Source organism: Phocoena phocoena, chromosome 12, assembly GCF_963924675.1.
Source record: "Phocoena phocoena chromosome 12, mPhoPho1.1, whole genome shotgun sequence".
Lineage (NCBI taxonomy): Eukaryota > Metazoa > Chordata > Mammalia > Artiodactyla > Phocoenidae > Phocoena > Phocoena phocoena.
The window spans coordinates 17,347,896-17,492,074 of record NC_089230.1 but is presented as its reverse complement, the minus strand read 5'-3'; positions in this window follow the sequence as shown (position 1 = coordinate 17,492,074).

The window sequence follows — 144,179 nt, the reverse complement described above, 5'->3', positions numbered from 1 at the left end:
GAGGGTGAAACTCTTTCCAAGGAATTATCAGAATCAACTTTGTATCTCCAGGTGTAGACCTGTTGGGAAAATGGCTTGTTTAAAATTTAGTTTTAAGCAAAACTTCAACTATTTTATTTTCCCAGTTCAAAACAAAAAAAATGAAACAAATGTCTAATATATTGAATCATATTATTTCTTTTAATGTTATTTCATCATCTGTATATAAAATCCATTTCATCTCTTGGTTTGAAGCAGCTCTGCTTAGGTCAGCAGTTCAAATCTAGAGCCACAGATTTACAGACATACAAATGGCAGTGGTGACAAAATGATCCCGTTCCTATGTATGTGGCCTGAACCAACACCACATTGCCTCATATCAAGCAGGCCTTTTGAAAGAAGATGAGAATTCCATCCAATAGTTTTGTTATATATTTATAAATGACAGAAGCAAAGTTTACGATGCTAAGATTTAATTTAATGGATCTTGGATTGAGTGTACAGTGAGTTACGGCAAAAAATAGAATTTAACGTTTTGCAATAAAACAGGCATTTATTATGAGAATCACTGATCTGTCCTGGAGACCTGTGCTTATCTTTTTTTGCCATTTGTCAAAATGGGTTTCTCTTTCTATTTCTTCTATTTACATTATTTCCTTGTTCCATTCTCTATAGCAGATGGTGTTTGCAGAATCTAAAAATCTCAGTGCTTTTCTTTAACATGGAAATTTAGATCTCATCCAGAAAGTCAGGTCTGGGACAGATTACAGATACTCAGCTGCTGTAGCCTAGGTGTGGTGACCCCATCCCCTGCCCAGCTAACATGAGGAGACCTCATCAGAGGAGCCACTTTGTGGAGAGCGTGCCACACGGCTCTGCCCTTGAGTCATGGGAATCAGTGAAACAGGGTTTCTGAAGCTGATGTCTCTTGGGGTGGCGCCTTAGGGAAAACAAAGTTTCGGGTCATTTTCTTTTTAAAGAACAATGCAATTAATAAAGTATGGAGGCACCAGAGAATTTATCAACTGGGCAAAATTACAGAAAATTCAATGTGGAACAATGTCCCTCATTTCTTCTATTGCATATGGCTGTGTAGGTGTTGATTTCACTTCCAGTCTCAGATTCAGGTTATCAGGAATAAGGTTTTAACACCCTAAGTCTGTATCAGGGTTTCTTAACCTTGACACTGTTGACTTGTGGGGACAGGTCACCCTTTGTCTTGGAGGCTGTCCTGTGCATTGTAGTATGTTTAGCAGCATCTCTGGCCTCTACTAACTAGATGCCAGTAGCACTGACTGCCCCCCTCCCGCCCCGCCATCTCCCCATGCAGCCAGGAACTGCCAAACGTCCTCTGGAGGCAAAGTCACCCTCCTCCCCCACTGAGAACCACTGGAGATATTTCTTGAATACAAAGACTTAACTACTCATCTTTGCATCCCTGGTTCATAGCAGTGTCTAGCTCTAGCATTTACCCAGCAAATGTCAATTGAATGACTAAACAGAAAGTTGAAACTAGTGTCCTCATGTATGTAACCATTTTTTGTGCCTAAATATATTAATATATGTGTTTTCTTAAGAGAGGTCTTTCGCTATATTTTTTTCTAGAAAGCTTTTGTTTTTACGAGGATAAGAATTTTCATGTAATTATTTATTCCTGTTTCTTCACTAGTTATAATTATATAATAAATTCATATTATACTGGCATATTCTATGCATCTCATAGACATTAATGTCAGTATATTTATCCTTCCTTCCGAAGATGCCGTGAATCTGGTCTTATTAAAGGGGTATCTTCTGGAAAGGCTGGTGAAAGGATACTGCCCCTATTGATTGTACCTGGCCCTCAGGAGTCCATGACCCAGGAGTACCCGGCGTGTGGTGCTGACTTAGTCCCATTCCACTGGGCAGCACGATAGAGTGATGGTTCTGAGTACCTCCTGGGGAATGCAGTGATTCTGAGTCACCTGCCAAAGAAATTAAGGCAGTAAATAAAGATGGAAGAAAATCTGTACAAGCCCAGCACAATGCTAAAATGTTTCTCCTCTTAGGGTTAGCACTTTCATCTCGGACATTTAAGAGACACAAATTGGCAGCGATCAACATGGCAGCTCCTGGTGTAACTAACATTCAGGTAGCACATGCTGTGTGCCGTGTAGTGTTCTGAGGACTCTACTCGCTTTACTTACTGAATGCTAACAGCAAGGGCACAAGGAAGGTGCTTTTATTATCTCCATTTTACAGGAAAGAAAACTGTGTCACAGAGAAGTTAAGTAATATAATTCATTAATTCCATAAATATCATTGAAGTGCGTCCCACGTGCTAAGTGCTGTGAATGTGCTACAGTGTATTCGTATATGGCATTCACCTTGACCTCAAGTAGCGTATATCTCTCTGGTGGAGTCGATAATCAAATATACAAAGTCCCAAGTCAGACATGTTAACTGCCATAAATGAGGATATAATCATGTGCTCTGTTGATTGCCTTGCACCACTGGGCAAGTTATATACCTTCTCCAAACCTGTTTTCTGATCTTTAAAACTGGTACCGTGATAATACGTTATGAGGTTGTTGAAAGTACAATGTCTGCATTTATTAATTACTTAATAAATGTTATATAGTAGGAGAGTAACAATCGAATGATTTTTTTTTTTTCCACTTGGTGTACCAGTGATTTCATGGAGGGGACATTTTAACTAAAGCTGGAAGGATTCACCAACATTTAACCATCTGGTAACAGAGGGGGAAAAAAATCTATTCTTAATGGAGGAAATAATACCATAAAAGTAGAGTGCAGGAAAGCTCAGAAAATAGGAAGAGCCTAGAGTTTAGTCTCTTTGTGGCATGAAAGAGTAGGTTCTCCTCCTTTTCTAGAAGAAGAAAAGGTAAAAAGAGTAGGTTGAGGCCACATCATTACGTTAGCCTCAGGTTAAGGAATTTGGAACTTTTCGTTAGGCAACGTGGAACCACGGAAAGCTTTTGAACAGAAGAGTGACAGTGCTTTGGGAAGATTTGTCTGCTGTTGACATGCAGGATGGATCTGAGCGGAGGAGCGTAGTGTCCAGGGGCGTAATCAGAAGCCCGTTGCACTGGAGACCATGGAAGGGGCTCGTGAGGCCTCATCGGGAGGGAGACAGAAGGGTCCTTTAGATGACAGAGCTGATTGGGTCTGGCAGAGATGGAGGAGGGAGTTGTCACAAGTCAAGAGGATCAAGGAAAGTTTTTAGATACCGGGAGTGAGTACCTGGAAGGATTGGGCAGTGATCAGGAAGACCCAGAAAACTCCAACATGAGCTGTAGGGGTCGCTCACGAGTTTACCTTTTGACCTCTTGAGTTCAAGGTGCCATCTGTTTGGGGATGTGCAAGAAACAGATCTCCTTTCCAGGACCGAAACCTGAGCTGGAGATAGAAATGTAGAGGTTGTCTAGGCTGCTGTAGTCATAAGAACTGGCGAAAGGATAAAAGCTGTAGTTTCCATGGAAAGGGTGGCGTGAAGCAACCAGTGACCATGCCTGAGGAGAAGGAAGAGGTCAGGGGAAAATCGGATGAAAACCAAGGGAGACCCCAAGAAGCCCAGGTGGAGGGGGAATCCAGAAAACATGGTTGATCAATGGATTCAGATATTATAGAGTCTGGGGAGGGGGAGGAGAAGGACCAAGTGGGCTGGTCATGTGTTTGATAAGGAGGATGAAATTGACTTTGAGATCAAATGGCAGAAATGCGTGGCAAGTGGGGAAGGAGTGTTGGGGTGCAGAGGCTGACTGGTTACATGGAACAGGGTGCAATTCAAACACCCACCTTGCACTTCCAGCGTCAGGGGCTCAGTCCTTGAAAGGAGCACGTGCATGTAAGTGAGTGAGTGCACACACGTGTGTGTGTAGGAGAAGCATACGGTGAGTGGAAGTGCCCATGCCCCACTTCAGCCCTAGTCAGTTATTTCCATGTGGAAGTGTGAGCCCCGTGTTGCCAGTGGCTTTGATTTTTCAAAAGAAACAGACAATCCAGGGAGTTTTTGATGTGAAATTTGCACATTTTAAAATGTTGGCTCAAATTTTTAAAAACTCTGTCCAAACTGAACAAGGCAAGTCTGCTGATGGGACATAGCCCTTGAGGCTGCAATTTGCTCTTCTGGTATAGATCATGGGTTCCTGATGGTTCTTCATGGAGAGGAAGAGAAAGAGAGTCTGGCTTATCACAAGCACTAGATAAATATTTGTTGAATGAGAAACAAGGTTGTGGGGAGATTATTTTTAGATAGGAGGAAATGTAGGGCTCTAATTTAATGTAGCTGTGACAGAGTGGCTGTCATGGACATGTATGACAGCTAAGAGAATGCTGGTAAATTAAACCGTGAGACATCTCTATTCAAAAAATGTTTTATTCCCCTGTCAATATTGGCCACTCGTTACCTATTAATACGATTGTCTTCGCACCACTGGTAATTGACAGTGGCAGTAGAACAAAGATAAATTTGCAATATTATTATCACTATATTAGCACCATTGGTGATTAGTAATTATTAGAACAAGAGTAACACCACTAAATCATTAGGTAAGCATGCCTTATCTGTCTTTTGTAATATATGAAAAAGTAGTCAAATTTTTCTGCTTGAGTTACAGTCAGAGTGTGGACATTACATGAGAAACATACACAGGGCAGTAGAGATGTATAAGAGCAGATGCATAGGAAGTGTTTCCATTCATGGTAGTTTTTTTACACCTTCTGCAAGCTGTTCACTTATCAATCTCAGTCTTCTAGGTACATTTTTCTGCTCAAACTCAAATAGAATTGAAATCGCAAATAGTGTGCAGTGCCGACATACAGACTGGTCGATTACTAACAGTACTTTGTGACTCTACCAATTTGGGAAATTGTAGGAAGGCCTGTGTAAGGACTTGCCTGTTTGTGTTTCCGCCGTAAGATGCAACAACTATATCAGGATATCTCACTTCAAGGTAAGTATTGTTGCCCTTTGACAGGTGAGAAAACTGAGTCTCAGAAAGGTCAGGTAACTTGCTTAAGGTCACACCCTTAGTAAGTTATACAGCTGGAATCAAAGAGAGGCTGACTCCAATGCCTGTGTCTTAAAGGCAGCTTTAGCCAAATTAAGTTCTGAGTGACTTGTTCCATTGAGTTTCATGAATAGAATTCCTATTTTCTATTGTTCTAGAGACAACAGTCCTTCTTTTGCTCTTGTCTTTGGGGACACCTACAGTTTTCCATTTTTCTAAAAGAAATTGCAGAAGTAACACTTTGAACTCAAGACCAGTGATTTCCAAGGGGAAGCTGATGGTTTCAGAAACAGGCCTACATTGTAATTCTGGAGGCTGTGGGACTTTTCATTTCTTATCTCTCTGTCCTTTTTATTCTGAAAGCATTTTGTTAAATTACCATTTCCTTGTTGGGCTTGGCCATGTGTGAAATCCCAGAAGGAGAAGTCAAGCGTCTTTGCCCCATCCCTTTTCTCTTTATAGGCAAAGTTCTTACACAGTTCATTTTTTTTCTACAATATATGCAACTAGGAAGGGGATTTTTAAGACTGTAAATAATTAGCCTGTCCTTTTATGAAGGCTTCAAAAAGATGCCTATAGTTGTGACAGGCATGGGGCCCCATGGAAAGCATTAGTATGCTACACTCTTTTCTCCAGAAGCTCAAATGTATCTCTGCTCTTTGTCATAGTTGAAAAGAAGCATCTAGGGTTTTGTCTTTTTTTTATACAGCAGGTTCTTATTAGTCATCAATTTTATACACATCAGTGCATACATGTCAATCCCAATCGCCCAATTCAGCACACCACCATCCCCACCCCCACCGGGGATTCCCCCCCTTGGTGTCCATACGTTTGTGCTCTACATGTGTGTCTCAACTTCTGCCCTGCAAACCGGTTCATCTGTACCATTTTCCTAGGTTCCACATACATGCATTAATATACGATATTTGTTTTTCTCTTTCTGACTTACTTCACTCTGTATGACAGTCTCTAGATCCATCCACGTCTCAACAAATGACCCAATTTCATTCCTTTTTATGGCTGAGTAATATTTCATTGTATATATGTACGACATCTTCCTTATCCATTCGTCTGTCGATGGGCATTTACGTTGCTTCCATGACCTGGCTATTGTAAACAGTGCTGCAATGAACATTGGGGTGCTTGTGTCTTTTTGAATTATAGTTTTCTCTGGGTATATGCCCAGTAGTGGGATTGCTGGATCATATGTTAATTCTATTTTTAGTTTTTTAAGGAACCTCCATACTGTTCTCCATAGTGGCTGTATTAGTTTACATTCCCACCAACAGTGCAAGAAGGTTCCCTTTTCTCCACACCCAGTATTTGCTGCTTGTAGATTTTCTGATGATGCCCATGCTAACTGGTGTGAGGTGATACCTCACTGTAGTTTTGATTTGCATTTCTCTAATAATTAGTGATGTTGAGCAGCTTTTCATGTGCTTCTTGGCCATCTGTATGTCTTCTTTGGAGAAATGTGTATTTAGGTCTTCTGCCCATTTTTGGATTGGTTTGTTTCTTTCTTTAATATTGAGCTGCATGAGCTGTTTATATATTTTGGAGATTAATCTTTTGTCTGTTGATTCATTTGCAAATATTTTCTCCCATTCTGAGAGTTGTCTTTTCATCTTGTTTACGGTTTCCTTTGCTGTGCAAAAGCTTTGAAGTTTCATTAGGTCCCATTTGCTTTTTTTTTTTTTTTTTTTTTTGTGGTACGCAGGCCTCTCACTGTTGTGGCTTCTCCCCGTTGCGGAGCACAAGCTCTGGATGTGCAGGCTCAGTGGCCATGGCTCACGGGCCCAGCCGCTCCGTGTCATGTGGGATCTTCCCGGACCGGGGCACGAACCCGTGTCCCCTGCATCGGCAGGCAGACTCTCAACCACTGCGCCACCAGGGAAGCCCGCATTTGCTTATTTTTGTTTTTATTTCCAGTACTCTAGGAGGTGGATCAAATAAGATCTTGCTGTGATTTATGTCAAAGAGTGTTCTTCCTATGTTTTCCTCTAAGAGTTTTATAGTGTCCGGTCTTACGTTTAGGTCTCGAATCTGTTTTGAGTTTAATTTGTGTATGGTGTTAGGGAGTGTTCTAATTTCATTCTTTTACATATAGCTGTCCAGTTTTCCCAGCACCACTTATTGCAGAGACTGTCTTTTCTCCATTGTATATCCTTGCCTCCTTTGTCATAGATTAGTTGACGATAGGTGTGTGAGTGTATCTCTGGGCTTTCTATCTTGTTCCATTGATCTATGTTTCTGTTTTGGTGCCAGTACCATATTGTCTTGATTACTGTAGCTTTGTAGTATAGGCTGAAGTCAGGGAGTCTGATTCCTCCAGCTCCATTTTTTCCCCTCAAGACTGCTTTGGCTATTCGGGGTCTTTTGTGTCTCCATACAAATTTTAAGATTATTTGTTCTAGTTCTGTAAAAAATGCCATTGGTAATTTGATAGGGATTGCATTGAATCTGTAGATTGCTTTGGGTAGTATAGTCATTTTCACAATATTGATTCTTCCAATCCAAGAACCTGGTATATCTCTCTATCTGTTGGTATCATCTTTAATTTCTTTCATCAGTGTCTGATAGTTTTCTGCATACAGGTCTTTTGCCTCCCTAGGTAGGTTTATTCCTAGGTATTTCATTCTTTTTGTTGTAATGGTAAATGGGAGGGTTTCCTTAATTTCCCTTTCAGATTTTTCATCATTAATGTATAGAAATGCAAGATCTTTCTGTGTGTTAATTTTGTATCCTGCTACTTTACCAAATTCATTGATTAGCTCTAGCAGTTTTCTGATAGCACCTTTAGGATTCACTATGTATAGTATCATGTCATCTGCAAACAGTGACAGCTTTACTTCTTCTTTTCCAATCTGGATTCCTTTTATTTCTTCTTCTTCTCTGATTGCTGTGGGTAGAACTTCCAAAACTATGTTGAATAACAGTGGTGAGCGTGGACAACCTTGTCTTGTTTCTGATCTTAGAGGAAATGGTTTCAGTTTTTCACCATTGAGAACGATCTTGACTGTGGGTTTGTCATATATGGCCTTTATTATGTTGAGGAAAGTTCCCTCTATGCCTACTTTCTGGAGGGTTTTTATCATAAATGGGTGTTGAATTTTGTCAAAAGCTTTTTCTGCATCTATTGAGATGATCATATGGTTTTTCTCCTTCAATTTGTTAATATGGTGTATCACATTGATTGATTTGTCTATATTGAAGAATCCTTGCATTCCTGGGATAAACCCCACTTGACCATGGTATATGATCCTTCTAATGTGTTGTTGGATTCTGTTTGCTAGTAGCTTATTGAGGATTTTTGCATCTATATTCATCAGTGATATTGGTCTGTAATTTTTTTTTTTGTAATATCTTTGTCTGGTTTTGGTGTCAGGGTGATGGTGGCCTCATAGAATGATTTTGGGAGTGTTCCTTCCTCTGCAGTTTTTTGGAAGAGTTTGAGAAGGATGGGTGTCAGCTCTTCTCTAAATGTTAGATAGAATTCACCTGTGAAGCCTTCTGGTCCTGGACTTTTGTTTGGTGGAAGATTTTTAATAACAGTTTCAATTTCATGACTTGTGATTGGTCTATTGATATTTTCTATTTCTTCCTGGTTCAGTCTTGGAAGGTTATACCTTTCTAAGAATTTGTCCATTTCTTCCAGGTTCTCCATTTTATTGGCATAGAGTTGCTTGTAGTAGTCTCTTAGGATGCTTTGTATTTCTGTGGTGTCTGTTGTAACTTCTCCTTTTTCATTTCTAATTTTATTGATTTGAGTCCTCTCCTTATTTTTCTTGATGAGTCTGGCTAATGGTTTATCAATTTTGTTTATCTTCTCAAAGAATCAGCTTTTAATTTTATTGATCTTTGCTATTGTTTTCTTTGTTTCTATTTCATTTATTTCTGCTCTGATATTTATAATTTCTTTCCTTCTGCTAACTTTGGGTTTTGTTTGTTCTTCTTTCTCTCTAGTTCCTTTAGGTGTAAGGTTAGATTGTTTATTTGCATTGTTTCTTGTTTCTTGAGGTAGGCTTGTATAGCTTCTCTCTTAGAACTGCTTTTGCTGCATCCCATATGTTTTGGATCGTCGTGTTTTTATTGTCATTTGTCTCTAGGTATTTTTTGATTTCCTCTTTGATTTCTTCAGTGATCTCTTGGTTATTTGGTAATGTATTGTTTAACCTCCGTGTGTTTGTGTTTTTTACGTTTTTTGCCCTGTAATTCATTTCTAATCTCATAGCTTTGTGGTCAGAAAAGATGCTTGATATAACTTCAATTTTCTTAAATTTACTGAGGCTTGATTTGTGACCCATGATGTGATCTATCTTGGAGAATGTTCTGTGCACACTTGAGAAGAAAGTGTAATCTGCTCTTTTTGGATGGAATGTCTTATAAATATCAGTTAAATCTATCTGGTCTATTGTGTCATTTAAAGCTTCTGTTTCCTTATTAATTTTCTGTTTGGATGATGTGTCCATTGGTGTAAGTAAGGTGTTAAAATCCCCCACTATTACTGTGTTACTGTTGATTTCCTCTTTTATAGCTGTTAGCAGTTGCCTTATGTATTTAGGTGCCCCTATGTTGGGTGCATATATATTTATAATTGTTATATCTTTTACTTGGATTGATCCCTTGATCATTATGTAGTGTCCTTCCTTGTCTCTTTTAACATTCTTTATTTTAAAGTCTATTTTATTTGATGTGAGTATTGCTACTCCAGCTTTCTTTTGATTTCCATTTGCATGGTGTATCTTTCTCCATCCCCTCCCTTTCAGTCTGTATGTGTCCCTAGGTCCAAAGTTGGTCTCTTGTAGACAGCATATATATTGGTCTTGTTTTTGTATCCATTCAGCAAGCCTGTGTCTTTTGGTTGGAGCATTTAATCCATTCACGTTTAAGGTGATTATCGATATGTATGTTCCCATGACCATTTTCTTAATTGTTTTGGGTTTGTTTTTGTAGGTCCTTTTCTTCTCTTGTGTTTCCCACTTAAGAGAAGTTCCTTTAGCGTTTGCTGTAGAGATGGTTCAGCTGTGGTGCTGAATTCTCTTAGCTTTTGCTTGTCTGTAAAGCTTTTGATTTCTCCATCAAATCTGAATGAAATCCTTGCCGGGTGGAGTAATCTTGGTTGTAGGTTCTTCCCTTCTATCACTTAAAGTATTATCATGCCGCTCCCTTCTGGCTTGTAGAGTTTCTGCTGAGAAATCAGCTGTTAACCTTATGGGAGTTCCCTTGTATGTTATTTGTCGTTTTTCCCTTGCTGCTTTCAATAATTTTTCTTCATCTTTAATTGTTGCCAATTTGATTACAATATGTCACAGCATGTTTCTCCTTGGGTTTATCCTGTATGGGACTCGCTGCGCTTCCTGGACTTGGATGGCTATTTCCTTTCCCATGTTAGGGAGGTTTTCGACTATAATCTCTTTGAATATTTTCTCTGGTCCTTTCTCTCTCTCTTCTCCTTCTGGTATAATGTGAATGTTGTTCCGTTTAATGTTGTCCCAGAGGTCTCTTAGGCTGTCTTCATTTCTTTTCATTCTTTTTCCTTTATTATGTTCCGCAGCTGTGAATTCCACCATTCTGTCTTCTAGGTCACTTATCCGTTCTTCTGCATCAGTTATTCTGCTATTGATTCATTCTTGTGTAGTATTTCACTTATTGTATTGTTCATCTCTGTTTGTTTGTTCTTTAATTCTTCTATGTCTTTGTTAAACATTTCTTGCATCTTCTCGATCTTTGCCTCCATTCTTTTTCCGAGGTCATGGGTCATTTTCACTATCATTTTTCTGAATTCTTTTTCTGGAAGGTTGCCTATCTCCACTTCATTTAGTTGTTTTTCTGGAGTTTTATCTTGTTCCTTCATCTGGTACATGCCCTCTGCCTTTTCATCTTGTCTGTCTTTCTGTGAATGTGGTTTTTGTTCCACAGGCTGCAGGATTGTAGTTCTTCTTGCTTCTGCTGTCTGCCCTCTGGTGGCAGACTCTGAGGTTCTCTAAGAGCTTGTGTAATTTTCCTGATGGGAGGGACTGGTGGTGGGTAGAGCTGATTGTTGCTCTGGTGGGCAGAGCTCAGTAAAACTTTAAGCTGCTTGACTGTTGATGAGTGGGGCTGGGTTCCCTCCATGTTGGTTGTTTGGCCTGAGGCAACCCTATACTGGAGCCTACCTGGGCTCTTTGGTGGGGCTAATCACAGATTCTGGGAGGGCTCACACCGTGGAGCACTTCCCAGAACTTCTGCTACCAGTGTCCTTGTCCACAAGGTGAGCCACAGTCACTCTTCCCCTGCCTCTGCAGTAGACCCTCTAACACTAGCACGTAGGTCTGGTTCAGTTTCCCCTGGGGTCACTGCTCCTTCCCCTGGGTCCCAATGCACACACTACTGTGTGTGTGCCCTCCAAGAGTGGAGTCTCTGTTTCCCCCAGTGCTGTCGAAGTCCTGCAATCAATTCCCAGTAGGCTTCAATTCTGATTCTCTAGGAATTCCTTCTCCCATTGCCAGATCCCCAGGTTGGGAAGCCTGACGTGGGGCTCAGAACCTTCACTCCAGTGGGTGGACTTCTGTGGTATAAGTGTTCTCCAGTCTGTGAGTCACCCACCCAGCAGTTATGGGATTTGATTTTACTGTGATTGCACCCCTCCTTCCATCTCATTGTGGCTTCTCCTTTGTCTTTGGATGTGGGGTATATTTTTTGGTGAGTTCCAGTGGCTTCCTGTCGATGATTGTCCAGCAGCTAGTTGTGATTCTGGTGTTCTCGCAAGAGGGAGTGAGTGCACGTCCTTCTACTCTGCCATCTTGGTTCCTCTCCCTAGGGTTTTGTCTTTTAACTAAATGCATGTGTGTTTTTGAATGCAAAGATATACATATTTAAATATGTAACATATGAGTATATTCACATATATCCAAAAGTAAAGCTATGTATGTATCCCTTCAGACAGATGTTAATGAGATAATAAATATTAATACACTTTATAGGTATACAACTTCATAGGACTCTATTTTTTTAGGCAAAAATATTCTCCTCTGTAACCACACCACATAGACTAAGCATCTGTTTTAAAGTGTATTAAAATCCAGCAACTCAATGTCAATTGGATCTGAGTTTATAGTATTGCTTGCTTGAATATGGCTCTCACTGGGGGAGGAGAGCTTTCTGATATCATCCAAACCTCCAGAGTACCATTCAAAGCAGCTGGTATTCTATATATTACGTAATTATGAAGCACACAGTGTAGTTTAGAATACTTAAGAGGCGCTAGGGGCCCACTTCTCAAAATATTTACAGCCTTTTATTCTTCTAAAAACAATAATTTGCATGCCTAAAATGATATGTGTATCTTTGGCATGCAAATTTCATTTGGCTTCTTTTTTCTGGTGAAACTTGCTCTGAAAATATCAGTGTTTAGCAGTGAATAGTCCAGAGGGAGCTGTAGTTGGCAAGAAGGGAGGTCTTATATGTTTTCCTCAAATTTTGAGTATTCAGGGGGAAACAGGGTAGGTCTGAGTGAAGGATCCCCTGCTGAGGATCAGGCAATAGCATTTGAGGAGAGGCTGGAAAAATGATGTCAGCCTTTGCATTGAAAGGGATGATCAGGCCTAAGTACCTATGCAATAGGCCATGTCTGGAGACTCTTACTTAGAAAAATATTGGGAAATTGTTTCTTTTGTGTAGATTCCACAGCATGGTATTAATGCAAGGCTTCATGCCAAAGATTGGTAAAGTGACCCTTCTTAGAGCTCAGTGAATCTGGTCATGCAGTGGGCTCCCCATGTCCACTTCTGCCTTTCCAACTGTTGTGCGCCCTTTAGGACCTCATGCAGTTAGCTACTCACTCGGCAAACATGAGGTGCACCTCTGTGTGACAGGTGCTGTGCTGAACAGTAGGAATATAAAAATGAACGTTGCAATATTGTCCCTTCAAGACTCAATTGTTGAAGAGTGAGACAAAGACATACAATCTAATCAGCGTGTCCAGGTGTCCATGGCATGGTAGGAAAAGCAAGGATGGGAATAATGAGGGCGCCAAGGAGGGAGTGTTCAACTCTAACTTAGGTGGCAGTAGCCACCAGGAAGGGCATTGCAATGGGGATGATGCCTGAGGCAGACGGTGCAGGGAAATGATTCCAGAAAGAGGCTGGGAGCAGGAAAGGTGTGGGAGGGCTTTGAGACGTGGCAAGGGAAGGACATGCTCTAACATTTTGTTTGTTTGTTTAATAACTCTTTTAATAAAGCACTTTGGAGCCTTCCTAAACAACTTTATTTCTTCTGAAAGATCTGTGCGTATAAGAGATCTGGGGCTTGGCCTTTGCTTTTTACTGAAAATGTCCCAGGTGGTAGTCCTGCCATCTTGGTTGAATGGTACCCCTCCCAGAGGTCAAGTGGGGGCTGAATATCTTGGATGAGTGTCACATGATTTATACCCAAAATAGAACTGGTAGCAGAGTATGTAATCTGGCTTCAATTCCATTCTGAACGAGATGATTAAAAAAAAAACAAAACACTCATAGCAGATTAAGAGTGAACAGGGGCTTTCCTGGTGGCGCAGCGGTTGAGAGTCTGCCTGCCGATGCAGGAGACATGGGTTCGTGCCCCGGTCCGGGAAGATCCCACATGCCGCTTAGTGGCTGGGCCCGTGAGCCATGGCCGCTGAGCCTGCGCGTCCGGAGCCTGTGCTCCGCAACGGGAGAGGCCACAACAGTGAGAGGCCCGCGTACCGCAAAAAAAAAAAAAAAAAAAAGAGTGAACAGGCTCCTTTTAGAGCTCAAGCTTAATATGCCCCTTTTGTTTATGGGACTGTACTACGAAAAATATATTAGAAAGATGAATAAATTACTAGATCAAAGTATTAATTATACATATATTCAAGTGGTATTAAAATATTAAATGTGTACAGAGTATATATTTAATATAAAATATTAAATATGTACAGAGTACTTATGTAATATTATTACATAAAAAGATAAGAAAATGGGCCATAATCTTAGTGAGCAGTGTACAAAGGACAATTTTTTTATGGTTTTCTGTATGTTTGCAAAACTGTATATAATGAAGCTACATTTATTTTATAAACAGAAAAAATGCTTTTTCCTATTGGGAATACATCGTGGAAGTAGCAAATTAAAGTTCTCCCTCATGAAAGGACAGTAGGGATGCTTCTAAACCATCCCTAGAAAGCAGTCTACTGTGATCGGGCTGGCCTGAAACTCATGTACTGAAGATGATGTATTTTCCACTGTATTCTGTTCATTGAGCAACAAGATCACCTACGGTATGCTGATACAAGGACATAAAAGATAAATGTGTCCATGGCCTCAAAGGGGCTCTAGTCTAGTTCAGGAAAGAGACACAGAGACCAAAAAAGCAAAGACACCTAACAGGTCTAATAATGGAAGTCAGATCAGGTTACAAAGAGAAAGTTGTTAATTAAAATGGAAACCTTGCCTAGCTTATCCCTAACTGCCTTAGGTTTGAAAGGCTTTGCTTCAGACTTCCTGCCAGATTTCTGTTCTTCCATCACCACCATAGTTAAATGCTCTCTTGAGTGCCATATGCATTTCTGCCATGATGTAAACTCCCTGAGAGCCACATTATGTCATACTCATATTTATATGCCCCATAGTGCCTTGAACATAGTAGAAATTCAATACATATTTATGGAACAAGTGAATGGTCCAGTATTCTGTGAGGTACATATGCCGTAGTAATAGAAAGTATTTCATTTCAGGCTCAAGCAAACTTTTTATTTCATAAATCTGACAACTGCAGTAGTGAAGGAAAGTGGCTACATCGGATCTCAGCAAGTATTGATTGACTGATTGATGCACCTTCCAGTTGCCATGTGGCAAGGGAAGAGGTGTCTTCATAAAGCTAGTGGCCTCTGACATGAACCACAGTGGGTTTTTTTCTTACTAAATAGTCTTTTCTTTCAGCTAAGGTCATGCTACCTGGTATGCAGGAAACAAGTCACTCTTAGAAATATGAAAAGACAGAAACTTCTCTTTTTTTAAACCATAGTTGTATGGTTTGTAGAAAGATGCTACCCAGAAAACAATTATTTGTGAAGGGATTGGTTGGATCGTTTTAACTTCCAGGGAGCCTGGTTTCTGTGTGGTGTCCAGGAACTGCCTGGTTAGCAGCATCCATGCTACCAGTTCACAGAGCCTGACACCCCTGTTGTGAGTGTTATCATTCAATTTTCACACAGCAAGAGTGACAAGAGCCAGTTGTTTGGCCCCCATTTGTGTCCTTCCAATCCCATGAAGTTGACTGTTTTGCATAATAATCTGAATGGCTAATTGAAGCTCAAATAATCGTGTTTCTAAATCTGTAACTAAGATGTGCCAGAAAGGTTGGTTCCATATGGTGAAAAGAAAAGACATCTCAGTGAGAAGAAATCTTTACAAAATTTTGCTTTAGTTAAAAAAAAATGTCACTTATATTTTGGAAGAACCACTATTTCGACTGCATATTCCATTAAGATGTAAGGGTGTGTACCTAATTATGTGAACACTCACGGACACGCATGAACACATCTCTTTAATGGAATAAGCCAAACCATTTTGAGCTTTGGACAGTTAGAAACTTGAGTTCTAGATACTTCAATGGAAGGTAATGTCATATGGAATTGAACTGATACTGTGGTACATTTTGGAGAATAAATCAGGTGGTTTCTTCCATTGAAATAATGCTGGAAATATGAGTGTGCTGGGCAAAGGGGCATGAAGAAACTTTAGGAGTTGATACATATGCTCACTATTTTGAATGGGAAGATGGTTTCATGGGGGCACGCATATGTCAAAACTTAGCAAATTGTGTTCTTTAAACAGGTGCAGTTATTGTGTGTTAGTTATACTTCCATAATTAAAAGTCAATTTTAGCGTGCTGGATTAGAGAGTCCCCATACAGGTCTCTCACGAAGAGTCATGTAAGACAACTGAGACAAACGCCAATGTGCTTCACTTGGCAAATGCTTACATGTATCATTCCTCCAACCATCCATCACTCCTTCTAAGATACAGGAAGATAAAAAATAGTGGATGGGTTTTGTGATAAATGTGGGTATGCCCCTTCAGTATCCTGGACCAATCACCGCTTGCCTGGACCTGTCTCTGGCCTGGAGGGAAGAAGCAGCATGTCCCATCACTGATGACATTAGGAACTTGGTTATAATCCAGAATCTGGATTTAGGACTGTGACGCCAGCAAGTTACAGTTACCCCTTGGGACCCTTTCATCCTACATGGTCAATTTGATGTCTTAATACATTGAAATGTCAGATTCACCTACATTTATCTGACTCCTCCGTACATTGTTTTTTTGCTACTCACTGCAAGCAATGCAGACAAAACTGTAGGAATAGTGCCAAAAAGAAAGAGTTTACAAATTCCAAATGAATCTTATCCAAGGGCAACTGCTTTTGTGTGAAGGAGCCTTCTAACAGTAAAAGACAACCTTATGTTTATGAATCTCAGTCCTACTGTTCCCAACACGAGGAGCTGGAACACATCTCCATCTTCTGTCTGGAGCTTGGAGAGGGGCTTCCCAGATGTGTGGCCGTTGGGCCCAGGAGCTGAGGCTGGGATTAGAGTTTAAGAGGATTGGAATATAAGTTGCTGGACTCGAGGGCATCGTGGGTGAGAAGAGGTCCTAAGAAAGGGAGGCAGGGCTTCCCTGGTGGCGCAGTGGTTGAGAGTCCGCCTGCCGATGCAGGGGACACGAGTTCGTGCCCCGGTCCGGGAAGATCCCACATGCCGCGGAGCAGCTGGGCTCGTGAGCCATGGCCGCTGAGCCTGCGCGTCCCGAGCCTGTGCTCTGCAACGGAAGAGGCCACAGCAGTGAGAGGCCCGCGTACCACCAAAAAAAAAAAAAAAAAAAAGAAGAAGAAGAAAGGGAGGAGGAGGTAGGAGGTAGGATGTCAATTGGTGTGTCATTCCCAGTAATTCCCAGAGTCATGGTGGAGACTTTCTCTCTTTCCCACTTACTCCCACACATCCAGAGGCAGGTATACTCTCACACATGGGTAAGGAGAAAGAGGGAAACCAGAAAAGTTGAGGAGACCAGGAGCATGGGGCTTGTACGGGGAGAACAGAGGGATGTGGAAGCGGCAGCATCTCCAAATCCATGGGAGGTGGGGTATGGGGGTTAGGGTGGCCTCTGGACCCACTGAGGGTGAGTAAGAATTTCAGTGCTTTCAGGTGGAGAAATTAAGTACACATATGGTTTTTCTATATCCCTTCCTTTACCTCCATTATTCCTTATTCTCTTGCCTGAAAACTATTTGTTTCATTTCTAATTAGAATCAACATTTCAAGTTCAGACTTATTTTTTAGAAATGAATGTTTGACAAACTAGCATCCCAATGTCAGATGTTAAAATGAACTTTAAAATTAAACCAGGAGCCTATCTACATTTCTGAACATCCAGAAACAAAGCACAGTTTTTCTTTATAGGTTGGGCTATCCTGTTATAATTAACGTTAATCCATACTAAATGAGCTTTAAGAAAACAGGCTTTCGGGCTTCCCTGGTGGCGCAGTAGTTGAGAGTCCGCCTGCCGATGTGGGGGACATAGGTTCGTGCCCCGGTCTGGGAAGATCCCACATGTCAGGAAGCGGCTGGGCCCGTGAGCCATGGCCGCTGAGCCTGCGCGCCCAGAGCCTGTGCGCCGCAACGGGAGAGGCCACAGCAGTGAGAGGCCCACGTACCGAAAATAAATTTAAAAAAAAAGAAAACAGGCTTTCCTTACCTCGGTTCCATTTCGTTTCTCGGCTTTAATGATTTGCGGTAGCCCCTGCTCGTTTTTGTTAGCCAGGCACGAATGTAAATGGTAATGAGCCTTTTGTGCATATGTGGGAAATTCAAAATCCATCTCTAGTCTATTAACTGTGTAAAGAAAGTTACACCATAGGAGGCCATAGTAGTCTGAACAAAAAGGCTTCTATTGTACAAAACCAATTTCCACGGAATCAAGTTGGGCGATAGTGTTTTCTCTTGAATGATATCTGTGCAGCGGTAGAGGTGTCCGACCTATCCACTGGACAGAGGAGTTCTATCACTTAGTGCATGTAAAGATCAAAGGAAAGATATTTCCTGAATGGCTCGGGTGAAATGGCAGTGCTTCATGATAGTGTTGTTTTCCTAGCCGCCTTGGTTACTGTATTTGTCAGAGTAAAACCTGGTGAAGCTTGTGCATCGTTTACCTAATTTATTTAGGAAGCAGCAAGTGATTTCTGTAAATTAAAAAGTACCTCATTTTGGTTTTAGGATTTTCCTTTTTTTTCAATGTGCTAATAGTAATGATCAGCTAATGCCATGTCACATGGCTAACTACAGTGCCCGACACATAGTAGGAATTCAGTGAATATGTATTAATGAATGAATGAATGAACAAAAGTTCTCTTAAGCAACGGTTCCAAAGAGTATGACTTAATCATACCATCCTACTCTGGAAAGCTTTTTTCATTTTGGTCTAAAATGTGTATTTCCTATCCTTTTCTGGTAATGCAGACATTAATGCATGATCTCATAGAATTACTTTTCGTTTCAGTAGATGCCTCTGTAAGATTAGGAATACAATTTTTAACATAGGCTGTTGTTCAGTGATTTTTATATCCCTGACAGCATTTTAGCTCAGTGAAGAAACTCAGGATCCTACAAGTACCCTCCTCCACCGCCACCCCTAAAATGGTTCTGCAGAAACCTCTGAAGGGTCCAAACAGCAACCTGATTGTAATAAAAGTGATGCTCAAAAGCTCACATGTGTTTGTCCCAGGATCCAGTTCAAGAGCCTGAGCGCTGCATTTAAGAAATGGCACCACACTGATACGCCGCAGGGCCCTGTGTTATAAATCGATGCTGATACAATTCGACAAGTCTGTAATCAGTTTGAGATCATGCTCCGGTATGTTCTACAGCAGACAGATTGCAATTTTCACTTTAGTTCTCTAGTAAAACAGACGATGATTGGGAAAGTTATCCTGTAGTATGCTTGTTAATAGCTTGGGAAAAAAAGGTAATATATTTTGTTCATTTAGTTGCTCCAAAATAGAAAAAAGTAGATTTTTAGTCTCTCTCTTTTCTTGATGCCCACTTGTTTTCACACAACCTCATACTTTACATGGATGTGTTTATATGTGTTTCCCTCCTCCACCACAGATGACACATGCCTCCAGAGAAGGGTCTCTCCAGATGTTTTACATCTTTGTATCCCTGGAGCCAGGCACAACATCTAGTATTTTTCAGAATGAAGTAATAGAAGTACACTTTTTAAAGTTTCAAAAAATGAGTCTCCGGTGTTGACTCAAAAACACATGTTCTAATATCATCTATTTGTACGTAGATCTACACCCGCAAACTTGAAAGTAAATATGAACTCCTTCATACAAAGCTATTATACAGAAGACCAAACGAAATGTATAGTAAATGCCACCAATTTATGTAATCAATTCAAGTGGTCCTAACAACTTTAACATGACAGGTGATGTTGTTTTGCTGAAACTGGCTTCATGCTTAAGAATTTAAAAAAAGTCTCTGCTTGAGCAGTTTTTTTTCAGTTGTCAATTTGAGTCTTACAGTTTTGAGTATGATGGACCATTAATTTGATTTGTTATTATTGTTCTGGTTATTTTTCCTTTTAACAGTGAACATGAATTTAAATCACCATTTGTTTTGAAAAGCTGATTAATGTAATAGAGCACCTCAAAATACAATGTTCATTTTTTCAAAATACTATATGTGGAAATTCTTCAGTGCTTATTTACTTCCATACCTACTGTAGATGCCATATATAAAGTCAGTCTATCTGGTCACAACATGAATATGGTCCTCATGGCCACAGCCAGGTTTCTGCATTCCTCGTGGCTACACCCCCTTTGTGAGGTTTCAATTATCCCACTCATTTTCTCTGGGAAAACTTGGAATAATTTTATTTATATGTTAACTCTTGGTTATAAGGAGTCATCCAGGTGAAGCAGACTTTTAAAATTTTCATAGGATTTGCAAAACCAGAAATCATACCTTCTGCCCTCCCTGCCCCAAAGTTTAAGAAACACTGCATTAAATGTACTTTATGTGGGTGAATAAATGAAAAACCATCAATGTGGCCTGATTTAGATTCTTTAAGTAGTTGTTTGCATATTTCCTTATATGTTTGATTTGCTTATATTTTTTCTATTTCTCCTCTAATGTGATGGAAATAGTTACTGGATTTTTTAAAATAAGTTCATATTTCTTTGGCAGATTTCTGAAAAATAGTAGAAGTATTTACCTATCTTAAACTTCGGGAGACTTTCAAACCTCCTAACTGTTTCTCCAAGAGTATCACATTGTCCCCAGCCCAAACTTTCCCAGGAGTTAAGAAATTCCTAAAATTGAGAACTATTAGATTGCCTTAACTCTTTGGTACTATTGGAGTTTAAATCCAGTGACTTTAAAAAAACAAAACAAAACTGTTTGAAATAAAATCCTAACTCCTTAGGGTTTAAATACTAGTGATAGAATGTATAGTCTCACTCCAGGATACCAACCTTTTAGAAAATAATTAGGCACTAGCAGAATTGAGTTTGATGCAACAGAGAAATGGATGTATGCTGTTAAATGCTATTTAAAAAAAAATCATCCCACTGTGATTATTCCTCAGTTTATTTAATAGTTAGGGAGTTTGAATAAAATAATAATAATGGCAACAAAACTTACATTTATATACGTAGAGGTAAGAAGTATAACTCCATGGTGTGCTTTAATACACATTGTCTCATTCAGTGTTCACAAAACGCTCTGCATTGAGAGTTATTTCCATTTTAAATTATAAGAGAGTTTAGGCTTAGTGAGGACCGTGGCTTATCCAAGGGCTCTCAGCTGAGCAGGGACACTTGGATGGAGCTGCAGCCCATTTTCAGAGCCAGATGAGTTTCCACAGTGCTCAGGGCCTGCCCTTCTTCCACATTTAGGCTCCTTAAAGTCCTTGGCACTTCAGAGATATCTTCTAGTTTTTGGATTGTTTGTCTTTAAGCTGTAGCTGACGTATTGCTTTGGGAAATTATGATACACTTATCTCTTTTAAGAATGTAATTCTAACACATGAACTTTTTGAAATGAATTTGTTAACTGGTCATATTCTGAGACTAAAATTTCAGCATCTCTGGGGAACTATGAGAAATTCTATGAAATTTGGTTTAAAAATTTTTTAAAAATAAGATCAGAGTTCACTATATATGTATATATATACATATATATATATATATATACATATATATATATATATAAAAAAAGATGTGCCACACTAAAATAAAAACCAAAACCTAATATAGAAAAAAATAACAGAACAGATAAACTAGAAATTGGTTAATTACATTTTTTAAAAAAATGAATTCTTTATAAAAAGGTCCCCAGGGTTTTTTTTATGTTTTCAGCTTTCCTGGTGCATTTATATGTTTGATTGTAGATCATTAACCACTTAATGAAACGGCTGGGGGAAGATAGAGAAGGAAACATTGCTAAAGGTTTGGGAGTCAATATTAATTACAAAACAAGTTAGAAATGATAAAGTATTTCTAAATTTAAAATGTGAACTAATGGGAATATTTCACTTGAATCACCCAAATTTTAATTATATAATTTTGTGAAAGACACCATTGGTAACCTCAGATTCTTTGCTACCCAGACTGATAAGGCGTTGATTCATCTGTTCAATACATGTTTACTGAATGTTTGATGTGTTCCAGACACTGTGGGGATCAAAGACGAGCAAAACCAAACACAGTTTCTAACCTCATAGAGTGTTCACTATAGTGCTCATCGATTTTATTTTGAAGTTCTATGGAAAATGTCAAATGATAATGAAGGATAAATTCTCCTTTTTGTTTTTGATAGGCAAGAAGTAGATTTATTAATATAGGACACTTGTAAGAGATGCAAGCGGGCAGGCGAGGGAGCTCTGCCCTGAGGATTAAGTGGGCTACAATTTTATAGTCAAAGGAAAGGGGGAGGGGAAAATATCGCCTTCTTCGAGTAGACATGAGGCTTACATCACTAGTTCCTCCTTCATATCAGGCTGGAGAGTGTCTGACCCTATGAGGTCAAACTAGGATTATCAGTAGAAAGGTGGTGACATTTTTCTTCCACCTAATGGCCCCGGGGCATATGTTGTGCTTTTACTTATGGCTTTAGAGTTAAGCAAGGCTGCTTCGTTCCACAACATTCCAGTAGCTTTCTTGAGTGAGCATTAATTTACAGTGGTCTCCCAAAGTTTCCTAGGTTTCCCTCTCTACGTATAGTCCCCTATTGGGACTTCTACAACTACCTGTATAACTATCCTATTCTATCCTTATCAGGAAAGGCATTATGTCTCACTAGGGAATGCTTCCCCTGCCTGGTATTATAAGACAGGGCACATAAATCTGTTGCTCAGGCAGTATTAATTAAACATACTAAAGGAAACTAATAAGGTTACCTGAGCCCACACAGTATAAAGTTAAAAATGGGGGCTAATATTCAGGGGCTAATAAAAGCAATAATGGAGGGTATTTTTTTTTTCTTTTTTTGCCCCTAGGGTAAATTGCTAGGCCCACTCAGAAACAGGGCCTTTGTTGTATGCCTTGCACAAACTTTTGAAAGCATGATAAACTGAACCCTAAAGTTCTAAAACATAGAACTCTTGATATCCAGTTTAGTTGGAAATCTCTCTCTCTCTCTTTTTCTAATATTAAAAAAAGCAAATTAAAGAAAATGTAGTTGGGACTTACCTCGTGGCGCAGTGGTTAAGAATCCGCCTGCCAATGCAGGGGACACAGGTTCGATTCCTGGTCCAGGAAGATCCCACATGCCACGAAGCAACTAAGCCCATGTGCCACAACTACTGAAGCCTGTGAGCCTAGTGCAAAAGAAGCCACTGCAATGAGAAGCCTGTGGACCACAACGAAGAGTAGCCCCTGCTCACCACAACTAGAGAAAGCCCGCCTGCAGCAACGAAGACCCAACACAGCCAAAAAAAAAAAAAAAAAAATGATATTATCCCATCTGATTCTTACTAGAATAAAAAGAAGATGAGAGCTGGAATAAGAAATGTCTTCTTTAGGGAGTTCCCTGGTAGCCTAGTGGTTGGGATTTGGTGCTTTCAGTGCAGAGGCCCGGGTTCAATCCCTGGTTGGGGAACCATCCTGCATGCCACGCAGGACGGCCAAAATACAAAAACAAATTAATACAAATTAAAAGAAAACAAGAAAAAAATAGAAATTAAGAAAAAAACGGTTTAAAAAAGCTTTAAAAAGAAAAATGTTTCCTTTAGTATGGCAGGTCACCATATGCATGGGGAAGAAGCTCTTTTTGCCTTTCAGCTGGGGAACAGCTCCTAGAGAATGCAAAAAGAGTTGCTTTTCCAGACCAAGCGAGTTTATTCCTATTTTTCAAAAGGTTTAACGTTAGAAAATCCTTGAGTAGTATTTAATACGTTTATAGGTTAGAGGAGAAAAATGTGCATCTCAAAAATAATAATAAACCCAGTGAAGACGTACATATTATCCAATATCCTTTTCAAAGAGTAGATTGAAAGATAAAATACTGGACTTCTCAACTGCAATCAGTTGGACTTACTGCCTCCATTCCCTTATTTATTTATTCACGAATTTTTCTTCCAGTTTTGTTGAAATATCATTTACATACAGCGCTGAAAAAGTTTAAGGTGTACAGCATAATGATTTGACTTACATATATCATGAAGTGATTATCGCAGTGAGTTTAGTGAACGTCTATCATCTCATATAGATACAAAATTAAATAGAAAAAAATTTTTTCTTGCGATGAGAACTTTTAGGATTTACTCTCTTAGAAACTAACATGTAGGGGCGGAGTCAAGATGGCGGACTAGGAGGACGTGGAATTCGCGTCTCCTCACAACTAGGGCACCTGCCAGGCCCCGGTGGGGGACCACGGACACCTAAGGACACGGGAGGAACCCCCAGCGACCGGGTAGGACGTGGGGCGTGGGGGGAGTGAAGGGGGAGGAGAAGTGGAGGCGGGACGGGACTGGCGTCCCTGAGGGGCGGTTGGGGGAGGGGAAGGGATCCCACGCCCGAAGGGGGAAACTGGGGCACCATTGGGAGGGCAGAGGATCAAAAGGGAGCGTGGCCAGCTTTCCCCTGCCCACTTGGGCCCCCAGGAACCTGCTGAGATCCCGGGCCTGATCCTCTGCCCACCAAGGCCCCCTCCAGCCATGCGGGTCCTGAGGGAGCGGGAGGGAGGGAAGGGCGAGCAAAAGCAAAGGCCGGGCCTACAGGGCCGGCACCCCTGAGGGGTGGCTGGAGGAGGGGAGGAGTTCCGACACCCAGCAGGACCCACACACGGTTAGGGGTCCAAAGGGGATGGGGGAGACCCTGGGGGAGATGGTGGGGGGGGGCACGGAGGAACGGAAGGAAACACGGACGACGCTTTCCCTGCCCACTTAGGCACCAGGGAGTCTGTTGGGCTCCCGGGGCCTAATCCTCTGCCCTCGGAGCCTCCCTCCTGCCGAGCAGAGCCCGATCCCCGCCCCTACACCACCCCCCGCAGGGCCCCACCTCTACACTCTGAGACCCACTGCCAGGCGCTGGGCCTAAACCACACCCACACAGCCTCACCCAGGCCTCCAAACTCCGGAACTCCACACTCCAGAGGCCCCGAAGGATAAATTCTTTAAAAACGTACTCGAGCATCTCCATGTGATAACTTCTTTGCCTTCTGTAGTGTACCTTCTTTATATATTTTCTGAAATATATTATTGTAATAAATGATTATTACTTTCTGGGTTATTTGTAAATGATAAAGGGATAAGTTTTTCTTAATTTGGTTGTTGGCATATTTATATGGATGTTTTGAGGCTCTAGAAATGGCAATTATCATAAATATTCCGACTGGCACGTTTTATTAGCATGAGTTCACATAACATAGATGAATCATCCTGACGTTTTTCCCTTAGCTGTTTGGTCACCATAATAATTGGTTCTGTTGCAGGTGGGTAGTGTGATCTTAATTTCCTTTGGTAAATTTGAGTGATTTAATCTCATGGATGAATGATGAGTTGAAGATATATTTGAAATTTTAAAATCCCATCATTTTGGTGAAGATTTCTCTGCCTGATGAATCTAATGAAAGAAAGTAATCTATTAATATTTCACATCTACTTACGTATTCGTGTGGAAGTAGTGTAACAACTCCAAACTCTGTTTATATAAATGATCCATAGGAACTGGTTCTAATGCCTTTACTTTTACCACGATTACAACTTTTAGTTGAGCAAATATTGAACTTTATTAATCCCACCTGTGTATCCTGCTGGGTAATAATATGTATTGGCACATGTATTTAAGATTCTAAAGGCTTTGAACAAAAATGTTGCCATGGGAACCTGATTTCATAGCCCATAGTCCTTTGCAGAACTACACCTGCCTTATGGTAGAGGTTTCCATGGCAACAGTTTTGTTCAGGGAACATAGAACTTGAACAGAATATGCCATGAGCCTTTTTCTAATGTGTGCATTGATAGTCGTGATATTACTATAGTTAATGTGTGTATTAGAAATACAGGTGGCACCGTGGTGGGCAGCAGTGTTGTTCTTGCTTTCAGTCAATAGATTCCTATTGAGTTTAGCAGTCACAACGCATTGGATTAGGAAATTAGAGCAATTTCTACTCCCTTTTCTCTGTCTCTCCATCCTCCACTCATTTGACCCTCCTGCTAGAATGTGGTGAGGTAATCCTCCATGGCTGGCATAACCAGAATGATCATTTGTGATAATGCAGAGCCGTGAGGAAAAGATGTGTAACGAATGTCTGGCCAAGCTCAGCAGGCTCTATTTTAAAGGGCAGCATCAATCTTGGGAGCCTCTAATGCTACAGAATATTCTACTGATGGTTTTTCAACTTCCTCACATATACTCTTCTTCAAAGAAGGTCATGGGCTCTAATAACAAAGCATCGTGAGGATGGGGTAAGAGTTAGTTTTCATATTTCTGATCTACTGTCTGGTCTCTTTATCTCTTTTTTTTTTAAGTCTCCTTTAAATAGACCTTTATTGGAGTATAATTGCTTCACAGTATTGTGTTTGTTTCTGTTGTACGACAAAGAGAATCAGCCATATGCATACCCATGTCCCCATATCCCCTCCCTCCTGAGCCTCCCTCCCATCCTCCCTATATTTACCTTTTTTTTCCCCATATTTACTTTTGACATTAAAAATGTTGACAGCTTCTAAATTAAAATAGCCCAAGTTCTTTCTTTGCTCGTCATTCATTTGTGTCATATTACATTTATAACTAAGGCCATGTGGGAAGAGTATGCTAGGGCCCTGCAGCAGATAATCCAGGGTTATCACTGTTGTGTGATTATGGTTCTGTCAGCTGTTAGGTGCATCCTCATCCTTCAGGACTGTGCTCCTGTTGCTGCCAGGTATGCTGGCATATTGCTGTTTCTTGGCAGGTCTCAAAACATGCAGCACCGAATTTTGCAGCAGCCTCAGCTGCTGCTTACAGTCTACAAAAGAGCTGACAGGGGCCTATTACTAATGCCAATCATCCTTCACCGGCAAGGGTATCAAAGAGACTTTTAGAGACCATGGGGCTGCTTTCAGCAGAAACCCTAATCAGATCATCTTCCTTGATCAGGGAAAGGAATGTAGGAAAATGAGGTGGGTTAAAGGAATTAGAACAAGTAAATGCATTCAGGACAAATTAGCTCAGAGTGCAAATAGAGATTCATTTGTCTGATAGAGTGGAAGCATAACTTAAGAAGCCTGAGGTCAGGCTTCTGCCAACTTAAGGCCTTGGAAAGTTAAACAAATACAGGGGAGTGTGAGAAATGCATTTATTTATAAAGAAGGAAGGGGGGAAGAAAGGGAGGGAGGGGTGGAGGGGGAAGGAAGAGAAAGGAGGGAAGAAGGGAAGGAGAGAGGGAACAGACTTAGTAAATGATAAACCCAGGAAGTCGATCTAGAGGAATGTCACTACAAAAATTGTAGGTGAGTTTGTTTTTTTTTTTTTTTGCCTCACCACGTGGCTCTTGGGATCTTAGTTCCCCGACCAGGGACTGAGCCCCGGCCCTCAGCAGCAAAAGCACAGAGCCCTAACCACTGGACCGCCAGGGAATTCCTTAGGTGAGTTTCTATACGAGGAAAATACAAGGATGAAAGTACAATGTAGGCGAGTATGTACTAGATCAGGAATCAGACAGGCTTGGTCTTCTGACTCACCTGTAACCTTGGATTCATCACCTCAGTCGCCTTTCTGTAAATTAAATGATGAGGCCAGAGCCACCTCTGTGTTCTGTGAATGCGTGTGTCAATCCAGTGGAGAAGGGTCATCGGAAGCGTTTTTGTCTCCTGAACAACTACTTGGAGTAGACCAGCTCAGCTTTTATTTGCTGAGCATTATCATGAGCTTTCTTTTGAAGAATATCCTTCCTGGATTATAAAAAGTTGTAAAGCCTATCGGAACTGCTGATTTCCTAAATCCTGCCCAGCGCTAATATTACATTCTATGCCCCAGTCTTTACTAAGCTCATAAAATGATGGCTTTTAACCATTGGTTAATATAGTTATGAGAGTGTTGAGCTCATGGTCATCACTTAATCAATATTTCTTGAGTTGAACTGAATTGAATTTCATCAGTTCTGGAAATGGACTGTACAGATTCTTTTCCTAAAATGCCAAAGAAATTATTTAAATCAGTGAGAAGGCTGGTAACCCCAAACAGGTCATAGCCCTGCCCTTGCAAAAATAAATGCAAGATTTGGGCACTTTGGGAGATTTAGTGCAGTTTAGGTCACTGGACCTTAAATTCAAAGGAAACTGAAGGTCATAAAAGTCCAGGGAAGCTAAAGAACGATATTGTAACCACAGCAAGAATACACAAAGGAATAGGGGCCTGGCCAGGGAGGCCAGAGGAGGACAGATTAAACCATCACGTCTTTAGCCCTTTAAATATGAAGATTGAGGGAACTACAGTCAAAGTCTAAAACCTCTGAGGAATATGAATATGATGAACACAAATTTGTTCATCCAATTTTGGACCGTTATTACAAGGGTACCAACTTCCCTTGCAACTTTAGAGAGATGAATTTAGGCCAAAAGGAAGTACTGCTTCACATATAAAGTAATTTACTAATGGGGTTTATTCCTCTCAGAGTTTGAATAAACTGGACATGTAAGACTTGGATCCAGTGGGATGCATGTAGTAGGTTGGTTATTTGGGCCCCTTCCTCCTGCAGGTTTCTGTGTGTGACCTGGCTCCTGTGCCTGGTGACTCTCATATTTTGCCCTCCAGACGGAGTGGTATTCTACTAAGATAGAATGGTGGTCTTCTCCTAATTCACAAGGAGTGGACTTAATGCACAGCGTAGTCTTCGTTTCTGTGCCTGATCTCACAGTTATACCTAAGAAGGGAGAGGCAAGTTCTCCCATCCTTTTTTTCCTGAAATTTTAGCTTATTTTTGCTAAACTCTAATAGGTGATGATTTGCCTCCAAAGTATATGGGTGTACACATACACGTGTATACATAGATACATGTACATGAATGTATATGTTTATGTAATGTGTGTGTACATATAGATCACTAGGGCAACATTTTCTAGTGGTCCACCAAGAACCCCATGATTTCTGAATGTTCTCCAGGTGGATGAAGATGGAGATGAGTACACTCCAGGTAAAGGCAGCCTTTATATGTTAAAGCTCAGCCATGTGAGACTGCCTTGGAGGTTCTCATTCTAAGGAGTAGCAGATGTTTCTATCTGGGCAGCCAGAACTTTGGGTGAGGTGAGCTGTGCCAGGAAGGAGAGATGAAGTATAATAAGGTTGGTGATCTCTGTAGATGCCAGATCACGGGGTGGAGGGGGAGGGGGCCTTGGTCCCTCTGTTATAAGTGGGTTTATTATTTCATAAGTAATGGGACACCATTTAAGCATGAGATGAACGAAATGAATTTACATTTGAGGATGCTCTTTCTGGAAGTAGATGGAAAGTGGACTGCTTACAACAGTGAAGTCAAAGAGATCAGTGGGTTTTGAGGTGATTTGTTAACAGAGGAGGGAATAAAAGGGCCTGCAAATACAACAGTCACAATGGGCATGGAGGGAAAGGATGCGAGGGAGTCTGCAGAGTCCCGTTTTACTCTAGTCCCACTCAGTAAGCTCTTTCCACTTAACACTTCTGTCTCATTAAGTGGAGGATGATGTCCTGGGAGAGGGGCAGATTGGTGAACTTTGGGGATTTGTTTCCCCCTCCCGCCCTGTGCTTTCCTTTTCTCCTTTTCTACTTGTTACATTTCATTCAAGTCTTCTAGAGAAGGGAAAAGAAAGACAAGAGAAAAAAAAATCATTCTAGTTCCTTAAAAGCAGAATAACTTATAGTTTATGAATGAGCTGAGTTTCTTATTTTTTCACTAAGCCAGGATTTTCTGTAATGAATTCTGTCAGGGAGATCTAATTAAGCCCTAATAGCAGTGGCTGAGAATAGTAACAGGAAACGAGTTAAGTGGGTAGGTGGTTTATTTTCTCCTATTGTTACCTCTTCTGACCTTTACAATGCACTTTTCTCAAAGAAATCTAGTCTCGGGTACCAGAGAACTGTTGAAGTGCAAAGTTCTATACATCTTCCAAACACAGAAGCTTTACCCTCTGGCAAACGATAAGAGGGATAGAGGTTCCTGTCCAAATGTAGAAAATCTGCTCTTTTGTTCTCATGTGAGGATGAAGTGAAAATGTCTAGATCTGACTAAAATACCTTGTCTTTAAGTAACAGCCGAAGTTGAATACAAATTCTTTTCATCTTAAAAATAAAATCAGATATTTAATATGGAATAAATATATCAAAGAATCCAAGTCCTATGAAAAGGCAGGTCAGGACTTCCCTGGTGGCGCAGTGGTTGAGAGTCCGCCTGCCGATGCAGGGGACACGGGTTCGTGCCCCGGTCCGGGAAGATCCCACATGCCGCGGAGCGGCTGGGCCCGTGAGCCATGGCCGCTGAGCCTGTGCGTCTGGAGCCTGTGCTCCGCAATGGGAGAGGCCACAGCAGTGAGAGGCCTGCGTACTGCAAAAAAAAAAAAGGCAGGTCAAATTGTCAAGCTCTAACTTCTCTCTCCATTTGTGCAACTATCACACTTATAAAAATTTTTATTTTTTCTTTTCTATTATGGTTTATTACAGGATATTGAATATAGTTCCCTGTGGTATACAGTAGGACCTTGTTGTTTATCCGTCTTATATATAATAGTTTGCATCTGCTAGTCCCTAACTCCCAATCCATCCCTCCCCAGCCCCCTGATCACACTTATTAATTTTAAAGTTTTTATGGTAAATTTAAGCATATGTGAATGGTGAGGAGCAAAACAAAAAAAATCTGCTCCAGCTATTAGCATTCCCTTTGCCTTGCTGTTCCTCTTTTCCTCCCAACATAACATCTCGGGCTGAAGATGGAAAGACTTATTGGATTCTCTATCGTCAATTGGACAGGCTCTCTCTGGGGTCCTTTCTGTCAAGATCCTCAGATTCCATTTGAATTTAAAACAGACCTGTAGGCTTAGGGAACGTGGCAGCCGTGTGTTCAGGGAAACAGAGAAAGAGTTATTTTTAAAATATCTTACAAGATCTTTATCCCCAAGACTGATTGAGGGAAACTTGGCGGAAGGTTCAGTGTTTGTAAGCAGCCAAGTACGCAAGAGTGATCTGGAAAGAAAGAGTGGTCACTTATGACAGCCATTAGTGAATGCACACATTGAAATTTTCCAGCCAAATCTTTTTTTACAAAAATGTATTCAACCAAGACAGTTAAGGAATCAGTGACATTTGGACTGTTCAAGCAAGACCCTGTTCCTTTAGTAGAACCTCAGGCTGCTTCTTCCTTGATTTCAAAGAACTAAGATTTTAATCTCTTATTAAAATCTAGAAGAAATGATCTTATACTGCATTTTCCAAGAAGCTGTAGTCTGTTTCTTTCTTATTTTAGTAGAATCTCAGCTGTCTAATCAGTGTTCTAACACTAGAATATTTTAAGTTGGATTGTGTGATATGGTAGAAAAGGCAAGAAAAAGAGAAAATAAATAACACTGTCATATCAAGAAGAGAAGAGAAAGGTAATGCCTGGGATGAAAGCTGTTATTGCTGACAAATGCCTGTGGGACTTATAAAAATAGTTTAAATTTATAAGTAAATTTATCGAAACATTTTTCTCCCTTTCTTAAGAGTGTTATTTTTTTTTTAATGTAATGCTTACCAAATTCTCTTTTAAAATATAAGGGATGGGAATGAATGTTCATATTTAATTTCACTTGTATTATTATCCAAACTGATATGTGTCTCCTTCATTGACAGAACCATAAAAAGATATGAATTTCCTCATCTCTTTATGTGTACTTAACTCCCATTGATTTTACTGACAGGGGTGCATTTAGGAGAATTCCCCCAATATTCCACAACATAAAATTGTTCCTGCAATCTGTCTAGTCTCCTGATCACCAACCTCATTTATTTTTATTCTTTCCATCCTACCATCAACTGCAAATCTCCCTTTTACTTAAAATTAAAATGTCCCTTCCCCTCCTCCTCTCAAGCTAAGTCACACCCCATCCCAGACCAAGATCACTCAGCTCTCTGATCACCTCAGTTACTTTTGTATCTAGTCTACTGCACAATGAATATTTTTCCCTACCTAATTACTTTATCACATCAGTATATGTTGCTTCTTTCTCTGGACTATAAGCTCCTGTGGCCAGGAATAAATCACTTCTGTATGAAAGCATACACTTAGCACTTAGAATTAACCAAAGGCTTCCAAATCCTAGTCTGTAAAAAAAATTCCCCAAAATTAAAAAAAAATGATAATAACATAGTGAGTTAGTCACTAAACTCCATTTATTTCATGGTTTTTGTTCTCAGACAGTGTTCTCTTGAAAGTTTACTGTTAAATGTCCGTTTTAGAAGTAAAGCAATAATGATTTTAAATAGCAAGATTGTTATTTTTAATTTAAAAAAAAAATAGAAACTCAATTCCAGTCCCTCAGACCCTTTGGAACTGAAATCCTAATGTTGGAGAACCAGTGGTTGACGGTCTATTCCCATCAGGCCTTGGCAGTTGTTTCCTCCTCGGAGCTCCTATAACTTTAATTGCATGATTCACTGGCCACTCAGCCTAGGCTGTGCTACTTTTCATCTTTTTACACATATTCCTATATCTGCAGCTAATTTAAAAGAAAGCCTCACTTAATACTTCTCTTTTCATTTTCATGGCACCTATTAAGATTATTGACAGCAAATCTTGAAAATATACTTGTTGAATAATTTAGTGTTCAGAATTATTCAAAATTTAGAGAGCTAAAAGAAGTCATGGATTTTGGTGTATCCATTTTTATGAAGTGAATTAAGCGTACATATTTCAGACAGCAAAAATAGCAAAAGCCATGATAAATAAAGTAATATATTCAGTAGTTGCAATTTATGGAAAGTTATTGAAAGCCACATTGATTTTACAAGTCCTATGTAGAATTCTACTGAATGCTTAAGAAAAGAAAGAAGAGTAATTTAACAAGACTGCACTGTTTTGCTAGTAAGCTCAGTGACTGTAAACTTTGTTGTGGTTCCACCGCAGAGTTTCTTCTTCTGCATTAGGCATATAAAATCGTACCTTTTTTTCTGTGTAGGTATATATAGTTTTAACATCACTTTTTAAAATCAAGAAATACTTTTCTATTTTCTTTAAGTTGTGTCTAGCTATCACTTCCATTCTTACAAATACTCTTCGTCTGTGGAACGTATTTTCTGCTGAGCACTGTGAAATTTAATTCAGAAGTAGTGCTTTATTGATGCTTCGTTTTTGTGACCTTTCCAGTCCTGTGCTGGTGACATATTGGTCCTCTGTCTCCAGTGCTTTGAGAATCTAATAGATAGGATGGAATGGGTCAGATAATGAAAGTCCCTGGTACATTAACTTTCAATTTCACGAATGTCTGAATATTGCAGAGAAGATGAATAGCAGGACTTCCTTTGCTTTTACATTTTAACATTTATAAGCTAGTTAAATTTTCCTTGTATTATCAGCAGCAGAGTCCAAGCCTACAATATTAACACATACGTTTATATTTTGGAACAGCAGTGTAAGAGTTTAAAAGAATTTATAAACCACAGTGCAGGCAACTGACAAATGCATGCTACTAAAAGAGATGAATAAATAGGGGTTTCATCTCCTATGAGTTATAGCATATGAAGTATACATTGAGAAGGCTTCTTCTTTATTTCTCTCTGTTTTACTGACATGAGAAGAGAATTGGGGCATGTAGTTAATTATTTGACTGATCTGTTATTAGGTAGTTACAATCATCTCCCAAAGGAGTCTTATTATTTTGAAGCCACATTAATTTCTGAAGATGTTATAGCAAGGGTGGGTGTTTGAAAGAATCTGCTGAAACAGACTAATTTTGTAGATGAGACGCAATCACCAGAATGATAAGAAATAAAGAAGGGGCCTGAGTGATTAGTTGAGGACGAGTATGACAAGGCGCACAGCTGTTAGATTGTTGGGGTTTGGACACTGATACGTGAACTCATTTGTATGCCCTTGGGTAATTTTATAGACAGTGTATCGTCTGCTGTTGCCCTATTCCATTCTCACCACTGTATTTACGGTATCTATTTTTATGAGATATGGCCAAAATCAGGAGATACAGTTTGGTCTTTTGGATTATCCTTGGTCATCCAGCTGTATTTAAAAACTTGTGACGGATGCTTCAGTGCCATTTAGTTTATCATTACAATTTTATTCTATTTGCTTTTCTCTGTAAAAGTTCTAGATCACTAAATTGGGGTGGACCTGTGCAAAATAGTTGAAGACATGTAATAAAATGATGGGGTTAACAGACATCAGACTTTTTCTTATGTAGAGAAATATGTATACACGCTGGGATCCTAATTTTTCAGAAATACCCTCATTACTGTCATCATAACCATGAATGGACACAGAGAATATCAAGAGATACAACAGTTTTGGAGATATCAAAAAACAACCAACAAAGAAAACTTGTGCTCTCTTGTCATGCTAGAAAAGCTGTTTGGGGGATCTGAGATTCTGCTCTGAGAAATGTCATCATTGGTTTGATCCAATGGGAAACTCTGATGTGGAAACTTCACCTAACCTGACTCTTTAAATACATAATTAAATATATGTAGTACATGCTTTTATATTTTGACAAAGAAATGAAAAGTCGGCCTACATTAAGATAGGAAGTACATGGAAGCGTGTAATGACTGTGCTGCTTGGACCACTGTTTTATTGTCTGATTTCTTTGAGAAGACATCAGGCTTCTGCCTCTGGTTCCATGCTCTCCCGTGGTGGCATCGTTCTCTCAGAGGGGTCATCTGTTATCTTAGTTGCTATTTCATTTAAATAACTACTGAGGAACCTTTTCTTTGCCTCATCTCAACTTCAACCCAGTTCACATATGTAATATTCACGAATGATGGACCACCTATGCCTACTCTGTTTAGATCTGCCAGGTGGCCTCACCTATTAGGGCGTCATTGGCAGAGACTTTGTGGCACTCCTTGCATTTTCCTACTGTGCCATTCCTGGGCCTGTTTACTCTGAGGTCCATTCCTTGACTTTCCAACTTTTCCCAGCTCTGTTCCATATCACATGTGGTTGACCGACTCCAGCAGCTCCCATATCAGCTGGATTCTGGCAGGGTTGGGCCAGTGGGAGAGTGGGCACTGGCATGAGATTGGGGAGGGGGAGGAAGAAGCTGGGATATTTCTCCCCCTCCCACTGCCTCAGGTAGGTCTCCAGAAGGAGCTGCATCTTCTCCTTGGCTCCAGTTCCTTCTGAATAGGTCCTCTAAGATTCCAGATTTTGCTGGGTGATGCAGGCCTCTGGTCTTGGTTACTTCACATCTGCCTCTGTCCCTCTCTGCTAAAGGTAACAGTGGCCTCCCACCATGTTTATCTGCAGGTTACATTACTGTCCATGTTTGGCTTCTCAGCTCTTTCATTCCCTGTGTAAACAAGTCTTTGCACCAAATATACTCTTTTTAAATACACAGATTTGTTTCTGTTTTCCTAGTTGGAGACTGACTAATATACACCGTAACTACTTCATATATAGTCTCCTCTACACACTACTCTCAGAGAAGGCTTAAGTTCAAAATCTCATCCAGCTGATCCTTTCAGCCATATTGGACTAAATACCGCACTTTGCGATGAGTGTTTTAGTTGGTTAGTGTGCAGATTCGAAAAGATTACCATCCCAAATTCTTCTTGCCTAGTGTACATGGCTATAAATTATCTGTCTACCTCTGGACTTTTCAGGCTCTTTGTCCTTACGTTAAGCATGTACCAATACTGCTTTACATCCATTATTTAAAAGCATGTTTTCTCAACCCTGTTAGATGTAAGCCCCTTTAAACTCAGTCACTGTATCTTTTATGTGTATCCCTCATGGCCCTAGTGCAATATCATGTACTTAGTAGGTGCTCAAAAATATTTTTCAAATGAGTAAATGACAATTGCTTTCTAACAAAAAATGCAGTCGATATTAAAAGACTCCTTTGAGAATAATGACGTTGGTTGCCAATTGCTAGAAAGAGTCCAAAAGAAAAACAGAACTTGTTCTTCTGAAACACCTGAGATGATTGGACAACATTTATGAAAAGGATGTGCTATGATATACTGATAGACAGATTGAGAGGGTTAATATTCTCTTCCTAGAGATAGAATCACCCTTCAGTGTTACCAAGAGCATTAGTCCAGTAAGTATTTTCTTACATTCTGGTGATTACTTTGTTTTCTTTTATATAAATGGATACTGTTTGTTGTTGGTTGTCTACCCAGTGTTCACTCCTCTCTTACTCCTTTCTGTGGACTTGTACCTCATGGCTTCTGGGAAAAGATGGCACTTTCCTCAGCTAAGGAGTGGACACAATATTAGTCGAAACCAGTCAGGACAGTCTGATTCTCCTCACTATGGTGACTGGTTGAGATAACCTACACAATCAGCTCATGGAATTCCTCTGGCCAATCTGGACAGAGATTGGTTTAAGAAAGGATTTATGACCCAATTTAGGTCAGTGAGACATAGAAGAGAAATCTAGAAACTTCTGAGGAAGTTGCTGGAAGAAATGTTCTGTCCTCTTCTGGACTACGCAGTATGTAGGTGTGATGCTTAGAATTGCTACAACTGTCTTTGCTTCCATGATGGAAACCAGCATTAGGATGAAGCTGACCCTGTGGAAAACAGAGTGGAGAGATGTAAATAAACTGGGTCCTTGGTAACATCACTGAGTAACTGACTCAGAATTACGCCTACCTCTATCTTGACTCACCTGTTTGACTAACCCTTTGAGTAGGGTTTGCTTTTGAATGCATTTGGAAATATCTCAAGTGATAGACCATGCTGCGAACTAAAATATTCGTCTCAAATATTGAGTCAATGAAGTCGCTAAACACGGGGAAAAATCAGTCTATCAAAGGAGGAACCAAAGGGGCAGAGCTCCGGTGCCTCCTCCTTCCTTCTTTCTTGTTTTCCTTTCTTTCAGCCGTTGCCCTCGAGATGCTCACAGTACAGAGGCCCACTTTCAGTATGGGATATTTAATTGTGAAAATATGTGTAGTGTTAAGGGAGCATATATAGGAAGTGCTTGCTTCACTCAACAGACTAAAAAGGAATTTAGGATTCTCAAATACAGAGGACCTTTGAGAAATTTGTGTAACTAGAAGCCCTGTGTCAATAAATTTTGACAAGTGTGGAACAATAAAGCTTCAAAGCTACAGAACTGTTGAGAAAAACATATGAATTGGCCATTGAAATGTTATGACAAATACCAGAAAATAAGAATACGGAATGAAGGGTTGGCAGTTGAGTAAGAACCTAGAGTCAAAACACAGCATGATTTAGACCTAAGCACATGGGTCTTGGAGTAATCAGACAGACTTTTGTGTTCAGTTCTTGGCCCTGTCTTTGGACCAAGCTTTCTTACGTGTAAACTGGGGGTAATAGTACTTGTCTCATGGTGTTGTAAAAATTCAATGGGAAGTATGTATTTAAATGCCCGTAGGATGTTGTCTAGGACAATAGTAGGCACTAAGAATAGTTTTCTCCTCCTTTGATTGTTATTGTTTCTAGCATCATCATTAAGCAAAGGCTGTCAGCTCTCAGCTTCCTGTCCCTTGATGCTATTTTCCTGAGTTACTTCAGTCAACCGGACTTGGGAGGAGTGAGACCTCCCCAGCCTTGGATTTGTGCTAATATCTGAGTTGACATATCCCAGAGATAGATGACAGGTGGGTGAGATTTATGTAGGGTCAGGTTTGAACAGTAAACTTTATTAAACTAGGACGTATTTGTAAGCCATACTCACTTGGTGTCAGTAAGGAAAGCAAACAGCAGCCCTTCACTATCAGTAGGGACTGTGTCAAAGTAGAGTCACAGATGGGGCTACAGAAAAAGGCCAAAAGCACACGCCAGAAGTCAACAGCCACTGACATTTCAAGGTCAAAGGCAAGGACATCCTGGGGCCTGGAATAAATCACACTGTTTGATATTCACCTCCAACACTGTTATGCAGATATAAAAAAGTCTAAATGAATTTCTGGAGTAGCTTGAATGTTATAACCTCTGAGACATCATCTACAATTATCCCAAGCTCAGTGGCTTCTACCTTTGAACTCTTTGCTACTGTGCCCACACTTCTATATGACCACTTACCTACTCAGTTGTATTTTACTGCTCATATGTGTGCCCCTTACCCCTCTAAACTGAACTCCTGATAAAAGGGACCACACCATACTTTTTTTTTCATTGTCTCAAGAGCCTAGCCTAGGATATAGATGAAGGAATATATGTCACAAGATTCCAACAGGTCAGAGTCCTGTTTCTGCCCAGATCAGAGTTTGAGGCATCTGTGTCCCCCCCAGAGTCTTTAAAATAACACTTTTTGAAGTCTCCATATTTGTAACATGCTTATAGAGAATTTGATATCTGGATAATTCAGTAGTTTATCACTTCTTAAAAAGTCACACTTGAATGTGACCCTCATGATTTATGAGAAAAATAATAGAAGTGACATTTATAAAGTACCTGTTATGTGTCAAAAAGCACTATCCAAACATTATCCCATCTGATCCTCATGGTAATCACGTGAGGGAGGTGTCATCAAGGCTGTTTTAAAATGAAGAAACTGGAGCTCAGAAGTATTCAGTAACTTGTCTGAGGAAAGTAGCCGAGCTGAGACTGGGAGTCAAGCCTTTGATCCAAAGCCCATGCTTTTTCACTGTATATTTAATTTTTCTAAATAGATGTTCCTTTTCATTATGAGGTTTAGTATTCATCAAAGGAAATGTCTGTATATGTAAATTCCCTGCACTGATCAACCAAGTGATTATTTATAGCCTTTTGACATTTGCTGAGTTTTCTGCTCATCTTTACATTAGCCTGACACCCCCTAGAGAAGGCCTGGGAATGTTTTGATGGCATGTTAGAGATTTCTAATGTATACTCACAGATTCATTCTACAGACATTTATTGAATGTTTTCTGTGTGCAAGGCGCTGTGCTCAGGTAAAACATAAAATCTTCAAGGTGTGGGTTACATAGAACATCAATGGCAATCGTTATTAAGGAATTGTTCTGGGCAGGGGTTCAAAAATGCGTGTCCATGTGTCGTATGGGGACTTATCTGTGAGAACCAGGTGTATTCCTGGCAACCCAAACATAGGCATTTAGGCTTGGGAAGTCAGGCACAGGACATAGGCAGAAGAAGAAGACAAACTCAATGGGAAAGGGCAAAAGAGTTGAAACTTGGAAAACATTTATAATCAAAGAACCTTGCTTGACCTGCAGTAGTAGAAGAGGGAAAGACATGATATAGAAAACAAGAATTCGAGTATTATCTCTTCTGCTTAGGAAATGTGTGATCTTGGACACATAAATTAATTCCTTGAAGCTCAGTTCTCTCATTGGTAAAATACAGATGATACCTCTCTCAAATGAGGTTATAACAGTTTAATAAAATATAGAGTGGTATACAAATGCCAAAATGGTATCATTATCTATATTTATTATAAATTTTCTTTGATGCTCTGAAAATCTTGGAGATGAGCAGAAGCAAATGCAAGGTGAAGCGGAGAGAATGCACGGTTTATGACCTGGGACTGGGGTGTAGAGCTATGAAGAAGGGAAGCTTCTTTTATACTATATGTATCAACAGAGGCAAAATAATGGAAAAATGAAGAAATGGAAAGGAGTCTGGATTTTGAACTAGAAAAGTCAAAAATGTTTATTCAAAATACATAGCACGGGCTTCCTTGGTGGCGCAGTGGTTGAGAGTCTGCCTGCCAATGCAGGGGACGTGGGTTCGTGCCCCGGTCCGGGAGGATCCCATGTGCCGTGGAGCAGCTGGGCCCGTGAGCCATCGCCGCTGAGCCTGCGTGTCTGGAGCCTGTGCGCCACAATAGGAGAGGCCACAACAGTGAGAGGCCTGCGTACCGCAAAAAAAAAAAAAAAAAAAAAAAAAAATACATAGCACAATTAAAGAGGAATGGGAACAGTTATGTTTCTAGGACCCGCATACACCTAGTCCTCAAAATTTAAGCGACAACTAAATGAGGTGGAGATTTGTGGTTCTGCAAATGTAGAAGCTTCGGTTTATGTGCTCTGCTTCATTATCTGCTTTTTGTTATCACCCAAAGGAGCATTTCTTGGTATGAAACAAAAACGATTTAATCTGAGTTTATTTCAGGTTAGATTATCTGGATTCAGTGCCCTGCTGTTCGAAGTTACCTGACTCACCTTTACTAAACTTGAAACATCAAAGATTTCCTATCTGAGCCAGCCAGCGAAAAATATAAATAAAACCAAAGAAGTTGTTTTATTTTGGTGTAAAGATCAAGTTCAAAGTCATCTCCAACAATATTAAATCAGGTTAGATTTCGAGTTTGGATTTAATAGAATGAGAACTCAGGTCTCTTTCTCCTATTCACATTAGTTTGGACCCAGAGGATATTTATTAAACAAAGAACAGCAGAACAAACTAATATTAAAGGAGGAAATTGGTTTTCCTGCAGTCCAGCCTGTTTTTAAATTAGCAGAAACTAGTGCTAATATAAAACCCTGTGACCAGTAATCACATTTTCCTTTTGCTTTGTTGGAAAATCACAGCAATGTGTATTAGCATTTCATGCTAGTTAAGACAGTGCAGTAAAATGGTCCAAGGAAGCTGTTCCGGGTGAGAGCCGGACAGGCAGAGGTGATTCGGGCAGTGAGATTCCCTGGGAAAAGCAGCTCAGTAAGCAGTTTTGTGCAGAGGCTAAAGCCTTTTTGGGATAGCAGTTCAAAAATAAGGCTCAAAAGACAATGAACATGGCTGCAGACCCAGGCGGGGTTATGGTTACTCAGGTGCTGACACAAAATCAATATTGCCACCCATTGATGACTTATTTCAGTAATTACTCTTGAACCCATAACTAAAATGCTGTCAAAATAGAACAACCTTGTCCTACTAAATGCTTGTGCTTTCTTCTTTCACTAGATTAATTTACATGTCGTGATCAGAATGGCACAATTCCCTGATACTGGCCAGTCAGCAATCTATTGAATGCTTCAGGAAACGAGGGAAAATTAGGAACCACTTTCAAACACCTTTGGCTGGGTCACTCAGGATTAGACCCCTCAGGCGATTATTTTCCCCTTGGTCTGATTGAGGTTGTAGGTCTCTAGAACTCAACCTGGAAGGAGACATTAACACCCTTTCTCTTCTGTCTCATGGGAGGGTCTTAGCCAGTGTCCATTACAACCCTCTGTTGTGTTCCTGAGAGTACTCTCCCAAGCTGCTGGGAAATTTTCCAGAAAGGAAATACGTTTCTTTACCAGACAACAGGGGAACATATATACACAAATAATTGTTCTAAGGCTCCTCTATGATTTCAGCTGAAAGATATCTTTGTCATGACTACCAGTTGATCTTGGCTTTACCAGCTCTAGAACTGTACAGAGTAAATCCATTTTTTCTCCTAAATCAGAGGTTCTTAACCTGGGGTTCCTAAAGGTGGATGGGGGAAATTGCATCTTTTTTTTTCAATAACATTAGACAGAAATTTAGAATTTATTTTGATTATAAATGTAGGCAACTAAGCACAGTAGTGTTAGCAGTACCTATGCCTTTGAGGCCAGTAGAACTCACATGCATTTCTTCAGAATTCCGAAGCCTGTGATAATTCAGAGCCCCAGCCTTGCATCTTGGCTCTCCCAAAGCTTTGAGCCGAGAAGACACTGTTAGCTACTGTTTACTGTGCATGTATCACATGCCAGACGCTGTTTTAAGCACTTCACACCCCCTCATTTGTTTAATCCTTGAAGCAACCCAGTGAGGTAAGTCCTGTTATTTTTAATATCCTCATTTTAGACATGGAGAAACTAAGGTTCAGAAGATCAGTAGACTCACCTAACATATATGGCTGGTTAATGGTGGAGGTGGAACTTGATCCATCTAGCTCTAGAACCCAGGTTCTTAACCACTCAGCCCTGTTTACCTATCAAGTTAACACAGACATTGCTGGGTGGTGTCATGATAGGACACCCACTGTCCACTTAAGTTGCTGAAGGTACAGTGTTCCAAACAGAGCTCCCACACGTTGCGGTGACATAGTGCAGACCTCAACCAAATAATTTGGTCCACAGTTAGATCAGCTACAGCACTTTAGTATGGCCAAACCGCATTTTCTGTTTTTTGGTATTACATTGCTGTGCAAAACACATAAATCCCCTTGGGTATTCAGGCTTGAATCATTTTCTCACACAAAGTCAGAAATCTTGCCTAGCTCTGAATCCTTTAGGTCAGGGCTTGGCAAACTTTTTCTGCAAAGGGCCTGACAGTAAATATTTAGGTTTTGCAGGCCATGGAGTCTCTGTCACAGCTACTAAACTCTGCTGTTGTAGCTCAAAAACTGACCATAATTTGCTGATGTTAGGTAAGATAACTTGGAATTCTCTGTGATGGTTGCTCTGGATAAATCAAAGGTGTAATAGTTGAAGATAAATTTCTTGTTCTATCTGGTGTAGTTTTTCATAATTCTGCATTTTAGTGATCTACCCTAAGCAGATGATTCCTTAAAAAACAAAACAAAACCCAAAAAACCCAAAACTTTTCATTTATATCAAAAGATCATTTCTAAATTTTGAGGGAAAAAATCCACAGGTGCAGTTGATGTGTCAGAATCAGAACGAGGCGAAGTGTCATCTAATTTCCAGGGCATCGTTTTTCCAATGATGTCCCTTATTAACTTGGGATATTTCAGAATATTAGTAAATATTCCAAATTTATCAACTGAGTCACTTTGCTGTACAGTGGTAATTAACACAACATTGTAATTCAACTATACTTCAATAAAAAATAAATTTAAAAAATCTTCACTTTAAATATTATGTGTTGGTGCTATGTCATCAGGATGTTATGATTATTGTAAAAAAAGGCTCATTTTGTTAACTGATTGTGCAATGTTTTCTTTTTTTTATCTGCTTCTAAAAGAAATATATACTTTTTTCTCCTAAGGATGGCTCATATCCAAGGGTTTTGATTTACTTAGAGCAGCACTCAAGGCCATATTTTAGCACTATTAGGATTGTGTTATGTTGGTACTAGAGCACTTAATGGACCTTCAGTGTTATGTTTTGTGTCCTGATTTAGTACTAATTTTGGATATTTGCTGATCTAAGCAGTTGGTCTAAATTAGTTCAAGGCAGGCTTCAGTGTGTGAAAGAAAGTTTCAAAACTGTGTACTTTAACCACAGTACTGAAAGCATGTGTCCCGTCACCAGCTTGCAGAGTTCTATAAAAGGACATTGCTTGTCCCCTAAGGCATTTTTTCAGGCTGGGACAGGACTTGGCTGGTGGTGAGAGGTCAACCTAGACAAAGAGCTAAATATTTGGTGTGCTGTGTAGCATTTGAAGACAATGTTTGCATGCAGCTGTATTCAATTTGTAGTTGGGTTCTGGCACACAGTGACAAAGGCATTTATTTGAAGATTAGAGTAACATACTTTTGGTAAACGAAGATGTGACGAAAATGAGAGAAAGCAAATAGTATGACTTAAGAGCTGGCCAATATGTTTGGCTTTTTTACTATGTATGCTTTAATAAGTTTGTTTAAACTTGACTTTGCATTCTTTTATTTTTATGTAAAAACTCAAAATGGCTGGCAGGGTCATGAATGCTATTTAAATGATTACGGAATCTTCAGAAAACATATGTATACAAATCCAGCAAGCTTTATGGTTTTTTGGCTTTGAAAGGACAACATGATACAGAGTATACTTAGGAGTTAATTAAATGATAACATACCAAGGCAATTTAATATGGACATCAAATAAAGCCTAGTTAAAAAAAAAATTGTATGACAAATTTAGAAAATCTAGGACTTGCTAGAGATGAAAATTCACTGGTTTCTAAATTAATCAGCAGAGGCCTATATCTAAAATTAAATTTCTGTTATTTTTAGTAGAGGAAATAAAATGCTATGTTAGAGCTTTTTAAAAAGGACTCTTTAATTATAGGAGGTTAATATTTCAATAATGGCATCAGAAATACTGCAGTAATATATTCTGAGCAAGTAGGCACTTTCTTCCTTAAGAAAAATAAAAATAACATGTCAGTTATTTAGTCCTAAGTTGTGTGCTGTGTTGGTTTTAATTATTATATGGTTGTGATGTATTCTGAATCTTAAACTATGTCACTGAATGATCTCTAAAAGATAAGTATTATTTTGACAGTAAACTTCAAGGTGAAGGCTTGTAAATGGAATCATGTAGTAAACCTCAGAGAATTAGAAAGTATAATGTTCTGCATCCCTAGCGCAACTCTCGCCAGCTCTTAATTTTTTCATAACCAAGCTCCAAGTAATTATTTCCCACTTGCTCTTGTTTCAGCACTTCTGGGTATTGTTCCAAATATTTCCAGCCACAATCAAGGAATTTAATTTCTTAATTAAATTAGAAAAGATAATTTCTAACATTTTGAGAAAAAATTCACAGTTGCAGTTTATGTGTCAGATTTAATCAGAAGGGGACAAAGTGCTATCTAATTTTGAGGGCATTGTTTTAAAAATGATTTATTTCCTTTGGATATTTCAGAATATTAGTAAATATTCTGCGTTTATCAAGGAGGCTCATTTTGTTCACTCCCTGTGTTATGACTTCTTTTCTTCTGCTTCTAAAATAAATACATACTTTTTTCTCCTAAGGATGGTTCATGTACAAGGGTTTAGATTCACTTAGAAGTAACACTCTAGGCCATACTTTGGTACTATTAGGATTGTGTTATGGACATGTGCTAAATGGACATTCATACTTAACATTTTTTAAATTTTGAGTATATATTCACTATCCAGAGAGTACTGACAATTAAATAAAATCAACTGTCTCTTCCAGCCCGCCCCAAATCTGGGAGCAGATGGTCATCCAATAGACCACACTGGTTTAGATATCCCAATAAAATGTTAATTAAAGGGCTTCCCTGGTGGCGCAGTGGTTGGGGGGGACGCCGGTTCATGCCCCGGTCCGGGAGGATCCCACGTGCCGCGGAGCGGCTGGGCCCGTGAGCCATGGCCGCTGGGCCTGCGCGTCTGGAGCCTGTGCTCTGCGACGGGAGAGGCCGCGGCAGTGAGAGGCCCGCGTACCGCAAAAGAAAAAAAAAAAGTTAATTAAAAAGAAAATTCTTATGTCCCCCAAATTTCACTTAAACTGTATTAGGAAATAAAAGTGTTGCCTGTCAATATTTAGGTGTTTTTCTAAATCACAGTGTAGTTTTACTCAAATACATTTTACTTTTCAAGACAAAAAACAAAAATTGCTTATGTCCAAAATATAGTTACTGGTCAAAATATATTTTTGTAGTATTGTAAATCTTCTAAAATGGATCTACAGGTACTTTTATATTTACTAGCATTTGTTTTGCAAAGGCCTGAAATTTACAGAAAAAGATAATACTGGTTTTAGAGTTCACAAATATCCTCAACATTACTTTATCTATAAATATATAAATATTTGTTAATTTGGCATATAGAATATTCCGGTAAATAGAGCACGCTGCTATATTTACATATACACCATATCCATATGCTCTATACACCATATCCATATACACTATATGTTGCGGTTGAGGTAACATATAGTAGGTATGGAGCTTTATATTTAAAGTCAGCACAATGAATAATAGTATCAATAAATATTAATAATCTTTTAAAGTGTGGTCAATTTATAGTATTGGTATTTTTCTATTTAGACAGGTCAAAAAATATTTGAAGACCTGGGAATAATTACGTGATACTTCTTAAATATCTATGTATTGTATTACTAACACATTTAATTTCTTCATAAATTCTTGATAGCCGTATTTCCAATAATGTGATTTCCTATCTAAAGATTAAAGCTGGGAGTGTTTCCATTCAGACTGAATTGGTTGTATGCAAACTGATGCATAACGCAAGTAGCACTTTTTAAAAATAATAGTTTAGTCCTGCATTTTAATTCATACTCTGTGTTAATTCTCCCAGTGATTTTTGCCCATGTGATACATAACACAAGAGCAGTACTCTCCATGGGCAATGAAGATAACCAATTTCTTAAATTAAAAATGCTGATAAAGAGACAAGCAAAGAACTATCCATCTCCTCTTGAACCAATATACTGCTCTTTTCTGTTGCCCACCCCACTGACCTGTCATTCATTCATTTGCATTAAATTACAGCCAAACTCCTAAGTAAGTTGTTAGAAACATTTAAAAACAATAGAGTCGTATGCAGCATTCACATTTATTTCTCATAGGCCCTTAAACAATCTCTTCATCTTTCTCATCTTCCTACCAGAAGTAGCTTGCTTCTGGTTCACTGGTCTAGAATCAGTAAGGAGGGAAACTGGACCTATATCCTAAAGTTTATTTCAAGGTTTGTTAGATCATACAGATTCTGATGTCTCCTTCAGTTTCCTTCTAAAGAATGGACAAATTTGAAGCAGTGCTCTCTGACAGGTCATATGTGTTCAAACCAGCCAGGTATATTGATGCCCTGGTTGCAGCAAATTCCTCTTATGGCCTCTTTTGTCTAAGCCTCCGTAACAGGACTGTCACTTGGGTCCCTGCCACGGGAACTCTAAGGAAAAACTGTTTCTCAAGGAAGAGAAGGGAAAGCTCTGTGGATGATATAGGGTGATAACATATCCTTTGTCAGCACTCTGGCCCCTTTGAAAGTGAAATCCCAGTATATGAACCTGTGAGCAAAAGCCTAAATAAATATCAAAATTGAGGTACCTTTGGGACAATTCTCATACATCACCAGATAAGTAAACCTGTTAACTTATATCCCTGATTTGATTGGGCATACAAGGATAGTTAATACCACATTTTCAAAGGATTATTAAAGTAATAGAGTTAGCAAAGATCTAAAATATATCAATCTTATGCAAGTAATACTTTTTTTTCTCTTTAGGTAAATTACCTTTTGAAGAGCATGAGAAAAAAGATTTTTTTATATAGAAATTAACATCTCCTTCCAAAAGCTTCATTCATTAATTTCCTACAAATGAAAACATTGCTTTCTAAGATATCTATCCCAATGACTATGATCCTTGAGTTAGCACGGCATGTGGATGAAATGCTTTATCATGATTAATTAATTTCTCCATATAATAATACCTTTAAGTTGAGTAAATAATATTATCTTATTACCAGTAACAGCCCTTACTGTCAGAAATGAACAATATAGTACATATCAAAACTATTCTTAATGTTCTGAAGATACATTTTATTATTGCCATTTATTTATTTATTCTTATTTTATTGAATAGGTTACTTGCTTTAAAATATTCATTAAGTATCTGCTGTGCACCAGGCATTACTCTGACTTAATTAGTCTAGACACTGGTATATTTAAAAACCTCTCCAGGTGATTCTAATATGTGGTTCCAGTTGAAAATCACTTTTCAGGAGGCCTCAGACAGGGAAAAGGCTAGGAGGGTTTCAGAGGATAGGTGACATTTGAGAGAGATCTAAAGAGAGAGGAGGAGTTTCCCAGGTGTGGAGAAGTGGATAGAAATATATGAGAATAAACAAGGAGATCTGATAGGCAAACAGCCTTGATAGGAATAGATCATCTGCTCTTGGGAGAGGAAGTGACCAGAGAAGACAAGAAGGTGCAGTCAGGACCACACAGAAAAGAGCCTTCAAAGCCATATTGAGGAAGTGGATTTTGCTCAGCTGGAACCACTATATCTTAACCGATATGGACCACTACATATTAACATTTTAAAGTAGTAAATATGATACAAGCTGACCTGTGTTTAAGCATGGAGGATGCCTTTGAGTGTGAGAACTTGGAAACTGGCAGAGGCTTACATTCAGGTGAGAGAAAATGAGAGACTATGATTGCTCCAAACTGACTTCGGTTATAACTTGGGTCATCGTAACTCCTTCGGCTATAACTTGGATCATCATAACTCCTTATACACGTTTTTAAATGTTACCAGCAATGACTACAAATATCCTGTTAATTCTGTGCTCAGAAGATAAAAATAATATCCATAATTCATAAGAATTATAACAACTAATTTCTTGGTACTAAAGACACAGAGAAGAATGAAAACACAGCAAAGACAGTATTTAGTATCAGATATCATTTTTTAAAAATTCAATGTTTACTCAATAGCTTTGACTCAATCAACTATACAGTAAATGCACCCGCTGTCAGAATAATTGAAGAAGTGTTTTACTTAGAGAATGCAAGATTTAGGGCAAGAACATGTCTTCAAATATCTTAAAGGGTTTTCTTAGAAAATCTGTTGACTTCCCAGAAGGCAGAATTAGACCCAAAGAGCACATGCCAAAGGAAATATACTTTTGTATAAACTGAAATAATATCCCTTTCCAGTAAATTTTTCATCATTTTTGATTTTTATTCAGAGGATAAACTTGGTGAGGATGTTATAGTGGAGATTCAGGCATCAAATTGATAAACTTCTAGCCAAATAGATCGGGGGGAAAAACAGAAGGCAAAATTACCAGCATCAGGAATGAGAGAAATAGCATGAAAGATCCTAAAGATGTTAACAAGATAATGAGGGAATACTGTCATTAACAACTTTATGCCAATAAATTCAGAAATGTAGATCAAGGTTACTCAACCTCAAAAAAAATGACATTTTGGACCAGATAATTCTTTGTTTTGAGGGTTGTCCTGGAGATCATAGAATATTTAGCAGCATCCCTAGCCTCTACCCCCTAGATGTTAGTACCATATCCTGCGTCCCAATTGTAATAAACAAAAAGTGTATCTAGACATTGCCAAATGCCCCATGGGTGAAGAGCGTGTAATAATACCCCTTGTTGAGAACCACTGACTTAGATGAACAGACAAATTTCTTGAAAGGCACAAACTAACAAAGTTCACTCAAAAAGAAATAAATAACTTGAATAGCCCTATATCTAATAAAGAAATTAATTTGTGGTTAAAAACATTCCCACAGACAAAAGTCCAGTCCCCACTGGCTTCTCTAGTGAATTCTACCAAACATTTAAGGAAGAAATAATACTGATTTTATATAAAGTTTCCAGAAAATTGATGACTGGGGATTTCTTTGCCATGAGGCCAGAATGACCCTGATACAAAAACCAAAGATAGTACAAGAAAACTATAGGCCAATATTCTTCATGAACATAGATTCAAAAATCCTAAACAAAAAATTTGGAAATGGATTCCAATAATATGAAATAATAATACATTGTGATCAAGTAGTGTTTATCTCCGGAATGCAAGGTTGGTTTAACATTCAACAACTAATCAATGTAATTCACCATATTAGCAATCTAAAGCAGAAAACCCACATGATCATCTCAGAGAGATGCAGAAAAAGCATTTGATGAAATATAACATCAATTCCTGATTTTAAAAACTGGGGGAAAACTAGAAATAGAAGAAAGCATCCTCAAATTGTTAAAGGGTGTCTACAACATACCTATGACTAAAACTATGCTTAATAGTAAAAATCTAAATGCTTTCCTCCTAAGATCAGTAACAAGGCAAGGATGTCTGCTTTTACTACTTCTATTTGATCTTTTACTAAAGGTTCTAGCCAGTGCAATAAAAACAGCAATCAGGGCTTCCCTGGTGGCGCAGTGGTTGAGAGTCCGCCTGCCAATGCAGGGGACACGGGTTCATGCCTCGGTCTGGGAAGATCCCACATGCCGCGGAGCGGCTAGGCCCGTGAGCCATGGCCACTGAGCCTGCGCGTCCCGAGCCTGTGCTCCGCAACGGGAGAGGCCACAACAGTTAGAGTCCCGCATACCGCAAAAACAAAAAAAAACAAAAAAACCCAGTAATCAGTCAGTGAAACAAAATAGCATCCAGTTTGGAAAAGAAGAAGAAAAACTGTCTTTATTCACAAGCAGCATAATCATCTATATAGAAAATTTGATGAAATCTACAAAATAACTACTAGAAATATTAAATGAGGTTACTAAGGTTTCAGGATTCAAGACCAAGTATAAAATACTCCATTATGTATCTACATACTAGCAGTAACAACTGAAAATTGAAATTATAAAACAATGCCATGTAAAATTACATAAAGCTATGAAATACTTAGTGATAAATCTTAAAGAAACATGTGCAAGACCTGTATACTAAAAACTACAAAACAGTGCTGAAAGGCTGAAACAAATGAAGAAATATATGGTTTATGGGTCAGAAGTTTCAATATTGTTAAAATGTCAGTTCTCCCCCAGATTTATCTATAGATTAAATGAAGTACAATCACTTTTGAAAAGAGCCTAGCAATTTCTTTAAAAGTTCAAAAATACACTCATTATATGATCCAGGCATTCCACTAAAAGGTATTTACCCAAGAGAAATTGAAAGCATATGTCCATGCGAGACTTGTATATGAATGTTAACAGAAATTTTATTTGTAATAACAAAACCCTGGAAACAACCCCAATATCCATCAATCGACGAATGGATATGTAAACTGTGGAATAGTTATAAAATGGCATACTACTCAATAATAAAAAGGAATGAGTTGTTATCTGCAATAATATAAATGAGTGTCAAAATAATTATTGTGTGTATAAGAAGACTATAAGACAAAGGAGTGACCATATTCACGATTTCATTGATATAAAATTCTAGAAAATGCAAACTTAACTTTAGTGAAAGTATCCAAATCTGTAGCTGCCCGGGGAGGGGTGTGGTACAGTAGAGACAAATGGGAAGGGGCAGGAGGGAGAAATTACAAAGGGACATGGTAGAACCTTTGGGTGAGGAGTATGTTCATCATTTTCATTGTGCTGGTGCTTCCATGGGTAGCATATATGCAGCTGAAAGTGCCATTATGAGGAAGAAAAGCCCAAAAGTTACAAAGCAGTCAGATAAGTAGAATATAATTTCAGAATTTAAATACAAATTTTTTCTTTCATGAGATGTAATATAGGACAGGACATTTAGAGAAGAAGAGTAACTTCACACTTGATAGTCGACTCTCAAAAATGATTCTTGGAATAGGCTAAGAGGACTGCCACCAGAAATCATCTGTACAGTCATCAGGTCTTATGCCATGTATGGTTATTAGACCAAATAATGCAAGCATATTTTGTATTATTCACCTAAACTCCTAAAGCTTAATAGAGAAAAACCGTCCTCCACTTGCTATCTTTTAATGACCAGATAGACCAAGAATATGGATGTGATGCTTTTCATTAACACTTTCAAAACCCACTCATCATATTGATCAGTGAATTCATATTTTTAAAAAAAGACTCAGTGTCTGCATGTTGTTACGTTTTAAGCTTTCTGGAATTCTGTAAGGATTTTTTTCAGTAGCAAAAATTTCTACAATAATGCATCCTGTGATAATGTGAATTAATTAGTTGCTGATTAGCTTTTCTTTCCCACTTGGTCCTATTCTTGAACTTCTCCAGGATAGGGAGAGGTAACACGAAAGGGGCTAAACAAATGCGTGCCATCTAATCAGTAGATTCCTGCCCTGGAAATTCATAGGACCTGGAATCATCCCCATTGATATTTAAGGCAGAGTAGAAAACTACTGCCAGATACTACCAACCACTATAGAGAAAAAAACAGAGTTGGACCATGAAGCCAGACCCCAGAATTCCCAGCCACCAGCCACTCAGGGTCATCTCACTCACTTTGTTTTCCTCATACAAATGCCACTGTGCACTTATGCATTAAATTTTTCTTGGACCCCATTTCTGCCATTATAGGTGGAGTTGTATCGTGTATGTGTGTGTAAAGGAGCTTAAAACCTCATTTTAAATTATTTTAGCATATGAAAAAAATTTCAGCATTTGAAATGTTATGAATCAACACTATGGGGGGGACTCCTTATACGTTGCTTATATTTTGATAGTTATCAAAATAGGAACAAAGGGCTGATTAATTAGTATAAAATAGGTAAGAAATATTTTTCATTGGTGGTTCACAACAAAGAACTTTATGAACACCACTGTCCCTCCATGCCAGGCAAGCCCAAAACCTGTAATGTAGCCTTTGAAGTCTAGAGATCTCTTGGATCGCCTGAGTCCCTTCTTTTAAGTTCTGTCCCTTAATTGATTAAAGGTGGACTCATCGCCTGTCAGAATATGATCATATATGCCTTAGGGTGACCCCTTCATGAAGCATGCTCTCAGAGAGCTTTTTGTGCCTGCAGGCTAATAACAAAATGGTACTTTGGGCAGAATTTGGAGGTAGGCTTGCTTTGGTTGTAACATTCAAACTGTGATCAAGTTATGGTGAAGGACATGTGTAGCCCTCCACCTGCCTCAGATTGTGGTAGTTTACCTCACCAATACTTCTTCAATGGACCTGATCAGTGTTGCCTGGCCAAATTGCCGTTGATCAGTTAGCAACACTCAGATAATAGGCCAGATTAGAATTCGCTACTCAATCCCTTAGGCGTTAGTAGAGCTCTTGGGCCTTCTTCAAACATTTACTTCTGCTGCTATGCATCTTCTTAGGTTGCTATGTTTGAAGCTTATAGTGAGAATTATTTAATTTGGGCTTTATTATTCTGTCCTCGTTGAGCAATTTCTTGTGTTAGTTTAGGGGTGCTGGAGGCACCTAATCCACCTCTGGTTGATTTATGAAGCCCTTAGATACTGTACACTGGTAAATGCTTCAAAAGTAATTAAGCATACTGGCTTTGGCAGTGGGAGATAATCAGTTCTCAAAAATGATAAAATGCTTATAGTGTGACAGATGCTTCACTGGGTAGCCTAGAGAAGCAGTCACCCATCTGCAGAGATCTACTCATGAAACTCCCCCATCAGGCCTTGGAAATATATAAGCATAAGCTAGAACACTCCTCGTTCAGTCTTGTAATTTGGACACAAACTGTGGTTAGTTAAATCCACTAAAAGCTGCTCACACTTAACAATAAAGCAAGTACAGAGGTCTTTCCCTCCATAGTTCATTTATTCTAGAAGTATATATTGAGTGCCTACCAAGTGCCAGCCACCGTTCTTTGAGAAGAGAGCCGTGATCCAAGGAGTAAAAGGCCCTCTTGGAATTCACATTCTAGTGGGGAAAAGACAATAAACAACCTAAATAAGTAAAATACTTAGTACCTAGATACATGTAAAGAAGAACCTAAATAAATAAAATACAAAAGGGAATTCCCTGGTGGTCCAGTGGTTAAGACTCTGTGCTTCCAATGCAGGGGGCACAGGTTCAATCCCTGGTCAGGGAACTAAGATCCCAATGCTGCGCAGCCAAAAAATTTAAAAAAAAAACCAAAAAACAAAAAGATATATGTAAAGAAGGAGAAAAGAGACAGAGGAAGGGAATTGAAACCTCGAGCAGGGAGTTTTTTTTCTGCTGGGGACCAGGAAGGACTTCATGTGAAGGTGACTTATGAGGAATAATCTATGTGTTTGTGGGAATTGTCCAGTATAGGGGATGCTCGTGAACTATGGAGATGGGCATTCCATGTGCTTCCAAGTCTCCATGTGGAACCTCCCTGTGCTCTAATCTGCTGCCCAAGCTGAAGGCATAGGTGGAGGGATCATAGATGGAAGGGCCCCATCACACGTGGGGCTCCTTCAGCCCAGAACACCGTCCAGCTGAAAGTGAGAATCCAGCTACCCTTTACTATTTCTCCAGGTTACTGTTTCTACCAGCTCTCTAAATAATAATTCATACATGAACATGATTTATCACATAGCCAAATGACTCTTGACATGGTAAAGTCTGAATTTTCTGGCTCGCTTTCTTTCCACCTTCATTTGAAGCATTTGGCCGTGCCTACTGTGAGAAAACAACCTAAAGAAGGAGGCCCAAAACCATTTTTTAAAATAATCTCATGTTCCTTAAGGAGAGACAATAGGTAAAAATATCGCTTGCATAGCTCTGTTAAATACTGACGTCTGTGGATTTGGAGAAGGCTACTTCTAAGGAAAGATGACATAGAGATGTTGAAACTTTTTTGGCTTTCCTTCGTATGTTGACACAGGCTTAGGCAACATGGCCAAAATATAAAAGTTATCCAGTTTTGAGATAAACTTTATCAATATTCATTACTTCTTGTTTGTTTGTTTGTTTTCATCCCATCATCAAAATGCTGAAACTTTGGCATTCACTTTTTGAAGTTTAAGATAATTATACTACATAAGCATAGGCCAGAAAATAACTTGTGTTTGTCCATATTAAATACCATGGCTATTACTTATATCAGTCACTAAATAAGACAGTAAGTTCCTTGTAATTAACTATCATATTTATTTTAAAAAAACTTAAACTTGTGTTTTAGTTTCATGAGGCTGCCATCACAAGCATCACAAACTGGGTGCCTTAAAACAACAGAAATGTATTGTTTCACAGTTCTGGAGGCTGTGAAAGAAGTTTGAAATCAAGGTGTCAGCAGGGGCATGTTCTTTCTGAAGGCTTTAGGGGAGGATCCTTCCTTGTGTTCTCTTAGCTTCTGGTGGTTACCAGAACTCCTTGACATTCCTTGGCTTGTTGATACTTCATCAGTCTAACTTCTGCCTCTGCTGTCACATGGGCTTCTCCCTGTGTGTTCTATTTGTCTTCTCCTCTTTTTATAAGGATACCAGTGGTATTGGATTAGGGCCACCCTCATCTAGTATGACCTCATCTTAATTAGCTTACATCTGCAAAGACCCTATTTCACCCTAGGTCACATTTACAGGTACAGGGATTAGGACTTCAGCATACCTTTGGGGAACACAGTTCAACCCATGACAATTAGTACCTTGATTAATGACTTATGTAATACAAGACAATTGCAAGTTTTTAAACAGGGGAAATGTGTTAAGACACTCATTCATAGATACTTTTAAAGATTATTCTTTACTTCAGAATCCCTGGAATATGAATGAAGCCCATGCATCTTTGAATAATAAAGGTTTTCTAACTTCCAGCAATAGATGTAGTATCCATAATTCCTTCATAACCCTACAGGTACTTGGGACCAACTAGGAAAGAAATTGGCTGTTTAGCTACTAGGAGCTGAGGGTGGTATCTGCTTCTAATAGCAACACAAAAAGTAAGAGGACTGTAAGATTGTTTTCTTCAACAAAGCATACCCTGTGTCTTATTAGCTTGTTTTGTCAAAACCTTAAGTAGACTCCTTTTGATATGAATAACTTCCATGTGAATGTGTAATTTCAAAATAGAAAATAAATTATTGGAATGCATTGATTCATATTTTTTTCTTCTCAACATGTAATAAAAATGAAGAGACAGCAGTAATGTATGGGTAACAGTTGAACTACTGAAAACACCTGTATGATGATCTAAAAGTTAAGATTTCTCTTTCCACCATGGGGTCAACAATTACAAAAGTAAAGCAGAAATTGGGCGACTGGCCTTTCCAGCTGACAGTATTAATTATGTCTCTAGTCATTTCGGCTCCAATGGTAGGTAGTAGGTGGTAGACATAGAAAGCTCCTTCTCCATTTCTGCTGACTTGATTATTCCCAAAGGTTGTCTGGCTAGTCAGAACTTCAGCTTTCCCAGACATCACAGCCCAGGACATCCCACACTCACAGACTAGGTTTCTATCCAGAAAAGGCAAACCCATTTGTATCAGCTCTCATTTTGAATCCAGTGCTCAGGGCTTGTGAATACTTTTTATATTTCCAGACTTCTTAAAAAACGATCACTAGAAAACGTGGATTTTTGTAGGGCCAAGAAGAATTTCTGCAGAAGTTATCAGAGTTTGTGTTTCCAGCCCGACCTCCCTCCCTCAGGCTCACTTCCGTATCCTTGAAGCCCCAAGGGAAAATATGCCAAAATAAATCCCGGGAAGTGTAGTCTCTGAAGGGCTGCCCCTTGTGTGAACTTGGGGCAGATATTCCTCCCTGGCTCTGTGACAGCAGCTGTTCTTCAGTGACACTGAGCTGAGAGCAGCCCACTGAGCATATAGCCTTGCACAAAGATAGATACATTTCCATGCTTTGTGATGGAGATGACAGCTTAGAAAGGGAGAGGTCCGGTTTCGGGCCAGAAAGCATCCTCGCTAAGAATTCTCTGAGGGTGTCCTTCTCCCTTCTGAGTTTTTACCTTCCTTTGTGCAAAAAAATGTGTGGAAAAGTTCATTCAAAGCCACCGTACATGACTGACAAATCAGATAAGACATGGAATTTCTTGTTTGTTGTTTAATTTAGCTTTTTTTAAAAAAAAGTTATTACTTTTTTATCTGTCCCAGTACTCTGGAGAATCAGGTGGACTGTTAGAAAAAGTTTTTTATTTCCCCTGCTCCCTTGAAAACATGATTCTAATGCCTGTCAGATGTGTGATGAAAACTTAAGTCATCAGACTGCTTTACTTCTGAGTCTTCAGGCTTCATTATTGCCCGGGAATCCTATGCTTTGACAGCTTCTAGCTCCCTAGAATCTATCAGTTCTCTTGAGTGAGACTGGTTCTCTTTCTTACATCTTATTTCTTCAGATTTCAAAAACTGTGTGCATTCTACCAAGCTGAAAGGACCCATCGTGGTGTGAGGGACTCCACCCACTCCTCTCTGACCCCTGGGATGAATTATAGCATCCTCCAGAAGTTTCACTAGCATCCTGGGACCTGGGATGGATTTTGAAAAGCTAGACTTGAGGGAAGAGCCTTTGCTCCTTATTCAGAATTTATTTCCTGGTATAAAACGATGTAAAACAAAATCACCCTAAAATAAATGCACTTTTATGATATCACATAGAGCTCACATATGAAAGTATATTAATATTAAACAGAATTTTATGGTAACCGAAATTCCTAACTCTTCTTTATTGACACTTCTAGAAATAGCCTCTTTGAGATCTCAAATGTGAGAAACTGTCTGATTTTGTATTTTTACATAAAGGCGGTCTGTGTTCTCTAGAATGGAGTTTTGGGGGGTCAGTTTTCAGTCTGATTTGAAGTAAAACTGCTGATAAAGAAATTGTTCATTGTACTGACTGTGTTTTGACTATTAGTCTTAGCTTAAAAGATTATGTCTGAAAGCACAATAAATATAGGCTTAAGGACCCCAGTAAGAGGTACGGAAGAGGGAAGGAGCAGTCACTGCAGGATTCAACATATTTCTCTGATTTCCCTTTACAAAGTGATCTTATTATAGGCATTTGGATGCAGAAGTCATCCACTTAGTAGGATCGGTGTCACAGATAAAGGGTCCTAGTTTTAGAAATAATATTTCTTGAAATACTAGGCAGTAAATTCAGAGACTGAGCATCTTCAACATTTTATTACATTCTTCAAGCTCATGTTGGGACTTGAAAGCCTGAGTTTACCTGGGCCCTCAGGAGTATCGTTTCAGAACGGATTCACGTGGGAAAAGAAGGACTGGTGGGTGGTGAGGCTATCCCAAATGAAAACCCTCCTTTGGTGTATTATGTAAGACTGATGACGATTCACTAACTAAAACTTGTAACGGAAGTTGCAAAACGCCTGAATATCCATTTAAAAAGCCTACTTTATAGCCTCGAGTTAAGGTGTGAAGCCAAAAGATTTTCTTACCTACTGTAGAAGCCACTGAGGCAAAAACTTAAGTAGAAGTTTGTTTATTGGGCAGTTGTAAAATGGAATTAAAGATTAAGCTGAGCAATAACCTTCCCTCCCCCTTTTCCTCCTTTTGTCTCCTTTTTATGGCATTTTTTCACGCAACATTTGTTGGTAACATATATGTCATCGTCGCAAATAGGACCCAAGGCCTTGCCTTTTATTACTGACCTGTCACTGTGCGTCTGAGCTGCCAACCACACCTCCACCCCGCACACCAAGCTGTTTGGTCTTGTCTGTCACTGAAGCATTTGTGTTTTGCAAGGCGGCAAAGGAGCTGCTTCCTTGTTTCTTTTCAGGGTTCCACTTTGATTTCGTTCTCCTTTTAAAGGTGATTACACAGAGACCTGCCACTCAAGAGCAGAAATACCATCTTCATCTACATGTCTTGAGTAACTGGAATTCCACAGCTCTGGTGAATGTCCTGTTTGTCTTTCCTGCAGAGGGGCTTGGTTAAAAATGTCAGTTTCACTGTTTGAGACCTCTTAAGAGAAAGCCTCATCCCTAAGTGTACTTGAAGTGGGTGTAATTAGTTTTAACAATCTTTTCATATTTTCCTTTAAGAGGATTCTGAAAATAAAGATTCAATCAATCAATAAATTCAGTTTGTGAACCTACCATCTTCAAATGATGCTCCATACAGAACACCCCAGAAAGGTGTCAAAAATGAGATTCGGGCTTCCCTGGCGGCGCAGTGGTTGGGGGTCCGCCTGCCGATGCAGGGGTCGCGGCTTCGTGCCGCGGAGAGGCAGGGCCCGTGAGCCGTGGCTGCTGGGCCTGCGCGGCGGGGGAGGCCGCAGAGGTGAGAGGCCCGCGTGCTGCAAAAAAAAAAAAAAAAATGAGATTCATGCAGTGTTTTTGGAATGTCCCAGAACATCAGGCTACCTTCACAGACCCCAGGAATAATGCAAAGAGCAATACCAGACCTTTTATGAAACCTGTTAAATCAGAAAACTGTGAAGGAATCCTGTTACAACAGAGGAAAGCCTACAATCCACCTTTACTTTATTAAATTAGTTAATTTATTTTGATGTGTGAATACAAGGCTTTATATCACAGTTTTTCAATTTATATAATTTTTATAAGGTGAGACCAAACTGTGCCAGAAAGACAGATGGATATTTTATGAACTGTATTGCATCCCACATGTGTTCAGTCATAATATTTGAAAGGTCCCAATCATAGGGTGAGTGTTCTTATATCATTGCCTGTTCCCTATGGTTGATAATATATAGTAAACAAAATAAGCAGATTTTCCAGATTAAAACATTCTGAGGCAAACAACTTTAAAATAGGTTTCTTTATTGCAGGAATTCTTTCAGAGTCTTTACTGTGCTAATCTGAGTTATAAATCTCTACTAGGGGAATAAAATATATTGCTTTCCAAACTTATTTCACCAGGGAACTGTTTTCTGCTAGGCATCTTTTGAGGCCAGTGTTCCATATATCATACTTTCTTCTTATTTTAGAGGGAACTGAAGGTGAGACTCAATGGTAGGTGTGTAGAGACTTCTTTACATAGAGTATTGAGCGTCATGGTACATTATAGATACAGACCCTTACTTATGTGTCTATATATGTATGTGTATGTATATGTAAGGGTGTGTGTGTGTGAGAGAGAGAGACAGAGACAGAGACAGAGAAAAGGAGAGACAGAGAGCAGAGAGAAGGGAGAAACTGGAAAGATTGATTGGCCAGGAATCAGGTTGCCTGATGGTTTCAAGCTAGGATTTATTTAACATTTCTGCTGCATGGATGTAATATGTATATGCATTTTTGCCCCCCTATTGCAACATTAAGTTCAGCTGTTTCACAGTTCTAGAACCTGACATTTAATCATGGTTAGGTGAATTAGTAAATGTGTGAATGAATGCCTCAAAGATTCTCTTTTTGTGTGTATGTTTTCCAGATATTTTTTGAAATGTCTTCAAATGATGGTTTGTCTTGGTGACTCCTGGATGCCACCTGAGGACAATTATTATGAATATTTATAAGGCTGAGCCTTCAGTGTCTATCTCAGGCGATATTCTAAGGCAGAAGAACAAAAAAACTCTTTCATTGTGTTTTGCCAAAACCTACTAAGTTTTGAGTGCAAAACCCAGTTTTAAACAGATAGATAAATATCTGTTCATTCTGAGCAGTACATGCACTCATGCCTAGTGATAACCTATTGTTCTAATAAAAAACGTTTCCCAAAGCATATTTGAAGTGTAGGTGTAATATCATAATACATTTTAAAGCTTTTTTTCAGTTGGGTTCTACTTCTGATTTTTTATTAAAATTCTTAATAAAACTTTTATGCCTTTAACAGCTATTAACTTAGAAGAATCATGTTTTTATTTATACAGTTATATGATTTTTAGCATTTATTTTTTATACTCTCAGTGTATGTTAGTAAGCTGGATTTTTTTTCTAATAGACTACTTCCAAGAATGCAGGAGTACAAGTGTGTATATATACCTGCAACCAGACATACATTTGTCTTCTGTTGATCAGTTTATAACTTGTCTGCTACTCAGCAGAAATCTTAAGAGTAGATTAGAGCTAGTTTCTTGAATTGCCGTTTCTGAGGAGTCTGAAACTTAACTCCACGGGAAGGACACATTTCCTCTGCTTTACACGAACACCACATTTAGTTATGATGAAAAACAATCATTCTCTATACAGGTGAAAAGCTAAGACCACTGGAAAATGCTTACAATGTAATGAAAAGTAAAACTCCATGAGGAAAGACTCCAGTATATAATGGCTGCATAGAAAAAAGAAATGAAAGCATACCAAAATGCTAATGAGATTATCATTGGTTGATGGGTCTATGAACAATTTTTATGATTATTTTTCTTTACACTTTTCCCTATATTCCAAATTTCTACAATGAGCTATTGTTAGGAAACAAATGTTATGAAAAAATACTCAACTCTCTCCTTTCCCTGCTTAATTTCACTACTTTCTTCCTTCCATTTGGCCAAAAAGTCAGTAAGCCCATTGTATGTAGCTAGAGGTACTTTTGCACCTGTGCATGAGGTGGACTCTGGCTAAAAGCATTTTAAAAGAGCACCAAATATTCTGTAGATGCAGAAGAAGAAAGGGGGAGATGTTAAGTAGCATTCCATCAATTTGGCCCTCTTGAGCTTATTTCCTGTAAAAGCGTATGACTTCATTTTTGTTAAAATGTATGATTCATACAGGGGTGTAAAGAAGAAACTGAATTGTTTTCCAGTGTGAGAAATTCTATACGGAAAAGAAAGTTACATGGAAGGAATGCTACAGGACAATGACTTTATGAATGCTAAGATCCAAGCTAGGAGAAGAAAACATTTTGAATATTTACCTGTCCAGATAAGAGTGAAATATAGTTTATAAACAAACGGTTGTTGGACTTATGACAGTAAAGCAGTTTGCTAAATATTCCTTTCATACATATATTCATATATATGTATCCCGTCCCATGCTAATGTTATATATCTAATCAGATCTTACTTACTTTCTCACAATTATGGCCAATTAACCATACTTTAACACACTAAGTTTAAAAAAATTTTACTTAACTCTGATGATATTTTTATATTTTGTGTTCTAAAATAGGGTGGCCAATGAATATACATAGGTACATAGAGAGAGAGAGAGATCTTCAGATTTGTTGAAAAATCTGTGAAACCTAGGTGGAAAGAATTTTTTTTAAGCTTTAGAAATAATATGTAAAGTGCTTTTTAAAGAAGTTCATGATAAGGGCAGTGCATTTGTGATGGGAGGGAATGATTTCCATTAAGAAGAAAGGGTGTTAAACTTTTCCCTTGCTGACCCTGCCTCTTCCCTCTCCGGACTACTTTATATCAGGAGATGCAATCAGCAGAGGTCCCCTTTTCATTGCCCATCAGGTACATGGCATGCCATCGATTTTTAAAAATAGTGTTATAGGGATTACAGCTGTAAGGCACATTAGTTCCCTAATGCCAAAGCAGGATTGGTTCACCTAGTTTGCTTCTAAGTTTAGGTTTAAATGACCTCAGTATTATACTATCATCAGATCCTCTGACATCCAGCCTTGATAGGGCAATGACCCATCATTCAGCTGAAGATACTGTTGACTGAATATTTGGTGTTTCTCATATTGCTGAAAAATAATCAGGGTGATCTCATCCTAAAAACAAGAGGTTAGAATAAGAATGAAAAAAAGATTCTTCATTATTGCCAGTGCATTCAGTATTACAGACTTGCATATCTTTGTCTTCAGTGCAAATTCTTTCCGTAAAGTGTAACGAGACGGTTGCAAGAAATGTGAATCACATATCTTTTACAAGATGTTGACTAAAGCTAGAAATGATTAAGAGACTTATTTGGGAACAGATTGATTTTCATTTACAAACTATTCGAAGCTCAAAAAATATTGGGCAGATAAGCGTAAATATGCAGAGGAAATTCCCTCTACTGAACTGTGCTTTTGAGTTCTTTCAGATGGTTTCTTGGGTTATATAAATTTACTTTGAGGTCATTATATGGATAATTTGTTACTAAGTAAAGTAGTTTGTCAGGTTACGAGACATTAATCTTCCAATAGGTCTTTAATTAGGACAGATGCACTAAATAATTCATAGCAAGACTTGGCCTGGAAACATTTATAATACTCAATTATACCATTTTACTGGCAATGGCAAATTGTTTTTGTGTAGTCTGGAAATTGTGGGACTTAATTAATTACCTTCAATGTTTTAGACATCTGCTCTGCCCTCTTTAAATGCATTAAATTGGCAACTCATGAAATGGCTAAAAATAGAGTTCAAATTCCCAGATGGTAAAGGGTGAAGATCAACTATGATGGAAAAAAAGCCACTCTGTGATGCACAGGAAACGTGAAACCAAATTACATTCCAGCAACATTTGCTCACAAGACTCTCAAGTATGTGACAATTATTTTTAAAAGAATGAGGAATTTACATGATATTTAAAAGCATTTAACTTGCTGCTAACTACTCCTCTCCTGGTTTCCTAAAATAGACTGCAGTAAACAAATTGGCAAGCCAGACAGAGTCCTGATAGAAAACACCTATCAGTCTCTGTCATGTAAATACCTCTTGAGTGAAATTTATTTCTGCACAAACAAATAACTTTGCCTCTATAAGTTGTATCAAATACATGACAAAAAAAGCACTCTGGAAGTCTTTGCAGAGTCATTTTCATGTCATAGATCTTAAAATGATGGAAAGGGGAATTAAGAGCTTATTCCATTTGTAATTAGATCACAGAAAAAAGATGGTGATGGCTTTGCACTGAGTAGGAGGATGTGACCATTTAAGTGTACAAAGGAATAAAGGAATGTTCACTTCATTTTTCATCCTAGAAATTTCTGCAAGAGAAATGTTATACATGATCCTCTGCTTAAGAATAATATGTGGGAGTCAGTTATAAAGGAAATTAACACATTCTGAAAGCTGTAAGTGGGGGACAGATTTGCAGATAAAGGTGTCCCTTCTTATGAGGATAGTCAGACCTTGCACAGAACAGCCTCTGGCCCTTGGAGCCCAGATTCCTGCAGCCTTCTATAAGGCAATTCTCCAAGGCTGTGCAGTTTCTCCAGGGTTGTTGGGAGATCTTTTGTTCAGATGGATACAGACCCAGATCCTGCCCCCAAGAGCAGTCATGCTGGGTCAACACCCAGGATTAGGTTGGATGCAGAAGCATTTCCCACTCCAGTAGCTACTGAATAAATAGATGGGAGGAGTGGAGGTGACCACCCACATGCTCAATGGGAGGACGCAGCTTTGTTGCCAAATCACTCAGAGACAATCTAGAGGAGATTTCTATCCAGAAGAAATACAGGGCAAACCACATATGGTAATTTAAGATTTTCTAAGAGCCACATTGAAAAAAGTAAAAAGAAATAGATACATATGCATATTTAATCCACTAATGCATATTTAATCCAATATAGCCAAATTATTATCATTTCTGCTTGTAATCAGCATAAGAATCATGACTGTGATACTTTGCATTCTCTTTTTTTTATGTACTAAGTCTTACAATCCGATATGCATTTTGCACTTAAAACACATCTCAACTCAGACAAGCCGCCTTTCAAGTGTTCAGTGGCTTATTTGTCTAGTAGCTCCTATATTGGACAGCACAGCCCTACATAATGAGCAAGGATAACGAACTACATGCCCAGCTGTAGTGGGAATAGCAAGGCAACACCTACAAAAACCCCAGGTTATGTGGGTATGTGGTGATCACAGTGCCTGGAAGAAACAAACTAGGTGCTCATTATAAATGCCAGAAGAATCCTACTTACCTGGCAGACACCAGCTTAGTATTCTGGGAGAACCTGCCTGTATTTTCATCCATGCCCAAGACTATGTTATAGAAGCACTTTGTTTTCCCTGCTTCCTCTTTGGCATATATATACATATATATGTATATATATATATAGCTATTGATATGGTGTCATGATTTTTTTATAAAATTCCCTTTAGTAAATTCTAAGGTTCTTGAGGACAGAGTCAGTGCCTTATTCATGACACATTCCTGACACAAGAGGGGTGTTCCATAAATATTTGTTAGCTTGAATGAATGAGAGAATGCAATCTGCAGTTCAGATGAGAAAAAAAATATCAAAGTGCACATAATCAAGACAGAGGAGAAGTGAGAAGTAAAGGAGAGCAAGAGAAACTGGGGAGGTGGAGAGCAGGGAGAGGGGAGAACGGGGAGAAGGGAGAGGGGGATACCCACAAGGATGTAGGGGTGGAGGGAGCAGGGAAGGAGAAATAAAGGCAACTTTGAAGGAAGAAGCTCACCCAGACTTACAAAGCAGTCTTTCCCACCATCTTTCCATTGGGTCATTCTGTTTTCAAGGGCAAAGTCTATCTTTGTAAAACAGGGATGGTCTAGTTAGGGAATGGGGGTAGCATTGGAAATACCTGCATGTATGATTGCTTGCCAGCCATAGTGACGTTTATAAAGGGAACGTGTGACTCTGTTGTGCTGCTATAATTACTTGCTTTATTAGGGAAAAAAACCCAATGAGACACTTGTGCATCCTCTGGAGTGTTATCCCTAGGTCAAGTTACCATTAATACAAACCTAATCTAAATATTTTTGACTGTCCAATTAAGATAATTTAATTAGAATTCCACTTCTTCACAGAATCAATGGGGGGAAAAGCACATAAAAATAAACTAGTATCTTGGAGTTACGTACAACTTTAAAAGTAGTAATTTTGGGGCTTCCCTGGTGGCGCAGTGGTTGAGAGTCCGCCCGCCGATGCAGGGGACACGGGTTCGTGCCCCGGTCCGGGAAGATCCCACATGCCGCGGAGCGGCTGGGCCCGTGAGCCATGGCCGCTGAGCCTGCGCGTGCGGAGCCTGTGCTCCGCAATGGGAGAGGCCACAACAGTGAGAGGCCCGCGTACCGCAAAAAAAAAAAAAAAAAAAGTAGTAATTTTGTTAGAATTAGTCATATCAAAAGGAATACATTCAAGCTTAAGAATACAACTATAAAAACTACAAATTCACCACTGTGTTTGTCTAGACTTGACATTATTGCTGTTTGAGGCTAATTTTGCCACTGAAATTAAAAAAAAAAAAAAAAAGAACAAACAAAAAAAACAGGACCAGATAAATCTCTAGAATGCATTAGCCAGCAGGACCTCAAAATAAAAGAAATGGAGGAAGAAGAGTTACAAAGGTGAGAAAAGTTAAGAATTTTATTTCTCCTTCCATTCAATTTATCAGGTAAACACAGTTAACAGTTTGATAGCAGTTTGTTCCTTGGGCATCAAGAAGAGCTTATGGCTTATCTGTGCTGGCACCCTGAGCAGCTCACCTTCTCTGGAGAGACAGTGGACACTTGTTTTCATAAATTAGTTTACCCTAAAGGGAATTTTCTACCTTTTCCATCCTCTGGGCTTTTCCATAGTATGGTTTTTGCTGAATAGTGTCCCTCCATCTTTGTCCTATTAGAAAGATTCAGGGAGGAAGCAATATTAAGGAAAAGACATACTTGATCACATCATTCAAAAATCTGTTCGTTTCAGCCTTCTCTTAGACTTTCTTCTGCCAGTGTAATTCCTCTTAAGCTTCAAATCCTCTTTACACAATGCCAACTAGTTGTTTCTAATATAGTGAATTAAATCTGTAACTGTTTTTCTGCAAAGTAATTAGAGAAAGAGAAATTGAGCCCTCAGAAAGATAAAATATACATAAGTAATTTTAACTAACAGTGATCTAATTAAGAAAAGAAGTGGAGAAGAAAAATCTTCCCGACAGAAAAATCATGAGCTGTTCTCCTCTATGTACAGCCTCATTTCTGATTAACAGTAATAGTCAGTGCTTATTGGGAACACACTATGTGCCTGGCACTGATATAAGTGCTTCGTCTGAATTAACTAATTTGATCCTTATAGCCTCCCAATGGTGAAGGGTTATTATTCTCATGATATAAATGAGGAAACATATCAGAGGGCTGGGTTACTTGCCCAAGGTCACACTGCTGGCAGAAGGCAGAAGCTGTACCATGCAGTACCACTCCTCTGCTGGGTGTGGGATGAGGATTTGTGGGGACTGACTTGGTGCTCACAGACTTGCCTACTTCATGGTCCCTGATGGACTAGACATGAAGAAAATCCCTCTCTCACGGTGTCCACTCAACCTGGTGGAACTGTGTTCAGGCCACGGCCCTGAGGGCTAATCAATGAGAACAAATGGATGGGTCAGTACAACCTGATGCCATACTGAAAAAAACCATTCAGCAAGATGGAAATTCTGATCCCTTAAGTCCCACAAATCCTTGAAGACAGGAAGTGTGTCCAATTTTTTCCTTTCCTTTTGTTTTTTTTAAATCAACTTGAGGGCCAGATGTATCAGGAACGAGTAATCAACAAGTGTTTTAAATATTATTAAAATTAGCTATATACTGGGACTTCCCTGGTGGTGCACTCATTAAGAATCCACCTGCCCAAATGCTACCAGCCATAAAAGGGGAAACTGACAGTAACACAATCGTAGTAGGGGACTTTAACACCCCACTTTTACCAATGGACAGATCAACCAAAATGAAAATAAATAAGGAAACACAAGCTTTAAATGATACATTAAACAAGATGGACTTAATTGATATTCATAGGACGTTCCATCCAAAAACAACAGAATACACTTTCTTCTCAAGTGCTCATGGAACATTCTCCAGGATAGATCATATCGTGGGTCACAAATCAAGCCTTGGTAAATTTAAGAAAATTGAAATCATATCAAGTATCTTTTCCGACCACAATGCTATGAGACTAGATATCAATTACAGGAAGAAAACTGTAACAAAATACAAGCACATGGAGGCTAAACAATACGTTACTAAATAAGCAAGGGATCACTGAATAAATCAAAGAGGAAATAAAAAAATACCTAGAAACAAATGACAATGAAAACATGACAATCCAAAACCTATGGGATGAAGCAAAAGCAGTTCTAAGAAGGAAGTTTAGAGCAATACAGTCCTACCTCAAGAAACAGAAACATCTCAAATAAACAACCTAACCTTACACCTAAAGTAATTAGAGAAAGAAGAACAAAAAACCCCAAAGTTAGCAGAAGCTAAGAAATCCTAAAGATCAGAGTAGAAATAAATGAAAAAGAAATGAAGGAAATGATAGCAAAGATCAAGAAAGCTAAAAGCGGGTTCTTTGAGAAGATAAACAAAATTGATAAACCATTAGCCAGACTCATCAAGAAAAAAAGGGAGAAGATCCAAATCAACAGAATTAGAAGAGAAAAAGGAGAAGGAACAGCTAACATTGCAGAAATACAAAGAATCATGAGAGATTACTACAAGCAACTATATGCCAATAAAATGGACAACCTGGAAGAAATGGACACATTTTTAGAAAAGCACAACTTTCTGAGACTGAACCAAGAAGAAATAGAAAATATAAACAGACCATTCACAAGCACTGAAATTGAAACTCTGATTAAAAATCGTCCAACAAACAAAAGCCCAGGACCAGATGGCTTCAGAGGCGAATTCTATCAAACATTTACAGAAGAGCTAACACCTATCCTCAAACTATTCCAAAATATAGCAGAGGGAGGAGCACTCCCAAACTCATTCTACGAGGCCACCATCACCCTGATAGCAAGACCAGACACAGATGCCACAAAAATATGAAAACTACAGGCCAATATCACTGATGAACATAGATGCAAAATTCCTCAACAAAATACTAGCAAACAGAATCCAACAACACATCAAAAGGATCATACACCAAGATCAAGTGGGGTTTATCCCAGGAATGCAAGGATTCTTCAATATATGCAAATCAATCAATGTGATACACCATGTTAACAAACTGAAGGAGAAAAACCATATGATCATCTCAATAGATGCAGAAAAAGCTTTTGACAAAATTCAACACTGATTTATGATAAAAACCCTCCAGAAAGTAGGCATAGAGGGAACTTACCTCAACATAATAAAGGCCATATATGACAAACCCACAGTGAAGATCGTTCTCAATGGTGAAAAACTGAAAGCATTTCCTCTAAGATCAGGAACCAGCCAAGTTTGTCCACTCTCACCACTGTTATTCAACATAGTTTTGGAAGTTTTACCCACAGCAATCAGAAGAAAAAGAAATAAAAGGAATCCAAATCGGAAAAGAAGAAGTAAAGCTGTCACTGTTTGCAGATGACATGATACTATGCATAGTGAATCCTAAAGATGCTATCAGCAAACTGCTATAGCTAATCAATGAATTTGGTAAAGTAGCAGGATACAAAATGAAAACCCAGAAATCTCTTGCATTCCTATACACTAATGATGAAAAATCTGAAGGAGAAATTAATGAAACGCTCCCATGTACCACTGCAACAAAAGAATAAAATACCTAGGAATAAACCTACCTAAGGAGACAAAAGACCTGTATGCAGATAACTATAAGACACTGATGAAAGAAATTAAAGATAATACAAACAGATGGAGTGATATACCATGCTCTTCGTTTGGAAGAATCAACATTGCAAAAATGACTGTACTACCCAAAGCAAACTACAGCTTCAGTGCACTCCCTATCAAATTACCAATGGCATTTTTCACAGAACTAGAACAAAAAATTTCACTATTTGTATGGAAACACAAAAGACCCCGAATAGCCAAAGCAACCTTGAGAAAGAAAAATGGAGCTGGAGGAATCAGGCTCCCTGACTTCAGACTATTCTACAAAGCTATAGTAATCAAAACAGTATGGTACTGGCACAAGAACAGAAATATAGATCAGTGGAAAAGGATAGAAAGCCCAGAGATAAACCCATGCACCTATGGGCACCTTATCTTTGATAAAGGAGGCAAGAATATACAATGGAGAAAAGAGAGTCTCTTCAATAAGTGGTGCTGGGAAAATTGAACAGCTACATGTAAAAGAATGAAATTAGAACACTTCCTAACACCATACACAAAAATAAACTCAAAATGGATTAAAGACCTAAATGTAAGGCCTGACACTATCAAACTCTTAGAGGAAAACATAGGCAGAACACTCTATGACATAAATCACAGCAAGATCCTGTTTGACCCATGTCCTAGAGAAATGGAAGTGAAAACAAAAATAAACAAATGGGACCTAATGAAACTTAAAACCTTTTTCACAGCAAAGGAAACTATAAACAGGACCAAAAGACAACCCTCAGAATGGGAGAAAATATTTGCAAATGAAGCAACTGACAAAGGATTAATCTCCAAAATTTACAAGCAGCTCATGCAGCTCAATAACAAAAAAACAACCCAATCCAAAAATGGGCAGAAGACCTAAATAGACATTTCTCCAAAGAAGATATACAGATTGCCAACAAACACATGAAAGGATGCTCAACATCACTAATCATTAGAGAAATGCAAATCGAAACTACAATGAGGTATCATCTCACACCAGTCAGAATGGCCATCATCAAGAAATCTACAAACCGTAAATGCTGGAGAGGGTGTGGAGAAAAGGGAACCCTCTTGCACTGTTGGTGGGAATGTAAACTGATACAGCCACTATGGAGAACAGTATGGAGGTTCCTTAAAAAACTAAAAATAGGGCTTCCCTGGTGGCGCAGTGGTTGAGAGTCCGCCTGCCGATGTGGGGGACGCGGGTTCGTGCCCCGGTCCGGGAAGATCCCATATGCCGCGGAGCGGCTGCGCCCGTGAGCCATGGCCACAGAGCCTGCAGGCTCCGCAACGGGAGAGGCCACAATAGTGAGAGGCCCGCGTACCGCAAAAAAAAAAAAAAAAACTAAAAATAGAACTGCCGAACGACCTAGCACTCCCACCACTGGGCATATACCCTGAGAAAACCATAATTCAAGAAGAGTCATGTACCACAATGTTCATTGCAGTACTATTTACAATAGCCAGGACATGGAAGCAACCTAAGTGTCAGTCAACTGATAAATGGATAAAGAAGATGTGGCACATATATACAATGGAAAATTACTGAGTCATAAAAAGAAACAGAGTTATTTGTAGTGAGGTGGATGGACCTAGAGACTGTCATACAGAGTGAAGTAAGTCAGAGGGAGAAAAACAAATATCGTATGCTAACACATATGTATGGAATCCAAAAGAAAAAAACTGGTTTTTAAGAACCTAGGGGCTGGACAGAGACAGAGATGTAGAGAATGGACTTGAGGACACTGGGAGGGGGAAGGGTAAGCTGAGACGAAGTGAGAGAGTGTCATTGACATATATACACTACCAAATGTAGTGGGAAGCATCCACATAGCACAGGGAGATCAGCTCCGTGCTTTGTGACCACTTAGAGGGGTGGGATAGGGAGGGGATATGGGGATACATGTATATGTATATGTGTAGCTGATTCACTTTGTTATACAGCAGCAACTAACGCAACAGTATAAAGCAACTATACTCCAATAAAGATGTTAAAAAAAAAAAAAATCCGCCTGCCAGTGCAGGGGACACAGGTCTGTTCCCTGATCCAGGAAGATCCCACATGCTGCGGAGCAGTTAAGCCCGTGTGCCACAACTACTGAGCCTGCGCTCTAGAGCCCGTGAGCCACAACTACTGAGCCTGAGTGCCACAACCACTGAAGCCCACATGCCTAGAACCTGTGCTCCTCAACAAGAGAAGCCACCACAATGAGAAGCCCATGCACTGCAATGATGTGTAGCCCCTGCTCACCACAACTAGAGAAAGCCCATGTACAGGAACAAAGACCCAATGCAGGCAAAAATAAATAAATAAATAAAAATTTAAAGATTACCTATATACTGAAAGCATAAATGAATGAATAAACATGTATCAGATATCGATTTTCACTTACTATGTTGTTAGTTGATTTTTCTTTTTTTTCATTTTAAAAAAAATATTTTTCTTATATATTTATTTATATGGCATGTTCTTATTAGTCATCCATTTTATACACATTAGTGTATACATGTCAACCGAAATGTCCCAATTCATCACACCCCCACCCCCAACCACTGCCGTTTTTCCCCCATTATGGTCCATACGTTTCTTCTCTACATCTGTGTCTCAGTTTCTGCCCGGCCAACCAGTTCATCCGAACCAGTTTTCTAGGTTCCACATATATGCATTAATATATGATATTTGTTTTATTCTTTCTGACTTACTTCACTCTGTATGATAGTCTCTAGATCCATCCACGTCTCTACAAATGGCACAATTTCGTTCATTTTTATGGCTGAGTAATATTCCATTGTGTATATGTACCACATCTTCTTTATCCATTCTTCTGTCGATGGGCATTTATGTTGCTTCCATGACCTGGCTATTGTAAATAGTGCTGCAGTGAACATTGGGGTGCATGTGTCTTTTTGAATTGTTTTCTCTGGATATATGCCCAGTAGTGGGATTCCTGGGTCATATGGTAATTCTATTTTTAGTTTTTTAAGGAAACTCCATACTGTTCTCCGTAGTGGCTGTATCAACTTACATTCCCACCAACAGTGCAAGAGGGTTCCCATTCCTCTTCACCCTCTCCAGCATTTGTTGTTTGTAAATTTTCTGGTGATGCCCATTCTGACTGGTGTGAGGTGATACCTCGTTGTAGTTTTGATTTGCATTTCTCTAATAAGTAGTGATGTTGAGCAGCTTTCCATATGCTTCTTGGCCATCTGTATGTCTTCTTTGGAGAAAAGTCTATTTAGGTCTTCTGCCCATTTTTGGATTGGGTTGTTTGTTTTTTTAATATTGAGCTGCATGAGTTGTTTATATATTTTGGAGATTAATCCTTTGTCAGTTGCTTCGTTTGCAAATATTTTCTCCCATTCTGAGGGTTGTCTTTTCATCTTGTTTATGGTTTCCTTTGCTGTGCAAAAGCTTTTAAGTTTCATTAGGTCCCATTTGTTTATTTTTGTTTTTATTTCCAGTACCCTAGGAGGTGGATCAAAAAAGATCTTGCTGTGATTTATATCAAAGAGTGTTCTTCCTATGCTTTCCTCTAGGAGTTTTATAGTGTCCGGTCTTACATTTAGGTCTTGAATCCATTTTGACTTTATTTTTGTGTATGGTGTTAGGGAGTGTTCTAATTTTATTCTTATACATGTAGCTGTCTAGTTTTCCCAGCACCACTTATTGAAGAGACTGTCTTTTCTCCATTGTATATTCTTGCCTCCTTTATCAAAGATAAGGTGACCATAGGTGCGTGGGTTTATCTCTGGGCTTTCTATCCTTTTCCGCTGATCTATATTTCTGTTTTTGTGCCAGTACCATACTGTTGTCTTGATTACTGTAGCTTTGTAGTGTAGTCTGAAGTCAGGGAGTCTGATTCGTCCAGCTCCGTTTGTTTCCCTCAAAACTGCTTTGGCTATTCGGTGTCTTTTGGGTCTCCATAGAAATTTTAAGATTTTTTGTTCTAGTTCTGTAAAAAATGCCATTGGTAATTTGATAGGGATTACATTAAATCTGTAGATTGCTTTGGGTAGTATAGTCATTTTCACGATATGAATTCATCCAATCCAAGAACATGGTATATCTCTCCATCTGTTGGTATCATCTTTAATTTCTTTCATCAGTGTCTGATAGTTTTCTGCATACAGGTCTTTTGTCTCCCTAGGTAGGTTTATTCCTAGGTATTTTATTCTTTTTTTGCTGTGGTAAATGGGAGCGTTTCCTTAATTTCTCTTTCAGATTTTTCATCATTAGTGTATAGGAATGCAAGAGATTTCTGGGTGTTCATTTTGTATCCTGCTACTTTACCAAATTCATTGATAAGCTATAGCAGTTTTCTGATAGCATCTTTAGAATTCTCTATGTATAGTATCATGTCATCTGCAGACAGTGACAGCTTTACTTATTCTTTTCCGATTTGGATTCCTTTTATTTCTTTTTCTTCTCTGATTGCCATTCGTAGGACTTCCAAAACTATGTTGAATAATAGTGGTGAGAGTGGATATCCTTGTCTTTTTCCTGATCTTAGAGGAAATGCTTTCAGTTTTTCACCATTGAGAATGATGTTTGCTGTGGGTTTGTCATATATGGCTTTTATTATGTTGAGGTAGGTGCCCTCTATGCCCACTTTCTGGAGAGTTTTTATCATAAGTGGGTGTTGAATTTTGTCAAAAGCTTTTACTGCAGCTATTGAGGTGATCTTATGGTTTTTCTCCTTCAATTTGTTAATATGGTGTATCACATTGATTGATTTGCCTATATTGAAGAATCTGTGCATCCCTAGGATAAATCCCACTTGACCATGGTGTATGATCCTTTGATGTGTTGTTGGATTGTGTTTGCTAGTAGTTTGTTGAAGATTTTTGTATCTGTATTCATCAGCGATACTGGTCTTTAATTTTCTTTCTTTGTAGTATCTCTGTCTGGTTTTGGTATCAGGGTGATGGTGGCCTCATAGAACGATTTTGGGAGTGTTCCTTCCTCTGCAATTTTTTGGAAGAGTCTGAGAAAGATGGGTGTCAGCTCTTCTCTAAATGTTAGGTAGAATTCACCTGTGAAGCCTTCTGGTCCTGGACTTTTGTTTGTTGGAAGATTTTTAATAACAGTTTCAATTTCATGACTTGTGATTGGTCTGTTGATATTTTCTATTTCTTCCTGGTTCAGTCTTGGAAGGTTATACCTTTCTAAGAATTTGTCCATTTCTTCCAGGTTGTCTATTTTATTGACATAGAGTTGCTTGTATTAGTCTCTTAGGATGCTTTGTATTTGTGCGGTGTCTGTTGTAACTTCTCTTTTTTCATTTCTAATTTTATTGATTTGAGTCCTCTCCCCCTTTTTCTTGATGAGTCTGGCTAATGGTTTATCAATTTTGTTTATCTTCTCAAAGACCAGCTTTTAGTTTTATTGATCTTTGTTATTGTTTTCTCTGTTTCTATTTCATTTATTTCTGCTCTGATCTTTATGATTTCTTTCCTTCTGCTAACTTTGTGTTTTGTTTGTTCTTCTTTTCTACTTCCTTTGGATATAAGGTTAGATATTTTATTTACCATGTTTCTTGTTTCTTGAGGTAGGCTTCTATAGCTATAAAGTTCCCTCTTAGAACTTCTCTTGCTTCATCCCGTCAGTTTTGGATCGTCATGTTTTTATTGTCATTTGTCTCTAGGTATTTTTTGATTTCCTCTTTGATTTCTTCAGTGATCTCTTGGTTATTTAGTAACGTATTATTTAGCCTCCATGTGTTTCTGTTTTTTCCTTTTTTTTTCCCTGTAATTGATTTCTAATCTCATAGCGTTGTGGTCAGAAAATATGCTTGATATGATTTCAATTTTCTTAAATTTACTGAAGCTTGATTTGTGACCCAAGATATGATCTATCTTGGAGAATATTCTGTGCACACTTGTAGAAGAAAGTGTAATCTGCTGTTTTTGGATGGAATATCCTATAAATATCAATTAAATCGCTCTGGTCTATTGTGTCATTTAAAGGTTTTTTTTCCTTTTTAATTTTGTGCTTGGATGATCTGTCCATTGGTGTAAGTGAGGTACTAAAATCCCCCACTCTTATTGTGTTACTGTCAAATTCCTCTTTATACCTGTTAGCAGTTGCCTTATGTATTGAGGTACTCCTATGTTGGGTGCATATATAATTGTTATATATTCTTCTTGGATTGATCCCTTAATCATTACGTAGTGTCCTTCCTTGTCTCTTGTAACATTCTTTATTTTAAAGTCTATTTATCTGATACGAGTATTGCTACTCAAGCTTTCTTTTGATTTCCATTTGCATGGAATATCTTTTTCCATCCCCTCACTTTCAGTCTGAATGTGTCCCTAGGTCGTAAGTGGGTCTCTTGTAGACAGCATATATATGGGTCTTGTTTTTGTATCCATTCAGCAAGCCTGTATCTTTTGGTTGGAGCATTTAATCCATTCATGTTCAAGGTAATTATCGATATGTATGTTCCTATGACCATTTTCTTAATTGTTTTGGGTTTGTTTCTGTAGGTCCTTTTCTTCTCTTTTGTTTCCCACTTAGAGAAGTTCCTTTAGCATTTGGTGTAGAGCTGGTTTGGTGGTGCTGAATTCTCTTTGCTTTTGCTTGTCTATGAAGCTTTTGATTTCTCCATCGAATCTGTATGAGATCCTTGCTGGCTAATATTGGTTGTAGGTTCTTCCCTTTCATCACTTAAAGTATATCATGCCATTCCCTTCGCTCTTGTAGAGTTTCTGCTGAGAAATCAGCTGTTAACCTTATGGCAGTTCCCTTGTATGTTATTTTTTGTTTTTCCCTTGCTGCTTTCAGTAATTTTTCTTTGTCTTTATTTGTTGCCAATTTTATTACTATGTGTCTCGGCATGTTTCTCCTTGGGTTTATCCTGTATGGGACTCTGCGCTTCCTGGACTTGGTTGGCTATTTCCTTTCCCATGTTATGGAAGTTTTCAACTATAATCTCTTCAAATATTTTTTTGGGTCCTTTCTCTCTCTTCTCCTTTTGGGACCCCTATAATGCAAATGTTTTTCCATTTAATGTGTCCCAGAGGTCTCTTGGGTTGTCTTCATTTCTTTTCATTCTTTTTTCTTTATTGTGTTCTGCAGCTGTGAATTCCACCATTCTGTCTTCCAGGTCACATATCCGTTCTTCTGCCTCAGTTATTCTGCTATTGATTCCTTCTAGTGTAGTTTTCATTTCAGTTATTGTATTGTTCATCTCCGTTTGTTTGTTCTTTAATTCTTCCCGGTCTTTGTTAAACATTTCTTGCATCTTCTCGATCTTTGCCTCCAATATTTTTCCGAGGTTTTGGATCATCTTCACTATCATTATTCTGAATTCTTTTTCTGGAAGGTTGCCTATCTCTACTTCATTTAGTTGTTTTTCTGGGGTTTTATCTTGTTCCTTCATCTGGTACATAGCCCTCTGCCTTTTCATCTTGTCTATCTTTCTGTGAATGTGGTTTTTGTTCCACAGGCTGCAGGATTGTAGTTCTTCTTCTGCTGTCTGCCCTCTAGTGGATGATGCTATCTAAGAGGCTTCTGCAAGTTGCCTGTTCGGAGGGGCTGGTGGTGGGTCGAGCTGGGTGTTGCTCTCTCATTGACTTTTCGATAGTCTAGGATTTTTAAAAAATGTTGCTATTAATTGTAATGTGAGTTGTTTTTTTTAAAGTTTTTGGCTGTGCTGTGCAGCATGTGGGATCTTAGTTCCTTGACCAAAGATCTAACCTGTGCCCCCTGCAGTGGAAGCATCGAGTCTTAACCACTGGACCCCCAGGGAAGTCCCGTAATATGAGTTTCATACAAAGAGGATAAAGAATAACTGAAGACATATAAATACAACTCTTTTAAAATATCCATATCAAGTAAGAAGTTTTTCTGTGTATATATTAATGTAACACTGATGGTACTTACTATAATTAGAATTATTTGTTAAAACTATAAATTTTTATTTTAATTGGTTACAATTTTATAACTAGAGAAATTTTCAAGTATTTGAGTGTTCAGTATTGACTAGCTACTTAATTTGGCTTACTTTCCTTGTAATTACAAAGTCAATACTTTCTTTTATCACATTTTTCTTTACTTTTTCATTAATTTAAACAGGTGTCATAGTTTCCACACAGATTCTTTTATTGTCCTATACATCTTCTGAAAAGTTATGATTTATTTTATAGCGCATCACCAGTTTTATTTCAGAAACTCTAAAGTAGTTGTAGGCTTATATATTGGAATGATAGAATTAATTCAGTGAATTGTTTTATATTATATGTCTCTGGAAAACATGTCATCAAAGGTTTTTGCATATTTTAAAACTGTGCCACATATATAGTGGAAATATATCTCAGCTCCTGTCTGCTATTACTGAACATGATATGATGCTTATTTAACTGCTTAGAAAACTTTGGACAGTGCTAACAAAAGTGGAATCTTTTGAGCGTGAGAAAAATAGCCTCTGATTTGCTTTCCTTACCGTAATCATCGCTTCTGAGTTTAGTCATTACCCAAATATTACACACCTTTTATTAGATCTTAGATTTCTTCATCCCATTATTGATCTGAAATGTCTCCAGCTCTCGCGGGTAAGGGAAGAACATGCCCATGTGTTGCGTCAGGTAATTCCTATTATTGAAAAGCTGTGTTCAATCTAAAATGACCTTTTCTTGTGTTTATTGTCGGGCTAGCTTTACAGCCCACATTAAATTGAAGCTTTTGTGCTAGGACTGAGAAGCGTGTGTTGTGTGGGGAATGGTGCTCTCAGTGTTTGCTCATGACGACCCACTATCCGGACAGCTGGTAGTGTGATCTGGGTGTTTGGCTAGGTGTTCATTGTTAAGTCAGCAGTGGAGGAAGGCCATTATGTATTCATTTGCACCGTAAAGGAAGATGCACAAGTGATTACTAAGAAAAAGTTCATATGTAAAGAGGAACTCTTTGCGTTCATAATCAGAGCTCACAGCATTGTTAGTACTTTTGAAGATGTTAAACAAGAGTTTTTCAGGGGTGAGAGGAGCCAGCATGAACATTTGGACTTTTCCCAAAAATATATTTCATAATATTCAGCATTTTGTTTTAGTTTTTCAGTGATCCTTTGTGATTGTACGTGTTTGTGATGACAAATTCATACTGTCTGTGGGATTTGGGCAAGACTTTGAAAAAGGACTGAAGATTATGTTAAGCTGTGTTCAGGATTTTCTGGGAGGCCCGTGTCACATCACTCCAAGAAAATGCCCAAATAGTAAGAGATTAACTCCCTTAATTGTGTCGTATTTCCCCCATGTTGCTCTTTTTTAACCATCTATTGTTCATTCACTTACCTTTTCAAATCTTTATATGCATTTAGAAGTTGAATTTTAAAACCTCTTTATTTAAGATAATAATAATAAATAATAATTTTAAAATTCCCCTATGATTAGGAAATGAACCTCTAAAATTCTACCAGTAATTTCATGCTTGTCAGACTTACTCTGGTTTAAGTTACATGCACTTTTTTTTTTCTCCAAAACCAAAGAACACATTTGAAAAGTATGGATTATGTGATGAGAATGCCAGGTTTTACTAAGCGCAGTGGCTTCTAGTCACTGGAAATAGTACAACGACCCACACAGTGAGGGTGGTGACCTAATAGTGGCCCCATTTCACTGTATTCTCTGTGTAAATGAAGACCTTCTTTATACCCGCAAACATCGGTCGTATACATTCAAGTTCAGCCTGCCCAGAGGCGTTAAGCAGCTACACTGAACTTTTCTTCCCACTTTCTCATCCTTCTCTTCCATTCTCTTGTCATCTGAGTCTCATACACCCCAGAACACTACCGTGGGAAACAGGGCAGACTTCATGGGTGTTTGACTTGTAGAATTGCACATGACCCCACACTCAAAAGGGCCCCACGCTTGATTGAATGCTCTGCTGTCACCATCTTGAAATTCTTGGTAACGCTTGAAAAAGGGGTCCTGCATTTGCATTTTGCACTGAGCCCCGCAAATTATGCAGCCTTTCCTGGGAGGAAAGGTATGAGGAACCGAGAAGCCCCTGAGTCCTTAGAGTCTCTCACTCCATCATTGTGAGTTTCATTTTGGAGTAGCTTAGTCACTGGCCTCTAGTGAGCAGTTTCCAAAAATATGCCAGTGAATATGTGAGAAGCACTCGCTGAAAATTGCAGGTTTCTCAGCCCAGACAAATGATCAGAGTCTCCGGGGATGGGGCCCTGGAATCTGCATTTTCATAGCCTTCCTGTGATTCTCAGTTCACTAAGGGGCTGACAGTCTCTTGTAAATCACACCTCTGATTCAACACACATCTTTCTGTTACTCCATATTGACTGATTCGAGACTAAAGGAGAGGAAACAAAAGAAGATAAATTCTATTACCTTCAGTACACTTTATGTTGCATTGGCAGGGCATAAAAATACTGGTTTGTTCTAAAGAAAGAACTCTCTCTGTTTGATTTGGTGGAGGATGGTGATATGTTCATTTGGGGTTAGGCTACTTTAAACTACTTTTTAGGCAGTTTTTATTTTAATCTATTTCTGCCACCACTGTTAGAGAATAGAATGTTTGGAGTAAGCGATTATGGGTGATCAAGCAGCTGTTTCAACCAAACTTTGCCCGTCAGTGACTTTGCAAAGATCCGTTACAATAAGATCGTTGTATTAAAGTCAGTTGACCTAGCCATCAATCATTGTTTGGAATAGAACTTTGGCAGACACTGGAGTTTAGCGGTTAAGAGTCTGCGTTTTGGAAGCAGACAGGCTCCATTTGAATTCAAACCCATCACTTAACAGTGAGACCTTGAGCAATTCTTTAATTCTCCCCCCAAGTCTTAGTTGCTTTTTTAATTGATTAATAAGGATATTAATATACCCTATAGAGTTGTCATGAGGATTAAAGATGATAATCCAAGTAAAATCCTAGTACACCGTGCCTGGCACATAGTATGAGTTTAATAATATCACTATGTACCATAGTATGAGTTTAATAATATTACTATTATCAACTATTATAATAGTTGATCCTTGAACAACACTGGTTTGAACTATGCAGGTCTACTTGTACATGGATTTTTTTCAATAAAAACATACTGCAGGGCTTCCCTGGTGGTGCAGTGGTTGGGAGTCTGCTTGCTGATGCAGGGGACACGGGTTCGTGCCCCGGTCCGGGAAGATCCCACATGCCGCGGAGCAGCTGGGCCCGTGAGCCATGGCCACTGAGCCTGCGTGTCCGGAGCCTGTGCTCCACAACGGGAGAGGCCGCAACAGTGAGAGGCCCGTGTACCGCAAAAACAAACAAAAAACATACTGCAGACTCTGGGGAGGAGAAATCATGAATATGGAGGACTGACGGCATGAGGGTTGGCGCCCCTAACCCCTACATTGTTCAAGGGTCAACTGTATTACTTTTTGAACTGTCAAGCAAAACTTAGAAATTAAGATCCATGAGAGCTAAATGTAAGGCCAGACACTGTAAAACTCTTAGAGGAAAACATAGGCAGAACACTCTATGACATAAATCACAGCAAGATCTTTCTTGACCCACCTCCTAGGGTAATGAAAATAAAAACAAAAATAAACAAGTGGGACCTAATGAAACTTAAAAGCTTTTGCACAGCGAAGGAAACCATAAACAAGACGAAAAGACAGCCCTCAGAATGGGAGAAAATATTTTCAAATGAAGCAGCTGACAAGGGATTAATCTCCAAAATATACAAACAGCTCATGCAGCTCAATATCAAAAAATCAAACAACACAATCAAAAAACGGGCAGAAGACCTAAATAGACTTTTCTCCAAAGAAGACATACAGATGGCCAAGAGGTGCATGAAAAGATGTTCAACATCACTAATCATTAGAGAAATGCAAATCAAAACTATGAGGTGCCACCTCACACCAGTCAGAATGGCCATCATCAAGAAATCTACAAACAATAAATGCTGAAGAAGGTATAGAGAAGAGGGGACCCTCTTACACTGTTGGTGGGAATGTAAATTGATACAGCCACTATGGAGAACAGTATGGAGTTTCCTTAAAAAACTAAAAATAGAACTACCATATGACCCAGCAATCCCACTACTACTGGGCATATACCTAGAGAAAACCATAATTCCAAAAGACACATGCACCCAATGTTCATTGCAGCACTCTTTACAATAGCCAGGTCATGGAAGCAACCTAAATGCCCATCAACAGAGACGTGGATAGAGAAGATGTGGTACATATATACAATGGAATATTAGCCATAAAAAGAACACAGTTGTGCCATTTGCGGAGACATGGATGGACCTAGAGACTCATACAGAGTGAAGTAAGTCAGAAAGAGAAAAACAAATATCGTATCTTAACGCATATGTATGGAACCTAGCAAAATGGTACAGATGAACCTATTTGCAGAGCAGAAATAGGGACGCAGACGTTGAGAGCAAACGTATGGACACCAATCAGGGACGGGGTGGGATGGATTGGGAGATTGGGGTTGACGTATGTAACTACTATGTATGAAGTAGACAGCTGGTGAGGGCCTGATATATAGTACGGGGGAAAAGAAAAAGTACAGTCTGTGTGTAGGACATAAACTAAGGTAACCTTAAAAATGCATTCCAATATATGTTAGGTGCAGACAATTACTGTTTGATTCCGCTTATACCAGGTACCTAGAACAGTCAAATTCATAGAGTCAGAAAGTACACTGGTAGATGCCAGGGGCCAGGGGGTGGGATTCAGGTGGGGAGGAGAAATGGGGGTTAGTGTTGAATGGGGACAGAGTTTCAGTTTAGGAAGGTGGAAAATTGGTGGATGGATGATGGTGAGAACTGCCCAACAATATGAGTGTACTTAGTGCCACTGAACTGTACAGTTAAATATGGTTAAAATAGTATGTTTTATGTGACTTTTCCCACAATAAAGAAAAGACATTAAAAGAAAAAGAAATTAAGACGCATGAAAACGTAGGCGCTGAAGCCAAATTGAAATCCTATAATCAAATACATTTCAGGTATAATAGATGATTCTATATTTTGCCATAGTGATGCACATGATAAACTCATTAATTCAACCTTACAACAGAGATATCAACTTCAAATTAGCAGGCAGGCATGCATGCAAGCATGAAGGTACAGGTGGTTATATATAGGAAAGAGAGGAATACAACGTCAAAATGGATTTGGCACATTTGTTTTAACAAGTGTGACAATTAATTTTATGTGCCAACTTGGCTTGGCTTTGGTGCAGGCTTGCTTGGTTAAATACCCGTCTAGGTGTTGATGTGAAGGTATTTTTTAGATAGGATTAACATTTAATCAGTAGACTTTGAGTAAAGCAGGTTACCCTCCATAATGTGAATGGGCCTTATGCAATCAGCAATCAGTTGAAGTCCTTACGAGAAAAGACTGCAGTCCCCTGAGAAAGACGTTTCCCCGCAGACTGCTTTTGGACTCAAGATTGCAACATACACTCTTCTCTGATCTCCTGCCTGCCAGCCTGTCCTACAGATTCCGGAGTTGCCAGTCTTTATAATAGCATGAGCTTATTCCTTAAAATAAATTTCAAAATCTCAATCTCTCTCTCTCTCTGTCTGTCTCTCTACATATATATAAAACAGTTGGTTCTATTGCTCTGGAGGACCCTAATAAAAGTGTAATTAATTTTTACATTTTTATTATCATACAGTATCAGTGAGACACAAATATCCAACTGAGTGTTTGTCTCACAAAGTATTTTGGAAGGGAATTATTTTAAGGAAGGGCTTGGGTACTGAATCTTTTCTTTGACATCAGATGAAGCCACTTCCCTGTAACGGAAATTAAAAGAGTTGCAGATCAACAAAGAATATGTCCAGCCATTACCCATGTTTGAAATCAGGACTCTTATCACTGTTTAGTGCTTACCTGTATGCATTGCTCTGCCCTCCATGCTGTGCTGAAGAAGCTGTGAATTTCACAACTGCTCCTGGGCAAGCAATATTGATACAGAATTTTGTTTTTCCATAAAATGGCTCAGCTGGGGTAATTATTTATCTGAACAGGCTGATGTCTTGAGCTTAGTGCCTTTGGATTTCTGCGAGACCAGAGATGGGCATGACTGACAGATAGCTGAAACTCTGTCACCTGGGTAAAACCCTGCTGGTAATGAAGCATTCATACTCAGACCTCACCTTTCTGGACCTGCCAGGCTGCATTTGCTGGCAGCAACTCTGAAAGCTTTCCATGGGAAAATGATGTTTCAAAGGTGCCAATTATAGCACATACGTATTTCACCTTGAGAATTTCAATTGGCAAAGATAATATTGTGGGTTGCCCTTAGAGTTTTGATGGGAGGTTCATTTGTACTTAGAGATCTGATCGAAATGCGGTTATTAACAGAGGCTTTGGAAAACAGTGCACAAAAAGCAATAGGGGATTGTTTTTTAAAGCATGTCCTAAAGGACCATTTACCAGCAAGCTCTCAGCTAATGTTTAAACAATCATGGTGTGCACATAAGCATGTTCTCCTAGAAACCAACTGGATTGTGCCTCCCCGATGGAACATTGTATGTAAATATAAATTAGCTTGTTCTAACCCATGGTGCTGGACACCTAGAGGTGGTTTCTTTCCTTTTGCACAACACAGGAGTGGATGGGAAGGAACACGGAAATTCCTCTCATCTCAGGCTTGTCTAGCTACTCCTTACCACCTTTCTCCTTCTTCTTCCTAGGGCAGCTCTTACGCAAAATGATAAAGGAGGAAACTAACACGGGTAATAAAATTAATGCTTATAGAATGTTTATTGTGGACCGAATGCTTTACATGTGTTATTTTCTTTAGTCCTCACAAAAATCCTGTAAAGTGTGGATTGATGAGGAAGCATTTTTATATCTATCTTCTCTGGAAGGCACTGAGGTTCTGAGATGTCAAATAATCAGTCCAAGGTTATCTAGATAGGTAAAGTCCCAGTATCTGTCTCTTTCCATTTATTTACATATATGTTTTCTTCTCCTGCAAGGACAAGTAAGTCTGTCTCTCCCTCTCTCTGTTTCTCTGTCCCTCCCTCTCTCTGTCTATCTTTCACACACACACACAGACACACACACACACACACGCATGCACGCCCTGCCCCTTCTGTTCTTCCAGACTTCTGTTGTACTGGGTGAAAACATCTGATCAACTCATTCTATTCAATTGGTAGACAATATACTGTGCCTTCCCTAAGCATTTTAATATAGTAGGTCAGAAAGAGGATGACGCTTAGTAGAAAGGATTGCTTTGTAAATGGATGTTCAGAATCTGTAGGGAATGTGGCTTTGGGCTGGCGGCTTTCTTTGAATGCCTCAGATAATTCCACTTAGGAACCCCACTACATCTGGCTGGGCTCCCCTGTGGTTCACCTGTGGTTCCTCTCCCAGACGCAGCCGGCTTTCTCCTTAGCGTCTCTTTACTGCCTCTCAGACTTAACATCTTACATACTTTACAACATCCCACCAGCTAAACAAGTACTTTTGTTTGTTTGCTTGTTTGTTTTTTTGCGTTACGGGGGCCTCTCACTGTTGTGGCCTCTCCCATTGCGGAGCACAGGCTCCGGACGCGCAGGCTCAGTGGCCATGGCTCATGGCCCCAGCCACTGTGCGGCATGTGGGATCTTCCCAGACCGGGGCACGAACCCGTGTCCCCTGCATCGGCAGGCAGACTCTCAACCACTGCGCCACCAGGGAATCCCAAACAAGTACTTTTTTGAAGGCACTTATAGTATAGGAATCAAAATGTTGGTTCAATTCCTTGTGTAATTATACTCGATTTCTGAAAAGCATTTCTGATTTTAAAATAACCCTAAACTTCACATCCTTCTCATTGTCAAAGGCTTCTTCCTTCACCAGGGGTCTTTATTTGCAGGCCTGAATACATTGGACACTGAACTGGATTTAAGCTCCCTTTTTAACGTTTCCTTAAGCAGTTTGACACAAGTTTTAGATGAACCGACTCAGATATCCACCTGCCATAGCAGATAGGATGATAAGCACCCTCTTCCGTATGGATGACCCCATTCTACCATCACAGCCCAGGAGTGGCCGTAACGAGCAACAGAACCCTTTGCATAGTTATTTTCAGAAATGACAGCTCAGTGGCAATTATGGGAGAACCAAGATCTTTGTTTTTGGCAGGAGCCCTTAGCATTCAGAGGGAGAGTGATAAACAGCCCAGCAGGGCAAGGCATTTCATTATCTGGGGGTAACACTGGCAGCTAAGTCACTGCAGCAGGTTCATTTAGATGCTGCCTCCATCAAAATTAAGCTTTCTCAAGGCCCACGGCAAGGCTCCCTGGGGCAGAGGTAGGTAAGTGGTACATCAGATCCTCACGTTCTTCAGTGGCCTTGTCACATCTTCCCTGGGGACACGATGCAGCATCCCAGAGCATCAAGAATCCAAAGCCGCCTCCCTACCTGTCATCTCCCTGCGCCTCCACACGATAGAGGTGGCCCTCTAGCACCTGATCTTCAGAGCAAAGCGTCAGCTCTGACTCCCGCTTGTCAGAGACTCAAACCACCTGAGCTCTTTTCCTACAGCAATGCACAGTAGCTGCTGGCTGTGCTCTGCATCTCAATTCGGAAATGTCTGTTCCCATCAAATCCTAGCAGAGAGCAGCAGCTCCTGGGATCTGCCGAACATCAGCCCCTCAGGAATTTCTCGGTTTCATCGAGTCTGACCACTAGAAGGTTACATACTTGGAATGTGTAACTCCAGCTTCCCACAGCCATGTCTTCATAGAGCTGCGAATTTAACATGATGCCCTTGGCTTTGGTCTGGGGTCGATCTGAGAAAGGAGCACATGAAGAATTCTGCTGCATTTCCCAGAGCTGGTCTAACTAACGCTGGTCAGTGCCCCAGAGAAATCAGGAGAAAATCCTCCGAAGAGTTAGGTCATCATTGCAGAGAGTTTTTCTTCTGATGAAAGGGGATGCTTCTGTTCGTATGATATTAACAGCTCTTTAACGCATCATGTTTCCTTTTTGCCTAAGCTGCCAAGAGCCCCCAGGGATAAATTGCTGTCTCAGTTGCAGAGGCTTTCTTTACTTAAGCTTGGGATATAATTGTCCCACTCTCTATCCCCTTTCAGCGCTCGGCATTTTCCTTGACATGGAGCTACACGTTATCATGTTTCTCTCACCACCATACCCCTAAATAGCTATTTGTTACCCTTATTTTATAGATGAGGAAAATAAGGAAGTGGGGGATGAAGTGACTTGCCCCAGTCAAAAAGTCCCTTTGGGAATTTTGTTGGTTATAAGCAGTAAACAAGGGAGGGGAAAAAAGGCAGTGAGTAGTCACAGTACAGGCCCTGAGTCTAAGTAACAGCTCCTGTGGTGGTGGTAGTTAGGTGACACTGGCAGCCACTCATTCTGTTAACGCGGCACTTGCTCAGCAAACCAGACGCTCTCATGTCAGGAAAGCCATTATGGTGGACCTTCCAGTATGAAGGCTAAGAAAAATGTTTACAATAAAAACTTAACATAGAATTCAAGCATCCGCGTTAAGAGATAGAGATCTTGTATACACATGTTTCGCCCTATTATTAGGCAACACAATTTAGAGGACAACTAATTGTAATTTAAGTAATTTGTTTAATACAGTACCTAAAATTTCTGTCAGATAAACATTTCCTGAGAAGATCAAAATATATGGTTATTTTACTTTTTCCCATTTGGATCTCTTTCAATTTCTGCAGTTTATTAGCTTGGTTCAGTGTCTTTGAGCATTAGTCAACATTTACAATGTAGGTTTTTATGATTCTGGGAGAAGCAATTGCTTCCAAGGGAGAAAACATTCTGTAAATTACATGTAAATGTTTTCACTTGGATGAGTTCTTTTGCATCTGTGCAGAGGATCATTTTAATTTACACAAGAATGAAGGTTTTCCGTGATTGAATGTAGTATGCATGCTTGTGTATCTAATTTCCACTTCATTTATACAGGAGTCTAGCAGACACAAGGGGCATTTTGTTATAATATAAGTGCTACTTAAAAATAAAATAAAATTATAATAAAAAGCCAAGGATTAGTGTGCCATTTCTAATTTATTTCAGAGCTGTCCCTGAGAGTGGGTTGGAGCAGACCTGAGTCATGTAATTTGGCATTATGATGCTTTAAAGATACAGGCCATAAAGACTTCATCACAGGAACAAAACAGATGAGAAGCTCAGAAATGTGCTTGACAAAAAGCATCAAACCATCTCCCCTTGCCTCACAGTTACACATTTCGGAGTACAGGGGATTCTTCCTACGTAGAAACTGTGCTACAAATCACTCCTCTTGCTTTTTTTCTTAATCTCTGAGATTATATAACCTTTTGTAAAAAATTGAGTAATTGAAAATCCAAATGATTATGAATGTATCAGTTAATTCGGCTTCTTCTCTTTGTGCTGTTAAAACATTTCAGAAATAACAGCTTCTCATCTGTTTATTGGCAGTGAAAAGGATGTGACATTTTGACATGAGTCAGTTTCTGGGGTGAAGACAAAGGTGCAGGTTTTGATGTCCTAATTTTATTGCTGCATCACTGCAAATGTAATAATAAAGGCCACTGAAATGTGGAAATGGGTGTGGATATTTGCCTTTTCCCATTTCAGACCCATAGGACTTCTTTCCTGTTTATCTTATTAAATCTGCATTATTAAATGCCCTAAATTAATGCAAGGTTATTGCTTAAGAGTTCAAATGCATACATACCAGCCAGTTCTAAGTTTTTTTTTTTGTGGTATGCGGGCCTCTCACTGTTGTGGCCTCTCCTGTTGCGGAGCACAGGCTCCGGACACGCAGGCTCCGGACGCGCAGGCTCAGCGGCCATGGCTCACGGGCCCAGCCGCTCCGCGGCATGTGGGATCTTCCCGGACCGGGGCACGAACCCGTGTCCCCTGCATCGGCAGGCGGACTCTCAACTACTGCGCCACCAGGGAAGCCCCTAAGTTTTTTTGTCTCAGAGCTGCTCCTCCTTTATGACTCCTTTGTTTGTTAGATACAAGTAAATTTTTAGCATTGTTTTTCTACATTCATTTTTTTCCCCAGTCATTTCTTCCCTTTGGCCATCTTGGGAAATAAAGTGGTGGAATTTCCCCTGATTTACAGCAAAGAGAAAAGATGGTCTGGAGGAGTACGGGCACCATGCCCAAGATTAGTGTTGGCAGAGAGAGCTGATAGCTTACCGTCTCCAGGGACGGCCAGCACATTTAAGCAGGTGTGGTCCCAGGTGGAGTAGAAACCAGTGACCATGTGATATGTTTTTCTTACATCCAGCAAGATGCCTCCTTCTGACTTGCTTTGCTGTGGAACAGGTAGAGAGCAAAGGCTAGCCTCAGGTGGACTTCCCAGCACACCTGCAGTTGCAGTATCTTTGGAAAGGGCTTGTGATTTAAAGTTTTGAAATCCAGGTGCCCCAATCTCTGACCTTCCAGTTAGTTACTTGCCTGTAGGGTCATAATATCTCCCATAATTAATAAAATCCGTTTATCACAAACAGTTTTAAACTAATTTCAAACTCCCTAAAGCTCAGGTAATTAATTGCTGAATGTGCATATGGGGTGTTGCTATGAAGTCATTCACTCTGAAATAGAAGTAAACTTTCAACCTCCTGTTTTCTTCATAATATAGTTGGCTTTTGTTGGCCCACCTTATCTCCATTTAATTGTTTTATATTAGATGTGCTAATTATACAAACATTAATGTAATGTTTGATCTAATTCCATTTAATTCTTCAATATTCAGGGTTATCTGCCATATATTGAATTGAACAACACCTAAATATGACTCTGTGATGTAACTGCCACAATATTTGCACCACTGGGGAGTTGTCATCTTGGGAAGAAATAGAAATCTTAAACAATTTATTCACCATAGCTTTAGTTAATAACAGAATAGGAGCTACTTCTATCTTGGTGCTGCTACTAATTTTGCTTTCAAACCAGGATCCAGTCTTTAAGACTTAGAAAACTTTAAATAACCTTTTTAAAAAAAGCTTTAGGAGTCATGTATTGAACCAATTAACTCCATAAGTCTGCATATCAATATATTCCTTCCTAAAAGTCCTCTGCACTGCCAAGATTACCTTTGTCTCTCAAGTGGATTGTAAGGCATCCTATAGGATTGTAAGGCATCCTATCTATTGTTATATAAACCTGGTAAATCTGAAGTAAATTCAGATACACGTTCAAAGTTTTACAGCCTTCACTTAGTAGCAAATTTCATCATCTAAATTTGACCCAACCCTTTTTTCTAAAATAATAAGATAAGGCTGGATCAAGATAGCGGCTGCAACAAAATACTTTGCTTTTTCTTTTACCCCAAGCTTCTTGAAATAACAAAATAAAATTTGTATGAATTAAACTTTCTGGTAAACAAGAAAAGTACAACATGAGGGAACCAGAAATTCTGAGGAACTATGAAAATTTTAAAAAGCAACAGGATCAGATCCACGGGGAAAGGAGATTGTAAAAAAGCAAAGCAAAACAAGTCAACACTGCTCAGATTAAATATGAGAGATGACTACCACTGGGGCATTAATTTTACAGGGACACTCGAAGCTCAAGAACAATGAACACAAGTAGCGGTGAAGCACCTTTGAGCCATGCTCATGGTGATTGTACCGCTACTGTATTGGGGCTGCCTGGCCAGTGAGCCCTTTTTCATCCTTGTTTTTTTTGTTGCACTGTGGGCAGCAAAAAAGCTTAGATGCTTTCATGGGAAAATTCTACTGTACGTTTAAAGAACATATACTTCCTACATTACATACATAATTCCAAAGAAGAGAAACTATTAGGAAGCTTTCCAATTCATTCTTTAATGCTAGCATGACAGAATAAAGTGCCATAAAATAAAAATAAAGCTGTAGTTCAAGCTCATTTTTGAATTTAGATATAATCATCCTAAATAAAATACTAGGAAATCAAATCCACCAATGTATTAAAAAGGGTATTTCTCAGGAACACAGGGATGAGTCACCATTGATTACTCACTATGTTATAATGTATTGGAAATAGTATCACCACCTTAACAGATTTTAAAACTTCAATCCATATGTTCATCACTGTGGCTGCCAAAATTGCATTTGATGTAATTCAAATTCTGAGCAAAGCAATGAAATGAGAAAGAGTCACACAACCACCCGCCCAAACCCAAACTATCCCTCAAAGCACACTCAGAAAAGAAGAAAAAAAAAAACTTTATACTGTAAAGTGCATCTAATCAAAAGCAAAGGCAAATTTTGAAGAATTTTCCATCAAAGTTACTAAGAAAGGAATGCCTGTGTGGCTCACAGCCTCCAGTGTGACCTTCCCCCTCCTGGTGTTCATACCTTTGTGTAATTCCCCTCCCTTAGAGTGTGGGCAGGACCTGAGACTCGCTTCTAATCAACAGGATATGGCATAGTGGACAATGTCACTCCATGATTTTGTAATGTTACATGGCAGAGTGGTGAGATGTCATGCTTGGATTACGTTATGTTATATAAAGCTCCGTCTTGCTAGCAGATTCATTCTCTTTCCCTCTTCAACTGCACTTGAAGAAGCAAGCTGCCACTCTGTAAACTGCCTACGGAAAGGACCACATGACAGGGAACTGTGGGTTGCATCTAGGAGCTGAGGAAGCCTCTAGCCAATAGTCAGCAAAAAATTCTAAAGCTCTCAGCCCTCTAGCTACAAGGAAATAAATTCTACCAACAACTTGAGTGAGCTTGGAAGTAGATTCTTCTCCAGCTGAGTCACCAGATGAGAATGCATACATAACCATAAGCAGTATCTGAGTTTCAGTTTTTCTGCATCCTCACCAGCACTAGATATGATTGGTCATTTTAATTGTAACCATTCTGTTATGCAAGTAGTAATACCTCATTGTGATTTTAATTTGTATATCCCTAATGACTAATGATGTTGACCATTTTTCATGTACTTATTATCCATCCATAGGTTTTCACTGGTGATGTGTCTGTTCAAACTCTTTTGCCTATTTTATGTGATACTGTTTTCTTATTACCAACTTTTGAGAGCTTTTATATACTTATAATTAAGTTCTTTATCCAATATGTGTCTTGCAAATGTTATTCCTGTCTGTGGGTTGTCTTTTCATTATCTTACTCAGGTATTTCAAAGAACGGAAGTTCTTAATTTTGGTGAAGTTCAATTTATAATTTTGTTTCTCTTATGGATATGCTTTTGGCATTGTATCTAGAAAATCTTTGCCTTAACCAAAGTCACATAGATTTTCTCCAGTAATCTTCATTCATTTGTGTAGATCCCAGTTTCATTTTTCTTTCTGCTTGAAGAGCTTAAAATGTTTGGTATTGCAGAACTGTTGGTGATGAGTTCTTTCCATTTGTGTATATCTAGAAACATTTTCATTGAACCTTAATTTCAAAAGATATTTTCATCAAATAAAGAATTCTAGGCTGATGGTATTATTCTTTCAATACTTTTTAAATTGATGCCACACTGTCTCTTAGCTTGCATTGTTTCTGATGAGAAATCTGCTGTCATCCTTATCTTTGTTTCTCAGTATGTAATATGTTTTTTCTCTGCTTTTAAGATTTTCTTCTTATCACTGCTTTTAAGCAATTTAGTTATGATGTGCCTTAGTGTAGTTTTCATATTTCTTGTGCATGTGGTTTTTTCCTTGGATCTGTGGTCTCTGCAACTGTAAATGTTTTCATCAAATTTGAAAGGTTTTGGCCATTTTTTTCAGATTTGTTTTGGTTCCTTCAACCTCTCTTCTCCTCTGTGTATGCCAGTTACGTGTATATTTACTCACTTGAAGTTGTCCTCAATTCACTGATGCTGTATTTTTTTTTCTACCAGTCATTTTCACAATTTAATTTTGAACAGTTTCTATTGCTGTGTTTTCATGTTCACTATTTTTTTTATCATTGTTGGCAATGTCTAATCTGCCATTAATCTCATCTGCTGTATTTTTACCTTGCCCTTATGTTTTTCATCTTGAGAAGTTTTAGTTGGGTCCTTTCAGCATCCTTCATGCCTCTACTTAACATGTTCAGTCGTCACATGTTCAGTCTCTAGCTTCTCAAACATATGGAACACAGTTTTAGCAACTGCTTCAATGTCTTATTCTACTAATTCTAAAATCTGTGTTGTTTCTGGGTCAGTTTTGATTGGTTGGTTGATTTTCTCCTCATTAAGTGTTGTACTTTCCTGCTTCTTTGCAGGCTGTGTAATTTATTATTAAATGCTAAACATTTTGCATTTTACCTTATTGGTTGCTAGACTTTTGTATTCCTAGAAATATTCTTGAGCTTTGCTCTGCAATGTGGCTAAGTTACTTGGAAACGCATTGATCCCTTTAGATCTTTACTGTGGCAAGACACTTCTTTGGTCCTAATCAGTGTTCCCGAACTATGAGGTTTTCTAATCTAGCTGTTGGAGACACACTACTCTCAGCCCTGTGTGGGCTCTGGGCACTGCTCACTCTAATCCTTTGGGTTGGTTCTTTCCTTGGCCTCAGGTAGTTTCCTCACACACATGCATTGATCAGTACTCAACTGAATTCTTACAGGGAACAGGCTGCAGATCCCTGGAGGTCTCTCTCTGTGCTGCTCTTCCCTCTCTGATACGCTGCCCTCCCTGGACTCCCAACTCTGTCACCTCAACTCAGAAGCACTGCCAGCTTCTGCCTGGGTTCCCCTTCTCTGCACCATGCCTAGAAACTCTCTCCAGGTACTCAGCTGGGACAGTCATGATATGATTACTTTTGGTAATATAATTTAAAAAATTTTTTTCTGGATCAGGAAAAAAAACACCATAGGCAAATATAAAGGGCAAATGTGAGATTGAGGAAAAATATTTCTTACATGTGTAGCAGAAAGAAGATTAATATTAAAAATATACAAAATATAAATCAATAAGAAAAGAAAATAATCCAAGAGTATAATGGTCAAATTTACAGGAGATGGAGCCAAATATGTATGGCTAAAATACATATAAACTTCTACTTGATCTACTTAATCACCAAGGCAATGTAAATGAGGTGTAATTTTTAAAATTATCTAATAGTAAATAATAAAAAGATCAATGAATTTTGGCGTTGCCACTGGTGCATGGAAATAGAGACTCACGGAGACAATGGAGAGTAGTATACATTTGGATGTTCTTTTTGGATGGAATTTAAGCAATCTTTATTAAAAGATTAGGTACACATGCTCTTCGACTCAACGATTCCAATTCTAGCAGCCTGTCCTGTATTTATACTACTTGCATATGTGCATAACATTTTTCAAAGAAGGATTCACTAAAAATAAAACTGGAAACAGCCTAAATGACCATCCTTTGAGAATGGTACAATACGCTATTGTACCATATTGTAGAAAACTATAGAGCTACTAGAAAGAATGTGGTATCCCTATATGATTTGACAGATGACTATTTCTAAAGATATTATTAAGTGAAAAAAGTACAGAGTAATACATATAGTAAGATCCCATTTATTTTCAAAAATATAACATATAAATAACCTTATGTTCTCTTCTATGAGTATATATTCTTAAGAAAATGTAAAAGCAGTTTTTGAAAAAATGGAAGGCTATGAATTTAATGCTCAGTCATGATTACCTCTGGGAATGGGGGGAGCTGGTTAAAGGGCGACATTCATACTCTCTACAACTTCTGTATCGCTCATATTCTGACAACAAGTAATCTATGTATTATTTGTGTAATTATAAAATTAGAACATGGGGAAAACTGAATGCCAAAGTAAAGGAGAGAAAAAGAAAGTAAAAAAGAATGAAAAGAAGGGGAAATGCATTTTTTTTTCGTACATTTTCATTTTATTAATTTATTTTTGCTTAAGCATCGACCAAGGTGGAGCTAATATTATAACCTCAGAGATGTTTTCCTGCACTTAGCAATTTTTTTGTACATGGGTCAAATTCTCTTCCACAAATCCATCTATGATCTCTGAATGATTCAGGGCTGTATATCACCTTTCTCCGTACTTGTTTACATTTTCACTCTCAAAGTAACGCCTTAAATTGCATATCTTGAGTATTAACACTCAAATTATAAGTTTCTCCTCCAAAATGAGCATAGCATTGCAGTTAAGACTAAGGGATTTAGGGTCAGATTATCTGGATTCAAGGGAAAATGCCGTTTTGAGATTTATAACTGACTGGTAGAGGTCATGTGAAATATTTAAAGTTAGTTTACACATTTATGGTCTATTTGGGGGGTGCCGTAGGACAGAGAGGGATGTAATAGAATTTTAAGGGTGCTATAAATAGTCATTATTCCTTTGTGGAACATGGATTTGGACCTTCTCTCAATGTGTAAGAGAAGCCGTACCATTTGGGGAGAAGGGGAAGCAGAGGCTTTCAACTCTTCAGCTGATTGTTAAGGACAGACAAGTAATATTATAAAATCTAATCTAAGAAAATTAAGTTTAAAAAATGAGAAATCCACTTCTGAACTCATTTAAGTCTTCTCCCCAGATCTAAGATAAAAGCGCATCAGTTGCAAATGCTCACTGTTTTCCACAGTGATGGAGTTTAAATTAAAACAACAACAACAAAATCTGGAGTTTAATAGGAAAGCAGAGTCCATTGTGTAAGTGAGCCTTGTGGCTGGAGATGCCTGGGGCAGGAAGGACAGAGACTAGATTCCTGTGACGTCCCATTTCTCCTGGCTCCAGCCCTCTTTCAGATTCTGGGTATCTATGGCATGTTTGTTTAAACAAGAATTTGTCGCTGGGCAACAGCCCTATCCAGGGATCAGGAGACTGAGCACGTGACAGCATCTGACCATGTTGTATGGCTAGTCTTGGGCGAAAATGACAGAGGAATCAGGCTCGCCTTGGTTGGTGACGCTATAGCCCCTGAAACCATCCTCCCTCCCCCACTTCCACTTCCCCTCCTCTTCCCTCTCTCTCTCCTCCTTCCTTCCGTTGTTCTTTCGTTCTTTTATTCAGCTCAACAATTTATGGAGCAGTTACTGTGTCAGGCATTGTCCTAGTGGAAATATTGGAAAAAAAGCAGTGCATACAACAGAGGAAAAGCCTTCATGGCAACAACTCCTTACTTCGTAGCTATTTTCAGAAATCAAACTTTCAACTATAAAAATTGACTTTCCTATCAGGGAGAGTAACGCCTGAGTGATTGTGAATTTCTAGCTGTATTTTCTAGTGGAACTTGTATTATGCATTGCAAATGAATTAACATTTCAGTTTATAAACCAAGCCCTCATTGTTTTAACTTCGTATGAATTGAACCCCTAGGGTAGAATTCTGTTTGCACCAACAAAATTCAGATTTGTGACCTGTAAATCAAAGTTTACATCTGAAGTTCTGCTGTCCTAAAGGTCCTGTCTTGGTTTCCTCTTTGAATGACATCTTTTCCTACGTCTCAAATGCCTCCATCCTTAGCGAGTGACTCCAATCGGTAATTAATTAAAAAGGAAAAGATCAGAGAATTTGGAATAAGAGACAGGATGTGAGAGATGGTACCTAACACACAGAGGCAGATCCGGGGTGATGGCCCTTGGAGGCATACACCATCTGCTCATACATTTTAAAATTCCCTCAGAGTGGATTTAGGTCCTTTCCGGAAGTTCCTTTATTCCATTGCTGCAACTGTAATACTCCTCTCTGAGCTTCCGGAAAATACTCTAGGTCACTTCAACTACTAGCACTGCTTAATAATAATAACTTTAAAAGTACTCAGTGTGTGTTGGGAATCGTAATTAGTATTTTACATCCTCACATCCACACTCGAGGTGGGTGGTGTTATTATCCCATTTTACATAGGAGGACACTGAGACTAAGAGGACTTACATAATTTGTCCAAGGTCATTACATTATGTGTCCAGAATTTGAAGCCAGAATCTGACTCCAGACTTCATGCCCTTCACCACTGGACTCTGCTGCCTCTCCATTATTACTGTTCAAACTAATACAAAAATCAAAGTAAAACATGGGATGGAACCCACAAGATTGTCATAAGGTTTAAACAGCACACTAGGTACCAAACACTTAGCAGAAATCAAGATGCTGATCTTCCATCTCTGAATAAACTCCATTTTTCATCCTCCCTCTTAAAATGTGATAGTTTCTACTGGATAAGTTCTGAGCATATGTTGATAATCTCACTTGATCTGTTGTATACTTATGCTTCTATTTAGCAGATTATAAGTGCATAAATTTTTTAGCATCCATGTTAAACTGCTGTTCATGTTAAATTTTTTCTCCTTTTCTCACATTAAATTTATAGTCATCTAAAATTGATTTTTTAAAAGATGAACTATTATTAAGCATGTCATCCTCACTTTTGTACTTGTATAGAGGTAGTTTTAGTGTATTTCTCTCTTATGCAGTTTGTGCTGCTGTAACAATGTACCATAGACTGGATGGCTTATAAACAACAGAAATGTATTGCCCACAGTTCTGGAGGCTGGACATCCAAGACCAAGGTGCCAGCATGGTCAGGTTGGTGAAGTCTCTCTTCTGGTTTGCAGATTGCTGACTTCTCCTTGTATCCTCACATGGGGTAGAGCAGAGAGAGGAAGCCAGGGCTCTTGTGACTCTCATAAGGGCACTAATCTTATTCATGAGGGCTCCACTCCATTCATGAGGGCTCCACCCCATTCATGAGGGCTCCACCTAATCCTAATTACCTTCCGAAGGCCTGGTCTTCTAATACCATCACATCAGGGGAGGGGTGGAGTTTCAACATATGAATTTGGGGTGGGGGGACACAAATATTCAGTCTGCAACAACTACTTTCTAGCCTTTTCTCTAGACATACATTTACATATACACATTTACATAAAAATGCATGTATACATTTTTGGTTAATAACCTCATTTTTCTTAGTGCATATATCATGACTGTTTCTCCATGTCATGAAAGATTCTTCTGAAACATCATTTTCAAACACTGTATGGTATTCCATTACATGGTTTTACTTTATTTAACCTCTCACCACTTGGTGGACTTCTACCTTCTTTCTCAGGTTTCTAATAGCCCATTTCTAGTATTGACTCCTTTGGTCACCCAGATAAATAACTTCAAAATCTGCCTAGGTCCTAAATGAGGCAATCTTGTCCTGAAGCTATTGTTCAAAGATGCTAGCAGTACATCTGAAAGATCTGTTGAGGGGAGATGTCTTGCTAAGTAGTATTTATGCTTCCTCTAATGCAATTCTTTTTTTTTTTTTTTTTTCTGTAGTATGCGGGCCTCTCGTTGCTGTGGCCTCTCCTGTTGCCGAGCCTCTCCTGCTGCGGAGCACAGGCTCCGGACGCGCAGGCTCAGCGGCCATGGCTCACGGGCCCAGCCGCTCCGCGGCATGTGGGATCTTCCCGGACCAGGGCATGAACCTGGCAGGCGGACTCTCAGCCACTGCGCCACCAGGGAAGCCCTAATGCAATTCTTTAGGAAAGCTTATATTAAACACTACAGAAACAGACCCCATTTCACTTTGAGGACATTGATATGCATATGAGTTTTTTGTAGATAGTTATATATTTACATATAATTAATATCTGTAGTGCGTTTCACCATATACCAGCTACATACTTGATCTTATATAATTCTCACGAGAAGCCCATTTTAGCAGTGAAGTAACCGAGGCTCCTCGTGAATCAGTGGCAAAGAGACTCCCACCTGAGTCTTGTGCTTCCAGACTCTGTGCTCGCTTCTGTCTAAATGAGGATTAGATTTTGATTCATTAGCATTTCAGCGTTAGGAGGTATTAGCATATCAGCAGGCTGCTCCAGGCAAAGTGGAGCTTTCTCATCTCACCTCTCATTAATAAAAATTATTTTGCGGAAAGGAATTGCTTCCGAACTTGATTAGTTAAAAGCCAATAGCCTAACTCCAGCATCAAGATACCTAGTAGTTGATTTCGTTTGGTGAAAAGCGCAGCAGCTGGGAGGAGCGCAGGCCAGCCCGCACCACTGGCCCCGCCTTCCCTTGCAGATGGTGAAATGTTCTCTGTAATGTATTGTCATTAGAAGTGACAAAGTCCTTAACAGCTGTGAACATTACGAGTGCAACAATAAAACATGATTTTTCTCCCCCAGAAAATGCCCTTGTTACAGTGCTCAAAAATGAGTTAGAGATGATTTCTTTGTTGCCCCCATGGACCCTTAACAGGAATATATTCAAGGTTTTCTGGGGTTTGCATCCTTATAAATTTATTCTTGTCAGGTCCAGCCACGTATCAGGCTCCCAGAGTGAAATATGAGAAGGAAAATGGAAGCAGAATCAGGTGCTGACACACTTGCCAGAGGAATTCAGAGTGAGGGAGATGGTCCCAGGCAAAGTAATGAGCCCAAGATAGGGAATCGCAGGGACCATCCTCTGCTCCCCTCCTGGTCCTGCCATGATTCAGAGACTGCAAAGCCGAGCAAACGAGAGCAATGAAGGATTTGATTCCCTTACTCTGCCTTGGCTTTGCTGCCAATCATACACCCCCCAGTCCTAATAAAAGCACATGGCGCCTCAAGATAGGAGATGGAAGATCAGAGACAGATGCTGACAGATCTGTGACCTTGTCCACGTTAGAAAATCAGATTGCCTGTAAGGGCTCCACAGCAGTTGGAATTCAGACTGGTAGAAAGCCTACCCAAGTGGACAGAGACACCATTCCAAATCAGCCACCATGCTAGTCCTGGGAAACCTGAACTGGAGCTATTGACTTCAAAGGACATTTTAGAAAACAGGACTCCAAAGACAGATTTAAAGAGACAGCTGGTGTTACACACTCATATTTGATCAGTGAAGGCAAGAGGGAGTGTGTTGCACATGATAGAGCTTTAGCCAGGCTATTTTATCTTAAAATGTTTTATTCACCTTTTATGTAACTTCTCTGCAATTAAAGTGTTCCCTGACTGGGGAACTTTGTTATTTTCCTGTTACTTTATGAAATCCCCAAGCAGTCACATCAGGGTCTTTGTCCTTTGATTCAGTTCGATCTTCAGTAGCTCTTTTATTTGGTGCAGTGTACGGCCGCTGGGGATGGGGGATAAGATGACTGAGGTCTGGTCCCTGCCCTCACTCAGAGTCATGATGGTCTGGAGGGAGCTCAGAGGCAGGACAACTCATTTTATCTGCGACTTAAAGGAAGGTGATGTAAATGGGGGCTGATTTCCGAGCCCTGGAGGCAGAGGAACCCGCTCCCCGCCACTACCACCAGGAAAGTAGGAGGTTAGCACAGCACGAGCCTCTGCAGGACAGCCTGTGCCTGCTCTGCCGGCAGACAGGAAGGAGGGTGGGTGTAGGGATGGGAAGGGATGTGCAAAAATGAACCTAATAACAGAAAGAGGGACAGATTGCATTTTTTTAAAAGGAAGTGTTATTTAAATTAAATTGAACACTTTAAATCAACTATACTTCAATAAAATTTTTTTAAATAAAATAAAATAAAAGATAAATTGAGAGTAGTAAAGTTTCCTTTGGGCTAAAATATTACATTGGGGTGTTCTATTTTAAAAATCCATTGGAGCAATAGAAAAGAACGTTAACAACAAAAACCACGTCACCAGCAGAGTTTGCAGTTTGGGGTTTTGGTCACAACAGTCATTCTCCAAATCTTCATAGTAGCAGTATTGAAGTACTGACACATACAACACAGACAAACCTCAAAAACGCGGTATCAGCGAAAGAGGCCAATCACAAAAGGCCTCTTTATTTATTATTGTATAATTCCATTTATATGACTTGTCCAGAATAGGCACATCTGTAGAGACAGAAAGTAGAACTGGATTGGGGTGGGGAATGACTGCTAATAAGCATGTTTTCTTTATGAGGTGATAAAAAAAGTTCTAAAATGAGATTATGATGATTAGATTAGATTGCACTCTGTAAATATACTGAAAATGGCTTCGTTGTACATTTTCAATGGATGAATTTTATGCTACATGAGTTATATCTCAATAAAACTGTACAAAGAAATCTTCCTAGGCCCAGCTTCACATGCTTGGTTAAGCAAGTGTACCTTTAGGTTTAGACATAGGAAGGCGAAAGGTCACCTGCTTGGGTTGTGCCTGATTTGGCTGGAAATGTGTCCTTGGTGGCAGTAGATGATGCTTCTTAAACCACATCACTGGCCTTAGGTCCCCGCATTGTTTCTGGGCCACCCTGACCTGCCCGTAGCTGTTGCAGTGGAAGGAGAACTGGCCTGGTTGCCAATCTATAAATTTACAGCAAGAGATGTGACTGTCCAGGGAACTTGATACCCATTTTTTCCAGCCAATGCATCTTCTCTCTTTTTAAAAATCTAAATATATGCTGAACTACGATCAGACGATTATTTGGTAAGCACTGAATCATAATAAGCGAAGATTCTAGGCTCTGTAAACAAGTGGGTTAATTTTCCGATAATAATTTATTTATCTCCCTCTAGGACAGGACATGCTGGGTTATGTTTGAGGCAGAGTATCCTCTGCCCCAGAGAGAATGGAGACTTCCTCTCTGACATAAGAATTTTTTTTTTTTTTTACCAAACTCACCAATAACAGCTCTACCAAAAGATCAAAATATTCTCATGTTAAATTCTTCACACCGCCTATTAGATTATAACCAACTTTTTGCTTTCTTTATTTCTGACCGAGGAAATACTTTATCTCTAAGGTCCTTTTTGCATAATCTGGTCTTTTTCATTGTGTGCAAATTATGTAGTTTACCTTTAAGAATTTGGAGAGGGAGTTCTCTGGTGGTCGAGTGGTTAGAACTCTGTGCTTTCACTGCTGAGAGCCCGGGTTCGATCCCTGGTCGGGGAACTAAGATCCCTCAAGCCATGTGGCACAGCCAAAAAAAAAAAAAAAAAAAAAAAAAAAATATATATATATATATATATATATATATATATATATATATATACACTCATAATTTAAAAAAAGAATTTGGAGAGAGCTTTGCTGTCACCATATAAGCTTACAGCATAACAGATAATCATATAATGTCATGTATGTACACACACACATATGTGATATATATGCATATGTTTAATCATAGTCAAGCAGATAGTAATATATCACCATATAGTCAGTAAGAGCATTCTGACTGATGATTGTGAAAATTAGATTGTATGTGTTAACAGTGCATTGAAAACCATAAAGCATTCTCCTTAATAAAGATATTAATGACCAGCTCTAGAACCAGATCAGATTCGGGACAATCACCATATACAACTTAAGTATGCAGGAGTTATGGGACTGGGGGCTAAGGACCAGATGGAGAGAACATCACTGTGCAAGGCAGAGGTCTCAAAGTGCATGCCCCTGGGGTCGCTCAGCCCCACAGTGTGTTTTTATAAAGCCCTGCGGAGTGATTTGAAAGTCTTGATTGACTGCCAACATTTAAAACGTAGAAGAAATCACATAAGGGATGTATCTTCCACTTCCACTGGAGCAAAAGATTAGAGTATCTGGCAAGCCTAGGATTATATTTTCACGACAACAGTGGCAACAGGTTTAGAGAAAATAGGAGCTCTTCAGAGTGCCCCAAGCTTCACTGTTCCCTCTTGTCTGACTCTTGCCTGCTCTACTGATTTCCATCACCAGAGTGGCATTTGTAGGCATTTGAGTTGTGACCCCTGTATGTGGAATAAGTTCAGGGGTTCTGGGAACTTTGCTTGTTTCGAAAACCTTTTCTGTAAGGCTTGTATTCTGCAATTCGATGGAAGAGCTTATACCCCAGGGAGCAGTAAATTTTTCACACCAAGTTATAAAATTGTTAATTTGGGCCCCTTCCTGGGTAGAAGTTTTTGTTGAGTTGGGAGAGAGACTGTGGTGCCCAGCTCCTGGGATGCAGGCAGATGAAGGAATCCTGGAGAGAGAAGGAACTCAGGAAGCAAGGAGGTAGATGGATGATGCTAAAAGTAAAACTGCATCTATTTGATAAATTTTTTCATCTCTTTTAGGACAGACCGAGTCTCCATGAAGTCTTGGAGACTGAGTCCTAATACATAGTCCCCAGGAGCTGGGCCAACAAGGAATGTATTGTTGGTTTTGAGCAGGCACGGGGGAGCCATGATAACAGCCGGAGAGCCAGTCCAGAGTGAGGATGTACCCCACCTGTCAGGCTCCATAGAGGGTGGGTCAAAGGAGAAGGAAGGCGTGTGACACATTGCTTATATACACCAAAATGGCTCCCATGAAACCATGATTATGTTTATTTTTGTGATGTTGAGTTGATAAAGGTTTATCAGCCATGATACATTCTGTGAAACATGTAGGAATTTGCAAGAGCTGACTGGGAGATGAGCCAGTTCTCTTTTTCCTTTTGTTGTTTTGCTGGAGATGCAGAAGTGTACACACAGGTCATTCGTGATGAGCAGTGCCATGGTAGTAAAACCAGTGTCATAATGAATAGTGTTGCCCTGGACTGTGATGTTGAAGCAGGTGAGATATGGGGAAGGAGGCTAATGGGTGCTTGGCCGGCAGGTCATCTGCCAAAGGGAAATGAAGAATTGCAGTAGTTCCCTTGGTAATTCTGGAAAAGCAGGAACCCTCTCAATTTTCTCCCTAGTTGTGTCAGTTATCTATATCATTTTGAATGCAGGCAGCTTGTCTACTCAGATACCTTAAGCCAACCTATTGCTGGCAGATCTCAGGAAGTTAGGAGGCTAGGTGACTCCTCAGATTAGAGGTAGATGCCACTTGTCATGTTTTTATTGTTAGTTTCAAAAGGAAAAAATTACTGGTCTGTCCCTCTAGAAGTTATTATGAATGTTTTGCCTAATCTAGTTTACTATGAAAGAGGAAACTAAAGATTTTGTTCATAAACATAACTAAATTTATTTAAAGACCTGAGTAGGGTCTGAGTGTTCAGACCTAATTTTTCTGAAGGAATCATATTCATATACAAGTAGAAGAAATAGCATTAATAGTTTAAGAGTTTAGGATGTAGAGACAGACAGTTGGGGTTCAAATCATAGTTTCACCAACTACTAGCCACATTGCTTTGAGCAAGGCAATTAACATCTCTTTGCCTCAGTTTCTTCATCTGTAAAATAGAACAATAGTACCAGCATTATAGGGATGTTATGAAGATTAAATGGGTTTATGTACATAAAGAACTTAGAATAGTACCTGGCCCATAGTACGTACTCAGTAAATAGCAGCTAACTGATGGTTTATACATCTATACACACACGTGTGTTTGCATAGAAGTATGATAGTTAATTGAAACGCTAAGTTATTCAAAGCACATTTGAATAAGTGAAAAGAAATTTTTGCACAAATAAGAGAATTCATCAGGTATCATTCTTGAGGAACACAAAAATGACTACTTGATGTGGTTAGGTAAGAGCTTTTGTTATCTTCTCCTTTGCTTAAGTTCATTCTGCTTTCATTCATTGTAATGTGTTAAGAGACTGTATGCTCTTTTTAAAGTAGTTTTTCCCATGCTGGGTAAATAAATTCTTTGCAGATCATTTTTACATTCTCATGTGACAATTTCTATTACACTCAGGGTAGGGAGAAATCTGCCAAGTTTCTGGGACTTAGATTGGCGTCTACATGAGAACAAGTGGGAAAGAATCAGAAACTAAACCACAATGAGGGAAGCTTTGCTATGATTGTTCATTTACTTAGCATTTGTTCTACAGGCAGCACTAGGAGGCTTTGCTAAGACTTCATGCTGTGCCTTTAATGGGTAGACTATTAATAACCAACCCGTTGTATTCATTTATTCATTTTGATTTTCTTATGCTTCATTAGGAATCCTCTGCCGATATCCCTGACCCGTTTCCTCAGTTCCCATCAGGCAGATCTACTTCGGAGTTGTCAAAGACTCTAAGTCTCACAGCCCTACGTGTGACTTGATATTTTTATATCCAAAATGGCCCTGTCTCCTCTTTCTTGATGGGTTCAGATATTGTTTCTAGTTCAAAAATCGATGGGCTCCTCTTGTGGCAAAAGGCCTGAATATTTTTCTGGATATACACTGCTTTCATAGCAATGGCTTTACAAGGTAAGCCTTGAATAGTGTAGCAATCAAGAGAAAAATCAATCATTCTTGGTCCAAATAACCTCCAGTGTCTCTGAGATGGCCCTAAACACTTGTTAGAGCTACCTGTGTTCATGTGACATTTGTCACGTTTGTTGCATTTAAAAATACTTAAATATCAAAGCCACATTACAAAATTGAACTAAGGTTTAAACTGCCCTTAAGGTGTAATAGGAATGAACATACACGGAGGAAGTTTGGACCTTGGTTTACATTTGGAAAATTCTTTATTCTACATCCTCCCCTTGGAGAGTCAGGGAGCTCATTTGCGTATCCTTGTGCACCGAAGAGCACACAGTAATGAAATAGGTTTAACCTTATTTAACCTAATATTTCTCTAACTTATTTTTTAACCATAGGAACCTTGTTTTCTCAGAACCCACATTAACCTGTCTCTAAACAAATGATCTCCAAACACTTTGGGAAACTAGAACTAAAGAGGTGGCTGGTTCCTTGTAGCTACCACCTACGGGTAATGTTAATAAAGACTTAAGTCTCCTCTTACTGTGATTCTAATTGTGGGAAACAGTCTGTGATCTTGCATTTCTCACTCACCGTCCCTACCTCGTCCACTGAATTTCTAACCATTTTTCAAAGGGCAGCTTAAGTGTTATCTTTTTCTTGAAACTTTTTCTGATCCTCTCCTATATGCTGTATGAGGAATTTTCTGCAGCCCTAATCTCACATCCTGATTTTTATCATAATTATGTATAAACCTTTATGTTATTGGAAGTCAAAAACAGTACAAAGTTTTTTAGACTCCCCATAAACCTACCTTAAGATAGGAGCTTAATAAATATTTTTGGCTAGATGTGAGGCATCAGTTTTTATAAGCCTTCCAAAGATTCATTTGCCAGCAATCATATTTTTTATAGCCACACCTTATTTGCCATCCATAATATCCAAGGATAAAGATTGATGTTAATTGTTTCCTCCGTGAGGTCAAACCTTCAAGAGGGGTGGCAACTCCTTGAGCATACAATTATAGTGGAGTCACTTTTCCATGGCTAATTACTTATTAGCCATTTCATTGCTAATTTGATTAATAACATTAATATAAACCTTTATGTTGATTTTGTAAAATGCGTTACAAGGTAGGTCAGTGTCTTGGCCCTCATTATCTGGATGGGGAAAGAAAACATAAAAAGTTGATCTGATTAATTACCTCAAGGGTCTTCTTTATGGTTATGATAGAACAAAATAAAAAGTCCAATTCTAATACACTAAGCAGATCTTCTGGCTCTAATTGAGGACTAAGAAAATGCATTGCTAAATATGCACCTTATTTAGAATAGATTCAGAAAGTATGCACAGCCAACAGCATGTTTTAGCAAGAGTCATTTCAAGATGGTGGACTGACCCACAAATGGAATTTGATTTGCTGTCACATAGGTGTAGGAAATGCTGGAAAGCTTAAGCAGATATTTCCATAAATGTTGGATTTATTTTTTTATAAAAGTTCTAAGATCACTTAATGTACTAATAGGCAGTGTGAATTTTCAAGATGGCGCTGTAGCATGGACTCTCTCCAGATGTCTTAGCCTGTATAGCACACCATATGAATACTGCTGTACATTCTCCACACTGCGTGGTATTACTGTGCTCCCAGGAGAAACCTCTTAACCAGCTTCGACTAGCTGCCTCATTCTTGTGGTGCACCCCTTCTGTGGCAGTAAGTGCCATATATTCACCAACCTTGGCTCCTCCCGTCTTCAGTAGTAGCTGCTTATATGGCTGCCCAACTACAGTTGTGCTCACAGCACTAGTTTTGTCCACTGGAATTATGTATGGAAGTGATATGCAAAACTTACAGGCCTGGCCCATAAAACATTCTAGAGGTGGCCCTCCATGATCTTCCCACTTCATGTGGCTGAAATACCAGCTATTGGAGGCTCGTCGGAGGCTGCATGTTGAAGATGGCAGAGCTAATGCCCAGCCTGGGTCTCTGAAAAACTGAGGGGAACAGAGTCCATGAAACACTGTCATTGGACTGTTAGGTGAGAAAGAAGAACATTCAGTTGTGTGTGAGCCACTGCAATTTGGGTCTGTTTGTGACAGCAGTTTATCCACCCTAACTAATACATTTATACTCCTGATCTGTCTTCCCCAAGTTAGGCTTCTTTGCCAACAGAAGTCTGTGACTCACCTCACACCTGGTTGCCTGTTCTGAGCTTCCTTTCCCACCATCAATCTTGCCAGTCCCCACAAGCTGAGTGAGGAGCTCAGGACTCTACGTGGCTCTCCCTGCTTCTGGTCACCATCTCTTTGTCCCATCGGATACTCAGCATTTGGAAGAAATTCTTCCATTTTGGCCAACCTTTTGTATCAACCTGTATGTATATATTCTCCATTAGCACATAACTGAAAGCTAATACAATGGCTTTAAAATAGATCTATTTTATTACATTTCGAATGTAACGTTCTCATTTTAGAAATTTTAGAAAATAGGGTAAGCAAAAATGAGAGAACAAAATCACTCTTAAAGTCACGATCCAGAGATAATCATTGTCTATGTTTTAGTCTATAACTTACTGGTTATATATAAAATGGTGAAGTTAAAAATGAAAGCTTATGTTTATTTAAAACCCCACATCTTCTAATTGTCACATGAATGAAATATACCAGAGAGAGCCAGGAAATTAATTGATTTTAAAGAAGGGTAAATATCAACTTTTAGATGAGTTTCAAAGATCTATGGTAATAACTTTCTTTAAGTTTTCTGTAGGCCTGACCACACACTGAGGCCTTCCATCCTCTGAGGCTTGCCTGCATCAGACCAAAGGGGGTACATAGTTAGTTTGATTTCTGTTGTGAAGCCCAGTTCTCTGAAACCCACTGGAAGATGAGCAATTTGAGGACAATGCAGGCATTTTCTCATTTTACAGCCCAATGCCTGGCACGCAGTGAGATCTCAGAAAATACTCTTTGAAAGTGTGAAAATAAATTTCAAATTAAATTAGTTTGGCCACGGACAGTTTGTAAATCCTGTCTTTGAGTATTTCTTGCAGAAATACAAATACAGCTTCCTATACTGAGATGCCTGAGATTTGAGAATGCTTTTAGTGAAGAAGAAAGGAAAAATAATTTGTGGAAGTTTTCCACCATAGTTATATCTGCTTCACTGCTGACAACTTTTTCTCTGTTTTTATTGTCTTTAACGTCTTTTCTGACTTTTGGCAACATTGGTAGAGCCTGGAAGCCATCCACAGAGAGAAAGTTATATTTAAAATGAATTTTCACTTGCTCTTGTGAAAATATACCTACTTTCTTACCTACCTCTGTGCCTCACATTCTTTACTGGTGAAACGAGAGTGTTCAGCGCAGTGGCCTCTGACGTGCCTGCCTTCCTTCTGGCTTGTACACTCCAGGATCCTACAGATTCTCTCTCTGGCCAACAGAACATCCCGTAAAGATGCTTAGGGAAGAAGAGGGCCAGGGCCAAAAAGCAAACTCATTTGGTGACTGCCGTTGACAGGTGCCTGGAGCAGTGTCTCATTCTTTAAGAATATCTTTCCCTGTGGATGCTTATTCAGCAGGGACTGTTGCTGGAAAAGGCATGTATAGAATAATCTGTAAGTCATTTTTGGTAGGGTATCAGGAATCAGTGCTCTCAATTGGATGGAAGACAATCTCATATACAGTAAGTCCCCTACATACGAAACTTCAAGTTGCAAGCTTTCAAAGATGCGAACATGTGTTCACATGTCCGATCATGTAAGTTAGTTCACGTGTCTGGCGTACATTGTCACATGCGTGCATCCTCTACAAGTGGTTGTGCTTTTGTACAGACCGTCCGTCTCCTGTCACTGACGACCTTTCAGCTCTGCCATCTCCCACCTCCTCTCCCTCCTCCAGTCAGTGATTCTTGCCCGTTCACTCGATGCCAGCTCCTGTATGCCAGCTGTTGCGCTGTACTACTGTGCTTTTCAAGGTACTGCACTGTGAGATTAACAATGTTTTCTTTATTTTTTGTGTTTGTTTTTTTTTTGCATTCTTTGTGTGAAAAGTACTATAAACCTATTACAGTACAGTACTCTTGATATACAGCCGATTGTGTTAGTTGGATACCTAGGCTAACTTTGTTGGACTTAACGAACACATTGGACTTGACAGACATGCTTTCCAAACAGAACTTGTTCGTATGCAGGCGGCTTACTGTACTTACATAAAGTCTGTAAGCTGCCCTAGGAATAGGTCAAACAACATGCAATGCAATCTTCCACAGAAATCTTGGTAACGTAACATTTTATTGATAAGCCTTTCCGCTAGCATCAGTAAAACACATAGCTCTTTTGACTTTCCGTAGGAAAACAGCCTTAACTTCAGCTGAAATAATTGTAAAATGCTTATAGTTTGGGCTGTCAGCTGAAATCTCAGGATTCAGGTGGCTTTGTCCTTGCTAATAGTTTTTTCAAAGTTATCTACGTGTAATAGCCAGCCAGGAGCTACTTCTGCCTTTACAGAACATTTTGATGCTTGAGGTTTGCCTGCGTTTGATTGATCTTCCTTTTACCTCAGAAGTGGGCACTGACTTCACAGAAATGCAGAGGTTAAGTGAATAGGGCCTCCTGCTTTGCCCACCTCCAGACTCTTGTTCAGATCCTGCTGCAGATTCAGCACAGGCCTGATGCTTCAGGTGTCCTGAAATCACTTTCAATTTGTCTGGGTCAGTCTCCACTCTTGCAGTTGGGCCAGCTTCCCATTTAAGATGCTGGATCCAACTAATGTCTTAGTCTCCTCTTGAGGAATTGAAAGTCTGGAGCATCTTGAAATCAATCTACTTAACACCTCTAGCTAATCCCCTAGCTGAACCTGTTTTAGTTTTCCACTGAAAAATATCTTTAGAGTTTGCTAGAATTTGTAGGAAGTAGATAGAAAATGGGAGAGAATACTTTATGATGAAGAGAGGTTTGAAAAATTCTGCTTGGATCTTTCCAAGGGTTTTTCCATCTTCATAGTGATCCAGTCCTTTTATTTGTTAGGGGCTGCAGACTTGCATAGGTCTGCTGAGGATATGGGGCTGCTGGGCTGTGAAAGCATGCTTGCATTCCTGCATGTGTATGGCCAGGTAGAAAACCGAACAGGTGAAAAAAGAGGATCCAAATAAAGTGAACTGGCTGGAAACGAGGAGGCTCAGAATCTGGGGAATGCCCACCACAGCGTGTTCCCTCTGTCCCTGACTCATTCTGCACCTGGACCTTTGCACATGCTGTGTCAGGGAGATAGGTGAGCATACCCACAGCATCTCTAGGACCAGTTCACCTCTGGCCCCTACCCACATACCCACTCCTACTCAGCTCTTCATTGTTCTATTTTTGCTTTGCCTTTTCCCCACTTCTCTGTTTCCTTCTTCTCCAATCTGGATGCCATCATCCCACCGCCCGCAACCCCACCCCCGCACCACTGCATCTTGTAACAAAAGGGAAAATGTTATCATGGCTTAGCTGTTCAGCTAATCAATCAGTCAATTAAAACCTACTGCAGGTATTACTTCTCTGTACATTAAAATGCCAACTATTAGAGCTGTGACTAACTGACACAGAGTCCTGGAAGAGAAAGAGGACTATATGGAATCTTATATAAAAGGCCAGGAAGAGTAGAATGCTTGTGTTAATAAGACTGCCTTTCTTAATTTTATAATCAAGATTGTTTATCCACCTACAAATCTTCAATTTATACTGTCATGTAGAGAGATATATGAGTCAAACCCTGGTATCTAGCAAATAGATCTGCAGTCCAATCTGATGGTAACCTATACATTGCAAACACTCACAGGCCCACTCTGCAGAAAGTTGAAGCGAGATATCCTGATAGAACAAAATGTATATGACATTGAGGATGAATCCTGGCCACCATTTACCAGAGTCACCGCTCACCCACTGTGGCTTCACAGGAGAGTTCGCTAAACTCCCTAAACTCTGCCTCGATAAAATGAAGATAATAATGCCCACTTCACAGTGCTAATGTGAGAAATAAAGTCACATAGTAAGAGCTCAATAAATATTATCTCCCCCCATCTTTGCTTTATCCAGGTTGGACAATGGCTCAAGTGGCTAAAGGGGTGCCCTACACATAGGTCACAGGGCATGAAAGAAAATTGTCCCCCATCTTATCTACCCTGAGATTCTCTCTGTTCACATGGGCACTGTGCCTGATAGGTGCTTTGGAAGTTTAATTCATTTTTAAGGGTTAGGAAATATGGGGAGAGTAGACCCTATAAATGGTAAATGGCCACTGACTGATCTGAGGCAGGGTGAGGACATCAGCCAGGACTCAGAGGTGATGGGATTCAGCAGGAAGGAGTCTTTGCCTGCAGTTCCTTGGATTGTACTATTAGAGACTTATTCCTTTGACTGAAGGCCTTTGTTGGTATAAAAATGTAGATATTCCCAAGAGAGCAGTGCAGGAAACCTTATCATCCATTTGCACAGTTCGTTTTTCATTGGCACTGTTATTCTCTGTAATGGTATTTTTTACCTGTATGAAATGTCACATGCTCAGATGCATTCATTTTATAGAGTTATAAAGCTGATAACCTGAACCAAAATGCACATTTTTGGTGTCTTATTTTTCTTTTCTTGCAATAATTTCAAAGGTGTAAGTGAGCTTAGCTGTGAATTACCGGCTTTAGCTCTTCATGGCAGGCAGCATTTGATCATTGACAACTCTGTTTTCTTCATTGTTTACTGACTAAAATCTCCACAGTCTCTATAAGTATGTAAATTACCAAAATTACTAGTTTTCTATTATTTCTGCCCTTAAGCTGCTTAAAATGTTTCTGTATTCTTACATTCGCAGTGTAAAACAGAGCAGCAGGTGACAGCTTATTATTGAACCTCTATTTAGCAGCTACTTGTCTCAAAATTTCTGATACTAAATTTTTCCTAGAATGGCTCCAGGTCCTGGGGAAGATGCTGGCTAAAGGCTAGGCTCCAGCAGTTACGAAACAGGAAGGCAGGCATGGGCGTGTGTTTGTGCAGGGACTGTGGACATCTCACGCCACACACATTGCTGGTTGTGAGCTGTGATTTTATGACAAAGGAGGTAAATGGGATCCTCTTTACTGCCTTTCCTTCAATTGGCAGTAATGAAGCTGACATGGTGTCCACATATGACGGTGTTATCCTCTCCTGATTCATTGCCCGTTCAGTTAATCTGAAATGCGCTGGATCATTGGCTCTTAGTATGGGCTTTCACCACTTTGTGGTAGAGAAGGAGAAAAACTATATGTTGCATATGTATTCATATAGATTTGTATAGATACACAAATGTGCATACCTCTTGAGAGAAATCCACAGAGGCAGACTATGAAAACAAAGGGGAAAATTGTAGGACATGGGTCATTGACTGGGAAGCCTATAGAAGGGATCCTGGGATTTGTTTACCTAATTCAAACCCTAGTGCTGAGCATGATGAGAAATATATTTCTGTTATGGCTGCATAGCATGTCTGAAGCAGCCCCAAGAGTGAAGGTGTATGATTTCAATACCAAATGCAGGCTAGACTTGCAATAGTCATCCATCTAAAATAGGCCTTGATGCGGATGGGGCAGGAACCATCAATTTGTAGATGTGTTTCTTGGAACCTTGGAGCCTGCTTTTGCACACCAGAGTCCTAGGAGAATCTGCACTGGATCCGGGTTAGGACTGTTGATTTCCCTGATGATGGAAGCCCAGTACATTTGTATGGTATTTCATGCCTTTGAAAATCTTTGAAAATTTTTCTGTGAAAACCTGTGAGTTAGAAAAGTAATATCTTTACTTGATATATGAGAAGACAGATTCAAAGATGAAATAATTCATAATTATTTAGTGAGAAAGAAGCTAGAATAGATATCAGCAAAAAATGGTTGTCCATCTTTTTCTGTTTTTCTCTTTTCTTTTGTTCCATCTGTCCTTGTAAATAAAGTTTTATTGGAACTTTAGGGTGGAACAGCCACCTTCGTTCATTTATATCTTCTCTATGGCTGCTTTCAAACTACAGTGGCAGAATTGAGTAGTTGTTACAGAGACCTTATGACCCTGAAAAGGCCCCAAGTATTTAATGTCTGGCTCTTTACAGGAAAAGTTTGCCAACGCTGAGCGAGAAGACATGTCTTCTAAGGATGCCCTTTCTGTCTAAGGTGATGAAGCCAGTTCACGTTACAGCAGGAACTTTGTCAGGTGTCCGTGTGGACCCAGTGCACAGTGTTCGTGACATTAATGATCCCCATCTAAACACATTTAGCACTTTAATGCTTTGTTGTATAGTGACGATTTGGTGGAAAAACAAGAAAGAGTGTTTTGGAGAATTTTGTTTTCATTCATACAACTTCAGGAAAATAGCATCCACTCAAGGACTGTTTCCCAGTCCAGTAAAGAAGAGTGTAATCAATAAGTTGTTTTAAGTTCTCAGTTATCATGTTTAGCCCATTTAAGTAACAGATAATCCCCTTTGAATAAAAGGAATTGCTTTCTCACCAAAATGAATGGCACCCAGGTAGCACTCAGTTCTCACGTGATGTTTGGCGCACCTTCCCCCCAGGCGGCTGGCTGCTAGGATCTCTGTCTGGTGGCATTTCTGAGAGGAGATGCCTCCTGAGGTCATGCTGCACTTGCTCTAAAAAACAGATCTTCATTTCTGCAAGAAGTAGGATTGGGAAGAGAAGTGGGAAGGGAGAGAATGTGTGAGAGAGAAAGGGGGAGAGAGAGAGAGAGAGAGAGAGAGAGAGAGATAGAGAGAGAGAGAGAGAGCAGGCTTGCTAGGAATAGAGTTCTGCTGGACAAGTGCCCACTGCTGCTGCTCTCTCCATTGTGCCTGTACCCTCCGGACTGCCTGGCCATTTTTTCCATGACCCTGGCTGCAGCCCAATAGAAATGCCATTGGACCTGGATTTTTTGTACCTCTTGACAGACAGTACTCATTGGTGATGCTCATCACATTTTCAAAAACAGTAAATCTCTTTGTGATGTTTTCTCTGGAACTGAATGTTCTGTCAGATACTATGTGAGCTCCTTCAAGTTAGGTGAACGTTATCCATCCTTAACTTAAGCCTGTTAGCCTCTGGGCAAAATTATTTTTTAAGGGCCTGCATGTAACTGAACAGAAATGCTTACAAAGAGGTAAAATTGTGGAATGGTTTATTGTGAGCTATTTTCCCCCAAGTATCTGTAGAGAATGAGTAAGAAGCTCCCCTCAGACCTTACCTTATCTTGTTGGCTATAAAGATTCAGCAACAACACATTTTTTTAGGAGAGATGTTTATTGCTTGGAGAACTCTCCCTTCCTGTCTCCTAATCTTAGTGCCATCCATTTCCTTCAAAAGCCAGGATTCACTTGTCAGTTCATCAGAACTTCAGACTTTGACCAGATGAATTAACACATCACTTGACAAGTCAGAGTGGAAAAGGACTTTGAGGATTCAGGCCATCTCCCTATTTTACGTATGAGAACATAGCAGTTTAGGGACTTTGTCACTGTCACATCACTGCTTAGTACAAAGCCAAAACTGGGACCCAAAATTTGGACCCATTGCTCTGTATTCCTGAGACCTGTGGGGCAAATACCTTAGCAATCTCTGGCCAGCCCCTTCCCTGTCTAATCCAATAGCAGCTTTCTTGGAAACGCTGTTCCCTTTGACTATAATCACCCTGTTATGAATTCCAGAAGATTGGGACAGAGCTATCTCCAAGACGATGCCATGACTTTGCTATATCAGTTATCTGTTGCTGTGTAACAAACCACCCCAAAGGCTGGAATATCTTGTCATGCCAGAAAGTAGAAGGCACTGAAAGAAAACAAAAAAAGATGTCCACAAGGACACAGAAGCCAGATATTAAGGGGATTTTTGTTTATGGATCTGGGACAATTTGAGTGCCAAAATAATTAAATACAGTAATTAGTTATACATCATTAAACGAAAGGCATTCATGCCTCCATACCAATAATAATCTGATAAATCAGGTTAGGGAGGGCTTTTGCTTACAGTGAATGTCGAGTGGAAGGAGTGCTGAGTTGGAAAGTCAACGTTTGCAACCATCATAAGAGTGCCTCAGGCAAAAATTTTCAAGAGTTGCTGAATTTAGGGGAAAATTTTGATGAAGAACGTGATATTTGCATGGCCTTGTAATGTCTCCCCACTGACTACTTTTTAGTTGCAAAGGAAAAAACAATAATTATATAGTGAAGTGATCAGACCACACCTTGACTACGTAATCAAAATTAATGTTGCCAATGAGACCTGTGCCTTCAGATGTGATACCATGAGATGGGTATAATACCACCTATGTAGTATTCTGGGTGGGGGTGCTAATTATAAGGAAATATTAGACAAACACAAAATGATAGACTAAATTTTTATGCTAAAAAATGGGAGTGAGGAGTCTGTATTTTTCAAATATTTACATACCATACATAAAAGGCAAAAGAATGCTGAGGACTGTTCCAGGTCAATGGACAAATGACAACTAAATCTAATACCTGAACCTAGACTAGATCCTGTACTAGAGGGAAAGAAATGCCATTAAAAAACATTACTGGGTCAATTGACAAAATTGGAATACAGAATAAGATCACGGTAACAGTGTTAAATATACCAAAGTCAAAAACTCTGCCGTGGGGCTTCCCTGGTGGCGCAGTGGTTAAGAGTCCGCCTGCCGATGCAGGGGACATGGGTTCGTGCCCCGGTCCGGGAAGATCCCACATGCCGCGGAGCGGCTGGGCCCGTGAGCCATGGCCACTGAGCCTGCGTGTCCGGAGCCTGTGCTCCGCAACGGGAGAGGCCACAGCAGTGAGAGGCCCGCGTACCGCAAAAAAAAAAAAAAAAAAAAAAACTCTGCCGTGGTTGTGTAAGGAAATATCCCCATTCTCATGAAATACATGCTGAAGTATTTAGGAGAAAGTGTCATGGTATATGGCACATCCTCAAACGATTCTAAAAACATAATGTTATATAATTTCCATATTATAGAAAAACAAAGATAGTCTGCAAATGACAAATCAAATGGGATAAATGTTAGGTGAATCTTATTTTTGCAATTTTTCTGTAAATTTGAAGTTATTCCCAGTTAAAAACTTTAAAACTTATTTCTACAAAAAAGACAAATTTCTTTGAATACCCCTCCACCAGCTACTAGTTGTATAACCTTGGACTCACTATTTAAGGCAAGGTAAATGGTTTAAATATTCTCAACGTGACTAGGACAGTGCCTGGCCTACGTGGCAGGCGTTCCATAAATGTCGCTTTTCTGTTCACATATAATCACACTCAACTTGTCTCTGACTTAACTGCTTTCTTGGTGAATATCCTATATTTCAAAGTAATTTGAAAGCTTAAGAGGGAAGAATGTTTTTATAGCTTCAGTGGGTTAGCATGTAGTGGGCCCAGGATCAGGCTGAAATAAGGAGTTCAGTCCAGAACAGGAGTGGGGAAGACTTAGTCCAGTGCCATGACTGTCCCTTGGCAGGATGGCATGTGCTGCTCCCTTATCACTACACTGTCCCATTGAAGGAAGAGAAGGCCTCAAAAGGCACAGCACTTCACAAAGCCACTGGTCACTAATTGGTGTTGACTGAGCTAAGTCTCTGCTCCACCAGAAAGCCAGAGGCCTCACATGCGAGGGGAGCCCATGAGCCACGTTCATCACACCGGATTTTTCTGTCATAGTGAGGTCCACTTTCCTTTTAGAGTGTGAGTTATAATTTTGGAGCCATGATGTTACTTGAAATTGAAGTCAGCAAGCATGTACCAGCAGTTAAATTCTCCCTGGCCTGGCGGAAACAAACACCAGAAGACAGTAGGCATCAACATGCTCCAGTGATTTATGGTTGGGAAGGAGGGCGAGATTTATAATGTGGGCACCCAGCAAATATTCATTGGCATTAACACTCAGAATACTCCTGTGTGACTGCTCTTTCATATTGATTAAGGATCTGCTTCTGGCTTCTTAGTTGGCAGGGGGTGGCAGTGGGGCCCTTTGAAAAGGCCTCACCATATTGATGGATTATCTGAATACATGTGGAGTACCAGTTCCCATTGTGAGGTTGAGTTTTATGTCTAGACTTATAAAATGGAATTGGGTCATATGTTCTGTTGTCCCTTCTTTCTCATCTTCATGAGTACCATTCAAGGAATGTGCAATCATAAAAATTTACAGCTAAAGGAAATTTAAGGGATAATTTCATCAGTCCTGCTTTGAGGCCTGAAGAGGCCACATGCCTTCAGAAAGACTCGTGGTTAGTGAATGTCATAAACACACCCACAATCAGATACCTGCCTCTTGTCCAGTGCTTTTTAAAAAAATTTTATTTTACTGAAGTATAGTTGATTAACAATATTGTGTTAATTTCTGCTGTACAACAAAGTGATTCAGTTATACATATGTATACATTCTTTTTCATATTCTTTTCCATTATGGTATATCACAGGATACTGAATATAGTTCCCTGTGCTGTACAGTAGGACCTTGTTTATCCATTCTATATGTAATAGTTTGCATCTGTTAATCCCAAACTCCCAATCCCTCCCCCACACCCCCCTTGGCAACCACAAGCTGTCCAGTGCTTTTTTACTATTACACGTGATTATTACTGAATCCCTTTACACCAACTATTTACAGGCTGACTTCAGAGCTATTGCAGGTTCAGTCCCAGACTACTGCAATAAAGCAGATATCGCGATAAAGAAAGTCACACACATTTTTTGGTTTCCCTGTGCATATAAAAGTTATGTTCACACTATATCATAGTCTACTAAGTGTGCATTGTCTAAAAGAAAAAATGTACATACCTTAATTTTAAAATACTGCCCCAAACTGCTAACCATCATCTAAGCCTTCAGAGAGTTGTAATCTTTTTACTGGTGGAGGGTTTGAAATATTTCGAGAATTACCAAAATGTGACACACAGACACGAAGTGAGCAAATGCTGTTGGAAAAATGGTGCCAATAGACCTTCTGGACCCAAGGTTACCACGAACCTTCGATTCATAAAAAACAAACAAACAAACAAAAAACAAAATGCAGTATCTGTGAAGCTCAATAAAGCAAAACACAATAAAATGAGGTATGCCTGTAGTTGCTTGTAATTGGATATAATTTTCAATATCTACTTGACTGAACTTAAAGATCATTTTAGATAAATTATTTAGTACCATATTATTGAAAAGACTGTCAATCTCCAGTTTTTCCTTCAAGTTTCCATTATAATGATCTGGAGCCAACAGTCCAAAGAGCTAATGCTGGTAATAATAAGGAAGATAAGCAAAGAGCCCTTGAATCAGAAGTGTGTTTAGTTTCATAAGATCCAGAAGGAGAGCATGACTGTGTGTGCTGTGGTATTCAGTCCAAGTCCCTGGATAGAATTCTTTCTCAGGAACAATACAAAAACACCATAGGTGGTGAGTAACGTGTGAGATAATAATGTAACAGGACAGAACTGTTCAGAACTAAAATACATCTTAGATTTCCCAAAACTGTAATCTCCACTGAGTTATTATCTCTGTTACTTTGTTTTTTTTTTACAAATACAGGGAAAAACAGCATTCTTAAAAATCTCTAACCTCAGTTGTCTCAAAAATCTCTAACCTCAGTTGTCTCATATCAGTCCTTTAGACATTTCCACATTTCTGTAATTCATTCATTAACCATGTACTAATTGAGCAGCTATTCCGAACCAGACATTGGTCTAGACTAAGGTACTGATGAACAGCCAGTGCCCTCGTGGAACTGAGAGAAGCAAAAACAGACGAGCAATACATTGCAGTCAAGTGGGAAAGTCACCACACATGGCTGTTTATAAATCTGGTTCAATCAATACCAGAGAACACTATTTTAAAATAAAAGGGGGAGGACTTCCCTGGCGGTACAGTGGTTAAGACTCCGTGCTTCCACTGCAGGGGACGCAGGTTCAGTTCCTGGTTGGGAAACTAGGATCCCGCATGCCATGATGTGGCCAATAAAATAAAATTAAAGGGTGAGTGATAAAACACAACCACACACACACACAAGCAAACAAAATCAAAACCAGAGCAATAAGAAGCGGGTAAGTCTTACTACAGGAAAACCAAGAAAATGGTTTCCACAGACTGAGATTTGCACTGTGTATGAGCAGGGCTAACAGTGCCTGGCACATCCTAGTACCCACTAGAACTTTTAAGGGAATTGAAATCATTTAAAGGAGTTACAGGCATTGGCATGTATTTTGACTAATTATTGTTACATCTTGTAGTGTGGGAAAAAATAAGCTTAGAGTATACATGGATTTGGGGGGAAATTTTCTCCTGTGGTTTTAAGGCTGAAGATGAACCTGCCTCTCTTTTCCAAAAAAAAGAAATGATATATTCTTACTTGTATCTCCAGGTTAGAATTCTTATTAAAATATTATGGGCGTGAATGGGTATAGGATGAAAAAGGATGTTTCTTGGATAGTCAGATGGAATTCCCCCATCAGTTCTGCTGTAATTAATATAGACTTTAAAGCTAAAAATCCAGACACTCAGTGATGTGTTCGGTAACTCGTTCCGGGAACTATTTTTTCAGTAATGCTTATCTTTCCAAGGGGCATAGTTAATTTCTTCAGTACTCTGTAAATTATTACAGAAATTACAAATCTACTAGAAAATCAATACAACTAATTGTAAATTAATAGATCTCTAAGTGTGAAGGAGGATATAATAATGTAGATGAGTTCTTTAAAGAACATGCCAGTTCCAGAATCAAGGGCTCAGGGCTCCAGCTGTTTCATGTGACATCTTCAAGTGTAAACACATTTCTTTTTTTCCCCCAGCTCTCCCCCTCCAATCCCTTATTTCCCACTGATTTAGCCGGCCACTGCAGCAAATAACATTTCCATTAGCCACCTACTGTTAAATCGCAGAGTAACTATGATAAAAAAAAAAATTTCCAACATGCAAATAAACCAATAGAGAAGCAACTGGGGTTACCGTCTATCTCCAACGTTTTTTATGGGGCCCACCAGTGTTCAAATGGAAGGGAAACAACATGCAAAGTTAAATAAATTGAATCTGATAGCGAGGTCCAGAATGTGCATTTCTAACAAGTGCAAGTCTGAATAGAGTGAATTTATAATTCTATACTTGATCTGCTGAACAATTAATCTTGACTGTTATATCTGTGTGTCCATGAATTTTAGCATGAGACATTATTTTTATGTAAATATCACATCATTGCTCATCAGTTTTAGGCAATGATGGGCTTGTCAATAAAAAGACCAGTAATTATCATAATTATATTGAGGTAGTCAATGAGAATGTATCATGGCGTCGTTCTGCCCTGTGCATTTGGATGAATAAAAAATAATAATAATGTGACTTTAATATTAATTTAGTGCTTCAAAATTTACAAAGTGCTTTTGGTTTAGTTTTTGGTTTTATAGCCATGAATTAGGGCAGATATAAATACTACTCTATAGGAAAGAAAACCAGTTCAGAGAGGTTAAGAAACCTACTCAGCATCTATAGCTAGTTACCAGTCAGGATGCTTTCACAGAACTAACAATCTCATGTCTCGGGATAGTTACGTAAGTAGTATTTCATTTCAGTATGTAATGTGGTTCCAGAATTGTATTTGGAGGTCAGATAGCTCAAAGTCAAGCTCTAGGTTTACATAATAATGTAGGTGGCACCTGGATCACCGGTGGGAGGGACTGGGAAACCTACAGGAGCTGTAGTTCCAGGCAGAAGCAGCAAACAGTAGCACAGGGGCCCACCACATTGGCCTAGATACCCTCACCTCCTACAAGGCTTTCTTCTGGCTTGCAGGGACCTGGGAGACGGTTAGGTTGGTCCCAGTCTTCACTACCTGTGGTTAAGGAACTGGCTAGATACCTAGAACAGAGATGTAAGACAGGTATCTGTCATCCTGGCCAGCGGGGCTGGTGAAAGTTTCAAAAGCTGGTTGCTTTCCTTTTCCATATAATTGTGATATTTGGTGACTTCCTGTCCTCAAGGCAATTTCAGTGTATGTGGGGGTGGCAGTGCGGTAGTAAGGGCTGAGACATAGAGGGAAAAAAGAGTTTACCTGCTGAGCCATTGGCCAAGAGGCTGGACGATAGGATACTCCCACTAGGAAACTAATCATAGCCAACACTACTAGTTCAGCAGAGGGAACGCTTTAGCCTATTTGGGTGACATTTGGGCCTAAGAGAATCTCAATATAATCAGAGTGTGGCTACTGCATTTTTAGTTCATCAGCAATGAGCAGGTTTATAGGGTAGAGTGATGCTAAAATTTTAAATTAATGTAATTTAACCAAGTCATAAAGATTCTACATATTACTATTATTTGACACTTATGGTACGTAAGCATGGATTTGCCATGTACTTTTTCAGGACATAAACCTGATCTGAAAATTCAAAATCTAAGTTGGCTCAAAAGGACAGTCAACTAAATCCTTTATTAACTTGAGCCCCAGATTTTGCTCCAAGATTTGCTGTTTTTGAGACATAGACAATATTGATATATACAAACGAACCAAACTAAAACTAAACAAATTCATAAAACCTAAAGTAAGACTAGGTATTTTTTAAATTAAACTTCTAATACTAGAGCTGGGGTAAATACATATTCAATCCCATCTCCAATTCCTTTCAAATCTATAATTCTGGATGATCTGTAGTATTTAAAATTATGATCTGGAGGCATTGTGATTGACTAACCATCAAGGGAGGCTGTGTTTAATTTCTTATATTTAAACAAGTAACATTTTAAGCCAAAAAAACATTATGAAGTAAAAATTTCTGATTAAATACCAGTTAGCAGGGAACAAAGTTAGTGTCATGGACTGGATGTTTGTTTCTCTGCAAAATTCACATGTTGACAGGTTTATGGCATCAGGAGGTAGGGCCTTTGGGAGGTAATTACATGATATGGATGGGGCCTTCATAAATGCAATTAGTGCCTTATAAGAAGAGACATGAGAGAGCTTGCTTCCTTTCCGTGTCCCACCGTGTGAGGAAACAGCAAGAAAGTGTCCATCAGCAAACCAGGAACCAAATCAGCTGGCACCTTGATCTTGGACTTCCCAGCCTCTGAGCTGTGAGAAATGCACTTCTGTTGTTTTAGCTACTCAGTCTATGGTATTCTATTATAGCAGCCCAAATAACTAAGACAGTTAGCTTCCTTTGAATTAATAATAAATACTTATTATAGAAACTGTGTAAAATTGAGAAAATAATACTTTTTAAAAAAAATTTAGGAGTTCTAGTATCCAAAGATATTGCCTTCTATGTTTCTGTAGACATATTTTTCCTATCAAATTCAAAATTTTGATTCCTGATTTTTGTTTAACATATTAGGATTTCCCATGTTTTCAAAATTCTCTTTTAAGATTTCAATGACTGTGTAATTTTAACAGATACACAAAAGAGTATATATGCTCAACTATTCCTTCATACAATTCTGCCTAAGTGTTCCCAAATTTTCCAATTAACCATGATTGTTCTTGTCTAGAGCAGTCACTCAATTTCATTCAACACTTTGCACCAATTCAAAAATATTTACTTTGCCCAGTTACCTAAGGTGCTTTTATTTTTTCAAAGTGTTTTAATTGAAACTAATGTCTAAGTCAGGTAGCTGAGATTTAAAATTGGAAGCAGTCTAGTGCAGCCCGCCATTTTCCATTGTGTGGATTCAGGGGATCACATGATTTCTCCAAGAACACACGTGAGGAGGAGATCAGATCTCCTAATGCAGCATTTCATTTATGCCAATGGCTCTCAATGCTGCTACACCCAACAGTCTTTTTTAATGTAAATATTTTCTAATTTTCCCTTTCCTATCCTGAATTATATTCACGAATGATATAACTTACTTACATACATGTACTTTTAGAACCAACCTAAAAAAATTTAATGTAATGAGAAATAAAAGAAGAAATTATAATAAATGATATGGCTTTACTGGAAGACGTAATGATGTCAGATGCTCACAGCTGTACGTAGAATCAACATAAATGTGACAGCTACAAATATGTAGAATCACCATAGATGTGACAGCTACAAATGCAGACTGATACACTTGTGTTATATTGCAACTCGTATACAACCAGTGACATTACCCTTATTGATGTGATTTTCTGAATTGGTGAACTAATCTTGGTAAGGTATTAGGAAAAAAGCGTAATCACCCTTTGTTATACACAGTCCTTGAATTTCTAGAAAATTCAGTGTAGCTTAAAAGCATTCCAAAAAGAACTTATGTTTGTGTGTGAAACAGAGTTGGATTCTGGGCTCAGGTAATTATAAGCTGGCTTTCACCTGCATAAATGTCCTAGAAAGTTCAAAATCCATGTGAGAAACAACTCTTTATTGTATGGAACTCTCCTGCACACTGCAGACAGTATAGCATCCTTGGCATCTGCCCACTGAATGTCAAAATGCCTATCATTTTGAAGAGCAAAAACAGTGCCCCTGCAAATTTCTAAAAACTCCCTTAGAGGGTGGTATCAGCTCTCTTTGAGAATCTCTGATCTAAGGCTATGTTGCCTCCCATTGCTACCAGAAGAACAGAATAACATTCTAAATAGAGAATTTGGGAGAAAAGTTTTGATCTTCCTGGTGCAAAGGAGTTTTCTTTGTGAGATAGTGTGATCATAAGTTTTCTGTTCTTTTAAAGTGAGCTCTGTGGTGGTGATGATGTAAATATCACATGGACACTCGGTTGGGATGGTGAAAAGAGGGTCTGATAATTCTCTTATTTCTCAGCTAAAATAATATCCCCCCTACTCAGCCCCCAGGCCTCAAACGTGCATTTCAGCACACTTGTGTTTAAACTTGTGTTGCCTTCATTTTTCAAAATTCTTTACTGACTCTTTGTCCCATCTTTGCAAAACCTTAGTCCAGTAGGGCACAGATCCAGACTCAGGTTTTGCCTGATAGTACTGACCCTAAGAATAATTCTCTAGTTACATTCTAAACCACATAGTTGGGTTTCAAAAGGAACGTTTTGGGAATTAACATTTGGGCTGTTGGAATCATATTGACAAATGCATTTCTCTCTTTGATGCCATGTATTTCTGAACAAGAAATGACAGGAATCAGTAATTCATCCTTGCAGAATGTCATAAAAATGTTTGTTGTGCTGCAGAGCAAGGAAACACGCTGCTTGTGTGTTCTTTCCGATAAGAACATTCTTCTTTGAATTGCAATTTTATGATGTATTTATCCTTGTTATTCAAGAACCTGTGGCCGTCAATGAGAAGAATGTCTGCATCTTTGGTTTTATAGAAATTTGCATGTCAAGAATCTGCAATGAGGTAGTGATATATTGAATAGAAACATACCGTTCAATAAGCATTGTATCTTTCTTAGCATTTTTGAGTGGAAAGAAACCTTAAAGTAATACTTTGTCCCGGGTTCTAAGTGTTTTCCAAAGAAATCCTCCTTGTCTCTCTTTCGTTTCTATTTGACATAAAGAAGTAGAGAAAGGTCATGGTGAAATATTTTCTTGTATAATAGCATTAAATTAGCATCTTCTGGAATGCTCAAAGCACTTTTCTGCTTCCTCATTTTATCATTATATATAGCAAATTTGTGGAACAGGACAAGACAGGCATTATTCCTCTATTACCAGTAAGCAAACTGAAGTTTAAAAGACTAGAAGAAATTGAAAGTATTAACAGACAAGAGCAAGGGCCTGCACCAAACTACTTTGCAGAAGAGGGAACTTTGCAGGGAGCTGAGTCCTAGAGTAGCCAGTGAGGGACAGCCAGGGAGTCCCAAACAAGGAGGCCCAGCCATGACTTGGATGGCCCAGGGGCCTCAGCTTGACATAAAGACACTCAGGTACCTCACAGCATGGCATGCAGGCATGTCATTAAAAGTCATTTAAGGAAACTTTACTTTTTTTCGGGCAAACGGTTTCAAGGATAATGTACTTTAACTCAGACAAATACTAAAATTACTGTCTTCCCCCCTACTCCCCTCTTTTTCTTTCTTCTTGAAGTGAAAATAGGGCCGTTTTGGATCTCAGAGATGTGCTTGTGCATATCTGTGCTGGGGTCAGGGAATGGAATTACAGTGTTGCTAAATCTTAAAGGAAAAAAGCATACTTGCACCAGCTAACTTGTCACTGTCTGAGTGTTTTCCCTTCATGTTCACTGTACACGTCCAGGAAGTCGCTGGTGGAAGGAAAAGGAGTGGGTTTGCCTATTGAATATTATCTGAGTAATTATTCGGTGGCTGATGCGCTTTTTTAAACTCCGATAAATTAATTTCTGTAGCAAAACCATTGTGATTATGCAAAACTATCATCTTAACACATTAAAAGGAATGAAATCCATCAATTTTTTACATTTCCATTGAGGAAAAAGGCAAGCAAGAAAGGAGCCAGCTTGATGTTACTGAGCTTTTCAGTTTAACTTAGTATCTCTTACCAAACGCAGAGCCGCTCAATATTTTACACATTTGCTTCAGATAACTTCCTCCCTTCCAACAGTGAAGATAAAATCCCATCACAGGACAGAAGACTGAGAAGCCTCAGTGATCACCAGAGACAGGAGGTTTGACAAGCTACAGTCATGGTCTAACACACCAGAACAATAAGTAGGACTGTGAACATCAAGTCATGCAATTGGATTAGGAAACAAAAGTGCTGCCGACCAGACACAGCACGTGGCATCTGCAAGATGAGAAGAGAACAAAGCAAGAGTCTTGGGGATCCACTGGGAAAGCAACGAAGTAGGAAAAAGGTATGAAATAATTGGATTCTAGAAGAGAAACACCTATTAAGGAACTTCACAGGAATTTAAACACAGGGTACTGCTAATCCACGTTGCTAAACACTGGCTGACTTACCTGTGAATATTGTATTAGGGTGGAAAATAGAGCAGGCTAGAGAGTAGGGAGCCGGGCTCCACCCTTCCATGCTGTGTAACCTTTGATCTTTCCCAGCTCTGTGTCCTGTTTTACAAAAGGACTGAATTAGACTGAGGTGTTTCAGAGGCTCCTTTACATTCTAAACATTCTAAAATTCTGTGGCATCTCAAAATAATCTAGAATTATGCAAATGCCACTTTTTAATAGCCAGCATCAAAAACCAAAATAGCGAGGACTGCCTACAGGTCCCAGCCAGTATTACCATGAGCCCAAATCGAGCACATTCATCACAAAGCAAAGAAAAGGCATCTGATCTATTCTCCAGAAATCAGATCATCCTGAGGAAAAGAAATGTGTCAAAAGGTACCAGATTATGTGCTGAAATAGGAAATATTGTTCTAGTTGCAGGTGACCTTTCATAGCAAGATCATTCACTTGCTGGTTATGCTGTCAAGTAACTTACTACTGCCCTTTAAAGGTCATTGCCATGGGTGTGCCCCTGGGTGCTTCCTAATATATGCCTCTGATTTACTTCTTCCTCATAAAATGCACCCTATAATGAAGCATGTCCTTCCCTAACACTCTGAGTCTGGTGGGAAACATATTTCCCCGTCGTATTACAAGCATGTTGCTTTTAAAGATATTGGTGGAGATGGGGGAGGGGAAGGAAGGACACTTTACTGCAAAACCTTGGTAACCTGTACTGATCAGGGAGGTCAAAAGCAGACCCCACCGGTGTTGCAGGGAAACCTTTCCTTCTCTTCTGTAAAAGCATGTGCAGGATTTGTTTGCCAGAGACTATGTATGTAAGTATGTATGTAAACTCACCTCCAGGTAAGGCTCCTCTTCAAGCTCTTCTGGTTCAAGGTGCTAGTCCTAGAGGGGCCAAATCATACTGGGTTCTGATTCCTTAATTTTTAAAAAAAAAGGCATAAAAAGAAACAAATTGAGTTATTTGTAGTGAGGTGGATAGACCTAGAGTCTGTCATACAGAGTGAAGTAAGTCAGAAAAATACCGTAGGCTAACACATATATATGGAATCTGAAAAAACAAAAAAATGGTTCTGAAGAACCTAGGGGCAGGACAGGAATAAAGATGCAGATATAGAGAATGGACTTGAGGACACGGCGAGGGGGAAGGGTAAGCTGGGACGAAGTGAGAGAGTGGCATGGCCATATATACACTACCAAATGTAAAATAGATAGCTAGTGGGAAGCAGCTGCATAGCACAGGGAGATCAGCTCCGTGCTTTGTGACCACCTAGAGGGCTGGGATAGGGAGGGTGGGAGGGAGACGCAAGAGGGAGGAGATATGGGGATATATGTATATGTATAGCTGATTTACTTTGTTATATAGCAGAAACTAACATAACAAGGTAAAGCAATTATACTCCAGTAAAGATATTAAAAAAAAGAAAAGACTAGGACTCCCTGAGCGGAAACACTCATTAAGGTGAGGGGTACGTGGGGTAGGCCCAACGGCAGGCTGGGATAAAAAAGATGGCCAGAGCAGGGTGCCCAGAAGACCTGCCTAAAGCCAAACTGCTAGATTAGAGCTTCTTAAGAGCCCTAGAGGAGTAGGAGTCCTGTGGCCATAGGTGGGTTTGGTCCCAGTTAGGGAGAGCGGGGAGCTAGTTCGTTATGGAGACATAAAAGTATTTCTTTTTTTTTTTTTTTTTTTTTTTTTATGCGTTACGCGGGCCTCTCACTGTTGTGGCCTCTCCCGTTGCGGAGGACAGGCTCCGGACGCGCAGGCTCAGCGGCCATGGCTCACGGGCCCAGCCGCTCCGCGGCATGTGGGATCTTCCCAGACCGGGGCACGAACCCGTGTCCCCTGCATCGGCAGGCGGACTCTCAACCACTGCGCCACTAGGGAAGCCCAAAAGTATTTCTTTAGTAAATATTTTTGAAAGATCAGGGAGAGAGCTTTCCTCTAGCATAGTGGCTGATTGATATCTGTGTTCCTGTTGGTTTTCTAACGAGCTAAAAACAGGAACAGAGGTATAAAGTGATGTTTGAGTATATTAGTTATCTAGGGTAAATTATCTCAAACTTGCTGCTCAAAACAGCGGAAGTTTTTTCTCTCATAGTTCGGGAAGCGAGACGTCTGAAATCAAGGTGTCAGCGTGGTTGGCTCCTTTGGAAGGCTCTGAGGAAGCATGTGCCCCAGCCCTTTCTCCTAGATCCCTGGTTTCTGGATGCATCTCTCCAATCTCAACCTCTCTCTTCACGTGGTTCTCCTCTGTGTCACTGTGTCTGTGTGTCTCAAATACCCTTATTTTTTCTCTTACAAGGACACCAGTTATTGGAATTACAGCCCACTCTACATTCAGGATGATCTTACCTCAAAATCTTAACTATATCTACAAAATCAGTATTTCCAAATAAGGTCGCATTCACGGGTACCAGGGGTTAAGACTTGGACATATCTTTGGGGGCCACTATTCAAACTACTACACTGACATTAGTATTTAACAAGACAGTGACCAATTATGTTTAATAAAAGTATGGGCCAAAGACAGGCTCTTCTCATTCTTACTTGGCATCCGTGTGAGGGAATAACCTGAGATCCACTTGTCTGCAGATAGGTTGAGAATGCAAACCCATACCTACCCACATGCTGAGCACCTGCGTCTAAACGGATCCATTCTTGCATTGAACAAACATGACATATATGCCAAATTACCCCTTTAGTAAGTGTGGTGCTGCGTGACTACCCAGGTTACAGGCCCTCCCTCATGGATTATTGTTTCAGAAGTCACTGACAGGCAACTCTACCTTTAATACTTTGGCTACTACCAGTAATGTGAAGCAGAAGTAGAGAAGGAAAAATTAAGCCAACATATTTCATAGCTAAGATTATGTTTTATGGAATATAACTCATACTTAATATCACCTGAATTGGTCTCTTGATACTGTATATCTTGTAGCAGATTTTTAAAATATTTTCATTTTCATGAATAAGTTTTTTTAAGAAAGAATTAATGCATGTAAAACCATTCTCCTTTCGTGAAATTTTGTGTTTCAAAGGGGAGGGGATAGTGAATTAGGAGCCACAAGATAAGGGTCTAGAATGGGCTGCAGTGCCACCTGGGTGGCTTTGGCAAATCGTTCCTGGGTCTTGCGTGATTGTGCTTTGTAAACCGGCGGGAAGCAAACTTCACAGATGTCTACCTAGTTCTACCACAGAGTCATACCCTAGATAACTAGGTCCCAGAGTCTGACAACATTAGCAATTCCAGGGGCCAAACTCAGGTCTTCCCCCAGAGCTGAGGAATTTAGAAGGGGTGGGGAAGGACAGCCGATAAGAAGTTTATAAAATTTAAATTTAAAAATCCTTTGGTGGCCTCTCCCAGCATTCTTCCCTATAGTGCTGCACAGATTTAATTGGTGTTATATTTGCCTTGCTAACCAACAGTCCTTCTCAACCTGGGAACCAGCAGGGTCAGTCCTACAAATGCTGGGAGAGAGTACAGACAGAATAAAATCACAGCTACCAGTAGTTTTCTTATACAGTAGAAGAAGAGAAACCTTTCCTAGAGAAAGGCAGAGTTTGAAAGGCCCTTGGGTCATTATCTTACTGTACTTAGCCCACCAGCCTCCTTAGTCTGACCATGACCATGATGGCAAAGGTTAAATTAGGAGGATGAGATAACTTTCTAGTGGAATCGTCATAAGCAAAGACAGGAAAGCCCCAGCCTGCAGGGGAGAAAAGCAATTCACTGCCCTCTAATCTATCCCTCTGTTTTCCATTCAGCACAGTCAGGTTTCATGCCCAAATAAGTGTGGAAAAAAATTTTCATTTAGGTTAATATATTCCTGGTGCTTTAGAAAAGTACTTTACCTTCGAGTCTTCGGAGCAGATGACGTGGGTGTTGACAGAAACTGTGTAGGTTTGTGTATGTGTGATGGGGGGTGGGAGGAGAAAGGGACACAGATACGGAATTAACAAAAATTAAATTCTCCTTGCCGAGGACATGAATAGAGACCAGAAGATAGAATTACTAGTCATGATCCTGGGAACTCAGCAGCTGGCCAACAACCAACAGAGAAAATACCACCAACCCACCTTTGTCTCTGCCATTTACCTCTATCAGACAAAGAAAAAATAGTCAAGAGTTATTACAGGCAATCACATTTAAAGCCTTCAAATAAACTTCCAGGTATCTTTTACTTTGAAATTCAATCAGCCACATTTCAGCAGAAGAATCTTATTTACTGAGGAGTATTGTTAAAACAGGGCTATCTGTAGGTTTCCTGGTCCAGGATCACTGAGATAAGCAAACAAGTAAGTCATCAGACAAGAATTTTCAGGTGCTGGGCTTCCCTGGTGGTGCAGTGGTTAAGGATCCGCCTGCCAATGCAGGAAACATGGGTTCGAGCCCTGGTCCAGGAAGATCCCACGTGCCGCGTAGCAATTAAGCTCGAGAGCCACAACTACTGAGCCCATGGGCCACAACTACTGAAGCCTGCCTGCCTAGAGCCTGTGCCTCTCAACAAGAGAAGCTACCGCAATGAGAAGCCCATGCACCGCAACGAAGAGTAGCCCCCGCTCACCACAACTAGAGAAAGCCCAAACGCAATAATGAAGACCCGACGCAGCCAAAAAAATTTTATTTTAAATTTTAAAATAAAAATTAAAAAAAAAGAATTTTCAGGCACTATCCCAAGGTAGACTTGTCCTGGGCTGAGGATGTTCTAAGAGTCCATCAAGGAAATGTTTAGGGAGATGCTATTTCCTTAGACTTGGGAACAGGAAGAGTTGCTCCTTATTTTGCAATTAAAGAGGCAGGATTCAGTAGGAGAAAAAAATTGCCCCCCAGTCAAGTGGTTCAGACCAAAGTGTGCAGGGCCTTGGGAAGTTCCCCAGGCAAGCATCAGGTGCTTGCAGGATTATGTGAGTGAAATGTCTATAGAAGAATATGAATTCACATCATAGATTTAGAAAGGTTTTATTATATGTTGTCATATATCATTTTATTTTTAAGTTGGAAATTGCCTAGGACTTCTCTCAGGTACTTAAATAGATCTTGGTTTTTAAACCAAGATTTAGAATTCGTGTATGCATACCCAAACATACACAGCTCTCCTAGGGGCTAGGACTTCACATTCCCTAAGACACTTTAACGGGTGGGAATTTTTCAGTGGGAAAATTCATGGCTGGTTAATTTGAGTCATTTTTGAATAATAGCAGAGCTTCAAGTGAAGTAAAAATTCTTTTTAATTCAAGAGGTGATTGAGTCTTCAGTGAGCCTATGCCCGTGTTCAACTTCTAGGAAATACTGGCTTAAAGAAGATGAGTCTATTTTAAGGGGTGTGTGGGGAGGAGTGAATCAGCACAGATTGGTGATGGATATAACTAAGCACGGCTTCAGTCCCTCAGTTCCTCTAGCTAGTTGTTTCGAAGACTATGGAAGAGAAGCATTTTTTAATTAATACTTTTATTACTAAATCAAAGAACTTTTTTAATGACAACAGTATTAATCAGAGGAAAAAGCTATAATGCTTTTCCTTTATTTAATTGCTATTTATTGAGCACCTCCTTTGTACTGACTGCTGTAGCAGATAATAGACACTCAATGGCAATTTAGATACAGACTGTACACTCATGGAGCTTGTACAGTAGTCGAAGAGATTGACTAATAACCAGACAATTGTATGCAGTGTGATAACCAATAACCTAACTCTCCTTGTCTGAGAACAGCCCCCCTAACCCCAGGAGTGGACCTCAACAGCCATGTTAAAATACAGGACTCTTTGTCCTTTAACCATCGTGATTATCTCAAGGATGGGTACTCAATTTCAAGTGGTCAGGCAGAATCTCTTTCTTGTCTTTTAGGACTGGGGTTGAGAAGTGCTAGTATATCACAGTGGATTGCTAGAATTGGGTAAATAAGAGCTGGGGCCAGAGGAGGAGAGGTGTGTGACCTGGCATGGAGACGCCTAACAGAGAAAGAATGGCAGGGAGGAGACGGCAGGAGACTGCAAGACTCTGAAGAGAGGAAGAGAGGGAGACTGAGCCATCAGTAGCCCCATTTGCTGATGGCTTCCCAGTCATTGAATTGGTTCCCACCTTTCTTGAGGCTTAAGTTGTTCAACTTTGCTTTGGGTTCCATGAGATACCCCAGCACATTTTTTCAATAATGTTTGTCTTGCCTCATTTAGAATGGGGTTCCATCTGTTATTACCAAAAGTATCTGGACTAAGACATGTTCCTGTAGGGATTAGAATATGATGTTATGGGATCACCTAGGAAGGAACTAACTCACTTTTATGCGAATCTGGAAGGATTCCCAAGTAAAGTGCTATCTGAGCTGAGTTCTAAAGAAGGAGCAGAAATCAGCCAGGTAGAAAGCAGGTGGGGAACAGGCAGAGAGAGTAGCACGTGCAGAGCCGAGAGGCTAGATAGCACGGCACAGCTTAGGAGCTACAAGAACTTCTCTGTGGGTGAAGCACAGGTAGGGCAGTGTGTACATATGTGGAAGGTGAGGATCAGGTTGAGAGATGAGGCTTGAGAGGTAAACAGGGACCACATCACAGAGGGCCCTGTTAAGTCACGCACCACGTAACTTGGAATTTGAACAGAAAAAGCTTCTTGCAGAAAACTAATTCTGTTTGGCTTGGTCAGAAACAGCACCATGCCAAGTCATATTGGAGCCTGAGGCATAAGGCAGCGTCGGTAATGCTCATTCTATCCTTATTTCAAGTGTTGGTATTTTGTTCATCATGGATTTTTTGCATTAACTTTGACTTTTTAAGATATTGCATTAAAATATTTATCTTGATGACTGTTTTTCCGGGGTGCTCCCTTAAACTTTACACTTGAAGTAAGTAAGTGCCTCATTCACCTCAGCCCACCCCTGGCCCTAGACAGAAGAGACTAAACATTGCAAACTCGGGCCATGGATGAGATTTGCTTTAAGCTATATAGCATCACATTGAAAACAATGTATAACAATTGCTTAATACTTTTCAAAATTACATTCTCAGTTATTGTTGTCAATCAAGTTTCCTGAAAACAAATTCTGAGATGGGAGTTGAGTACAGAAGGCTTCCTTGGGGAGTACTCTCAGAAGGAAGGCAGGATTGGACGGAGGGAGAAGCTGACCCACAGAGCAGCTGCCTTACCCCAACCTGTGGGGAGTTCTGGAAGTGGAAAGGCTCTTTTGAGTAGTCCTAATTGAGGCAAGGGGCCCCAGGCCTTTGTATCCCTATAGCATGGGCCAGTCATTGGCTATGGGGTGCTGGAGAAATGGTAGGGCAGTTCCCTGATGCCAGGGGAAATTTCCAGTAATGGATACAATAGTCAGTAACTGATGTTTAGAGTTTTCCTGTAAATCATTTCACTTCAAAGCTTTTAGAAGTTTAACCTGTATTTACATATATTTATAGTGAGTGGGCAGAAGGATTTCAGCAGTTTATTAGGTGGAATCCTGTTTGTAGTTACATTGTGAAAAATGGTAACTATTAGTATGAGTAATAGCTTTAAAGGAACTGTAAGTATGCCATAATATTAAATAACTGACTCAGTATATATTTCCACCGTGTTTCTTCCACTGTGTGAGATGTTGAGGATTTAAAGGATAAAACAGACAGTGTTTCCTGGTCCTGAAGAAATTTGAAGTACAGTGTGAGAGACTTAGTACAATGATCATTGCTATAAATATGTCTTGACCAAGGCATGCACAAGGGCTGTGGGAGAGCCCAGACTGGATTTTGTAAATAAGCTGATGTCTGAATGGACTCTCAAAAGATGACAAAGAGTTATTCAGATGTGAGAGGTGAAGTATGGAGTAAAGAAAGAGGAGGGCCTGTCCCTAACATTGCAAGTAGTTCAGTGTGGCCAGAGTATGGTTGGGATGGTAAGAGAGAAGCCCATGTGGGGCTGACAACTGGGCTCTCAAGGGTCTTGAATGACATGTAAATGAACTGGCTCTTTCCTAAAAGTTACAGAATCATTGAGGGAGTTAAATACATAGACTTAACTTTAAAAAGTTTTATTTTTCGACAGAATGAATCAAGTTCCCAACATGGTTTGGTTAAGCAAACTGTATTTATCTACTGCTGCATAACAAATTATCACAAACTTAAGGCTTAACACAGCAGCATACCTTTACTATCGTAGAAGGCTACAATTAAGGCTTCTGGCAGGGCTGAGTTCTCAACAGAGGCTTGGCTGGGGAAGGATCCACTTCCAAGCTCTCCTAGATCATTGGCAAAATTCATTTCCTTGCAAATGTGGGATTCATGACACCTTACTTCTTCAAAGCCAACAACGAAGACAGAAACAGAAAGACTCTGCTAGCAAGACAGGGCCTTAGATACCATAATATAATCAAGGGAGTGACATCACCTTTGCCATATTCTGTTGATTAGAAGCAAATTACAGGCCCCACTCAGAATCAGTAGGAGGCCAATACAAGGGCATGAACACCAGGAGTAGAAGCCACCTTAAGGTCTGTTCACCACAGACACCCTGTACTGTACTTTCCTACTTAGTCCAGTTGTGAAAGAAAAGGTGGCTGCAGAGCGTCTTCTCTGGCTCAGTCCACTGTTCTGTGATGGGGGAAATTTGACCCTGGTAAAATTCTAGAAACTGAAGTCTACCAGGAAATATTTATGCAGGATCAGCAAATATCATATATTCTGCTTTTCTACAAATACTGTATTTGCTGCATCATCTTGTGGTCAAAGGTAACATTATGATTACAAAGTGTATGATTAATTAAATTATGCCAGGACATGTTCAGAGGACTTCTGAAAACAAATGCTCTGTCAACCTTGGCAGTGTCTTTCTTGAATGTTTAGTAATTGAGACATCTTAAAGTCTTTTTCCTCCAACTTACTATTATGTATGTTATTTTCCTCTTCATCATACTTATCTGTATAGTTTATCCTGAGTACAAATATTAGAGACAGTACCCACCTGTGTTTAGTGTGGTGTGTAACACACCATCAGGGAGATTAGGTTCCTATTACATACCATATGGTGATTCAGTGATACGTATATGAATAGACAGTGACTGTGCTGTTTAACTACTTAGTATGTGCATTTAATTAAGTGTATAAATTCCTACAGGCATGTGGTTAAAGGGGCTTTGGCAGATTTCCCCTCTGGAGGGCTTGGCACTATGTAGTTGGAACTCTCACTGGCATTGGAATTCCAAACATGCCTGCATTTGCAACAATAAGTAGTGTTTTAATATCATCAAGGTCTTTACCATCTCACATTTCAGTTTATAGCCTAAGCAGTTTAATAACTCACACTGAAATAGAGTCTAGTTGTTTTAGATGTACTATGTCTGTTTGCTTCATACAAAATTATCATTTGTGAACCAAAAAAATGGATGAACACCAAAATGACAAAGCAACTTAATAAGCATGGTATTTAAAAATTTTTTAAAAAAAGGGGCTTCCCTGGTGGCGCAGTGGTTGAGAGTCCGCCTGCCAATGCAGGGGACACGGGTTCGTGCCCCGGTCCAGGAAGATCCCATGTGCCGTGGAGCGGCTGGGCCCATGAGCCATGGCCACTGAGCCTGCACATCCGGAGGCTGTGTCCGGCAGTACGTGGGTACTGCCAAAAAAAACCCCAAAACAAACAAACAAAAAAACCTATGAAAATAAAATATTTTTTCTAAAATGCAATGATCAAAACATGGTACTTTGGAATTCAAAGTATTTCAGACTATAATTGATTGTGTGTGTGCACGTGTGTGTAATTTTTTACAATGGGCACTTTACCGGTAGAGGGTATTGAATCCCATGTGAAGCTGTGCAGGCGGAAAAGCATGAGGATCAAGAAGAGGTGGCCTCCAGCTCTGGCGCTCGCACCTTCTCTGATGTAGGGAGAATGAATATTTCCTGAGCCTCAGTTTAGCTCTGACAGTCATATTCCCTGAACATAAAAGCAAGTATAAAACAAAAGCAAGTATAAAAGCAAGCATTAAAAAAAAAAAGCTAAATAAAAGCAAGTATAAACGAACTGTGATACAATGTCCCATTTGACTTGATCTTTAGCCATCAGGACATCTGTGTGACTAAATGTTTGCTTACCTTCTCAGTAACTTGTTTGTGATCAACAAAGAGAGAGAAGGGGGGTTGGGAGTGCAGGGAAGCCTCACCAGGTGTGAGCATCTGAGGAGGTCAGTGTGGAAGCTGCTGGAACACCATGTCTCCAAATAGGCAGGTATTGATCTGTCTGTTGTGGAAAGGCTGCAGCAGCAGCAGCTGTGGGCTCATAACCGAGGCATGTTAAGGGATTTGTCGAACAAATCCCCAATTAAACCAAAGAAGGAAGAGACAGTGAATTTATCTTTCTTTCTTTCAGAGGACAATCAGTTGGAGACAAAAACCTTGTCTGGTGAAATAGAGAGACATTGTCATGTAAATTGCGTAACTTAAAAATATATATACGATGCTTGTTGTATTCCCGGTGCTTCATTTCTATTGCTTCTTCTTGCTGGAGACTATGAATCCCAGAACAGATACCTCTAAGGCTTCATAGACAGTTCAGGAGCTGAGAAACACTGTATCTGCTAGGACATCATTGTATCTGACAATGTGTTCAGTGTTCAGATCATACTTCAATGCCAAATATTGTCCCTCAGAATATCAGTTGGGTTTTTCCCCCTTAACTCCTGTCTTTTTTCTGTTCATTACCAGGAAAGTAGTAAATATAGTGTCCATATTTGCTGATCCATGACCTGACCTCACACAACTCAGACTTTCACCTCCATCACCTTCTCGAAAGTTCCCCGGATCATGGAAATCCACTGCTTCCCTCTGTAGTCATCCTCCGTGACCACTCTGCATATTGGACTCCACAGCTGCTCCTCCTGGAAAACCTCTTCCCTGGGCTCCCAGGACAGGCAGCCCTGCCCCAGTGGTCTCCTGCATCTCTTACTGTCCTCTAAAAACTCCTTCCTACTGGTCAAGTTTATGGCTTTCACAAGGGTCTCTCCTTTTCCCTGGCCCTTCATAATCCCACCTGCTCTTGTGGAACTGTAGGCATTTTTTTCAGAACTTCAATCTCAGCCTCTCACCTGCACCCCAGAGCCTCCTTTCCGTTCCCTGAGCACACAGTTGGTACCTAAGACTCTGCATATGTAGAAACTGAACTCATCTCGATGCATGTCATCCTCCTTGTCACGGTGGCTCAAAGCCCACTTGTTTTGTCTCTTTTCCCTGATTTTCTGATTGCCTGGAGGCCATGAGAATATACCTGGCAGAACTCCTGATTGACAGAAGGTACCAGGCCAGACCTCCTGTTCCTCCCCAGTGACCTGGTACAGGACATGGGGATACCAAAGATCACCCCTTTCTAGGAGAGGCTAAAGGGGCCTCAGTGGCTTTGCCGTATCTTTCTTAGACTGCAAGTCTAAGAAGCTTCCACCCAACCGCCCCTCCCTTGCTCTTCCCCCTGGGGTCAGACTTGGATCGTGGTCTTCTAGCCCCCCAGCCCCCCTAGGCTTTCTCCCCATACCCTTCCTCTCTTCCTCCCAGGGAGGAGGATTTTCCTCACAAAATCCTTGCATGTTTAATCCTGTCTTGGCATCTGATTCTCAGAGGATCCAAACTCATACAAATTCACATCCACATGGACTATTGACTATCCCAGTAATGATTCTTACAGATATCTTTTTCTTTCTTTTCCACAAATCTGTATTAATTTCTTAAGGCTGCTGTCACAAAGTATCACAAATGTGTGCCTCAAACAATGGAAATTTATTGTCTCACAGTTCTGGAGGCTGGAAGTCTGAAATCAAGGTGTCAGCAGTTTTGGGTCTTTTTGAAGGCCCTGAGGAAACATCTGTTCCAGGCTTCTGCTTGGTTCTGTTGACAGCCAGCAGTCCTTGGCATCCCTAGGCTTGTCAGTCACCACTGCAATCTCTGCCTCTGTCTTCACATGGAGTTTTCCCTATGTGTGTCTTCTATATCTTAACTAAGATGTAGTCAACAATTCTCCCCATCATTGCCAACCAATTCCACTCAAACTCCCTAATGCATTCTCTGAGGCCCTCTGAGATTTAGTTCCAATCTTTCTTTCCATCCAAATACCCATAGTCTCGACTTTCCCATCCTAGTCTAGTCAAGCCTGACTATCCTCTATTTCCAGAATGCTCCCTGAGCTTTCCCATCTCTTTGTCTCTTAGATCCTTACTACTTCATCCTTGTAATCCCCCTCCTTCCGCATGGCTCTGCTTATCAAAACACAATCCATCTTCCAGACACATCCAGTCCCGTCTTACTGAACATACTCACAGCCAGAACGGATCTTTGTCCTCTGAGATTTCTATAATACTGTTATTTCACCACATACTGCCTTTTATATCACTATCTGTGTGTGTCTTATCCCAAATTATACGTTTCTTGAAGACCTGAACAATATCTTTTCAGATTTTTAACACCTGGACATTACTTATCCATGTATAAGTACATATCAGATGCTCATTTAAAACGCATTTAAAAGGACGAAATGTGGCCAAGCCACAGAAAAAATATTTATGAAGAAGGGTGAATTCATTGGCACTGATGTCAGGGATGTGGTAGAATGTCACTCAGAAAAGTAGGGAATCTTCCTAGAGAGTGACAGTATTGAAGAGGGGGTGATCTAAGGTGGCTGAGATGGGCATGAAGGGAGGAGATGACTGAGCAGTGGTGCAGGGTGAGAGCATTGGGAATGTAAGCCCACCTTCCTCGGAGTCTGTGAAGGAGAGGGAGTAGACCAGTGTTGGCCAATCTATCATGTCCCTACAAGTCAACGTGACTCAGCTTCCAGTACTCTTCCTTTTGCTAGGCACCATTGTCAGCAAAAGGAAGAGTAAAACATGGTCACAGCTGTCATGCTAGATGGTGTATATAATGGAATGCATTTTGGTCTCTGCATAGCTAGCTTGCAATAGGGAGGTAATAGGAGGTAGATGTGAGCCTGGCATTCATGGACCACTAAGCCATGGCCCTCTTTCAGCTGCTCTTCCATCTTTCTCTCCTACTACTTTGTTATGAGAGACTCAGGAACTAAAAGTGGACGCCAGTTGGACCCTGTGTAGACTATATGGTGGATCTCACCCTGCCTATGCTCATATCATATATGACCTGGAAATGGCTTTGCATCCCCCTCTCCACCATCTTCCCCACCATTGCATATGCTACGCCTTTTCTACGTGAAACCTTTCTGGCCTCCGTAACCCAATTCAGCACACTCTTTGGACAGCATTTCATTTGTATTGGCCAACCCAATACCTCTCTTGTGACCGCTGTTTCCCTCTACCATCCTATGTGTGCACACATCCTTTTTCTCCTAGACTACGAGCTCCCTGGGGACATCAATGTTGCTTTTTGTAAGTATCTGATTTCCATATAGATAGGATGGTCTTTTATACACAGTACACATTCAATAGACATCTCTTGAATAAGTAAATGAATGGAGTGACTAAGGACATTTTCATGGAATAGTGGAGGTGACTTTTGCCTGTAAACTACTTCCTCACCTTTTTTCTTAGACACTTCCAACTATGTTTCATGTTCCATTATTTCTTTATAAATTCCTTCTTGCTCTTCACAAGACTTAAAAATTCAGAAGACCACCCTTCATTTAAAATATAAGAAAACTACATTTGAAAGTAATTATTTACTTACTGGAGACTTGAGCTGCAATGGATTTTAAATTCTATTTCCTTTCTAGTGCACAGTTTCTGTGCCATTTCCTTCTGTTTTGTGATATGTAGCTGAGGTAACACAAGACAGTATTTTTCACTTGATAACTAATTAGCACTGAGATTAGAAAGTTCATACAAATTATGAATGTTCTGCACTTTGAATAACTTGACAATAAAAATGTTTTGAATCAGTTAACCTAAAATCATAAATACCTATGTTTCATGATCACTGAGCTTTGGGAGCCAATAAGCTATCATTATTGCTTCTTCCTAGAAAACTTTGAACATACTCTCAAACCACTGGTTAAATGTAGATGTGCAAGCTGGAGTTGGTCCAGCTCTGGTTTAGGGCATAGGCTCCTTTCCATACCCTGATATAGATTCATTGCAAAGCACTCCTGATGCTCAATTCCCTGACAATCTTTAGCTCTTCTTAGAAACAACAAAAGAGTGTGTTTTCATTCCTTTCAGATGTCTGCTACCATTTTTTTCCTTTGTGCCTACCCATGGTTATATGTTATAGTGGCTTAGGGGGAAATTAGCCCACGGGAGATTTTGCAACATGGTACTGTCTTGTTGAAGTCACTTCTCATACAACTCCCTTCACGCCATAAATAAATTAAAACTTGGTTTTCTTCTAAAAACCTAATGATGTTGAGAAAATCCAGGCAGTAGAGAGGCTGGGACAATCTAAGAACTGCTGTAATTGTCTTTAGGTGATAGCATCTTAATCTCTATTGCTTTCTTCTTTTCCTAGGTAAGTGGTGTTTTCTCTTCGTTGCTTCAGGGAGTGGTGATTTGTCTGGTAAGTGTTCATTTTATTGTGCTACGTAGTGTTGCTTCAAAGCTGCATGTGAATTGCCTGAGAGAACCAAAAGCAAACCTGAAAATACGAGGGAGCTTTGGACATGCTTTATATTGAAAGTGCCGGTATGTGTTAAATCTTTTTTAGATTAAAGGTTTTTCCCTGAGATCTTACTTTGGAGTTGTGTCATAGCACACGTTGTTTTCAAGTCCGGAAAAGAGTCAAGAATTGACTAAGTGTTGATGAAAACTTGGCTTTCATAAATTCCTTTTGTGTGATTTTTCTTTTCTTTTTTTCTTTTTGTTTACTTCTTTCTGCCTTTATTAAATGTTTTTTAAATGCCCTCCATTCAGATTTTGATAAAATATAAAACTCCACATAGAGGCATTTTGCTTAAGTTTTTGCTTGTGTTGTGTCATGTTACTACAGTCTTTTGGCTCTGTTGCTGCCAAGAAGCTCCTTAATCTTCTGGACTCCTCCAGTAAAACAGTCACTTCTTCTGTAGGGTATTGGATGGTCCATTGGTACTCTGTAAAATGTAGAGATTAAATCCCACTTTTCAAAAACAGTTTTATTAAGTTACTGAAGTTGATATGTCCCTATATTTTCTAGTGATTCTGACACAGACACATTATTTTACGATTTCCTGCTATAAGTTAGTGACTGAGAGTAGCTGTTTTTCTGGGTGTGTTGTTGATGCCATGATTTTGCCGTTAAAAGAATGGCTGAGGAGGAATCCAGAAAGGAAATGAATAGCAGTAAAAAGAACAAGAGTCCTTTGATTTGTAGATCAGATTTCATAGTTTTCATAGATTTGATGGTTTTATTTTACTTTGTTTTTATGATAGTTGACTTCCACTTCGAGCTAACGCAGAAAACGCTGGACCACGTTGTCTTTTGCATGAAATATAGGAAATGAGGTCTCTCTGTGTCTAACGTACTTGATTATCTTAGCCATTGTTTCAGGTTATTGGTTTTGTTAGAAGTAGTTGTTCCTTAATGACATTAGATTTGGTTCCACTATATTCTGTTTTCCACTCCTTCACATTCTTTATCCAAAAACTCTTGCTTTTACATTAATTAATTGATCTGATATATATAGCTAGCTAGATAGATACATACAGATATATATATTGCTTGAAGAGCCTTTTATTTAAACATTTAGATTTCTCTGGTTTTTGGCTTTTGAATCTGATCTTAAAATATGTTTGACTTGTGTTTATGTGTGTTTAATAGAACATGTTTGAAGAAGGGTACCCAGAGGTGAACTAAATTGCTCTTGAAGCATACAAAAGCCTGTAGATATTGCTTTAAATAACTTGTATGGGATGTTGACCCCATGCTGTTTTCAGTCCCGCAACAGAATTTTTCTATTAAAGATTCTGGATTAAAAAGAGCAGAAAACAGGAGACAGAAAGATGGAAGGGTGAGGAAGGTTAGATTTCAGGCTTGCATAGGCTGCTCCCCAGACTTTGAAGCCTAGCAGAGACCCACAGACATGTGAACCAAGACATTATTTGAACAGCTTGCTTAACAACGGGCTGAATAGTGAACCACATTTTAAATTGACAAAGTTAGCCCATGCTGGGAGTTTTTTATTCTTTGCCTTTTGACCTTATTGGATGCCATAAATGAAATATGGTGGTGCAGGTTTGAAAAGGCCAGGGGCTACTTATTTACACCACTCCTAGGATGAGGGAAAAAATTCAAGAGTGAACAAATGCAGTACATTTAACTCTATCCCTTAACTCAGGCAACTATAATATGAAGACACTTTGTTTCCAGTCTGTAACCCCATTTTGGTATGAGAGCTTCCTTTGTTATTTTTAAATTCTTCTCACTTTATTAAGGTAAGCCACACAGAAAGGTCAAATCTGGAGAAGTGGCTGAGTTTTATTTTCACTATAAAGAGAACCTGAAAATATATTGCTTGAGATAAAGTCTATTTTTAACTTAGGTTTCATGATTTATATTATGCTCCTTCTATTATGAACATCTTCCACTTTGAAATCAGATGTACAAGAGTTTCTACCAATGAATATGTCTAAGATGTCACTACTTTTCATGTTAAAAAATGCCAGCTGTCTATAACATATAATGACCAGAACGAATTTCCACTGTTGGGTAAAAGTAACCATCTGATTATATGAGTGATAATTGCACTGCATTCTATATTGTTTGAAAATTCTTTTGTGGTACTATAAGAGATACTGTACCTCTTCAACATTACTGTTTAATTATAATAGGTACATTGCATTATAGAGTATTCATTATATAATCCAAATATGATCGAATATACTCTAGAATTGGGCTGAATTATGAAAAGCATTATAATTAATCTCTTTGCTCTAGTGACTTCTGTTAGTACTATGCTTATAATGTATAGTAGTATATAGGAATATAAGGTATCCTTGTCCTCATGAAGCTGTATTATCAGGGGAAGAACAGGACATACTAGCCTTAAAAAAAAAAGGTAACGATACAAAATGGAATATGAAGCATGATATAGAAAACAAATGTCTTAGGAGAATGAGGGGTACTGAAAATTTGCACAGTTAGCTGTGCTGAGAAAACCTAGTTTATTTTTCTAGGACTGGTCTGAGATCTTTCTGAACTCTCACCATACCAGGTAGGGGGAAATACAGACTTGCTAGTTATCTCAATCTCTTCTAATTTCAAGTCATAAGTAGGCAGAGTTCAATTTCCTGCAGGTTCTGGCTCAGATAATATCTGCTCTTTCTACGCTAACCGCCACCCTTAGCACGGCTGGGTGTCTGAGGGGCTTGGGGCATTGCCTCTTGGTATTGTGCTGGCTCACATGTATGCACTGGCTGGGGCCCACGGAACCGTATCTAGGTTTGTGCGTGGCAGACAAGCTGCTGCTGTGAACTGTGGTTTTGCCTTTGGGAGCTTGGCGTATCCTCCTGAGGTCCAGCTGACTCACAGTTGACCCCCAGCTGGTCCGATCACCCAGTAGCCAGGGTTCAGGGACAGTTTGAGCTGGAGACTTCTCAGCCAGCACCATCAGCTGCCTTCTCTACTTTTCTGATGGGACACAGTGGAACTTTGGAATATCGCCTCGAAACAGCCCAGGTTCCTTGGGTTCCCTCACTGCATCCAACCATTTGGATCTTTCAGGTTGTTCCAGGCACCCTGTGAAATCGTCTCTCCCCCAAAACCCCAATAGGAAGCAAGGTAAAAACCTCTTTACCCTCAGCACTACTCTCATCCAGTCTTACACATCTACCTGCTAAGATTTGTAAACAGAGAGGGGAGGCCGAAGTATCTTTCTCTGCTTCTCTTACCTCCATAATTTTCTCTTTCCACAGTCCTGGAATGGTGTTCTACCTTCTTTACATTATATCCTGAGTTCTCTACTTCTGGTATATAATAAATTCTATGATCCTAGTGCCCAGGCAAGTGAGAGCGAAAAGGATTTTAAACAGTTCTTTCCTCTATCCATTCTGACCCTCATGACTGTTGACTCAAGACTTGATTTTGGTCATCAAAAGCTGAATGTGACCCTTTCTTTTCTCCCTCTTTCCCTTCCATGCTTCCTTTCTTTCATTCCTACTAACACAGCTCTAATGACTTCTATATACTACACAGGTTGTTGCCTTGGGCTCACTAGTGAGCAACTTATATACACAGAAATGCAAATAAGGAAAGCATATTAAAGTGTGTCTACCATAAAGAAAAAACAAACAACAATTAAAAGAAAGAGAAAAAATGCATTTTCCATATTGTGCCCCTGCAAGGAGATTGGTACAGGTTCAGCAGGATTGTATGTCTGATCAACAAAGGAGATATTAGACGTTGTTTATTATATTTGACACCTTGTGTTGGGGGCATCTAGAGCAGCAGTGCCCAACCTTTGTGTCACCGGGGACCGGTTTCGTGGAAGACAATTTTTCCATGGACTGGCGGCAGGGGATGGTTCAGGGGGTGATGCGAGAGATGGGGAGCAATGGGGAGCGGCAGATGAAGCTTCACTCACTCGCTCGCCCGACGCTCACCTCCTGCTGTGCGGCCCTGTTCCTCACAGGCCGTGGACCAGTACCCATCTGTGGCCCGGGGGTTGGGGACCCCTGATCTAGAGGAACTGAGGCTAGAATGAAGGGGAATTTAGATGGTTGGCCGAGAGGGTCAGCCATACACAATCACATTCTCAAAGTGATTTTAGCAAAAGTGATGTCCAAGAGATACAGAACAAATCTATTTGGGGTTGCTACGTACCATATGTCCCCTTTGGAGACTTGTAATGTATATTAGCATATTAACACTTCAGACAATTTCTGCCATGTAAGGAACAGATGTAGTATCATTTAACCCCTGTTGGGCATGTTCATGTAACATTAACAACCCAGAAAACTCTCTCTGAGAGCTGCTGCTAAGGTACAATGGTGAAGCTGGGAATAGCTTTTGGTGGGAACTAACTTAAGGAAAATAGGGCTTTAGCAACTTCATTCAATTTTTATTGAGAACTTACTGTGTACAAGGCACCATGTGGTTAATCAGTCCAAAAAGTGTCAAATCAATTCTTGGGGGTTTAGAATTTCTCAAAATTGCTGTCTTTCTATTGAAGAAGTATAAAATACTAACAGTCAGTTTGCTATATAGTACAAGCAAAACAATCTGCTTTTATTTGAAATATCAGGGTAATCACAGAATCTCTCAAAGTAATTGCTTATAGTGAACGGTTACTATATTTCCTTTGCTGGGTAGAGCAGATACGTTAATGGTGATAGCTATCAATTTTATTTGACATTTTAAACAGATCATTAAGATATTCCAAAATATTCTTTCATGGTAATATTGTTTAAACTAAGCCTTTTTGGTGATCTTTGAAAGGACTTATATGAAATAATACTTGGAGAGGCCTACATTTCATTTTATAATGAATTATCTCCATTTTTAATTGAAAATGTTACAGCTTTTTATGTTAATCATGATAGAATGCCTCAGAGGACTTTTTTAATTATATTTTTATGGCTTGGCCGATTTTATGTTTTAATTTCTTTCTCCTTTCTTCATGTAGTGTTCTTCTTTCTAAGTACTTCACTGAGTACCCTGGCATATTCAAAGCATCCTACAGTCAATATCAGTGGTACTAAGGGGTCAAGATCTCCAGATTCATTCAAGGGCACTTCATTTGTCCATAATCACTTTGTCCTCATTATTTTACTGTAGCACATTAAAAAAAACATTTAAATATCTTTGTAAAACTTGGCAGTTCACAGTAAATTCTTGCTTTATCAAAGGTTGTTTATTCAGCTATAACTTTTCTAGTTTTTTAATTTTTTTCTTTCTCTCTTCTTTTGGCCATTTCAACCATTTGACTATCAGAAGTCTTGTCAGGAAAAATAAATGGATATGAAATTTGAAGATAAAGGCTCTCAGGGACAGACTGAAAGGATCATGCAATGTTGAGGCTGAAAAGGACCTTAGAGTATCCAATAGATATCAGAGAAATTTAGCCCCATGTTTTATTTACAGTATAATGAGAACCAAACATTAGGAAGGTGAAATACCTTGTCCAAGTATCCAATATCATAATCTTCCTTCATTAAGCTAACCCAATAGATGTTGTAGGTAAATACACTCATTATTTGAGATGTAAATAATTATATGGGTAATGTCTAAAATTCCCCCAAAATGGCTCATAACATATCCCCCAGTTTATTTGTCCATCAGCATATATGTTTTTGAGCACTCAGTTTTACGTACATTTTGTTCACTGACATGCCAAGGAATGGCGTGTAATCATGATGAAAACTGGGCTTTATATTGCAATGAATTATCCTCATCTGCTAGAAAGAGTTAAAACTATATTTTTATCGTAGAAAAACCTGAAAGAAAACATGATTATATTTTTACAGATAACTTTACAGGAAACTTCACAGATAAAACAGCTTAACACCAGCTTGTGACAGTGTCAAGGTGCCAAAGAGACATCTCAGAATAGGTCATAACATAGCTTTATACCAACATAACTTACACAGTAGTTGGAAAGTGCGATGTAGTCAATATTTTA